Genomic DNA, 144,179 nt, shown 5'->3' on the forward strand with positions numbered 1-144,179 from the left:
AACATTTTCACAACGTTTATTCTTCCAATCCATGAGCATGGAATGCTTTTCCATTTCTTTGTGTCTTCCTCAATTTCTTTCATAAGTGGTCTGTAGTTTCTAGAGTATGGATTTTTTACTTCACTGGTTAGGTTGATTCTTACCTATCTAATGTTTTTTTTTTTTTTGGTTCTATTGTGAATGGAATTGATTCCTTAATTTCTATTCCGACAGTTACATTGTCAGTGTATACAGAAACAACTGATTTCTCTGCATTTGTTTTGTATCCTGCCACATTATTGAATTGCTGTATGATTTCTAGTAATTTGGGGATGGAGTCTCTTGGATTTTCCACATAAAGTATCATGTCATTTGTGAAAAGAGAGTCTGACTTCTTCATTGACAATTTGAATGTGTTTTATTTCTTTTGCTTGTCTGATTGCTCAGGCTAGGACTTCTAGTACTATGTTGAACAATAGTGGTGACAGTGGGCATGCTGTATTTTTCCTGATCTTAAGGGGAAAGCTCTCATTTTTTCCCATTGAGAATGATATTCTCTACAGCCTTTCTGTAGATGGCTTTTATGATATTGAGGTATGTTCCCTCCTTTCCTACATTGTGGAGAGTTTTAATCAGGAAAGGATGCTGTATTTTGTCAAATGCTTTTTCTATATCTTTTCAGAGGATCATACGGTTCTTGTTCTTTCTTTCATTAATGTGATCTATCATGTTGTTTGATTTGCAAAATGTTGAACCACCCTTGCATCCCAGATATAAACCCCACCTGGTCGTGGTGAATAATCCTTTTAATGTACTGTGGATCCTATTGGCTAGGATTTGTTTAGTATGCTAGCATCCATGTTCTTCAGGGATAATGGTCTTTAATTCTCCTTTTGGAAGGGGTCTTTGCCTGGTTTCAGGATCAAGATAATCCTGGCCTCATAGAATGAATTTGGAAGTTTTCCTTGTGTTTATATATTTTTTTGAAACAACTTCAGTAGGATAGGTATGATTTCTTCTTTTAATGTTTTGGATAATTCCCCTCAGAAACTATCTGGCCATGGACTCTTGTTTTTTGGGAGGATTTTGATTACTGCTTCAACTTCGTTAGGGGTTATTGTTCTATTCAGATTATCTATTTCTTCCTGTGTATGTCTTGTTAGTTTATAAGTTTTCAGGAAGACATCCATTTCTTCCAGGTTGCTTAATTTTTTAGCATATACTGGCTGAATGCATTTTCTAATAATTGTTTCTATTTCCCTTGGCGTTTGTCATGATCTCTTCCCTTTCATTCATGACTTTATTGATTTGCAATACCTTTTCTTTTGGATAAGTCTGGACAGAGGTTTATCAATCTTATTAATTCTTTCAAAGAATCACCTATTTTTGTCGATCCATTCTAGTTTTTCTGGTTTCTACTTCATTGTTTTCTGCCATAATCTCTATTATTTGTCTTCTCCTGCTTGATTTATGTTTTACTTGCTGTTCTTTCTCCAACTCTTTCAGGTGTAAGGTTAGCTTGTGCATTTGGGATGTTTCTAATATTTTGAGAGAGGCTTAGATGACTATGTATTTCCCCCTTAGGACTGCCTTGGCACTATTGCATAGGTTTTGAACAAATGTTTTTCCATTCTTATTAATTTCCACGAATGGTTAAATTTTTTCTTTAATTTTCTGTTTCACCCAATCAGTCTTTAACAGGATGCTCTTTAACTTCCAAGTGTTTCAGTTCCTTCCAAATTTCTTCTTGTGATTGAGTTTCAGTTTATATCATTGTCATCTGAAAACATGAAGGGAATAATCTCAATATTTTAGTATTGGTAGAGAACTGATATGTGACCCAGTATTTTGTCTATTCTGGAGAAAGTTCTGTGTGCACTCAAGAAGAATGAATATTTCATTGTTTTAGGGAGGAATGTTATGGATATGGACCAAATTCCATCTGGTCTAATGTGTCATTCAAAGAACTTGTTTTTTTGTTGATCTTCTGCTTAGATGATCTGTACATTGCTGACAGTGGAGTGTTGAGGTCTCCTACTATTAATGTATTATTATCAATATTATTCTTTATTTTGGGTAACAGTTGCTTTATGTAGTTGGCTGCTCCCTTGTGGGGGGCATAGATATTTACAATTATTAGATTTTCTTGTTGATAGACCCTTTAAGTATGATATAGTGTCCCTCTACATCTCTTACTACAGTCTTTGGTTTAAAATCTAATTTGTCTGATATGAGAATTGCTACCCCAGCTTTCTGTTGAGGTCCATTAGCATGATAAATTCTTCTCCATCCCCTCAGTTTCAATCTGGAGGTGTCTTTAGGTTCAAAATGAGTCTCTTGTAGACAGCATATGGATGGGTCCTGTCTTTGTATCCAATCTGCAACCCTGCAGCATTTCATGGGAGCATTTAGGCTGTTCACATTGAGACTAACTATTGAAAGATATGAATTTACTGTTGTCATATTGCCTGCAAAGTCCCTTTTTCTATATATTTTCTTTGTAAAATTCTGGTCTATTTTACTCTAGGGGACTTTCTTTTTTATAGAATCCCCCTTAATATTTCTTACAGGGCTGGCTTGGTGGTCACGTATTCTTTCAGTTTCTGCTGATCCTGGAAGCTCTTTTTCTCTCTATCCATTCTGAATGATAGCTTTGCCAATTAATGTATTCTTGGGTGCATGTACTTCTCCTTTAGTACTCTAAATATGTCTTGCCAGCCCTTTCTGGCTTGCCACGTCTTTGTGCACAGGTCTGATATTCTGATGTTCCTCCCTCTGTATAAAAGAAATCTTTTCCCCCTAGCTGCTCTCAGGATAGTTTCCTTGCCTCTAAGATTTGCTCGTTTTACCATTATATGCTGGGGTGTTGGTCTATTTTTATTGATCTTGGGAGGGGTTCTCTCTGCCTCTTGAACATGGGTGCTTGTTTCCTTCTCCATATTAGGGAAAGTCTCAGGTATGACATGTTCCAATATACCTCTAGTCCTCTCTCTCTCCACCCACTCAGGGATCCCAATAATTCTGGCATTGGAATGTTTCATGCCATCATTGATCTCTCTAAATCTGTTCTCATGGGCTTCTAGCTTCCTATCCCTATCCTCCTCAGCTTCCTTCCTTTCTATCAGCTTATCTTCTAGAACACTATTTTGTTCTTCTGTCTCATTTAACCTGGCTGTAAGAATATCTAGTTTAGACTACATATCATTCATAGCATTTTTAAGTTTGGCCTGATTAGATCTTGTTTCACCCTTTAGAGATTCTATATTGTTGCTAATACTTTTCTCAAGCTTAGCTATTTACTTCATAAATGCTACCCTGAAGTCTATCTGTGACTTCTTGCTTATATCCATATCCATTATGTCTTCTGCAAAGGCCATTGTCTCTGGTTCTTTTCTTCATTAGGAATTCCTCGTCCTAGTGATTCTGTTGAGGGATGGTCGAGGGAATGTACAGAGTCCAAAATATATCAACAAGGACCCAAGCAAGATGCACCCTAAGTAAATCTGGAGAGGTCGGAAGCCACCACTGAAAGAAACAAGTCAAAATGAAGCAAAAGAATAGAATTTATAAAATCCAAACATTTAAAATAAATAGTTTTTTTTTAAAGGTGCTGGGGTGAAGGGGTCTATAATCTCAGTGTGGACAAAGTAGTGAATTTCAGTTTTTCCTGGGTGTATTTTGTTCTGTTTGTTAGAGGAAACTACTTCCCAGAATTTAAAGGAAAGTAAATCTTGTATACATATAAAGGCCATATTGAATAGGTAAAAAAGAACCACAATGAAGCATATATCCAATAAAAAAATAGGTGTGAAATAGTTCAAGCTATAAAGCTACTATGAAATATAGGTTGATATTATAACATCTAGTTGAAATGAAAAAAAAAGATAAAAAGAAAAAAAAAGAAGAAGCATTAGAGAAAGAATAAAAAGAAAAAGAGAGTTGTATCTGAAAAAACAAACAAGCCCTGACACAATGCCTGGAGCTCTATATACTAGTTTCCCCTGGTGTTGTGATTTTACAGTCTTATGGGGACCATAGGGTTGCCATCCTCTTGTTCTTCCAACCTGTCTTCTGGGGTAGGGGCCTGCTGTGCTGTTTCTTAGGCAACCCTGGTTGGGCGGAGTTGCCCTGCCCCTGTCAGGGTGATGGGCTCCTTGGGAACCAGTTTTTTGAACTTTTGTTCTCTGGAGGCTTTCTGCACCTCTTCTGAGGTTCAGAGCAAAAATGACTGCACCAAAACCTCTGGCCCAAAGCAGATAAATTGCAGTCTTCTTTTTTCACTAAACCCTCCAGGACAGTCTCCATTTCTGTTTGCACCACTGAAAACTGCAGGCTTCCTAGGTGCCCACCCACAGTGACTCTCTCACAGGTTGTACCAGGGGCCCGAGCATGTCCCAGCACTTTGCACTTCAAAACTGGGAGTGGCCTTGGGCCATAAGTGCACCTGGAGCTCCTGGACCCTGTATGGGTGCTGCTCCAAAGCCCTTTCCCAGGTGCTACTACTCTGTGAGTTTTTGCCCAGTCCCCAGTGCAGGATGCTTTTGCACACTGGTGTTATCTCACATCCCAGGAGCTGCCTTATGGGGGCTCCTGCTCCCTCCTGTTTATCTTCCAATATTCCCAGCAGATTCACTATTCTGCCCTTCCTACTTTGCAACAGGCAGCACTTTTCTGCTTGTAGAGATCCAGATATATATTCTTACATCTCAGGTTGATTTCGTGGGTATTCAGAATGGTTTGATAGATATCCAACTAGATTCAGGGGCCTGGTTGAAAGGGGGTCAGTCCTCTACTCCTCCACCATCTTGCCTCCTGTGAAATCTCAAGTCACCCATTGGCTGATATAAGAGTCAGAAATAAAATCAATTATTCTCCAAAATTTGTAGATTACAGCATTAGCTTTCTTCTCTCCTCATGGCATCCCTGACCACCTTCTGCATTTTTCCAGGATCCTGTCTTCAGTTTCCAGAGCAGGGGGATTTCATCCTGGTCATCCAGACACAATAGAAGAGCCCTTAAAAGAATTAATAAAATTGATAAAGCCCTATCCAGACTTTTCAAAAAGAAAAGAGAAAGACATCAAATAAATAAAATCATAAATGAAAGAGGAGAGCTCACAACCAACACTGAAGGAATACAAATAATAATAAGAGAATATTATGAGCAATTATGTGCCAACACATTAGGCAATATGGAAGAAATGGATAAATTACTAAAAACATATAAACTACCAAGACTGAAAGAGGAAGAAATAGAAAACCTAAGCAGATAAATAACCAGTAAAGAAATTGAAGCACTGATAAAAGTCTCCCAAAAAATAAGAGCCCAGGACCCAATGCCTTCTAAAGGGAATTTTATCAACCCTTTAAAAAACAGGGGCACTTGGGTGCTTCAGTCAGTTCAGTGTCTGTCTTTGGCTCAGGTCATGATCCCAGGCTCCTGGGATTGGGTCCCACATTGGGATCCCAGGGAGCCTGCTTTTCCCTCTTCTGCCTTTCTCTCTCTCATGAATAAATAAAACAAAATCTTAAAAAAAATAATACCTATTCTTTTTTTGTTTGTTTGTTTTGTAAATTTCTTTTGACACAATCTTGACATTCTTAAAAAACAGACCATTCTAGGATGGATGTGGAAGAGAGAGGAAGTGACCTGAGAACAGACATTTTAACTGAAAGGAAAAAAAAAAAGCTTAAGAATGTAGAGAAAGTACTAAAGTCCTAGCCTTTGTGGAGAATGAGGAAAGAAAATTACATTCAGGTTTTCTTACTAGAATTAACTCTGCCTATAGGAGATTCAAAATCTCCATTTTATTCTAGCCCTTAAGTACGAAGTTTATTTGAAAATAACTAAATAATAATCAAAGCCCACTATTAATGTTGTAATGTTTATCTCATTTCCTAAGAACAGACTTGAGTCAGATGGCAATACTATTAAAAACATTTTTTTTAACTTAGCCCTGGGTTTAAAAACAAAATAAAACAAACAAAACAAAACAAAACAAAACAAAACCATGTATAAGTAGTTGTTACTTCTGCAGAAGGACTATTCTATACCTGGGTTTCCCTGACAATAAGTAAGACCCTGCCTCCCATTAGTCAGACCCAACCCAATCCCCACAGCAATCTCATCCCTCCCTTCTTGGGAGTCGAATCCAAATTCCTGGCTTCTGTTCAGCCATTGTCAAAGGCTCTGTGGCCTAGGGCAAGTGGCTTTCCTTTTCTGAGAGCAATGTTCTTCCTCTGTAAAATGAGATGACTGGGCAGGATGGGCCTAGGGTCCTTCCTTGAAGGATCCAGTATTGTCCATGACATGTCTTGGTGGAACAAAATCACATCTAGAAACTTGCTGATGGTTCCAACAGAAGAACAAAATAAGGCCATGGGGTTCAAACGACTCACCAAAATATCAATGTTTCACCCACCTGGGAAATACAGGTTATAAAAAGAATAAGAAAAGCCAGAATATTTCCAATTTCCTCATGGGCAACCTAAAACAAATGTAAGAAACACAAAAGGAATATTCAGGTGAATGGAAACACTAGGACATGAAGCTCCTCACACCTCATTTGCTCTGGTATGGTTGATAACACAAAATCCCTGGCTGGGGGAGACAAAAGTCTCTGTTTATTTACCAGAACAAGGGTCAGCATGCAACTGTTTTCAACAGCCTGGACACCCCAAGTGCCCTCATATCCCTGTGCATCTGTGCTAAGCCCCCAAGCTGGATTGCCCCCAAACACCACTACCACTCAAAATCCTATTCATCTGTCAGTACTCAGCTTTCCCTAACTCTGCCCACGCCCAGGAACTGCCTACCTCCTTAGTGATATCACCACACTCTACTTTACCATCTTGTTGGCCAGGCACCTTTTCTAGTGTGTACATATATGTGGCCAGTATATGGGTGTGAATAATCATAAAAAATAAGAGTGGGAGCCACAGGACACGTTGGCTAAAGACAGGATGTGGTGACAGGTGGTCACTGCTACCACTCCACACAGGTCAACCTACATTAGTCCCCTGAGACTCAGCCTCAGCTGTGCTTTGGACTTGGGCTACCACAGTCATGGCTGTGAGCGTTATGGCTCTATTTTTAAAAGTAGTATCTCTCTGCTTATGCCCACAATGATTCTGTACTTTTTATAAGTGTTTTAAATACTTGAAAACAGCTTGCTTCTCAGAGTCCACAGTCTCTCATGCTTCATTCCCCCTTCTTATTATCCCCCCTTTCTTTATCCCTTTCTTCCCCTACCGATCTTCCTAGTTCTTATGTTCCATAGATGAGAGAAATCATATAATAATTGTCCTTCTCTGCTTGACTCATTTCACTCAGCTTTATCTCCTCCAGTGCCGTCCATGTTGCAGCAAATGTTGAGAACTTGTTCTTTTTGATAGCTGAGTAATATTCCATCGTACATATGGAAAACAACTTCTTAATCCAGTCATCTGTTCAAGGGCATCTCGGTTCCTTCCATGATTTAGCTATTGTGGACAATGCTGCTATGGACATTGGGGTGCATATGGCCCTTCTCTTCACTACGTCTAATACCTATTCTTCTGAAACTGTCCCTTCCCAGAAAAAGGAATAGAAGGAAAATTCCCAAATGCATTCTTTAAGCCCAGCATTACCTTAATCTCAAGCAAATAAAAAGGAAATTTAATAATTTAATAATTTCCCAATAAAAAGGAAAATTACAGACCAAGCGAATATTTGTACCACCATATTAGCTAATAGGTTCCATCAGCACATTAAAAGGATTATTCACCCTGACCAAGTGGGATTTATTCCTGGACTGCAGGGGTGGTTCAACATCCACAAATCATTCAACAACACATTAATAAAAGAATGGTTAAGAACCAGATAATCCTCTCAATTATCGGTAGGCGGTTTCTGGGGGTGGGCAGAGTTAGGGAAAGCTGAGTACTGACAGATGAATAGGATTTTGAGCGGTAGTGGTGTTTGGGGGCAATCCAGCTTGGGGGCTTAGCACAGGTGCACAGGGACATGAGGGGACTTGGGGTGTCCAGGCTGTTGAAAACAGTTGCATGCACACAAACACACAAAAAAAGAAAGACAAACTACAGCATCCTCTCTTGATAAAAACCCTCCCCAATGCAGGGGTAGAGGAAAAATACATCAACATCATGATAGCCATTTGTGAAAGACCCACAGTTGATATCCTCAATGGGGAAAACTTCAGAGCTTTTCCCCTAAGGTCAAGAACATGACAGGGATATCCCCATCTCCACTATTGTTCAACATAATATTGGAAGTCCTAGCTTCATCAATCAGACAAAAAAAGAAATAAAACACATCCAAATTAGCAAAGATTTCAAACATTCATTATTTTCAGATGACATGATACTCTATGTAACAAACCCATAGACACAACCAAAAAATTACTGGAACTGATACCAGAATTCCTCAAATTTGAAGGATATAAAATTAATACACAGAAGTCTGTTGCATTTCTATACACTAGAAATGAAGCAACAGAAAGATAAATCAAATAATTGATTACATTTACAATTGAACCAAAAACCATAAGATATCTAGGAATAAGCCTAACCAAAGAGTTAGGATCTGTTCTCTAAAAACTAGAGAATACCTATGAAAGAAATTGAGGAAAACACAAAAAATGGAAAAACATTCTATGCTCATGGATTCTAAGAAAAAAATGTTTTTAAAATGTCTATGCTACCCAAAGCAATTTACATATTTATTGCAAAGTCTATCAAAATACCATCAGCAGTTTTCATAGAGCTGGAACAAACTATCTTAAAATTCATATGGAAACAGAAAAGACCCTGAATCGCCAAAGGAATGTTGAAAATTAAAACCAAAGTGGGTGGCATCACAATTCCAACTTCAAGCTGTAATTCAAAGCTGTAATCATCAAGAAAGTATGATACTGGCAGAGAAACAGATGCATAGATTAATGAAGCAGAATGAAAAACCCAGAAATTGACCGACAACTGTATGGTCAAGTAATCTTCCACAAAGAAGGAAAATATACCCAAAGGTAAAAAGGCTGTCTCTTCAACAAATGGTATTGGGAATGCTAGACATATCATGAAGAAGAATGATACTGGACCACTCTCGTACACAATACACAAAAATAAATTCAAAATGGATGATGATACTAAAAGTAAGACAAAAACCATCACAGTCCTAGAGGAGAAAACAGGCAATAAACGTTTTGATCTCTGCCATAGAACCTATTCCTAGACATATCATTGGAGGCAAAGGAAACAAAAGCAATAATGAATTATTGGGACTTAATCAAGATAAAATCCTCTGCACAGCAAAGGAAACAGTCAACAGAACTAAAATGGAGCCTACAGAATGGGAGAAGATATTTGCAAATGACATATCTGATAAAGCTTGAGTATCAAAAATGTACAAAGAACTTAGCAAACTCAACATCCAAAAAACAAATAACCCAGTTAAGAAATGGGCAGAAGACATTAATAGACACTTTTACAAAGAAGACATCCAGATGGCTAACAGACACATGAAAAGATGATCAACATCACTCATCATCAGGGAAATACAAATCAAAACCACAATCATATAGCTTCTCACACCTGTCATGATGGCTAAAATTAACAATTGAAGAAACAATAAGTATTGTTTCTTCTCTCACAATAAGTGTGAGGATGCAGTGAGAGGAGAACCTTTTGCACTGTTGTTGGGAATGCAAACTGGTGCAGCCTTTCTGGAGAACAATACGGAGGTTCATTGAAAATTTGAAAATAAAACTAACCTATGTCCCAGCAATTGCACTATTAGGTATTTACCCAAAGTATACAATAATACAGATTCAAAGTGGCACATGCACCCTGATATCTCCTAACAAACAAGAGTCAAGGGCCCAATGCCTTCTAAAGGGAATTGTATCAACAATAGCCAAACTATGCATAGAGCTCAAGTGCAAGTGCCTATCAACTGATGAATGGATATAGAAGGAATGATATATGATATATATATATATATATATATATATATATATATATATATAGAATATATAGAATATATAGAATATATTATAGATATATATATATATAGAATATATTATAGATATATATATAGAAGGAATGGTATATGATATATATATATATAAATATATATATATATATATATATATATATATATATTAGCAAAATAAATCAGTCAGAGAAAGATATCACATGATTTCACTCATATTTGGAATTTAAGAAACAGAACAGATGAACATATGGGGAGGAAAAAAAATAAGTGAGAGAGAGGGAATAAAACCATAAGTCTCTTAAGGACAGAGAGCAAACTGCATGTTCATCGATGGAGGTGGATAGGGGATGGGCTAAATGGGGGAATGCGTATTAAGGTGGGCACTTATTTTATGATGAGCACTGAGTGTTGCCTGTAAGTGATGAATGACTAAATTCTACTCCTGAAAACAATATTACCATATATGTTCACAATCTAGAATCTAAATAAATAGTTGAAAAATAAAAAAAAGAGTTACAGATGTCAAATAATTATATGCAGATATTCAATGTTATTACATTCTTATATGCCATTAGACAATTCTAATGTTATTATATGTCATTAGACAATTCCCAATAAACGAACATGAGATCACACTAACACTTCCTAAAATGGTGGAAGTCTAAATAGGGAAAGCACGAAATACCTGCAGAGATGTGGAGCAACTGGAACTCTCATGTGTTTCTGGAAGGAATATAAAATGACACAGCCACTTTGGAAGATAGTTTCACAGTTTATACAAAACTAAACCTACTCTTTTTTTGCAATACAGCATCACATTCTTTGGTATTTACCCATATGAGTTGAAAACCTTGTCTACAGAAAAAAAAAACTGCACACAGATATTAAAATAGCTTTATTCATGGGGCGCCTGAGTGGTGCAGTCGTTAAGCATCTGCCTTCGGCTCAGGGCGTGATCCCGGCGTTCCGCTGGGAGCCTGCTTCTTCCTCTTCCACTCCCCTGCGGTGTTCCCTCTCTCACTGGCTGTCTCTCTGTCACATAAATTTAAAAAATAGCTTTATTCGTAATTGCCCAAATTTGGAAATAGCTATGATGTTTTTCAGTAGGCAAATAGAAAATAAACTCTAGTACCTCGTACAATGAAAAATTATTTAGCACTATAAAGAAATGACTTATCAAGTCATGAAAAGATATGGAAAAAAACTAAATGAATATTAGTAAGTGAAAGAAGTCAATGTGAAAAAGCTATATTCTAAATGATTCACACTACAAGATATCCTGGAAAGAAGAAACAAATCTATAAAGAGGGCACAAAGATAAATTTTTGTGGTGGAATGGGGGGTTTCATAGTTGAATAGGAAGAACATAGTGGATGTTTAGGGCAGTGAGGCTATTCTGTATACTATAATGGTGGCTATACATCATGATGCATTTGCCAATCCCAAAAAGGAAACTATGAACTTTGGTGACCATAATGTGTCATGGTAGGTTTATGCATTATAACAAACGTACCACTCGAGGCAGGATGTGGACAGTGGAAAATTGTTACGTGTGTGTAGAGGCAGAGTTATATCAGAACTCCCTGTATCCTCTGTTTGATATTGTTAAATCCAAAACCTTCTGCAAAAAATAGTCTATTTTTTTTAAAGTGTTGGTTAAAAAACAGTCAGCCATGCTATATCTCTTTGGGGGATGGGGTTGTGATCAGGATAAGAAGGGAAATTTTGTTTATAGTTTTTTAAGGGGGTCATACAAGGGTATTTAATTTTGATATTCATTGAACTCTGAATTCTGTGTGTATTACTTCAGCAAAATGTTATTTAATAAAATAGTCTAGTAGGGGCACCTGTGTGGCTCAGTCATTAAGCCTTTGGCTTGGGTCATGATCCCAGTGTCCTGCGATTGAGCCCCACATTGGGCTCCCTGTTCAGTGGGGAGTCTACTTCTCCCTCTCCCTCTGTGCGCTCTCTCTCTCAAATGCATAAAATCTTTAAAAAAACATTAAAACATGAAAAGCTCCAGTAAAGTAATAAATTGGTTGGAGTTGATTTACTCAAGTTTGTCATAAAGGGGAACATATCCAGGAAGTACAAATACAGCTGCTATGGACTTCTATGGAGAGTGTTTTTGAGAAGATATGTCCAGAGAACACCTCCAGAAATATGACAGCTCTGAGCTATGTATCTGAGCCTCTGGACCCCCTGAAGACCAGCCTATTTTTATCCCCAGACTGACTTCAATTTGATAGAAAGGATTGAATGGGGATCAACCACCCTGGTTGCCCTCCTGCTCCCTTCTCTTTCATCTTCCCTTAGTTTTATTCAGTTGAAAGGGCAGAATTCTTTCTGCAGGTACTAAGGTCATGAGTAATCTAATTCCCAGGGTGGAGCAGATTTAATGGTCAACAAAGAAATGTGTGTTGTCACTGCATAAAATAAAGAAAAATAAACTATCTGAATGTGAAATTAGTTTATCAGAGATAATTCAAAGCACAGAAACCTCTATTTTTAAACAAGGGGTAAATTGGAAATGACTTAATTCAGACTTACTCCTTTACTATAGATTTTGACCCCCTTGTGGTACCAGACTTCTCCTTCCCTGTATAGACCCACTGGAAAAGTTCACCTGAGAACATGGGGATTGTGAGGAGAGTGTGAAGGCAGACAGAACTTTCTTACCACAAGAGGAATCTGTTTCTCACATTCTCTGATGCTGCAGTTATATCACTTGACTGGAAGTTTCCATGAGATTGCCTGGGTCAGCCATTTTCTGCAGTTAATATCTACCATATAGAAACTGATGAATATTATCTAGGAAAAGATTTTGATATCCACTCTTTTCTATCTAGACTATAAAACAAACAAACAAAACAAAACAAACAAATAAAAAACAAAACAAAACAAAAACAACAATAAAAAAAACTCTGTAAACTAAAGTTCATGTTTTTGTCACAGAATTGTTGAGGAAGAAAAGCCCGTCAATGGGAGAAATCCTATCAATTTTTAGGGCCAGTAAAATTTATAGATCATAGAAGGTACTGGATTAATGTTTCACTGAATTACTTATCTGGACCAAATCCTTCACTTTACAGGTGAGGAATCCGAGACCTACTTGTATTTATAGAACAATGAGCATCATGCTGACAGAGCAGAGATGGAGACCCTGAACACCTGACTCCCCGTCTTGCGCTCTACTGTTCTGCTACTGTATCAGTCCCAGACAAGCTAGTCCTTATTTTAAAAAGCTTTGTTGATAGTATTTATGTTGAACAATGACCTATTAAGGAAAACTCCCTTCCATGATCTACATGAATATTTCCTCAAATGCTTTGATATTATCCTAATCTCCCATCCTTCTCATCCAAATGCACCTTCTGTGGACTCATATACTTCAAAGTCCTAATTAGGTTACTCAGGCTGACAGGTAGGAAACAGGTAAATTCCTACACAAAACTCAGCCTGGGGGGTATGGCTTATCCGTGTTGATCATTGCCAAACAAAAAAGATATCATTTATTTCAATTTACCAATATGGCTACACAATTCATTAGTAACCAAAATTTATTACATACTTTGGAATACGAACAGGAATAAGGAGTGATCTTTTTTCAATTTAAATTCAATTAGAAAACATAGTATATCATTGGTTTCAGATGCAGTATTCAACAATTCATCAATTCTGTATAACACCCAGTGCTCATCACATCACCTGCCTCCTGAATGCCCATCACCCAGTTACCCAATCCCCCACCCATTTCCCCTTAATTTTGTTTCCCATAGGTAAGAATCTCTCATAATTTGTCTCTCTCTCTGATTTCTTCCCATTGAGTTTTCCCTCCTTTCTGTTACAGTCCTCTGGAATGTTTCTTATATTCCACATATGAGTGAAACCATAAGATAACTGTCTTTCTCTGATTGACTTATTTCACTTAGCATAAATACACGCAGGTCCAGCCATCCCAATATAAATGGTGGGTATTCATCCTTTCTGATGGATGAGTAATATGCCATTGTGTATATACAAAAATATAACACATCTTTATACATTCATTTGTCAAAGGACATCTCAGCTCCTTCAACAGTTTGGCTACTGTGGTCATTGTTGCTATGAACTCTGGGGTGCAGGTGTCCCTTCTTATCATCACATCTTTGTGGTTAAGTATCTTTGGGGTAAATACCCAATAGTGCAATTTCTGGTTCATAGGGTAGCTCTATTTTTAATTTCCTGAGGAAAGTCCACACTGTTTTCCAGAGTGGCTGTACCAGCTTGCATCCCCACCAATAGTGTAAGAGTGTTCCCTTTTCTCCATGTCTTCCCCATATTTGTTGTTTCATTCCTTGTTAATTATAGCCATTCTGCTGCTGTAAGTTGGTATCTCATTGTGGTTTTGATTAGAATTTCCCTGATGGCTAATGATGTTGAACATTTGTTCATCTGTTTGTTGACCATTTGTATGTCTTCTTTGGGGAAATGACGGTTCATGTCTTCTAACCATTTCTTGATGGGATTATCTGCTTTTTTGGGTGCTGAGTTTGATAAGCTCATTATAGATTGTGGATACCAGCCCTTTATCTGTTATGTCATTTGCAAATATCTTCTCCCATTTCATAGGTTGCTTTTCACTTTCGTTGACTGTTCCCTTTGCTTTGCAAAGGTTTTTATCTTGATGAAATCCCAATAGTTCATTTTTGCTTTTATTTCCCTTGCCTTTAGAGATGTGACTTGCAAGAAGCTGCTGTGACCAAGATTAAAGTGGTTACTGCTGTGATCTCCTCTAGGATTTTGTTGGATTCTTGTCTCACATTTAAGTCTTTCTCCATTTGGGGTTTATCTTTTTGTATGGTATAAGAGAATGGTCCAGTTTCATTCTTCTGCATGTGGCTGTCCAATTTTCCCAGCACTATTTATTGAAGAGATTGTCTTTTTTCCATTGGATATTCTTTTCTTCTTTGCCGAAGATTAGTTTAACATAGAGTTGAAGATCCATTTCTGGGCCCTCTATTCTGTTCCTTTGACCTATGTGTCTTTTTTTGTGCAAAACCATGCTGTCTTGATGATCACAACTTTGTAATACAGCTTGAATCAGGGATTGTGATGCTGCCAGCTTTGGTTTCCTTTTTCAACATAACCCTGGTGATTTGGGTTCTTTTCTGGTTCCACACAAAGTTTAGGATTGTTTGTTCCAGCTCTTTGAAAAATGTCAGTGATATTTTGATAGGGATTGCACTGAAAGTGTAGATTGCTCTGGGCAGCATAGATGTTTTAACAATGTTTATTCTTCCAATCTATGAGTGTGGAATGTTTTTCCATCTCCTTGTGTCTTCTTCAATTTCTTTCATAATTGTTCTGCAGTTTCTAGAGTGTAGATTTTTTACCTCTTTTGTTAAGTTTCTTCCTAGGTATCTTATGGTTTTTGGTGACATTGTAAATGGGATCAATTCCTTAATTTCTCTTTCTTCAGTCAAATTGTTAGTGTAAAGAAATGCAACTGACTTCTGTGCTTTGATTTTATATCCTGCCACATTGCCAAATTTCTGTATAAGTTCTAGTAATTTGGGGGTGAAGTATTTTCAGTTTTCTACATAAAGTATCATGTCTGTGAAGAGAGAGAGTTTTAACTTCTTTGACAATTTGAATGCCTTTTATTTCTTTTGGTTGTCTGATTGCTGAAGCTAGGACTTCTAGTACTATGTTGAACAATAGTGTGAGAGTGGGCATCTCTGTTGTATTCCTGATACTAGGGAAAAGTTCTCAGTCTGTCCCCATTGAGAATGATATTCACTGTGGGCTTATCCTAGATGGCTTTTATGATATTGAGGCATGTTCCCTCTATCCCTATACTTAGAAGAGTTATAATCAAGAAAGGATATTGTATTTTGTCAAATGCTTTTTCTGCATTAGTTGAGAGGATCATATGTTTCTTGTCCCTGATTTTATTACTGTGCTCTATCATGTTGATCTATTTGTGATTGTTGAACAACTTTTGTGTCCCAGGAATAAATCCCACCTGTTTTTGGTAAATAATCCTTTTAATGTAATGTTGGGTCCTATTGATTAGAATCTTGTTGATTATTTTGGCATCCACGTACATCAAGGTTTCAGTCTGTAATTCTCCTCTTTGTAGGGGTCTTTGATTTTGAGGTCAGGATAAAGCTGGCCTCATAGAATGAGTTAGGAAGTTTTCCTTCCATTTCTGTTTTTCGAATAGCTTCAGTAGAATAGATATCATTTCTTCTTTAAATGTTTGGTAAATTCCCCTGGGAAGCCATCTGGACATGGACTCTTATTTTTTTAAAGATTTTATTTATTTATTCCAGAGAGAGAGAGCACAAGCAGGAAGAGCAGAAGGCAGAGGTAGAGGGAGAAGCAGACTCCCTGCTGAGCAAGGGGCCTGATGTGGGGCTCAATCCCAGGACCCTGGAATCATGACCCAAGGTAATAACAGATACTTAACTGACTGAGCAACCCAGGCACCCCCAAATTCTTATTTTTGGGGGAGGTTGTTGATTACTGCTTCAATACCCTTGTTGGTTTTTGGTGTGCTCAGATTGTCTATGTTTCCTGAGTCAGTCTTGGTACTATATAAGTTTCTAGGAATGCATCCATTTCTTCCAGATTGCTTAATTTTTTTGGCATATAGTTATTTATAATAAGTTCTAATAATTATCTCTATTTCCTTGGTATTACTCATGTTCGGTCCCCTTTCACTCATTATTTTATTAATTTGGGTCCTTTCTCTTTTGTTTTAGATATGTATGACCAGAGTTTGATTAATCCTATTAATTCTTACAAAGAAGCACCTTCTGGTTTCATTGATCTGTTCTACTCTTTTTCTGGTTTCTACTTCATTGGTTTGTGCTCTAATCTTTATTATTTCTCTTATCCTGCTTGGTTTATGCTTTACTTACTGTACTTTCTCCAGGTCCTTTAGATGTAAGGATAGTTTGTGGATTTGGGATTTTTATATTTTTTGACAGAGGATTTCATGGCTATGTACTTGCATCTAATGACCACCTTTGCAGTAGCCCATAGGTTTTGAACTGATGTGTTTTCATTTTCGTTGGCTTCAACGAATTGTTTAAGTTCTTTTTCAATTTCCTGATTGACCCATTCATTTTTAGGAGGATGCACTTTCATCTCCACATGTTTCAGTTCTTTCCAAATTTCTTCTTGTGATCGAGTTCCAGTTTCAAAGCTTTGTGGTCTGAAAATGTGCAGGGAATAATCTCAGACTTTTGGTATCAGTTAAGACCTGATTTGTGACCCAGTATGTGTTCTATTCTGGAGAACGTTTCAAGTGCACTCAAGAATGAGTATTCTGTTGTTTTAGGATGGAATATTCTGTATATATCCATGAGTCCATCTGGTCCAATATATCCTTCAAAGCTCTTCTTTCTTTGTTGATCTTCTGCCTAGATGATCCTTGCATTGCTGTGAGTGGAGTGTTGAAGTCTCCTACTATGAATGCATTATTAACAATATGTTTCTTTATTCTGGTTATTAATTGGTTTATGTAATTGGCAGCTCCCATGTTGGGGGCATAGATATATACAACTGTTAGATCTTCTTGTTGAATAGACCCTTTAAGTATGATATAGTGTATCTCTATATCTCTTACTACAGTGTTTGGTTTAAAATTTAATATCTCTGGCATGAAGACTGCTACCCCAGCTTTCTTTTGAGGTCTATTAGCATGAAAAATTGTTCTCCATCTCTCACTTTCAGTCTGTAGGTTTATTTAGGTTTAAAATGAGTCTCTTATAGACAGCATATGTATGGGTTCTGTTTGTTGTTGTTGTTTTTCTTTGTGTTTTTTATTGTTTGTTTGTTTGTTTGTTTGTTTTATCCAATCTGATCCCCTGTGTCTTTTTACTGGAGCATTCACCCATTAACACTCAGAGTAACTACTGAAAGTTATGAATTTAGTGCCATCATATTGCCTGTAAAGTCCCTGTTTCTGTATACTGTCTCTGTTACTTCCTGGTCTATAGTACTTTTGCAGTCTATCTTCTCTTTCAGGTTCCCCCTTAATAGTTCTTCCAGAGCTTGCTTGGTGGTCACATATTCTTTTAGAGTCTGCCTGTCTTGGAAGCTCTTTATCTCTCCAACCATTCTGAATGACAGCCTTGATGGATAAAGTATTTTTGGCTGCATGTTTTTCTTATTTAGTACCTCGAATATGTCTTGCCAGCCCTTTCTGGCTTTATAGGTTTCTGTAGATAGGTCTCATTTTATTCTGATATTCTTCTCTCCATACATAAGGAAATTCTTCTCCTTAGCTTCTCTCAGGATAGCTTCTTTGGCTCTAAGATTTGCAATCTTCACTATTATATGTCGAGGTGTTGATCTTTTTTTTTATTGATTTTGGGAGGGGTCCTTTCTGCCTTTTGGACATAACTTCCCAGATTAGGGAAATTTTCAGGAATGAAAATAGCCCTCTCTCTCTCTCTCTACCCCCTCAGGGATCCCAATAATTCTGACATTGGTACATTTCATGACATCATTATTCCTCCAAGCTTTTTTCCACTAGCTATTTGTTGTCTTTCTCTCTTTTCCTCAACTTACTTCCTTTCTATAAGCTTATCTTCAAGATCACTTATTCTCTCTTCTGTCTCACTGACCCTAACTGTTAGAGTATCCAGTTCAATTTTTTGAAAGATTTTATTTATTTGAGAGAGAGACAGAGATAGCAAGAAAAAGCATGAGCAGGGAGGAGAGGGAGAAGCAGGCTTCCCACTGAGCAGGGAGCCCAATGTGGGGCTCGATCCCAGGACCCCAGGATTATGACCCAAGCTGAAGGCAGAGGCCTAACTTACTGAGCCACACAGGCACCCCTACAGTATCCAGTTTACACTGCATCTCATTGATAGCATTTTTATGTTCAGCCTGATTAGATCTCATTTCCTCCCTTAGAGATTCTACACTGTCATTTATCTTTTTTTTCAAGACTAACTATTAACCTTATGATTGTTATCCTGAATCCTATCTCTGACAACTTACTTATGTCCATATCAATAGCTCTGTGGCAGATAACACTGCCTCTGGTTCTTTCTCTGTGTGTGTGTGTGTGTGTGTGTGTGTGTGTGTGTGTGTGTGCAAGTTCCTCCTTATAGTCATTCTGCTTAAAGAACAATGGCTGGGCAAATAAACAGAGTCCAAAATATCAACCACAACCCAAGCAAGATGCATCCTAGAAAAATCTAGAGTTGTTGGAAGCCACCACAGAAAAACACGTGTGAAAATGGAACAAGAATAAAATATAATTAAAAGTGAATATGAAATATAGGTTGGTATAATAAGCATCTAGTTGAAATGGGACAGAGGTAAAAAAGAAAAGAGAGAGAGATAGAAAGAAAGCATAAGAGAAAGGGAAAAAAAAAGAAAAGAAAAGGAGAATTTTGTCTGGAAAAATAAATGAGTTGTGAGGCAACACCTGGAGCTCAACACACTATTTTCCCCTGGTGCTGGAATTTTACCATCTTGTGAGATCCATAGGCTTGTCATCCACCTGTTTTTCTAGTCTGACTTCTGAGGTAAGGGCCTGCAGTGCTGTTTCTCAGATAGCCCTGCCTGGACAGAGTTGTCCCACCCCTTCTCAGGGGAATAGGTTCAGTGCAAACTGGTCCTCTGTGTGGCTTTTGTTCCCTGGAAGATTTCCTTGCCTCTTAAGAGGATCAGAGCAAAAATGGCCATAGCCAAAACTCTGACCCAGAGCAGAAAGATCGCAGTCTGCCCTCTTTAATAAACCCTCTGGAACAACAGTCTCCACTTCTGTATATGTCAAAAAGACAAAAACAAAAAAACACAGCCTCCCACGTTGTGCCCACTGAAGCTCTCTCAGAGGTAGTCCCAGGGGTCCAGGAGTACTACTGTCCTTTGTGGTGCAAAAACCCCAAACAGCTGTGGGCTCTTGCAATCATCCGAAGCTCATGGATCCTGTCTGAATGCTGCCCTAAAATCCTTTCTGGCCAGCCACCACCCTGTGAACTTTTTCCCAGTCTGGGCACAGTTGTTTCACCAAGATTCCAGTCCTTTACAGGCTCCTCAGGAAAAGAGTGATTGCTACCCTGCCTGGCTTGCAGTGTATTGGTGACCTGAGTTAGAGGATACCCTCCTGGGCTCCCTGAACATAGCCTGCTTCCCTGTTCCACTGTTCATGCACTCTATCAGTTCAGGGACCCCTGTTTGCTCTGTGACTCAGATTCAGAGACCACATGCCCCACCTAGAATTCTGCCTTTTCATTTCCAGAGCCCCTTTCAAAGAGGGATGTCTCTCCTTAAAGCAGATTTCTAAGGGTTCTGATTTTGCTCTCTGGTATTATATCACTTTACAGGAGTCAGCTTATGGATGCTCCCTCCCCATTCTGTTTATCTTCTGATATCTCCCTGCAGATTCACGACTCCACACATCCTACCTTGCAAAAAGCAGTTGCTTTTCTGCTTGTAGAGATCCAGATATACATTCTTAAATCTCAGGCTGATTTTGTGGGTGTTTAAAATGGTTTGATAGATATCTAGCTAAATTCAAGGGACCAGATGAAACAGGGTCCCCTACTCCTCTGCCATCTTGCCTGCTCCTAGATGTTATTTTAAATCAATGTTATTTGTCATATCAGTTATGAAGTAAAAGAGAAGATTTTATTTAAATTTCATTCATACCTTTTCTAATGTTCTTCCTATCTTTACTAATTTCCATGTTTTCACCTATGGAATTTTTCTTCTTTCTGGAATTTTTTTTTTTAATTTCTTGCAAGAAACTATCAATTTTTGCTTCATTGTGAAAGTCCTTTGAGGATAAGCCATTTAGGAAATTTATGTTCTGGAAGTATTTTAAGATGCCAACTTTTCTCCTCTTTCTGATGGTTGTTTGAAATTTTTCTCCAAACTTCACCATGACAATCTAGAAGAGCTCCTGGAGGTAACGTTTTTGAAAGTGAATGTGTCCACCTAAGGAAGACTCACTTTTAAGTTTGTAACTCAAGATTATCCATCCCAACCACCCAGCACTCAGCTATTACAGATTAATTTTTTCTCCTTAGTTCTATGAGTGGTTCCTACTATGTGGTAAATTGTGATTCTCTGTATCTGCCTGATGGTCTCTCTAATTTGGGGGCAGCTGTTTTCCCTGTGATATCAACTTTCTGATAAACCTAAGGAGAGTTGTTTGTTTTTAGTTTCTTCATTTTTTTTTCCTTTTCTTGTTGTGAGAATGGGAGTGAGGACATCCAAGCTCCTTACATATCAAAATATCATATCGGTGTAGCTTAAGGATTTAGAAATGAATTGCCATACTAAGTAAAATGTTCAGTTAATAAATCAAGAGTGTCTTCGAATTTCCAAATAACCTTGAAGAGCAAAGGGTTTTTGAAATTAGAAAACAATCTTTAAAAAAAAAACGTGATTATACTAATGCTTTGTAGGTTTATACCTGCCCACATTAATACGCGTGATTTTCCTATGAAATCTGGTATCATGCCTTCCAGTTGTCTATCCTAAACAATCATGTGTTTAATTTCAGTGAACTTTTTGGTTTTTTTATTCATTTAAATTCAAATAGCCAACATATAGTACATTAGTTTCAGAAGTAGTGTTCAGTAACTCATCAGTTGCATATAAAACCCAGTGCTCATCATATCATGTGCCCTCCTTAATTCCCATCACCCAGTTACCCCATGTCTCCACTCGCCTCCTGTTGTGCTACCCTGTTTATTTCCCAGAGTCAAGAGTCTCTCATGGTTTGTTTCTCTCTCTGATTTCTTCCCATTCAGTTTTCCCTCCCTTCCCCTATGATCCTTGTGCTATTTCCTTTATTCCACATATGAGTAAAACCATATGATAATTGACTTTCTTCACCTGACTTTTTCACTTAGCATTATACCCTACAGTTCCATCCATGTCAGTGCAAATGGTGGGTATTAATCCTTTTTGATGGCTGTGTAAATTTCCAATGCATGTATGAAACACATCTCTATCCATTCATCTGTTGAAGAACATTTCAGCTCCTTCCACAGTTAGGTTATTGTAGACACTGTTATTATGACCATTGGGGTGCAGATGCCCTTTCTTTTCACTACATCTGTATCTTTGGGGTAAATACTCAGTAGTGCAATTGCTGGGTCATAGGATAGCTCTATTTTCAACATCCTGAAGAACCTCCATACTGTTTTCCAGAGTGGCTGTACCAGCTTGCATTGCCAACAACAGTGGAAGAGGGTTTTCCTTTCTCCACATCCTTGCCTACATTTTTTGTTTCTTGTTAATTTTAGCCATTCTACATGGTGTAAGGTGATATCTTATTGTGGTTTTGATTTGTATTGCTCTGATGACAAATGATGTGGAACATTTTCTCATGTGTCTGTTGGCCATTTGCATGTTTTCTTATTTTAATGATAACTTCTATTTTGTTTTATTTTAAATAATTCAATTAAAATAATTCATTGTTTCACACCAGACATTATACTGTATCCAATCCTATAACAATCATCTTCTACATAAAAAGTCACCCTATTATCATTTAGTATCACTGATTTTTCTATGACCTTGACTTTCTTAATTTTACATTTTTTTTAAAGATTTGATTTATTTATTTGCGAGAGTGAGTGAGGGAGAGCATGAGCAGGGGGAGAGGGGCAGAGAGAAAGGCAGAAGCAGACTCCCTGCTGAGCAAAGAGCATAACACAGGGCTCAATCCCAGGACCCCAAGATCAGCAGACACTTAACTGACTGAGTGAGCCTGGGGTCTCTATTTTACATTTTATTTATTTTTCTTTTTTAATTTGAAATGATTATAGACTTCTGAAAAGTAGCAAATTTGGTACAGAGAAGTCCCTTCCACAGTTTCTTTCAGTGGTAATATTTTGTATAACCCCAGCATAATGTCATAATCAGAAAATTGGATTGACTAGAATCCACAGAAATTGATCAGATGTTAGTACTTTTAAGTGTGCTCATTGAATATGTGTTTGTGGGGGGGAGGGTAGTTTATGTAATTTTATATCATGTGTAAATGTGGGTGACAACCTTAACCAAAAAACAGAAAATTAAAAGGAGCCAAGATGCCCTTCAACAGATGACTGGATTAAGAAGATGTGGTCCATATACACAATGGAATATTACTCAGCTATCAAAAAGAATGATTTCTCAACATTTGCTGCATGATGGATGGCACTGGAGGAGATAATGCTAAGTGAAATAAGTCAAGCAGAGAAAGACAATTATCATATAGTTTCACTCATTTATGGAACATAAGAAATAGGAGGATTGGTAGGAGAAGGAAGGGAAGAATGAAGGGGGGGGTAAACAGAAGGGGGAATGAACCATGAGAGACTGTGGCCTCTGGGAAACAAACTGAGGGCTTCAGAGGGGAGGGGGGTGGGGGATTGGGATAGGCCGGTGATGGGTATATTGCACGGTGCACTGGGTGTTATATGCAAGTAATGAATCATGGAACATTGCATCATGAACTGGGGATGTACTCTATGGCGACTAATATAACAAAATAAATAATATTTAAAAAAAAGAAAATTCAAATGACCAGAAACATCTCTTGTGTTACCCCATTATAGTCACTTTTTCTTCCATCCCTCACCTTGACCCCATTCCCAGTCCCTAACCTTTGTGAACCACTTATCTATTGTAATTCTGTACTTTAAAGTACATTTTATGAACAGACTCATGCAGTATGTAATCTTTGTCATTGCTTTCTTCCACAGTGTAATTCCAGTTTTTTCACGTGTAATCCCACACGTTGATTTTTGCACCAACAGTTTTTTTTTTTAATTGATGAGCAGTATACCATATTACAGATGTGCCATGGTTTAAGTACTCACCCAGTGGAGGACATTTGGATTACTTCAAAATTCTGTGTTGGTATAGTGAAAAGCATAGATGCCTTTCAAAATTTTGACTATTACAACTTAAGGTATTATGAACACTTGTGTATATTATTAATATACACTGTGAATATTGCCAAAAATTGCAGTTTTAGTGTCATGTGGCATTTGGATATTTACCTTCATTTGAAAGTACAATTTTTTTCAGGGTGTCTGTACCATTTTACATTCTAATTAGCAATGGTTGATTGATCCAGTTTACCTATGCATTTCCCAGAATTTGCATTGCCATTTAGAAAAAGTTTTGTTTTTTACAATGTTTAGGATATTTCATCAGGTTTTTATTTCATATTTTCTTTATAGTTAAGGATGTTCTACATATTTTCATGTAAGTATTTATATACCTATGCATGCTCTATGGATAACATGGAGTAACCATAAACCATGCCTGTTTATGTTGTTTGGCACATTTTTATAATTAGTTTTTTTTTTCCATTTTTACTCTTGATTTGTGATGTTTGATTATATATTATAGCTAAAATATGCAGCACAGCTTCTCCCATGCTTGCTCCAAAAATGTAGGATCAAAGAAGAAGACTCACTCTACTAAAACACATTGCTGAAACACCCTCTCCTGGGATTGGAGGTCTAGGCAATCTTTCCAACCTCTGTACTTCTGCACAGGAGCTTCCACCTGCACTATGTGACACTGTTCATTTCCTTTGTGCCAAATAAGAAAATTTGATAGTCTCTAATTTCATTTGCCTTGCAAGAGTAAAAGAGTGTTTTTTAATTCTAATTCAGAAAACCTATCTTGATACTAAACTGAAGATAGGGTCAAAGTTTTCTTCATTCTGTAAGGTGTTTGTTTCATCCTGTGATTGATAACCATGCTTTAACATTCTTCCTTATTGGGCCCTTTAATGTAAAAAAAAAAAAAAAAGATGAGTCAGTTAGTTCAGAGTTTACTTCCTGCTTTCACTTTCCCATATATGAGTGGGCTAAGAAGCCAGTTTTCTGCTTGGGAGTCATGTTCATAGTGTTTGAAAAACAGTACGAATATAAGCGAACCAGACCTCAGGACTGGGATCCACAATAGCTCATGGGAGGGCAGCAGTCTGATCTTCAAGCCCTAGGACCACCAGCTGGGACGAAGCCTTTATGTGTGAGCATCAGGACCCTTCTTCTCTTCGTTCTACTTCCCTGGCCAGGTGCAGGTGAGTAAGACGGAGGAACAGGTGGGTTTTTCTTTACCATGGAACTTAGCTCAGAGGTCATTTTGTTCCATAACACTTTGCCAGGGCTCTGCTCTTTTCCTATTATCTAGACCTGAAGATCTCAGATTGGCTCCTCTTTCAGTCATTCCCCTCCCCCCCGTCTTCCCATGCACCTCTCTTTTTCTATGTTTTTTTTAGGATAAAATATAATTATGCAAAGGTGATTTGTAGACTGCAAATAATATAAGAGAAAGATCTCAAAACACTCTGGTATTTGTTTTGCCTAGTTGATGGAAACACGTTTTCTAAGCGAGATTAAAAAAAGAAAAGTCAATTTGCTTCCCTGGGGAATCTTCTCTGCCCACTGCTGTCAGAACCTAGAGTCAGAAACTTTGAGATCACATGGTCAGGTTGCACCCATCTAGCTGCATGGCAGTTGGCAGGGTATTGAATATTTTTGGCTCTAATAAATGCCCTTATGTTCACAAGACTGCATTTGAACGAAGACTGAATATCACTCGCAGTATGGAAATGTTATATTTTCATAGGCATGTAAGGAAATTGGTCCAACTGAGAAGACCTGTCCTTACCACACAACAGGTTAGTTGAAAGAAATACAAAATATTCTATTTCATTGCAAAAGTAAACACTGAAATATCAACTCATTTTGATAAAGAATATTCATGTTGATTTTAATGAACAACATGCTGTTGAACGGTCAGATATAGATAAGTTTCCAACAGATAAAGGAGATAACTTTAAATTCTAAAACTGTATCTCATTCCAGTTCCTCAGAAACATCATCTATTAAAATACAAAAAAGCAATTAGTACATTATAAAATAAGTTGTAATAAATAATGAACAAATAAATTTGTAACAAAACTCAAAAAAAATACCAAAGTGTATCTTGGAAGTTTTCTTTTTAAAATTGGCTTTATTAATAAAGATAGTTGATATACAAGTATGTGCGTATTTAATATATACAGTTTTGTTTTTGGACATTTGGTAATCTGTTTTCTTTTATATGTTATCAATCAGATTCAGACACAACAATGGGGATGCAAGGGACACTCAGGAAAACAAACTTTATTTTTCTCACATGTTCTAGAGAAATCATCATATTCCTTACAGGGGGTTACATCGATAAAGACAGAGGAAGTGCCAGATGAGGGGGTCAGCTAAGCAGTTTGGGAGCCTAAAGATTGGGAAGGCTCATGGGCAAGTATCTTCACTGGGGTGAAGGTGGGACACAAAAATAAAAAGCAAAAATAAATTTCTGCATTTCAATATTGCTAGGTCCTCATCTGAGGAGGGTAAGAAGGGAAACTTGAGGCAACGTCCAGCCTTATCACAGTGGTGCATGTGGTCACCTGGGCAAAGGGCTCCCAACCCTGTTTATGGACATACTGAGTTAGCAGGAAAAAGTGCAGTATAAAAATTTACAATGAAAATGAAAATGCCTATTTAACAATCACCGCAATCGAGTTAATAAAAATATGTATATACTCCAATAAGTTTACTCCTGTGATGCTGTTTTAATTTTTAAAATCATTTTAAAATTCTTTATTTGAATTCAATTTAGCTAACATATAGTGTGTTATTAGTTTAAGGAGTAGAATTTATTGATTCATCCATTGCATATAACACCCAGTACTCATTATATCAAGTGCCCTCCTTAATGCCCATCACCCAGTTACCACATCCCCCACCCACTTACACTCCAGAAACCCTCTGTTTCTTCCCCACAGTTAAGAGTTTCTTGTTTTGCCTCCCTCTCTGTTTTTATCCTATTTTATTTTTCCCTCCCTTCACCTATGTTCGTCTATTTTGTTTCTTAAATTACACATATGAGATAAGTCATATATTATTTGGCTTTTTTTGACTGAGTTATTTTGTTTAGGATACTACCCTCTAGTTCCATCCACTTTGTGGCAAACGGCAAGATTTCATTCGTTTTGATGGCTTTAATTATTTATTTATTTACTTACTTATTATTTCCTGAGTTGTTAATTTTAGCCATTCTGATTGGTGTGAGGTAGTATCTCATTTGGGATTTGATTTGTATTTCCCTGATGTGAGCATTTTTCCATATCTGTTAACCATTTGTATGTCTTCTTTGGAGAAATGTCTGTTCATGTCTTCTTCTATTTCTTGACTGGATTTTGTTTGTTTTGAGTTTGATAAGTTATTTAGGGATTTGGATACTAGTCCTTTATCTGATATGTCATTTGCGAATATCCTCAATTCCATAGGTTGCTTTTTAGTTTGTTGACTGTTTCATTTGTTATGCAAAAGCTTTTTATCTTGATGAAGTCCCAATAGTTCATTTTTGCTTTTGTTTCCTTTGTCTTTGTGTCTAACAACGTTGCTGCAGCTGTCATCAAAACCATTGCTGCCACTGTTCTCTAGAATTGTATGGGTTCCTGTCTCACATTTAGGTGTTTCATCCATCTTGAATTTATTTGTGTGTATGATGTAAGAAAGTGATCCAGTTTCATTCTTCTGCATGTGGCTGTCCAATTTTCCCAAAAATACTTTTTAAAGAGACTTTTTTTTTCCTTTCGATATTCTTTCCTGTTTTGCCAAAGATTAGTTGACCACAGACTTGAGGGTCCATTTATGGGTTCTGTATCCTGTCCAACTGATTTATTTGTCTGTTTTTGTGCCAGTACTATACTGTCTTCATGATTACAACTTTGTAATAGAGTTTGAAGTCTGGAATCGTGTTGCCTCCAGTTTTGGTTTTCTTTTTCAACATTACTTTGGCTATTCAGGGTCTTTTCTGGTCCCATCCAAATTTTAGGATTTTTTGTTCCAACTCTATGAAAAATGCTGATGGTATTTTGATACATATTGTTCTGGATGTTTAGATTGTTTTGGGTAGCATAGATATTTTAACAATATTTGTCCTTCTAGTCCATGTGCATGGAATGCTTTGTTTTGTTTTTCCATTTTTTGTGTCTTCCTCAATTTCTTTCAAAAGTGTTCTATAGTTTTCACGGTACAGATCCTTTCAGCAAGATATTAGCTAATAGGAACCAACAGTACATTAATAGGTTTATTAACTTTACTTTTTTTTAATGTGTGTGTGTTTTAAGAATATTGAAGGTTAGTTATACCTTCTTAATTTTTGTCAAGTGCACAATAAAATATTGTTAAGTATATGTCCAATGTTGTATCAGATCTCTGTAACTTGTTAATCTTGCCACCTATGAAGTCCTCTTTACTTGAAAATAAAGGTGAAGTGGGATGCAGTTTTTGTTAATGGATTTGGTAAAAAAAAAAAAACTTTCATGTTAAGAATGTTTCATGAACTTCGATGCTCTGGCTGCCTATGCACCATGACTATTGTGCGGTAAGGGAAAGGAAAATGGAAGCATAATATGGAGAAATCTGGAAGATGTCATCAATCATCAAAAGCTTATGGTTAGGAGGGAGTTAAGATGGGGAGGAGTAAGGGACCCCTTTTTCAGCCAGTCCCCTGAGTCGAGTTGGATAGGTACCAGACCAACCTGAACATCAATGGAATCAGCCTGAGATGGACAAAGATACAACTGGATCTCTACAAATGAACGTCTCCAGCGCTGAGTATTGAGGTACAAAGCGGGGAACCGTGAAACCGCACACAGATATCGGAAGATAAACAGAAGGGTGAGGGAGCCACCATGTTAGGATGCTGGGAAGCAGTAGCCACCTGCATGGGGGAGCGGGCAGACTCACGGACCGGCACCCGGGAGAGAGTAGACTAAGACCATGAGCTGGGGAATGCGCACCACCAGACTGAAACAGAACTCTGGTGTGCTCACTGGAACCAGACTGACACCGGGAGCTCCGGGACCACACGGAGGCAGCTGGTGGTGTTAGAAACACAAAGGACAGAGATGCGCTGGCCCTGGAAGTGAGGGCTGGGACACCGGGTGTGGGGCGCACATCCCAGGATGCTGCAGGGTTGAGCAGCACCAACAGAAACAGGGTTAAAGTGCCCAGAACAACAGTGGAGAAGTGTCCGTGACCCCTCTGTTCTGAGACAGAGGCTGAGATTTGGCCACTGTTGCTCTGACTCTCAGAAGAGGCACAGCAAACCACCAGGGAAAGCCACCAGAGAACAAAAGCCTAAAAATATCGGCTCACAGTGTGCCCATCCCCATCCCCCCTTGCAGGGGACACAGAGACTGTACCCAAACAGGGTTGCCTGAGTATCGGCGTGGCAGGCCCCTCCCCCAGAAGGCAGGCTGAAAAATCAAGAAGCCCCCATCCCTAAGATCCCTATAAAACAAGGGTGCACAGCCTAAGTCCCAGTCAATAATTTGGGCTCTGGACAACCCTGCAACCTCTCCTCATTAGAATGACAAGAAGGAGAAATCCCCCCCAACAAAGAAAAGACAATGAGTCTGTGGCCTCTGCCACAGAACTAATGGATATGGATATAAACAAATTATCAGAAATGGAATTCAGAGTAACAATGGTCAAGATGATGTGTAGACTTGAAAAAAGTATTAATGAAAATGTTAATGAGAATATAGAATCTCTAAGGGCGGAAATGAGAGAGAATCTGGCAGAAATTAAAAATTCTATGAGCCAAATGCAGTCAAAACTAGAGGCTCTGACGGCCAGGGTGAATGAGGCAGAAGTACGTATCAGCAAATTGGAGGATGGGTTAGTAGAAGAGAAATCTAAAATGGAATCTGGACTCAAAAACATCCATGCTGAGTAATGTAGGTTACAGGAGATTACTGACTCAATGAAACGTTCCAATGTCAGAATCATCGGCATCCCCGAGGGGGTGGAGAAAAACAGAGGTCAAGAAGAGATATTTGAACAAACTGTAGCTGAAAACTTCCCTAATCTAGCAAGGGAAACAAACATTCATGTCCAAGAGGCAGAGAGGACCCCTCCCAAACTCAACCACGACAAACATACGCCACATCACGTCATAGTGCATTCGCAAATATTAGATCCAAGGATACAGGATTGAAAGCGGCCAGGGCAAAGAAATTTCTCACATACCAAGGCAAAGGTATCAGAATTACGTCAGACCTGTCTACACAGACCTGGAATGAGAGAAAGGGTTCGGGGGCCATTTTTAAACCTCTTTCAGTGAAAAACATGCAGCCAAGGATCCTTTACCCAGCAAGGCTGTCATTCAGAATTGATGGAGAAATAAAGACTTTCCAGAATCACCAGTCATTGACCTATTTTGTAACCACAAAATCAGCCCTACAGGAGATATTAAGGGTGGATCTATAAAAGTGAAAAGGCCCCAAGAGTGATACAGAACAGAAAGTCACAATCTGTAGAAACAAAAACTTTACTGGCAACATGGTATCATTAAAATCATATCTCTCAATAATCAGTCTCAATGTAAATGGCCTAAATGCACCCATAAAACGCCACAGGGTTGCAGATTAGATAAAAAGACATGACCCATCGATTTGCTGTCTACAAGAGACTCATTTTGAAACTAAAGCTACATTCAGACTGAAAGTAAAGGGATGGAATTCCATCTTTCACACCAGTGGACCTCAAAAGAAAGCTGGGGTAGCAATTCTCATATCAGACAGATTGGATTTTAAACTAAAGACTATAGTTAGAGACACAGAGGGCACTATATTATTCTTAAAGGATGTATCCAACAGGTGCATATGACATTTATAAATATATATGCCCCCAACAGTGGAGCAGCAAGATACACAAAACAACTTGTAACCAAAATAAAGGGACATATAGATAAAAATACACTAATAGTAGGAGACCACAACACTCCACTATCAGCAATAGACAGATCACCTAAGCAAGAAATCAGCAAAGAAACAAAAGCTTTGAATGCCATATTCGACGAGTTGGACTATATCTATCTATCTATCTATCTATATATATATATATATATATATATATATATATATATATATATATATATATATATATATATAACACTACACCCCAGAACCAGAGAATACTCATTCTATTCTAATCCCTATGGAACATTCTCAAGAATAGACCATGTTCTGGGTCACAAAACAGGTCTCAACTGATACCAAAAGACTGAAGTTATTCCCTGCATATTCTCAGACCACAACACTTTGAAATTGGAACTCAAACACAAGGAAAAATTTGGAAGAAATTCAAACACTTGGAGACCAAGAACCATCCTGCTCAGGAATGATTCGATAATCCAGGAAATCAAAAATCAATTTAAACAATTTATGGAGACCAATGAGAATGAAAACACAATGGTCCAAAACCTATGGAATACTGCAAATGCAGTCCTAAGGGGGAAATACATAGCCATCCAAGCCTCACTCAAAAGAATAGAAAAATCTAAAATGCAGTTTTTATATTCTCACCTCAAGAAGCTGAAACAGCAACAGAGGAACAGGCCTAATCTGCACAAGAGGAAGCAATTGACCAAGATTAGAGCAGAAATCAATGAATTAGAAACCAGGAATACAGTAGAGCAGATCAACAGAACTAGAAGCTGGTTCTTTGAGAGAATCAATAAAATTGACAGACCACTGGCAAGACTTATCCAAAAGAATAGAGAAAGGACCCAAATTAATAAAATTATGAATGAAAAAGGACAGGTCACAACCAACACCAGTGAAATCGGAAGGATTATTAGAAGTGTTTATCAACAGCTTTATGCCAATAAATTAAGCAATCTGGAAGAGATGGAGGCCTTCCTGGAAACCTATAAACTACCAAGACTGAAACAGGAAGAAATTGATTTTTTTAAACAGGCCAATTAATTATGAAGAGATTGAGTCAGTGATAAACAACCTTCCAAAAAACAAAACTCCAGACCTGGACGGTTTTCTTGGGGAATTCTACCAAACGTTCAAAGAAGAAATAATATCTATTCTCCTAAAGCTATTTCAAAAAATAGAAACAGAAGGAAATCTACCAAACTCATTCTATAAGGCCAAATAACCTTGATCCCCAAACCAGGCAAAGACCCATCAAAAAGGAGAATTACAGAACAATTTCCCTAAGGAATATGGACGCCAAAATCCTCAAAAGATCGTGGCTAATAGAATCCAACAGTACATTAAAAGGATTATCTATCATGACCAAGTGGGATTCATCCCTGGGATGCAAGGGTAGTTCAACATTCACAAATCGATCAGCGTGATACATCATATCAACAAGAAAATACTCAGGAACCATATGGTCCTCTCAACTGATGCAGAAAAATCCCTTGCCAAAATACAGCATCCTTTCCTGATTAAAACCCTTCAGAGTTAGTGATTGAGGGTATATTCCTCAATCTAATAAAAACCATCTATGAAAAGCCTACAGCAAATATCATTATCAATGGGGAAAAGCTGGAAGCCTTTCCCTTAAGATCAGGAACACAACAAGGATGCCCACTCTCACCACTATTATTCAACATAGTACTAGAATGCCTTGCAGCAGCAATCAGTCAACAAAAAGTGATAAAAGGTATCCAAATCGGCAGAGAAGAAGTCAAAATGTCTCTCTTCACAGATGGCATGATACTCTATGTGGAAAATCCAAAAGAATCCACTCCCAAACTATTAGAAGTTATAGAGCAATTCAGTAATGTGGCGGGATACAAAATCAATGCTCAGAATTCAGTTGCATATCTATACATGAATAATGAGACTGAATAAAGAAAATTAGGGAATCCATCCCATTTATAATAGCACCAAAAACCATACGTTATCGTGGAATTAACTTAACCAGAGACGTAAAGGACCTATATTCTAGAAACCATAAATCACTCTTGAAAGACATTGAGGAAGACAAAAAAGAAGGAAAAATATTCCATGCTCATGGATCAGAAGAATTAACATAGTTAAAATATCCATGCTACCCAGAGCAATCTACACTTTCAATGCTATCCCGATCAAAATACCGATGACATTTTTCAAAGAACTGGAACAAATAGTCCTTAAATTTGTATGGAACCAGAAAAGGCCTTGAATCCCCAAGGAACTTTTGAAAAGGAAATACAAAGCTGGGGGCATCACAATGCCAGATTTCGAGCTTGTAAGATTTCTCTTGCCGCAAATAAAATGGAGACTGCACATGCAAATGTGGTCCAGAGGGTGAGCTTTATTGCAAGCTCCCTCGGGCGAGGTTCCACGACTCAGGAAAGAGCGTTTAGTCGGGGAAGTCGCGTCCAGGGCAGGGCAGCGAGGGTGTCCTTTAGGAGGAACTTTACTGTGTGCATCCTCAGGCGAAGTTCCGCGACTCTGAAGGGGGGAGTGTGGGAAGTCGTGCCCAGGACAGGGCAGAGAGGGTTTTTATTGGGCACCACTGGGGGGAAGGTGAGGAGGTAGGAGAACTGATAGAATTTTCCTTTTTTGGTAACTATGCCTGGTTGTAAGTAGCCCATTGGTCAGCTAGAGTCCTGGGCAGAGAGTTTCGGTTTCTCGCTTAGGTTTCAGTTTACTGGGGTTGACGTGGCTGCTGCAGGAGTTCTGGCAGGAGATTCGGCCATCTTGGGTGTCCACCATTTTGAGTGGCCCTCTTTCTCAGCCAACCCAACAGAGCTGTACTACAAAGCTGTGATCACAAAGACAGCATGGAACTGGCACAAAAACAGACACATAGACCAATGGAACAGAATAGAGAAGCCATAAATGGACCCTTGGATCTTTGGGCAACTAATCTTTGATAAAGCAGGAAAAAACATCTGGTGGAAAAAAGACAGTCTCTTCAATAAATGGTGCTGGGAAAATTGGACAGCTACATGCAAAACAATGAAACATGACCACTCTCTCACACCATACACAAAGATAAACTCCAAATGGATGAAAGGCCTCGATGTGAGACAGGAATCCATCAAAATCCTAGAGAAGAACATAGGCAGCACCCTCTACGGCATCAGCCAAAACAACCTTTTTCATGACACATCTCCAAAGGCAAGAGAAACAAAAGATAAAATGAACTTGTGGGACTTCATCAAGATAAAAAGTTTCTGCACAACCAAGGAAACAGTCAACACAACTAAGAGGCAGCCCATGGAATGGGAGAATATATTTGCAAATGATGCTACAGATAAAAGACTGGTATCCAAGATCTACAAAGAACTTCTCAAACTCAATACGTGAGAAACAAATAAACAAATCATAAAATGGGCAGAAGTTATGAACTGACACTTTTCCAATGAAGACATACAAATGGCTAACAGATACATGAAAAAGTGTTCAAAATCATCAGCCATCAGGGAAATTCAAATCAAAACCACACTGAGATACCACCTTACACTAGTTAGAATGGCAAAAATTGACAAGGCAAGAAACAACAATTGTTGGAGAGGATGTGGAGAAAGGGGATCCCTCCTACATTGTTGGTGGGAATGCAAGTTGGTACAGCCACTCTGGAAAACAGTGTGGAGGTCCCTTAAAAATTAAAAATGGAGCTACCCTATGAGCCAGACATTGCACTCCAGGGTATTTACCCCAAAGATATGGATGTAGTGAAGAGAAGGGCCATATGCACCCCAATGTTCATAGCAGCATTGTCCACAATAGCTAAATCGTGGAAGGAACCGAGATGCCCTTCAACAGATGACTGGATTAAGAAGTTGTTTTCCATATGTACAATGGAATATTACTCAGCTATCAGAAAGAACGAGTTCTCAACATTTGCAGCAACATGGACGGCACTGGAGGAGATAATGCTAAGTGAAATAAGTGAAGCAGAGTAAGACAATTATCATATGGTTTCTCTCATCTATGGAACATAAGAACTAGGAAGATTGGTAGGAGATGAAAGGGATAAAGAAAGGGGGGTAATCAGAAAGGGGAATGAAGCATGAGAGACTATGGACTCTGAGAAACAAACTGAGGGCTTCAGAGGGGAGGGGGGTTGGGGAATGGGATAGGCTGGTGATGGGTAGTAGGGAGGGCATGTATTGCACGGTGCACTGGGTGTTATACGCAACTAATGAATCATGGAACTTTACATCAGAAACCAGGGATGTACTGTATGGTGACTAATATAATATTATAAAAAATATTATTATAAGAAAAAAAGTTTAGATAATGTCATCTTAGAAAAGATCTGTTTAAAACATATTATAAAAACTAGATATACAATTTGGTACATTAAATGAAAATACCATAAAAGGGAACTTTTAAGTTTTACCTAACATTACAACAGCTACTACAATGAAATGTGGGTAACAGAAACCAATCTTTCCTCTTGGAACTGCTCTTGCTGCATCCTCTATGTTTTGGTATCATGTATTTTCACTTTCATTTTCCTCACAGTTTTTTTTTTAATTTCTTTTTTGATTTCCTCTTTGAACCACTGGTTTTTCAATAACATGTTGCTTAATCTACACATATTTGTAAATTTTCTTTCTTTCTTCTTTTAATTGATTATGATTTTCATGCCATCTTAATTTGAAAAGATGCTTGATAAGATTAAAATTTTCTTTTTTTATAATAATATTTTTTATTATATTATGTTAGTCACCATACAGTACATCCCTGGTTGTAAAGTTGCTGTAAAGTTCCATGATTCATTAGTTGCGTATAATACCCAGTGCAACATGCAATATGTGCCCTCTTTAAATTTATTAAGAACTGTTTTGTGGCCTAATATATGACCCATTTTAGAGAATTTCCCATGTCCACCTGAGAAGACTGTGTATTCTTTTGCTTTTGCAGGGAATGTTATGTACGTCTGTTAAGTGCATCTTGTCTAAAGTGTCATTTAAGGCTAATGATTCCTTATTGATTTTCTGTTTGGATGATCTACCCATTGATGGATTTGGGGTATTGATGTCCCCTACTATTTGTGTATTGCTGTATATTTCTTCCATTAGGTCTGTTTATATACCATGATATATTAGGTAGCCCTATATTAGGTGCATAAATATTTACAAGTATTATATTGTATTGTTACATTAACTCATTAATCATTATATAATGACCTATTTGTCTCTTATTATAGTATTGTCTTAAAGTATTTGTTTGCTTTGTTTTTGTCTGTATACCATTTTAACATGACTCTCAATATTCTTTTTATTTCCATTTTTACGGAATATATATTCCTCTTCAGTCTTGACTGTGGGGTAGGTGAGTCCTTGTGAACAATTTAAGAACTATTTCTCACTTTGCTATAGGCTATGGGTCTTGTGGATGCAAACCACATTGACTTCCAAAGCTAGATGTTTTAAGGGCTTATCTCTCAGGTATAGGTCTTAATAGTTGGGTCACCAGATGTGGAGATCAAATTATTTGCTCATTAGACAAAAGCTCATCATTGTGTGTCCCCTCCTAATTATAGGTTACTGTGCTGGGGGTAGGTTTATGGTGAGATTATGTCTCAGCCTCCCCTCTTTACTTCAGTATGGGATTTTTCCCCACTCACTTGATGTGTAGGGGTTGCTCAGTTATTTTTCCCCCAGAGAATATTCTTCCTTATGTAGCTGGAGACTTATTGTTTCTATGAGAGGAGTGACTTTATCTTCCTCCTACATCACTATCTTAAACTAAAACCCATTAAATTAGTATTCTTTTCATTAATTCTGTTTAGTTTAACATGACCCTTCTTCTAAAACTGAGCCTAGAGGAAAAAACAAACAAACAAACAACAAACAAACAAAGTTCTGTGGCCCTATGAAGCAAGTTCTGCTCACTGCTGTCAGGACATGATTTAGAACTCTGGGATCCCTGGGCCCTGCTATACCTAGCCCTCTGCAGGATCTTTGGCAATGTGTTTAAATTATTTTGGCTTTAACAGAAGTCCTTATGTTAAAATAAGTGTGTTTATAGTGTTCAAATGCAATGTCACTTCCAATATGAAAATTTTGGATATGTATCAACATTGATCGAATTGAGGATTCATTTAGTTGTCAGCCAATGGTTTAATAGAAATGAGCACAAAATACACTATTCAAATGAAAAATGTTAGTGCAGAAAAGAGGTATTAATGCATCTTAACAGAGATGATAAACATTTATATTTATTTTAATGAAAGACATGTTATTGAACAGTGAGATAAATATACCTCCCCCCCCTAAAAAAAGAGAGAAACAAAGAAAGAGAGGTAAATTTAAACTCTGAAAGTATGGCTCAGTCCTCTACTTCAGAACATATTGTCTACAAAAACATGAGAAATAAATTGAGTAAAAATCTGTAAATTAGAAAAGGAACTTGTAGAAAATTGAAAAACATAACCTGTGAAATCAAGCTTTTAATACAAATTCAATTAAAATATTGTCAAAGAACTAGACATAATTTTCCACAAAAATAAAGCATTCAAATAACGTCAGAAAGTAGATGAAAATATTCCATATTCAGTCAAAAGTATGAATTCAAATTAGATGCCTGTTGTTTTCAAAGGACTTGATAAAACTTCCTAGTGTTAAAAAGAAGCAAGCAAACAGCTAAATGTGTCCAGATACATTGGCCTAGTAATTCTTTTTGATGAGGTTTTCCCAAGAAAATATTCAAAAAGACACAGATAAAATTAATTTTTGAAGTTACCAAATATAAACTAAAAAAATAAAAAAAGTAAAATCAATCTGTAAAAGAAACAAAAATTATCAATAGTTTTTCTACAGTAATAGATAGCCAAGTATGGTGAATTAATTTGCTGTTATTATAAAAACTGAATCACCAATTATAAATTCTGGGCCCAGTAGGTATTTATTATGATTTTATAAATTAATTTTCAAAAAATGATAATTCTCCTATACTATGCCTATAATTAAGGTTTACCCACATCTGCTATATGGTGGTTCCAGGATCCATAATCATCTCTGAAATCCTAACAATATGGAAAGTATTTTAATTTCCTTTAATTTCCTTTTTCTTTATTATTTTAATATCTTTTTACATTTATTTGTTTTATTTTTTTGAGAAAGAGAGAGCACAAGCAGAGGGGAAGGGACAGAAGGAGAAAGAGAGAAAGAGTTTTAAGCAGGCTCCATGCTCACCTTGGAGCCCCATTCAGGGCTCGATCTCAGGACCCTGAAACATGACCTGAGCCAAAATCAAGAGTTGGACACTTAATTGACTGAGCCACCCAGGTGCCCCTAGTTCTCTTACCTTTAAAGCAACATTTTTAAAAAGTAAAACAATACTAAAAAATACTTCCAAATCAGGAATTTTGCCTAAATTTTGGAACTAATCACTGTTGACTTTTCTGGCTTGTTGCCTCTGATGTTTCTGTATTCTTAAATATGGTATTTCTTGTTTCATTATTTATAATTTTCCAATATGATCTTTCAAGCATGAAAGATAATTACTTAATTACCCCACACTGTGTTCTTCTCCACCTCCTTTCTTCATAAGGTTAATAGAGTCATGTTGAATATTTAGGTCAAACCCACCTTAAGTTATTGTGTCAACTTGACAATGCAAATGTCCTTTCCTACTAATTCAGTAGCGCATCCTGTCATGTACTTTCATTTTTCCTGAAGTTGACAATAACCTCCATTCTCTCACTTGCATATGTTTAATCATCTCTACTTCTAGAAGTCTCATCTATGTTCCTGTTTTATGTAATATGTTTTCCATATATTTAAAATCAATATTTTCATTGTATTCAATGAGGTCTGTTTCTGTTATATCTTCATCTCAGGCATAAACTTGGAAGTTCCAGTTTCTGGTATTTCTGTTGAATTCCCTATATGCTGTGTTTTTTTTCTTGGTTTGTTATTGTGTTTTACTCAATCACATCTCCTTATAATTTTCAAAATTGCATAGAGCTGAGTAATATTCCATTGTATATATGAAATGAGATGTCCCTCAACAGATGAATGGATAAAGAATATGTGTTTCTTATATACAATGGAATATTACTCAGCTATCATAAATGATGAATACCCACCATTTGCATTGACATGGATGGAACTGGAGGGGATTATGCTAAGTGAAATAAGTGAAGCAGAGAAAGGCAATTATCATATGGTTTCACTCATTTATGGAACATAAGAAGTAGGAAGATTGGTAGGAGAAGAAAGGGAAGAAGAAAGGGGGGGTAAACAGAAGGGGGAATGAACCATGAGAGACTACGGACTCTGGGAAACAAACTGAGGGCTTCAGAGGGGAGGGGGGTGAGGGATTGGGATAGGCCAGTGATGCGTATTAAAAAAGGGCACGTATTGCATGGTGTACCGAGTGTTATACGCAAGTAATGAATCATGGAATTTTACATCAAAAACTAGGGGTGTACTGTATGGTGACTAACATAATATAATAAAAAATATTAATTAAAAAAATAATGATGTGTTATATGTTGGCTAATTGATCTTAATAAAAAATAATAAATATATAAAAATGATTATAGCAAAGGTAAATTTTTTTCTAATTTTTTGAGTGAGGTTTGGATTGCTATGGACTTCCCTCTTAGGACTGCCTTTGCAGTATCCCATAGATTTTCAACCGATATGTTTTCATTCTCATTAGTTTGCATGAATTGTTTAAGTTCTTAAATTTCCTAGTTGACCCATTCATTCTTTAGCAGGATGTTCTTTAACCTCCAAGTGCTTGGTGTCCTTCCAAATTTCTTCTTGTGATTGAGTTCCTGTTTCAAAGCACTGTGGTCTGAAATATGCAGGGAATAATTTCAAACTTCTGGTATTGGTTGAGGCGTGATTTGTGACCTGGTATGTGATCTATTCTGGAGAAAGTTCCATGCACACTCGAGAAGAATGAGTATTCTGTTGTTTGAGGATGGAATGTTCTGTATGTATCTTTGAAGTCCATCTGGTCCAGTGAGTTATTCAAAGCCTTTCTTTCTTTGTTGATCTTCTGCTTAGATGATCTGTCCATTGCTTTGAGTAAGGTGTTGAAATCCCATACTGTTGATGTATTACGATCAATGTATTTCTTTAATTAGGGTATTAATTGGTTTATAGAATTGGCTGCTCCCACATTGAAGGCATAAATATTTACAGTTGTTAGCTTTTCTTGCTGGATAGAACCTTAAAATGTGATATAATATCCCTCTACATCTCTTACAACAGTCTTTGGTTTAAAGTCTAATTTTTCTGATATGAGGATTACTACCCCAGCTTTCTTTTGATGTCCATTAGTGTGTAAATTCCACTCCCTCATTTTCAATCTGGAGGTGTCTTTAGGTCTAAAATGAGTCTTCTGTAGACAGCATATGAACGGTTCTTGCTTTTTTATCCAATCTGATACCCTGTGTCTTTTGGTTGGAGCATTCAACACATTTACATTCAGAGTAGCTATTGAAAGATAAAAATTTAGTACCATTGTATTGCCTGTAAACTCCTGTTTCTGTAGATTATCTCTGTTACTTTCTATGTTACTCTTGGGTTCTCTCTTCATTTACAGTATCCCCTTTAATATTTCTTGCAAGGCTGGCTTGGTTGTTACATATTCTTTCAGTATCTGCCTGTCCTGGAAATTCTTTCTCTCTCCTTCCATTCTGAATGATAGCCTTGCTGGATAAAGTATTTTTGGCTGCATGGTTTTCTCATTTAGTACCCTGAATATGTCATGCCAGCACTTTCTGGCTTGTGAGGTTTCTGTGTATAGGTCTGATGTTATTCTGATGATCCCCCCTCCATATGTAAGGAACCTTATCTCCCTAGCTGCTTCTTTCACTCTAAGATTTGGAAACTTCACTATTATATGTCAGTGTGTTGATTTATTTTTATTGATTTTTATTGATTTTATTTTATTGATTTCATTGATTTTTATTGATTTTAACCATGCCCTCTTGGGCATGGATGCCTTCTTCCCTCCCTAGATTAGGGAAGTTCTCAGCTATGATTCACTCAAATATATCTTCTGGCCCTCTCTCTCTCTCCACCCCCTTGGGCACTCCAATAAATCTGACACTGTTTCCTTTCATAGCATCATCAATTGATCTAAGACTTTCTTCATGGGTTATTGGTTGTCTTTCTTTTCCTCCACTTCCTTCCTTTCCATCAGCCTGTCCTCTAGATCACTTATTGTCTCTTCTGCCTCACTGACCCTAGCTGTTAGACCAATTTAGCTTACAACTCATTCATAGCATTTTTAATTTCAGCCTGATTAGATTTCATTTCCAACCTTAGAGATTTGGTATTGTCATTTATGGGTTTTTTTTCAACCCTATCCATTAACTTTATTATTGTTATCCTGAATTCCATCTCTGACAACTTACTTATAACCATATTGATTAGCTCTGTGGCTGAGAACATTGCCTCTGCTTCTTTGTTGTGACTTTCTCCTTCCAGTTATTCTGCTCATGGAAGGATAGGTAAGCTTATGAACCTAGTCCAAAATATCAATCATGATCCAAGAAAATACACACTAGTAAAATCCAAAGTGGTCAGAAGCCACCACATAAAAGCACACAAAGCACAAATGCAACAAAACTATATATTAAAAAACTGTGTGTGTGGGGGGGGGAGACTATAATCTCAAAAGGTAGACAAAGCAGTGTGGTCCTCTTATTCTTGATTTAATTTTGGTCTCTGTGTTAGAAGACACTACATCACAAAATTGCAAGAAAGCAACATTTATATTTATATAAAATAAAATTGAATATAGAGAAAAAAGAACTAGACTGAAGCATATATCTTTAAAATGTAGATGTGAAAAAATAAAAGTTAAAAGGCAACTTAAATGCATAAGCTGGTAAAATAAGAATCTAATTGAAATAAAAAAGGGTAAAGAAAAAAATGGAAAATTTTATTTTATTTTATTTTTTTTTAAGATTTTATTTATTTATTTGACAGAGATAGAGACAGCCAGCGAGAGAGGGAACACAAGCAGGGGGAGTGGGAGAGGAAGAAGCAGGCTCACAGCAGTGGAGCCTGATGTGGGGCTCGATCCCATAACGCCGGGATCACGCCCTGAGCCGAAGGCAGACGCTTAACCGCTGTGCCACCCAGGCGCCCCAAAAATGGAAAATTTTAAATTGAAGGATAAACAAATCATGAGGAAATGCGTGGAGCTCAATATACTATTTTCCCTGGTGCTGGATTGTTAGTCTTGTGGGATCCATAAGCTTATCATTCTCCTCTTCTTCCAGTCTGTCTGGGGGGGTGGTTTTTTCACTGCTTTTCTGATATCTTTGCCTGGGTGGAGTCCCCCACCCCTTTTCAGGGGGATGAGCCTAATGTAAGCTGGCCCTTCATGTGGCTTTTGTTCCTTGGCAGCTTTCTGCCCCTCTTCAAAGGGTTAGAGCAAAAATGGCCATGACCGGCTCACCAGAACAGAATCACAAGATCAGGATCCCCCTTCTTCACCACAGAAACCCATAGGTCAAGTCCACTGCAATTCTCCTGGGGGGATTTCCAGGGACCCATGAGCATCTCTGCCTTTTGTGTCTTTGGGACTGGGAGTATTTGTGGACTCACACACACACACCTTGCTCTGCTCCTTCAAGTCCATGGCTGGGTGTCACCCTAACTGTCCTTTCTGGGGCTGCTACCACCCTGAGAACTTTTGCCCAGTGATCAGCACACCTGCTTTATCCCCACCAGGGGATGGTAAAGAGCCCACACATTCTAGTCTTTTACCTGGTGTTCAGGCAAAGAGCGGTCTCCTTACCATTCTGGCTGTGGTTTACAGAGACCAGAGCTAAGAGTACCTCCTGGGATTGCCGACTATAACCAGTTTTCTTGCCTAGCTCTTTGGGCACTCTATCAGTTCAGGCAACTTGGTTCTTTTTGTATCTCCTGGGATCCTGAGACCACAGTGACCTACCTAGAATTTTGCCTTTTCCATCCCCTGAGCCCTTTCCAGAAAGGGATGTCTCTACCTGGAGCAGATTTCTAAGGCTTCCAATTTTGCTATCCAGTGTAATATCACTTTCCAGTAGACAGCTTATGGAGGCTTCCTCACCTCTCCATTATCTTCTGATATTTTCCTGCAGATTCATGACTCCACACCTTCTACCTTGCAAAGCGCAGTCATTTTTCTACTTGTAGATATCCACATATATTTTCTTCCCTCTCAGGCTGAATTTGTGGGTGTTTAGAATGCTTTGATAGATATCCAACTAAATTCCAGGGACAAAATGAAGTGAGGTCCCCTACTCTTACACCATCTTGTCTGCCTCCCTCTTGATATCATTCTTAATGACATTTTTTAAAATTTTTGTGGGGCGCCTGGGTAGCGCAGTTGTTAAGCGTCTGCCTTCGGCTCAGGGCGTGATCCCGGCGATCTGGGATTGAGCCCCACATCAGGCTCCTCCCCTGGGAGCCTGCTTCTTCCTCTCCCACTCCCCCTGCTTGTGTTCCCTCTCTCGCTGGCTGGCTGTCACACAAATAAATAAAATCTTAAAAAAAAATATTTATTTATTTGACAGAGAGAGGCACAGCCAGTGTGAGAGAGAACACAAGCAGGGGGAATGGGAGAAGAAGCAGGCTCCCAGTGGAGCAGGGAGCCCCATGCGGAGCTCAATCCCAGAAGCCTGGGATCACTCCTTGGGCCGAAGGCAGACGCTTAACAACTGAGCCACTCAGGCACCCTGACGTTTTTTTTAATACATCTACTCAACCTAGGATAACAAAACAAAAATAAATAAATAAATAAATAAATAAATGATTGTAATTATTAATAATTGAGTGTAATATGCAACTAATGAATAATAAATAAGTAATAATTGTAATTATTAATAATTGAGTATAATATGCAACTAATGAATCATTGAACACTACATCAATAACTAATGATGTAGCATATGTTGGCTAACTGAACATAATGAAAGAAAGAAAGAAAGAAAGAAAGAAAGAAAGAAAGAAAGAAAGAAAGAAAGAAAGAAAGAAAGAGAAAGAAAGAAGAAAGAAAGAAAGAAAGAAAGAAAGAAAGAAAGAAAGAAAGAAAGAAAGAAAGAGAAAGAAAGACCACAGTATATTAAAAAGGTGTTTCACAGAAAAGGAAACACAAAACAAAAGTAAAAAACAACAAAACAAGAACAACAACAAAATTGAACAAAGAGACAAACCACTGAATTGGAGAAGATATTCTTAAATGATATATCCAATAACGAATCCAAATACATCCAAATATATGAAAACTCATGTTAGCCAAATACATGGGAAAAATAGGAATCAAAAATGTGCAGAGAACCTAGATAGATATTTTCCAAAGAAGATGTACAGATGGACTACAGGCACATGAAAAGATGCTACGTTTTACTAAGTATCAGGGAAATACAAGTCAAAACCATAACGACACACCACTTCATACCTGTCAGAATAGCTAGTATCAAAAGGACAAGGAATAACTAGTGTGATGAGGAGGGAGTAAAGGGAATCCATATGCACTGTAGGTGGGAACGCAAATTGCTGCATATTCTATGGAAATTAGTATGGATGTTTCTAAAAAAAATAGACTACCATACAATTCGGTAGTCTACTTCTAAGTATTTGGAAAACAAAAACATTAATTTGAAAAGACACATGCATTCCAAAATATTTGCAGCATTTTTTTACAATTGCCGGGACATGGAAACAACCTAATCTGTGAATCAGTAAATAGATAAAGAAGGAAATTACACACTCACATGCACACACAAACACACACACACACTGGACTCATATTCAGCCTTAAGAAAGAATAAAATCTTGCCATTCATGAAAACATGAATTGAGTTAAAACATATAAGTGAGACAAATAAACACAAATACCACTTAATTTCACTTATATGTGGAATCTAAAAACAAAACAAATGAACAACCCAGAAACAAAATCATAGAAACAGAGAACAAACTGATGGTTGCCAGAGGTCAGGGAATGATGGATGGATGGATGATGGAAGAGAAATGAAGGGGATTAAGAGGTACCATCTTCCAGTTATAAAATAAGACATTGGGATGTAATATACAGGATAGGGAATATAGTCAATAATATTTTAACAGCATTGTATGAGATGGTGAACGTTTTTTATTGTATCACTATGGTGTACATCTGGAATGAATACAATATGGAATGTCAATTATTCTTCAATAAAAGTGAAATGAATTGTTTCATGAATAATAAGGACCAAACCAGATTGTAATGCCCACTGTAAGCAATTTGCTAATGAAATTGATCATGTAACAATCAGTGAGACTGCAAGAGAGAAAGAAATCTCACCCACTTTTCCAGTCAAGTTAGTTCAATCTAGTACATGCATTTCTCAGAATATACAATAAAAATTGTCCTTAACTGAAATAGTTTAGCACACTTTTTGCTACACATCATTTTAAGTTCATCTAGTAGTTGGGGGGGGGGGTGCTGTGTTAGTTCATTGCTTCTATCCAAAAGAAAAATAGAACTTTCCTGACATATATGACAAGCAAGCAGTTATAACTTGGAACCATGTGTGTCTAGGTTAAATATGCACAGTGACAGAGAGATGGGAATGCTATCATTTTTGATGTTTACATTTCAAAACGATACCCCTAGATCCTTAAGAAAGAGATATTTAAATGTTAATATTGGAACAAAAGATTATGTAGCTGTTTAAAAGATTTAAACCAGGCAAAATTTATTTTTTTTAAGATTTGCATTTAACCTATGGTTTCTAATTATGCCTATACTATTGTAATACTATAGAAAATTTATGTTGTATAAAGGATCTTACACTTATTTTCTAAAATGAAAAAATATAAATAGTGTTGTATTTTTTCTTAACACAAAAAATTCATTTTAAATGTTTCACATTATATTTCATTATAAGTTTTATAATATTAGGTAATATATGTTTTAAAACAAGGAAATAATTGGTTGTTGCTATTAGAATTCTCAGTTTGTGCCTTCATGATTAAGTATTTAGGGGACAGTACATCAAAAACTAAGGATGTACTGTATGGTGACTATCAATATAATAAAAAATTTAAAAAAATGTATTTGGAGGAAATTTACCATTCACTCAATTCATTAATCACTGACTGACTCAACCATTAATTTTTGAGTGACTCAATATTCTCATCTGTTCATTGATAATATTTTATAACACTGGAATGCATATAAGGCATAAACAATGAGATTTACATATTTGAATTCCAATCATAGGCAAAGGGAAAACCCAATTAATTTTTTGTTAAGATCATATGACTGTTGCACATTGGCTTCATATTCTCTACTATTTCTAACACCAACAGTGTATTGTGTTTCCTTATTTTAGATCTGTTCATTAATTGTCTACAACTCACTATGTCAGTTAGCCTGGTCTTTGTTTACTGATCAGATGGTCTCAATCATGCCTTCAGAGTCTCAGTGATGATTCCTTTGTTTTCAAAATTACTTCCAGGGCAATTCCATGTGATAGGACCTAGAGCACCAGTCATTGCCTTGGTTGGGGAAGAGGCTGTGTTGTCCTGCCAGCTCAGCCCATCAATGGATGCTCAGAATATGGAAGTGCGATGGTATCGGATTGATCCTTTTGGCCTGGTGCATCGTTATAGTACTTCCCAGAATAAAATGGAGGAGCAGAGGCCAGAGTACCAAGGGAGGACAGAGTTCCTGAAGGAGAATATTAGCAAAGGGCACGTTGCCCTAAGGATCCATCCAATCCAACCTGCAGATGGAGGAGAATACAGTTGTTTCTTTGAGAGCTCCTTATACTACAATAAAGCACAAATCAAGGTGTTGGTCACAGGTGAGTCGCTGCAATGAAAACTCCTGCACAAATTGTGTTGGTTTCTCTATCAGCAGTCTAAAGTATCTGTGGATATGCATTGAGGTGGCTGAATTTATATAACACTATCATGGAATGATAAGTTTAAATATTTAATCTAATCAGTCTGTCCCAAAATTCTTTGCCTGTAGTATAAATATATGTGCATCTTTTCTATGCCAACATCATTACTTTGAAGGAAAGAAAGAACAAGTATTATAGTAGGTACTATCTATCTCAGAAGAGTTCCAGAAATGTATCTTAGTCTCTATTCTGAAACACAGAAGGAATTAAACAGAGGTGAGAGAGAATCTCACCAGCCTGCTGTCAGGCTGGGTTTTCTGCACCTTGCTGCTGCCCACTCTGGCAATAGTCCAGTCAGATGTGGTATTGCTGACTCTCAGTATGACATTCTTTTTTAGTCAGATCCCTGCATAATTCGTCTCTACTGTATGCAAATGAGTGTCACTCACAGGGAGGCATTTAACCAGGCACTAACAGGGATGATGAGAAATTATGTCCATCCATTCATCTTTTACCTTTGGAGCAGGTATCTTTCACTCTATTGTGGTAACTTCTGAAGCAATCCATATGTTAGACATCCAGTTCTAGAAGTCCTACAGACATTTCCTAAACCTTAGATAAACCGTTCCTAGGAGCCTTGAATTTGAGAGCCAGTTGCTGCTGTTGCTTCTTCAATGAACAACATGTCATTTCTTAGGATCATCTCAATTTTCTTTATCTCAGACTTACTTGTTCTTTGTATAGAGTTATTCTATCACTAAATAGAAAACAATTTCCCATTATTCTTCCATTTTACCCTAGATTATTTAGAATACTGTATTTCTTATCCTGAAGCTATTACCACTAAACTGTGATAATGTGTTTGTGCTTGAATTTGTTTTGAGTTTCCACAGAGGTTAATTGACACATTTTCTAGAATCTACTTTACAATCTCCTATGTCTTTTAGATGACATCATCTGATACATCACTTCATTGATTTTTCCAAATGATATATGCAAGAGAAGTTGTATTTTCTACTTAAGAACATTTTTTTAAATTAAAACTAGAGTAAATCCTATGGCAACATTTTAAATTTGCACTGTGGACAAATATTACAAACAATAGCCATGAATTCCATCCAACTTTATATTAAGCCCAGAAGTCTCCACAATAACCAAAGGAATTTGTTGCACATTCTCATGTTCCCTATATGCAATAGAAATGTCTGGATTTTATATTTGAAATAAGTAAATTATTTGCAAATGTAATCTTTTACAGTGCACCCATAGAATACATTCCAAATTAATGAAAAGTGACTTACTTCTAAATTCTTAGGAAATTTTATCTCCCTCTGGCTATTGTAATATAAACTTGTATATAAATATTGATTTAATAATGATCACAAATATCTTCTAAGGAATCCAAATGTTTTTTCCAAATAAAGACCTCTCTACTCCCTAAATGTAGGGGGTTGTACTTAGAACGCGTTTCAAGTGGGCTGCTTTTTACCACATTTTGCTGATTATGCGGGAGCCATCTCATTTTGTACCTGGTGTTCTTAGTAATTATAAATCAGGAACATAAAGTCTTATGCTGATTCAATGCTCTCACCTCCTCCAGGTGAATTATTTATGACCTTGTATTGTCCTTCCCGGGTTGGATCCACTTGTGTCCAAGACCCATACACAATGCAAAGTAGTGTCTGGTGCTGCATGGCATTAGGAGTTTTCATGTGGTTCAGATCTTCAGACTGATTCCTTGATGTTCTCTAGCTGGAGATCTCATGATTTCTTTTGATTCCCTTAGTTACTGCAATTTCTGGCATGAATTTCTTTAATCCATTTCTCCTTTCTGGAGGAGTTATATTTGCCCCAAGATGAAGAGCCAGTTCCTGATAGAGTTGCAATCTGTGCAGGCAGCTTCACAGTCCTACACTATCTCCTACAGGAAAGATTCTTCTCTAACTTGGGTCACAACAGAATCAATACATTCCCTGTTCTGTTTAAATATACAGGGGCTTGTGGGTAATAAAATTTTTGCAGAACACAGATTCAGTGAACACCAACATTAAAGTCTTCTTAAAATCAATAACCATCCTTGTCCTCTACTATCTAACTAGTTTGACACTTGCAGGGTACAGGTAAACAAATTCATCAATCAATAACTATTAGGGCAACCACAAGTATAGGCTGCAAGTGCAACCAAAATACTTCCTAAGAGACAAGAAATAAAATTGAAGACACTGATACTGGGTGGCATGTTAGGATAGCCTCATAATACTGAATACTATAAGTTTTTTCTCCCTGCCTTGGCCATAAGACAATGAAAATCCCAGGCTTTTAAAATAGATAAAGAATGTATTTTACTCAGCCTGTACTGTCAGAAACCATCCAGGTCTCAAGCATGCTAGTTAGAAACCCTCAATAAAGAAAGGGGAACCCTCCTATACTGTTGGTGGGAATGCAAGCTGGTGCAGTCACTCTGGGAAACAATATGGAGGTTCCTCAAAATGTTGAAAATAGAGTTACCTTACAACCCAGCAATTGCACTACTGGGTATTTACCCCAATGTTATAAATACAGTGATCCAAAGGGGCACCTGCACCCCAATGTTTATAACAGCAATGTCCACAATAGCCAAACTAAGGAAAGAACCCAGATGTCCATCAACAGATGACTGGGTAAAGAAGATGTGGTATGTACACTCACACATACATACGTATATACACAATAGAATATTATGCAGCCATCAAAAAATGAAATCTCGCAATTTGGAATGACATAGATGGAATTAGAGGGTATTATATTACACAAAATAAGTCAATCAGAGAAAGGCAATTATCATATAATCTCACTGATATGTCGAATTTAAGAAACAAGGCAGAGGACCATAAGGGAAGAGAGGAAAAAATGAAACAAAACAAAATCAGAGAGGGCAACAAATCATAAGAGACTCTTAATCATAGGAAACAAACTGAGGGTTGCTGGAGGGGAGAGGGGATGGGGTAACTGGGTGATGGACACTGGGGAGGGTATGTTTTGTAATGAGCACCGGGTATTATATAAGACTGATAATCACAGACCTGTACCCCTGAAACAAATAATACATTATATGTTAATTAATTGAATTTAAATTAGTAAAATGGAAAAAAAGAAAGAAGAAAAGAAAAGAAAAAAGAAAAGAAAAGAAGAGAAAAGAAACCCACAATAATAGGACAAGCAAGTTGACCTGGTTTCCTCTCCTGGTGAGAAGATTTTCTCCACTTTGACCCTTTAGTCTTGACGTCATAATTCAAATTTAGTCATTAATGCTAAGGCAACCCTTGGAATACATGTTTTAAACCTCTGAAATTATTACCACCCATAATTCCCACTCTTATTTTTAATTGATGCTGTATTCAGAGGTTGTGTTTTACCCTTAGCTCACACATTTTTTTTAAAGATTTTATTTATTTATTCGACAGAGATAGAGACAGCCAGCGAGAGAGGGAACACAAGCAGGGGGAGTGGGAGAGGAAGAAGCAGGCTCATAGCGGAGGAGCCTGATGTGGGGCTCGATCCCACAACGCCGGGATCACACCCTGAGCCGAAGGCAGACGCTTAACCGCTGTGCCACCCAGGCGCCCCCCTTAGCTCACACATTTAATAAGATAAACAGAATGGCATAATTTGAAATACATTATTTTTCTTTCCCAGAAATTCTGACACTAATGAAACACTTATTGTGTTTCTATAAAAACCTGATAAATATAATATTGTCTTTAGAACATACCCACCCATAATTTCATTTTCCTTCAACTCTTAGGAGGTAACCTGAATACACCAAGTACAATGGGATGACCTTTCAAATGGAAAGAACCCAGCAGATGAAAACCATCTTTTCTTTGTATAATTAATTGATGAACTATTTAAGATGAGTAGGGGCTCCTGGGTGGCTCAGTCAGTTAAGTAACTGCCTTCTGCTTAGGTCATGATCCCAGGGTCTTGGGATTCAGCCCCACATTAGGCTCCCTGCCCAGTGGGGAGCCTGGTTCTCCCTCTCCCTCTGCCTGCCACTCACCATGCTTGTGCACTCTCTCTTTCTCTGTCAAGTAAAATCTTAAAAAAAAAAAAGATGAGTAATATTTATTTATTACAACCCAGTAAACACTTTATATGAAGCAATCTTTACACCCATCATCTGACTTGAGACAATTTTTATCCTCATTTTACAAAAAGGGAATAGAGGTATAGAGAGACTGGGTCATTAGTTACACTGGGTCACTGATGCCAGAACAAATACACCGTTGACTCTAGAGCTTATCCTCACAACCATGATGCTCTACTGATTCTCAAAGGTATTGTATTCTGAGAGTAACATTTGTCAGTACCAGCACTGGAGGGCACGACTGTGCCAGTGAGGTCATAACTGGTGCAGCAAGCTATTGACTAGTCACCTCCTCCTGGTGTTTATCAGAGTCTGGTCATCAATGCAACATCAAATGACATTAGATAATTTTCCTTCATCAAGTTAATAGGGCTGCCATAACAAATTACTACAAACGGGATGGCCTGAAAACAACAGAAATGCATATTCTCACAGTCATGGATGCCAGAGTCCACAATCAAGTTGTCATCAGGATTATGGTCCCAATTATCCAAATTCTTTCTGTTTATACAGGCCACAGTTATTTTGAATTAGGACCCACCTTAATCCCATATAATTTCCTCTTTACTAATTACACGTACAAAATGGTTTCCAAATAAGGGCATAGATATTGAAGGTTAAGACTTGAACATACCTTTTCAGAAGACACAATTTAACCCACAACAAGAATAATTTTATGCCTGTAATTTGATTTTGTTGTTGTTGTTATTGTTATAGACTGTATTAGTTACTGTGCATAATACTGTGTGGAATGCTACACTACTATTCATTGAACTTCAAAAGAGAGTAGCTTTAACCAGAACTCCTTTTCTCTGAGGTAAAGGGAGAAGGAAGCCCAGAGCTGGAAGAGTGGCTGGACACTGTGAGGTCTACACATTTCTTATTTTAATGTTTTGCCATAATCCACTTTTGAAGATGACTCATAGATGCTTGAGAAGGGAGAAACAGTGAAGGAAAAGGTGTATCTCCTTCCATTGAGGGAAATATTCTAGAAGACACACACATCATTTTCACTTCAAACACTTCCACCAGCATATCAAAGCCACTCCTAAATGTAAGGGGGTTAGAATATGCATTCTTAACCTGGGTTGAGGTATCCACAGTTAAAACTTACATTGTTTCCCAAAGTGGTCTATCCAAAATGATGGCTACTAGTCACATGTTGCATTGAAATTTAAATTTAGTTTCACTCATATGTAGAACATAAGCAATAGCACCAAGGACTTATAGGGGAAGGGAGAGAAATCTGAAGTGGGAGAAATCAGAGGAAGATAGTCCATGAAAGACTATGGACCCTGGGAAACAAACTGAGGGTCTCAGAAGGGAGGGGGTTCAGGGGAAAGGGTAAGAGGGTAATGGCTATTAAGGAGGGCACATCTTGTGATATGCACTGGGTGCTATATGTAACTAATGAATCGTTGAACACTACATCAAAAACTAATGATGTACTATACAGTCGTTAACGGAACATAATAAAAAATAAAGAAAAGATTTCAAAAAAATGAAATGTAGCTCCTAATAGTATTCAGTTGCTCAGTAAGCCACCCATACCTAGTTATTTGGACCACATTGATGTTAGTAGCATTCCCAAAATTATAAGAAACTCATTAAAAATAACATTTTGGGGCACCTCGGTGGCTTAGTAGGTTAAGTTTCTGACTTTGGCTTAAGTCATGATCTCAGGGTTCAAGGATGGAGGCCCACAATAGGCTCCCTGCACAGCAAGGAATCTTCTTGTCCCTTTCCCACTGCCCCTCCTCCTGTCTTTTCCTTCTCTCTCTCTCTCTCTCTCTCTCTCTCTCTCACTGTGTCCCAAATAAATGAATAAAATTAAAAAAAAACAAAAAAAACTTCCTTAGAATTAGGGATAAAAAAAATATTTAGAGAATGACTAGCAATTTGTCACAGATAAACACCAACTGATGTGTGCTTCTGGCTTTAGAGGCTGCAAATAAATTAATGGAGTGTTCTTCTACCCAAATTTATGAATCGTCAGATAAAATAATCAGCAATGTTTCAAAGGGGAGAGAAAAGAAAGAAAACAATACAGACATACTTGGCATTTGGGTACTTTGTTAAATATTGATACAGCTGATTTGTTTTCTGCCAGATTCTTTGTGACTAGTTATTTTTCTAACCCCCTCTTTTATAAATAAGAAAGCTGAGTTTCATAGACACTAATTAAAATGTAAAATGGCAACAAAACTCTTGGAAGATTGTACTCTGTCTCTGTTTGGCTATTCTAGGCTCAGGATTGATTCCTCGTATTCACATTGAGCCTGGCAATAAAAGGGAAATTAAGTTGACCTGCACATCCACGGACTGGTATCCAGAGCCTGAGGTGCAATGGAGGGACCATCAAGGACTGCAATTGGCACCAGCCTCTGAGACAAAGGCGATAGGAGAAAATGGACTGTTTCATGTGGAATCATCTCTCACAGTGGACAAAAGTTCAAGAGCAGAAGTGTCCTGTGCTGTAAGGAACCTAATACTTAGTGTGGAGAAGGAAGTGCATGTTTCCATTGCAGGTCAGTTCCCTCCAAAATCTGTATCTTGAGATATCACCGTTGATCAAGAGGGTCTTACTGACAAAGACTAGAAGAATGTTCTAGTTTATCTATTAACTCTTAATGTGGAGAACATGTAAAAATTAGTATTTGGACTTGTTCTGTATTTCTTTTTTTTTTTTTTTTTTAAGATTTTATTTATTTATGTGACAGAGAGACAGCCAGTGAGAGAGGGAACACAGCAGGGGGAGTGGAAGAGGAAGAAGCAGGCTCACAGCGGAGGAGCCTGATGTGGGACTCGATCCCGGCACGCCGGGATCACGCCCTGAGCCGAAGGCAGACGCTTTTAACGACTGCGCTACCCAGGCGCCCCTGTATTTCTTTTTGTGATAGAAATGCCATTGTCCTACTTTATAAAAATGAATATGTGAACGTACAAAACCATTCAAATGGTAATAAAATATTTTGAGGAATCTTTCAAAGTTCCTCCTATACTTCTCCTGATCCCACTGCCTAGGGAAAGCCACTTTTCACAAGTTGGTGCTTTCTCCTATCTTCCAAATTGAAGTTGAACCCTGTTAAGGCCATTTACCAGCTTCATGATCTTGGGTAAGTGTTGTGGTCCCTGTGCTCAGTTCCCATCTGTTACATATAGTTAATATTAGTGTCTACCTCATAAAACTGTGATGAGCATTAACTAATATAATTAGTATCATAGGCAGAGAAAAGCTCAGACATTACAATCTACTCTTTATGCCTACCCAAAGTAATCTTTCAAAGAAATAGTTAGCCCAAATGATGTCCTCCAACTTCCTGTCTATGCAAATATCCTTATTTGAAGTATTGCAGCCTGTCAACAATGCTTTTTCTCTTGCCCTTTTTTATCTCTCCAGCTTCATCTTTCATTCCTCTTTTCCCTTGTCTCCAACTCCTCCTACCCCACATTAATTCTGAACATATTCAATGATGTAATACCCCTTGTAGGCTGTTATTGACACATTTGTTTCATTTAACTGTCACTAAGAGTTTCTTACTGGTCCCTCATTACTAACCTAATCCTCCCAGAAAGCTGTCTTCAACCCATTCTGTGTTAAGTGCTCTCTTCACTCATGCATTATTGTGATTATATGTTACACTATTTCCCCAGATAGAATAATAAACTCCCCAAGACTGTATATCTATTTCTTTTGTGTCCCCATTACTTAGAGAAATGCTGAGCCACAATATATTTTTCTACAATGGATAAACATTTGTATGACCTTTTATCAACAAGAAAAATGTCATTTGTATACTACTTTAATTTGGAAAGTCACACTGGTTTAGATAATTAGTAAGAGAAATTGAGGTTTGGAAATGTGAATGAAACACACACACCAGAATAGAGGATGTTTGTTTGTTTGTTTTTCCACTAACTTTAGTAAAACAAAATTAGAAGAGGGGAAATTAACAGTGTCTTACTTAAACTTTTATAGAAAAAAAAAAGAGTTAAAACATAAGAGGAAATTATCAGTTGGGGCAATCTATATAAATCTCTTGAAAATCTGAATGTAAGAGATGGAATATATTAACTTTTTATATTTATGTACTTGAAATCATCAATTAAAAACTACACAGACATCTTGTTGAGATCTTAAGTGATAGTAGTCCTTGAGTGAGAGTGTCCTTTGTGCCTCTTTTGGAACAACATTATTAATAGAATAATATCAATGATAGTCAATTTTGCTGATTTCAGTTGCTAGCTTACAGATAACTCATAAGAAATTTTGAACTGAAATAAAACTCTGTCTCTAGAACCTAGACCATGAATCCCATTTGGTTTATTATCCAAAATGTCTCAATTTCTCTTTTAATCTTTAGAAAAGCTCCATATGCCTCTCATTCATTGGCATATTGTCAAGCTCACATATATGTTTATGTAGAAAATAATTGTATAGAAAAGACACAGTAAATTAAGTTTGGGGAACTGTAGGAGAAAGAGGAGAGAAAAGGATAAAAATAAATATGTTATTGCATTTGTAGATTTTTTTAAAAAGATTTTATTTATGTTGAGAGAGAGACAGAACGAGTGGGGGGAGGGGCAGAGGGAGAAGCTGACTCTCCATGGAGCAGGGAGCCTGACTCTGGACTGGATCTCAGGTCTCCTGGATCATGACCTGAGCCAAAGGCAGACGCTTAACTGACCGATCCACCCAGGAGCCCACATTTGTAGAATTTTTATTATAAGAGAATTATTTGTCAAAAATATGGCAATATTAATGTTTGTTAAATCTTAATTGTGGGCTCATGGATGTTTGATGCATTATTTGTATCTTTCCTGCATATTAAAACATTGTGATAATTTATGAAATAACCATCTGAATCTCCATACATTAGGAACAAGAAAGGAAAAAGAAACCTCTTAGGCATTCCTGAATTCTGTAGAATTGCAGGGAGAGAGAGATGAGGCTTAGAATCTGTGTAATTCCTTGCAATGTCTCCTAAAATAAAACCTCTTGGGATTTGTTCCCAGCAGCCAAGTCACTGATGCTAAGGTGGATACTACTAAGTGAGACAATCTCTATTTTTCAGATGCCTTGTTCCCCGAGGACTGTCCTTGGATAGTGGGATTGGCCATTATCCTGTCTCTCCTGGCCATTGGTACAATGATCTTTGCTCTACTTGTGTGTGCTAGAAAAGCCAAAGGTAAAAAGGAAAGAAAAAAGTGGGGGATCGGGTTCATTGTGTAAGAATTAGAGGATAATAGTAACACAAAATTTGTAAATGGTCTGTAGGGGGTCTTTAGCATTTAAAATTGGGAGCAGGAAAATCAGAACAACAACAAAAAATTCCATCTGCACAGTTATGGCTCTGCATGTTTGTCAGATAACTGAAGTTGTCTGGTCAAGGTCAATTATTTCATTAAGAAGAAAATAAAAAACATGCACTTGGTTTGTTTGTGACCTGACACTTAAATCTGATGGTTTAGGAACTAGATTATTTATTTGTTTGCTTTCTTCATGTTCTTGTTTATGTACCCAGAGATAATAAATGCTCTGTGACATAATTTATTAACTGTAGTCTTAGTTGAGCATTAGGATGGCATTTTCTGGTATCAGAATGGAGGTATTCTCTAATTTGGGGGTGGGTATACAGCCTAGGACAGTATTCAGAACATTTCTTCATGAACATAAGCAAGAAGATATTAACAAATTAGAGTTTTTATCCAGACCTCAACTACCTTGTCTGCCCTTCTCCAGTCTCTAGAAGAAAAAAAAAAGTGTCATAAAAGAGCCTGTTTCTCTGTGCTCTAACTTGGTAATTTGTCTCTAAGCAGGATTCATTACCTATAGTCTGTGCTACTTATTTGTCTCCCTTTTCAATGTGTCCAATGAGATCTTTAAATAAATTCTTTCTCCAGAAAAGAAATAAAGTTAAATAAATAAATACATAAAATCATTGAAAGAACAGCAACAACAAAAATAAATGCTTTCTTCGGAACGTATGTTAGTGCTGTAGACAGCCTTATGTAGCTATTCCTGTAGTGCTGAAAAGTATTTCTATTGATTTTGTTCTCCATTGACTGAACTTACAGTATCTTGAGGGCTACTTTCCTGCCAATATGATTTACCTCAACTAGTGTTGAAAAGAATCAGGACAGTAATCAAAGGCAAAACTAAAGAAACAAACAACAATACAAAACCCATAGTGTGAAGAACTGTGTTGAAGTTCTACTCTCAACACCTGCCAATTCATGCAATCGATATACTTCATACCCCTAAATTTATGTACAACATAGAACTCTCAAAATGTCCAATAGCATCTACTTGGTCAATATGAAAAAGATCATTTTTAATTTTCTTAAGATTTAATCTATCTATCTATCATCTATCTATCATCTATCTATCTATCTATCTATCTATCTATCTATCTATCTATCTATCATCTATCTATCATCTATCATCTATCTATCATCTATCTATCATCTATCTATCATCTATCAATCATCTATATCTATCATCATCTATCTATATTATCTATCAATCATCTATTTAGAGTTCTTGTGAATGGTGGGAGGGCGAAGGGAGGGAGAGTAAGAGAGAGAATTTCCAGCAGCTGAGCATGGTGCCCAACCCAGGGCTCTATCTCACCACCCTGAGATCATGACCTGAGCCAAAATGAAGAGTGGGGCACTTAACCAACTAAACTACCCAGGGCTATCCATTTGCATGATATCTCTATCCCCTCACTTTAAATCAGCAGTTGTCTTTAGGTCTAAAATGTGTTTTGTAGGCAGCAAAAAATGTTTTCGTTCCTGTGTCTTTTGACAGGAACTTTTAGTCCATTTAAATTCAAAGTAATTTTTGTAGCTTTGTATTTATTGACATTGTATTACTCATTTTTTTTTCATTGTTTCCAGAGATTTTCTCTGATCCTTTTTGTGTTTGTCACTTTTGGTCTTTCCTTTCCACTAAAAGAGCCCTCTGTAGCATTTTTTTCAGTGCTGGTTTAGAGCTCATTAACTCCTTTAGTTTTTCTTTGTATGGGAAACTCTTTATCTCTTTCTCTTCTAAATGATAGCCTTGTTGGATACGGTATTCTGGGCTTCAGATTTTTCCCACTCATCACTTTGAACATATCAATGACACCACTCTGGCTTGCCAAGTTTCTGTGGAGAGATCTGCAGCTAGCACTATGGGTCTTCCCTTGTATGTTAAGGAATATTTTTGTCACTATATATTGTGAATTTAATTGAAATATGTCTTGATGTTGGTCTCATTTTGTTGATTTGCTGGGAGTTCTCTGTGGCTCCTGGCTCTGGATGTCTGTTTCCTTCCCCAGAATAGGGAATTTTTTAACTATTATTTCTTCAAATAAATGTCCCCCCCCCATCTCTCTTTCTTCTTCCCTTGGATTCCTATAATACAAATGTTATTACATTTGATATAGTCACAGAGTCTCCTAAGTCTATTCTTATGTTCCATAATTCTTCTTTCTCTCTTTTTTTACAACTTCATTATTTTCCATATTTTTGTCTTCTAGGTCACTAATTCATACCTCTGCTTCTTGCAGCCTTCTCTTCATTTCATCAAGCCTGTTTCCAATCTCATTTATTGCATTCTTCATTTCCAATTGATTCTTTTTTAACTCTTCATCTCTGTGGTAAGGGTCTCTCTGATGTCTTCTATTCTTTTCGCAAGCTAAGTGAGTATCCTTATGAATGTGGCTTTAAATTCTCAATTGGCCATATTATTTTTAGATCTCTGACTGTGCCTTTGTTCTTGGTATGCATTTTTCCATCTTGCATTTTGTCTAATTACTGTCTACTTCTCTGTGTTAGAGGAGCCAGTTATGTTTCCTGCTACTGGAAGTAATGGTTTTATGAAGAATTGGTCATGTAGTGTCCAGGGCCCAGTGCTTCAATGAATGTCTCTGATGTGTACTGTGTGTGCTCTGCTATTGAGTGTTAGCTGCTTTATCTGTCAAATCAGTCATCTTAAGAGGCTCTCCTTGCCTGATGTGGCCAGTGTTAGGTCCCTGGACTGCATATGATGACTTCTAACTAGATGTGCTCTGGTCTCCTTGTGAAAGGAGACCCGAAACCATTTCCATGAGAACTGAGGCTCTGCAGAACTTTCTGGTTGGGAGACTTGGTGTGGTCAGGGGTTTGTGCTGCTTTTGGGAGGGTGGAGCTTGCTTCACTGGGAATGAGACGAGATTGATTGAGAAGCCTAGTCCTACCAGAATGCAGGGGTGTGGGGCGCTGTGTAAGCAAGAACCCGATTTTGATGCTGGGCTGCTTCCTACAGGTGGTTCTGTGTTTATGCTGAGGTGTAGGTGAGGGAGTGTTAGCTAGCTACTTAGGTCCTGGAGAGGGTTTTCTGTGACTGCTGCTTCAGGGACACACTCCAAGAAGAGCAAATAATCTCCCTACTGTGTGCCCCAGATGTTCTTTAAGTCATTATTCCATACCATCTACTTCTGGGTTGTTTGCCTGACTTCTTTCCTGAAACAAGATAGTGACCTTAGGCTTCTATCCCAGCCAAGCCTGCTAAACTGTAAACCGCAGGCTTTATGGCCCACTTGTTGCAAGAATTCACTAAATTCGACCTCTCTAATTTTCCAAGCAATAGCTGTGGGGAAATGTTTTCCTTGTGAATTCCCCTGTGTGGTCCTTTCTCTCTTGTGCTTCTCATGACCATGGGTCACTCCCTCTGAAGGACCTGTCATGTTCCTCCCCTAAACCATCTCTCTGTAATTCCTACCTTTTCCCATGTGTTCTCTTCTCTCCCTTTAGTTGTGGAGTATTTTTTTTTCTGTCAGATTTCAGGTTGTTTTCTAGGGGTACTTGAGATGATTTGAGAGTTATCTAGTTGTGTTTGAGGGATGAGAGAAGCCTAGGGTCTTAGCCTTCTACCACTATCTTCCTCCTCTCCATGCTAATGGCTCTTTTCAACAAGTAGTTTTTTTTTTTCTTTTGTTCCCGAGCACTTAGCGTACCTGTATGCTAAAGCAGAGAGGGAGCAGACAGTCTATGGAACTCAGACCTTGCTCCCATCTGTGCTATCAGGGTGTAGGATAACATAAATCATAATATTTGCCAGCCCCTCTGACCTAGAGAGAGTAAGAGAAGCTCCTGTGTAATTTTGTGGAGATCTATGGCTGGATCTTCTTTATTCTAGTTGGTCTTTTAGGCTGTAGCTTTTTTATGTACCCCAGAATGTCCAGAATTGGAATGGGCTATGGGGTCTGGGGACCACTGGGGCAGACCACCTATGTTTCCTAGCCCATATTCCTGGATCCAGTATTAAGATGGAGGGTGGGAATTACACAGTGCTGCTCACCAGCCCCTCCAACCTGGAGAGAGTTCCAGAGAGTAACCCCCCCCCCATTATTTGGCAGGAGTCTAGAGCTCTTTCCATTGTATTCTAGTTACCGTTTTAAACTAGAACAATATTTTGTTCCCCAGGGCAGACAAATCTGCTCATAGCCCCTCAGTACTATCCCTTCCCACTGTAACTTACCATATTGTGTTAAAGATTTTCTTTATATCTGTGTCTCCATCTATCTTGCCATTCTCTATGTGTTCTCTGTCTTTTGTTGTGTAGAAGCTGTTCAGATAGCCATCAGATCTTTTTCAAAGTGAATTGTTCTATAAATTTGGTGTGTAGATTTTGTGTGTCCATGGCAAAGGTGAGTTCAGAGTCCTCTTACATCACCATTTTCATCCACTCACAATAAAAAACATTTTGTTGTTTTCATTTTATATTATTTTATTTTTATTTAATACAGATATTAGCCTGAGCTAACTCCAGGGGAAAAATCAATCAAATGGTTATATAGTTTATTGTTAGTCATGTATATTTAAAGTGTGTTCAATTAATCTTTTTTTTTCTTAAAACATTACTTTGGGTCTATTTATATATTTCTCAAAACTAAAACCAAATTAAACCTGTAACTGTGTAAATAGGTTATAAGACTGGTTTACCAAAGAACCTCTACACTCATATTAAAAGTTACATATTTATTCATTTATTTTTGATGCATTTATTGGAAAAATACCATGCATTAAGAAACCTATGTGCTAAGAACATGGCGAATGCAATACAGGTGTGACTTTAGTACCCCTCAGGAAAGAAAATGTGTTTTGTTCATTAAAAAAAAACCAACAGGGGCGCCTGGGTGGCACGGCGGTTAAGCATCTGCCTTCGGCTCAGGGCGTGGTCCCAGAGTTATGGGATCGAGCCCCACATCAGGCTCCTCCGCTATGAGCCTGCTTCTTCCTGTCCCACTCCCCCTGACTGTGTTCCCTCTCTCTCTCTGGCTGTCTCTATCTCTGTTGAATAAATAAATAAAATCTTTAAAAACAACAACAACAACAACAACAACAACTAACCCTTAGGTGCTTAGTGCATATATATATCACTCAATCAAGGTACTGACATTTAAAGATAATATGAGCCTTGGGGCGCCTGGGTGGCTCAGTCACTAAGCGTCTGCCTTCAGCTCAGGGCATGATCCCGGAGTTCTGGGATTGAGCCCCACATCAGGCTCCTCCACTGGGAACCTGCTTCTTCCTCTCCCACTCCCCCTGCTTGTGTTCCCTCTCTCGCTGGCTGTCTCTCTCTCTCTCAAATAAATAAATAAAATATTTAAAAAAATATAATATGAGCCAACAGTATTAGAATTACTATGTGTTTGCTGAATATTAATATTTCTCTCACATTGCATCCTACCCTCCAAAAAATTAACATCAATGCTTGTAAAAGCAAAATTTCATTTAAAAGCTATTTTCCAGGGTAACTACACAAAATGACAAAATCTACTGCTCTAAGTTCTCATTTCCATACAAAACCATCAAAACAAAAAAGTAGAAATGATCATATCCACTGAACTCTTACAATCTTTGTAAAAATAATTTTGGAAAGTAACAAAACAAATAGACTACTACAGCCTTCCATAGTAATGAGAAAAACAATAACAGCAAACAGCACTTCATAAGTAATTTAATGAGGCAATCATTACCCTAATACCAAAGCCCGATAGGAAAAAAAAGAAAAACAGACTAATATCCTTAAGAATATTAAGGCAAAACACTTTTCAACAAAATCCAAGCAAATTGAATCCAACAGCATATTAAACAGCATATTAAAAAAAAAAAGTGTGCCATGACCAAGTGGAATTTTTCCAGGAAGACGAAAGTGCTTCAGCATTAGAAATTCAACCAATGTAATAGACTACATTAGTGGAATAAAGGTAGAAACCTATATGATCATCTCAAGTGACACAGAAAACACATTTCAAAAAAATTCAATCACTTTTTCATGTTAAAACATTAATAAAAATAACAATATAAGGAAATTGCCCCAACATTAAAAAAAAATAAAACTAATGAAAACTCCAAAGCTTATATCAGACTTAATGGGGAAAACTAAAATCTTTGTCCCTAAAGTCAGGAACAAGACAAGAATGTCAATTTTACCACTGCAATTCAATATTGTACTGGAAGTTCTCTCCAAAATGATTAGATAAGAAAAAGAAATAAAAGATATACAAATTGGAAAATAAAAAGTAAAACAAACTCTATTCACAGATGACATGATCCCTTATGTAGAAATAAAAATCCACAAGAAAATTAATAGAAATAATGAATCAATTCATCAAATTCATAAGCTTGAAGATCAACACACAAAAATTAGTAATATATCTAAACACCTGCAAAAAAGAATCAGAAGAATATATTAGGAAAGTAATTCTGTTTACAATAGTGTCTAGAAAACTTAACCAAGAATTCTAAGTCCATTCCATGCTGTAAAGAATAGTCTGTTCAACAGATTTTTCTGAAACAACTGAATTTCTGCATGCAAAAGAATGAATTTGGACCCCTGCCTCATACCATATAGAAAAATTAGCAATAAGGACAAAATTCACATAAACTGATCCACATTGACTTTTAAAACTTCTTTGCACCAAAGGTCATTATCAAGAGAGTCAAAAGAGAAAGTACAGAATGGGAGAAAATATTTGCAAAACATATACCAAATAAGGGTTTTATATCAAGAACACATATATAATACTTTAAAAAGACAATTAAAAAAAAAACTCAATTTGAAAGTGGGTAAAATATTTGAATAGATAATTTTCTAAATGAAAACCAAAGCCACAATGAGATACCACCTCACAACTTTTAGGAGGGCTATAACTTAAAAAAAAAAAAGTAATGCTGATCAGAATATGGAGAAATTGGAATCCTTGGACATTGCTGGTGAGAATTTTAAATGGTGCAGCCATTGTGGAAACGGTTTGGCCGTTCCTCAAAAATGACACATATAATTACCATATGATCAAGCAATTCCATTCCTAGGTATGTAACCTAAATAATTTAAAATAGGGACTTGAAGAGTTACTTTATGCCAATGTTCATTGCAGCATTATTCACAGTAGCCAAAAGGTGGAAACAACACAAATGTTCATCATCACATGAATGGGTAAATGAATTATGGTACAGTGGAATATTATTAATTCATAAACAGGAAAGGAATTTTGTTATATGATCCAATATGAATGAAACTTGAAAACATTATGCCAAGTAAAATAAGCTTGACACTAAAAGGGAAAATATTTTATGATTAAGTGATATTCAATAGCTAGACTAATTAAATTTTATGAAAACAGGAAATAGATTAAAGTCAAGGGGAATTGGAGAGTGGGGACAGTGTGAAGTTACTCTTTAATAGTTATAGATTTTCTATTATGAGTGAAAAAAATGTTTTGGAAATAGTGGTGATGTTTGCACAATGGTGAATATAATTAATGCCACAGATTACACACATAAAAATGATCAAAAGGGAAAATTGTATGTTTTTAATTATATTTTATATAATATATTTTATATATTTATATAATTTATATAATATATATTACATATATATTACACATATATAATACACATATATAATACACATATATATATTACACACATATATATAATACACATATATATATTACACACATATATATTACAATATATATTTATATAATTTATATAATATATATTACACATATATATATTACACATATATATATTACATATATATATATATATATATACAACAAAAAGTTATTTTTCTCTATGATGATTGCATGAAGGTAGAAATACTTAACTCCAGGCAATTGATTTAAAACTTTTAAATTTTACCTTTCTTTCCCCTATATTCTGTTATCTCAATATATATCATATTTGATATATCAAATATCTATATGATATTTATCATATATATACATATATATAGAAAGAGAGAGAGAGAGCTCAACCACACCCTAGATGAGTTCTACTAATAAATTCATTTTTATCTGCCTTTTTTTTTTTTAGGTTCAATCAAGAAGCAGCATGGTGAGTTGGTTTACTTGTAACTCAGAGAAACTCACACTTCCATTTAGAGGATAAGGTAACAGATTTAAGTTGTACCTGATGAACATGGATCCAAAAGAAAAGATTGCAGGAATTCTGAATGCTTGGAAATTCCCTCAGAACTAACCTTATCCATGTTAAAATAGATTAGGGTGAGAACTTAAGTAGAGACACTATTCTAACCACATCCTTGAGTAGTAGCTGTGAGCCGTGTTTGTCAGTTTCAGAGATCTAGGGCAGGAACATTGTACCATTCTGTTCATTAAGTTGTGAATCATTCTGTTCATTGAGTTATTTCTATTCTATTTCTAAGGATAGATAGAGCAAATGTTCACAAACCCAAGCATCCATCAGAATCACATGGAGGGCACATATTGCTGGCACACACCCCAGAATTTCTGATTCAATAGTTCTGAGTTGGGCTCAAGTATTGACATTTCTAACAAGGTCCCACATTAAATATGCTCATGCTGCTGTGCCAGGAGACACACCATGAAGAATGCTGCTCTATCAAATTTTACTTGGCGATTTAGAAAAATATTAAGAAGCATTAAACATTATAATATAAATTTTACTTATAATTACATGATGGATTAAAATAATACAAAGTATTAATGCACAAGAAACAGATCATATCCAGGAAGAAGACATGCAGCTTCCCAGGCTGCTTAGAACTTGATGTCACTTAACCTTTATTATTACAAGTTGAGAATAAGAGATATTTAAAGAGTGGACCAAGAGTTCTTTCTAAGGTAAGTACCATTTTTCTTCTTTGATTAAAATTCACAATATCAATGTAAGAATTTTATTACATATTGTAAAATGTTAAATCTTTAAGACAGACCAGGGCACTTTTGAAAACTAAAATTTCACTCTCTTGGTCACTTTGGACCAGTAAAAATGCACATACTTGCATTTAAGTACAGTCACTGTAAAATATAGATATTGACCTTTATCCCTAGTCCTATCCCAAGGACATTGTCTGGCTGAATGAGTCTGGGCCCTTCGGCAGACAGGGCGCTGGGACATGAAAAGATAATGCAATTCTGGGGAAGTCAGAGTGGACACAAGTAGTGTCCTATTATAGAGATTGTGCAGAGAGGGTTCTGGGTTCCACCATAGACGCAGATGTCTTGGGCTAGTAGGAGATTCCAAACACAGCAGAAATTTAAGTTCCTTCTCTTGAGAAAGCTTTGCAGATAGAAATAAAATTCCTTTTTTAAAAGTTTGTTGTTAATTGAACTATGCTTAACATACACTGTTGAATTTGTTTCAAGTGTGCAGCGCATTTCTTTGACAATTCTATACATTACTAAAGGTTCACCACAATAAATGTAGTCACCATACATTATTAAAATATTATGGACTATTGTCTCTATGCTGAACTTTTTACCTTTGTGACTACTTTATTGTACAACTAGAAATTTTACCTCTTAATCCCCTTTTTCTGCCCATCCCCCCACCCATATTTGGGCTCCTTCCATATTTTGGCTATTGTAGATAATGCTGTTATGCTTTGGGTGTATGTATCCCTTCAAACTCAATATTTGTGTATCGTTTCTGTAAATATCTACTGGGGCAATTTCTGTATCATTTCTGTAAATACCTACTAGGGCAATTGCTATTTTTAAATTTTGAGGAGCCTCCACACTGTTTTCCAGAGTGGCTGCACTAGTTTGCATTCCCACCAACAGTGTAAGAGGGTTCCCCTTTCTCCGAATCTTCTCCAACATCTGTTGTTTCCTGTGTTGTTAATTTTAGCCATTCTGACCAGTGTGAAATGTTATCTCATTGTGGTTTTGATTTGTATTTCCCTGATAATCAGTGGTGTTGAGCATCTTTTCATATGTCTGTTAGTCACCTGTATGTCTTCTTGGGAAAAATGACTATTCATGTCTTCTGCCCATTTTTTTTTCACTGGATTATACATTTTGGGGGTTATTTATTTGAGATATTTCTTGTTCCCTGAGGTAAGTTTAAATTGCTATATATTTCCATCTTGTGTCTGCTTTTGCTGCATCCCAAAGATTTCATTTTTACTTGTCTCCGTGTAATTTTTTTTCTCTTTTGATTTCCTGGATGATCTATTCACATATTCATAGCATGTTGTTGAAGTCCATGTGTTTGTGGTCTTTCCAAACTTTTTCTTATGGTTGACTTTACGTTTCATAGCTTTGTGGTCAGAAAAGATGCATATTATGATCTCAGTATTTTTATACTTCTTGAGGCCTGATTTGTGACTTAGTATGTGGTCTATTTCAGAAAATGTCCCTTGTACACTCAAAAAGAAAGTGTATTCTGCTGCTTCAGGATGAAATGTTTTGAATATATCGGTTAAATCCGTCTGTTCCAGTGTGTCATTCAGAGGCATTGTGTCCTTGTTAATTTTCTGCTTAGATGATCTGTCCATTGATGTAAGTGAGGCATTCAAGTTCCCTACTATTATTGTATCATTATCAATGAGTTCATTTAAGTTTGTTTTTAATTGATTTATATATTTGGGTGCTCCCAAGTTGGTGGTATAAATATTTACAGTTGTTACACCTTCTTGTTGGACAGTCTCATTTAATATGATATAGCGCCCTTCTTCATCTCTTGTTAGTCTTTGGTTTAAAATCTACTGTGTAGTCTAACTATGGCTACTCCAGTTTTCTTTAGATGTCCGTTGCGGGATAAATTTTCCCTATCTCTCACTTTCAATTTTCATGTTTATTGAAGTCTAAAATGAGTCTCTTATAGGCAGCATATAGATGGGTCTTGTTTTCTTAATCTTTTCTGACAACTTCTGTCTTTTGAATGAAACATTTAGTCCATTTACATTCATAGTAATTATTGATAGGTATGTATTTAGTGTCATTTTATTACTTGTTTTGTCATTGTTTCCAGTGATTTTCTCTCCTTTTTTTGTCTTTGTCATTTTCGTTCTTTCTTTCCCACTCACAAAGTCCCCTTTAATATTTCTTGTGGGTCTGGTTTAGTGTTCATGAATTCACTTAGGTTTTGTTTGTCTGAGAAACTCTTTATCTCACTTCTGTTCTGTGTGATAGCCTTGCTGGATAGAGTATTTTTGGCTGCTGTTTTTTCCCAGTCATCACATTGAATAACACATGTCACTCCCTTCTTTCTTGCCAAGAATCTGTGGAGAGATTTGTAGTTAGCCTATGCGTCTTCCCCTGTAAGTTAGGAATCTCTCTCTCTATCTCTCTCTCTTTGGTCTTCCTACTTATTGCATTTTTTGTTTATCACTATATTTTGCAAATTTAACTACACATTTTTGTGTTAGCTTGCTTTTGTTGATTTAGATTGGAGATCTCTGTGCCTCCTGGATTTGGATGTCTGTTTCCTACCCCAGATTAAGGAGGTTTTCTGCTATTATTTCCTCCAATAAACCTTCTGTCCCTTTTTTTCTCTCTTCTTCCTCTGGGGCTTCTATGATATAAATGTTATTACATTTTATGGAGTCACTGAGTTCCCTAAGTCTATTCTAATGATCCATAATTCTTCTTTCTCTCTCTCTCTCTTTTTCTCAGCTTCATAGTTTTCCATTATTCTATCTTCTTTATCACGTATTCATTCCTTGGTTTCTTCCATCCTTGTGCTCATTATACTCAGTGTGCTTCAAATCTCAGTCATATAAAATTATTGTTCAAATCTCAGTCAATAAAATTATTGTTTCATTTCTGACTATTTTTTAACTCTTTATCTTAGCAATATGGGCCTCTCTGAAGTCTTCCATTCTTTTTTCACCCCAGCTAGAATCTTATGATGTTTGTTTTAAATTCTCCATCAGGCATATTACTTTTATCTTTTTAACTTAGATCTATGGTTATGACCATAACTTTTTGTTTCATTTCAGATATTTCCTCAATTCTGGTATTTTCTCTGTCTTTGTCTCCTTCTTATGTTAGGAAAGCCTGTAGTGTTTCCTGCACCTGAGAGTAATGACTTCATGAAGAAGAGGTCATATGGTGTCTAGGTACTGCTGCTTCATAGAGTGTGTCTAGTGTGTGCTGAGTGTACTCTGCAGCTGTGTTTTGGCTGTTCTGTCCTTCAGGCCAGTCCTCTGCAGAGGCTCTCCTTGCCTGCTGTGGGCAGTGTTTGGACTTGAGCCAGAGGGTAGTGAATTTTAACTCGGACCTAGATGTTCTCTGGTCTGCTTATTAAATGAGACCTGATGCTTCTTCCAGTAGAACTGAAGCCTTGAAGAACTGTCTGCTTAGAAGACATGGTGTGAGCACGATTTGTGCTGGTCCTCTGAGGAAGGAGACAGCCATGCTGGGACTGAGGCACCTTTGACAGAGAAGGGTAATAATGGCAGAGCACAAGGGTGTGATACTTGGTGTAAGTAGGTTAGGCAGCCAGTGTCAGCACTGCAGTTGTTTACTGAAGGTAACTTTTGTGTTTACACCAAGGTGTGAGAGAGCAAAATTCACCAGCCAACTCCTTTTACTCCAGAAAGGTGTCTCCATGCCTGTTGCTTTCAAGGAAACACTCCCAGTAGAACAAGTAGTATCCCCTTTGTGTGTCCGAGGCATTTTTCAGATAATCATGTTCATGCAGTCAGTCTCTGGGTTGTTTGCCTGTCTTTTCTAAAGGAGCATTGCAATGCTCTCTGGGGTCTATCCCAGCCAAGCCTACTGACTTTTAAAACTCCAGGATTTAGGGACATGATGTGGGGAGGGGCCTGCACTGGTCTTCTGGGGAAGGGTCTCACCTCACTGGGACTGATGCAGGTTTCGCTGAGAAGGGCAATCACATCAGAGTGCAAGGGTGTGGGGCTTGGAGCAAGCAGGCTAGGCTAGCAGTTTTGGGGTCAAGCTGCCCTTGAGAGAGGACTTTATGCCTATACTGAAGGGTGGAAAAGGGAAATGTGGCCCAGTGGTTCTTTTATCACTGTAGAGGGTTCTCTGTGAATGTAACACTCACTGGAGTGCTCCAAGAAGAACACACATCTCCCCAACCCACTCTGCACCCCAGGTGTTCCTGGAATTAAACCATCTGCCTCAGGGTGTTTGTTTGCCTTCTCTCCTTTAGTAGGGCAGCACCTCAGGGCTCTCTCCCAGCCAGGCCCACTTACCTTAAAAACTCCAGTCTTTAAGCCCTGCTGGTTGCAGAAAAAACAAACAAATAAACCAAACCGAACCAAAACAACACACACACACACACACATAAACAAAAAAACAAAAACAAAAAACCCAACAACAACTCACAAAAAACTGTCCCTCTTTTTTTTTTTCCCCTCGCCAATAGCTTTGGGGGAATGCTCTCCCTGTTCATTTCCCTGTGTATTCCTCTCACTCAAATCTTTCTCTGCAACCAGGGCTCCCTCCCCTTTGCATCACCCAGGATCTATTTGTCCACCAAACCATGTCTCCGCACTTCTACCTTCCCCATTGTGACCTCTTCTCTCCCTATAGTTGTGGAATGCACTGTCTTCCTCAGGTTGATTTCTTGGACATTCAGAATGATTTGATAGTTATCTAGTTGTGTTTGAGGAATGAGAGGAACCTAGGTCTTCCTAATCTGCCACCATCTTAGTTCTGAAGTAGGAATATTGATAAGGAAGGAAAAACTTGAGGTAACATACTTCTGGATTTCATAGTATACTACATCACTGTAGTAATCATAACAGTTCTTTACTGGAACAAAAGTAGATGTACAGAGAGATGAGTACAACCAAATAGAAAGCCCCAAAACAATGCCACACTGATATTATCAATTATTTTATGACAAAAGAGGCAAGAATATACAATAGGGGAATTGTCCCTTCATTAAATGTTGTTGAGATTACAAAACATACTTGGAAAAGAATGAAATTTGAACACTTTTACACCATTCACATAAGTAAACTCATAATTGGTGCACAACTTAAATGTAAGATCTAAACCATAAAACTTTTAGAAGAAAACATAAGCAGTAAGCTCTTTGATGTAAGTTTAAGCAATATTTACTTGAATTTGTTTCCTCAGGCAAGGACAACAAACACAAAAATAAACTGTTAGGACTACTTCAAAATAAATATTTTTGCATACGAAGGAAACCATAAACAGAGTGAAAATGAACCTACTAAATGGGAATAGATATTTGCAAATGATATATCTGATAAAAGATTAACATCCAAAGTATATAACAAATTCACAGAGTTCAATATCAAAAATTCAAATAACCTAATCAATAAATGGACAAAAGACCTGGCTAGACTTTTCTAAAAAAAAGATTTGCAGGTGGCCAACAGTCACAGAAAAGATGCTAAACATCACTAATCAGTAGGGAAATATATATCAAAACAATAAGATGTCACCTCATAACTGTCACAATGTTTACTATCAGAAAGACAGGAAATGTTGGCAAAGATGTGGAAAGGGAACACTGTGAACTCTTGGTGGGAATATAAACTGGTGCAGCCATTATTGAAAAAAGTTTGAAGTTCCTCAAAAAAATAAAAATTGAATTACCGTATTATGCAGTAAGTGAAGTATTAGGTATTTATCAGAAAAAATGAAAACACAAATTCAAAAAGGCATATGCTCTCCTATGTTTAACAGAGCATTATTTACATAGCCAAGATACAGAAGTGACATAAAGACATAAATGTCCAAAGATAAATAATGAATAAAGAAGATTATATATATATCCATTTGAGACATGTGGGTGTACCTAGATGGTACTACACTAAGTGAAATAAATCAGATGATGAAAACCAAATACCATGTGATTTCACTTACATGTAGAATCTAAAAATCCTAACAAACAAACAAAACAAAACAAAACAGAAACTCCTGATAGATATAGAGAACAAAATGCTGGTTGTTATAGAGGATGTGGCTGGGGGAATAGATGAAATAGGTAAAGGGGATTAAAAAGTACAATCTTCCAGTTACAAAACAAATAAGATGTGGGTATGTAATGTACAGCATTACATGTACAGGGAATATAATCAATAGTACTCTATCAACTTTGTATGGTGATACATAATAATTGGAATCATTTCACTGATCATTTCATAAAATATATAAATATTGAATCACTGTTTTTTACCCCTGAAACTAATAAAATATATCATGTTAATTATTCTTCAATGAAAAAAATAAAATTCTTGCCGGATAAATGAGGGTTTAAGATATTAACAATTTGCACTCTCCTGAGGATAGACATATGATTTTGGAGATATATACTTCACTCTCATTCTCTTTGAATGATCGCCTCCAATTATCATATCTGTAATTAATATTGTCAGAGATATTATTATTCAGATGCTTGAATTAATTTAAAAGAATATGGCTGATATTTGTTATAATGTTGTCGTTTGGGAATATTTTAATGTAGGGCAGCTCAGAACTACTGAGTACCCACACCACAAGTCACACTGTGCTCCAGCGAATCAGTATCTCCCTGAGCAATGTTGGAGGGTCGCGGCTTAGAGCTCTGTGAATCATGGTGTGGGTTGTCGAAAGTACTTCCATATGAGTGAAATGTCTATTTATTTGTTATCCAGGGGCACAACACTCAGCTCACACACAAAAAATATATAATTTCCAACTCAAATGTATTATAAGCTCCCTTCACAGAGCAATGAACTGTCAGAATTTTTGGTTTCTCTCTCTAACTTAATTGTATATTTCTTTTTAAAGGTAAACTTCAGGAAGAATATGGTAAGTCATCCATTATTTCCCTGTGTTTAATGGATTGATTACAATATAAGACATTTTTATTTGTTTGAAGGAAGATTTAAGAGAAAAAAGCCCTTAGAAATATAAGGAAATAAATACCAACTTGGAATTTGGGATTGTGCATTTCCTTCCCTTTTATCTTAATTAGGTTGTTCAAGTGTCCATGAGATCTGTTGGATCATTATGTCTATAATTCCTAGAAGTTTGCAAATATTGCTTCAATTCTACAGAGAGTAGAAGCTGGTTAATACCTGGGCAAAGTACTAATGAAGGACTGCAGCGAATTCACCAATAATCCAGGAAAGGCTCATGGTGCTACTTTTCAGTGCAGAGCACAGCCTTGTCCATCATCAAATTTCTACTAATGTTAGCTATTTTCACTTTTTGTTTGTTAGTTTGCATGCATGTTTTACTTGCTAAATCATTTCTTTCAGAATTTAGAAAAGGAAGGTTGTGTAAAATGCACTTGGAGAACCTTTTCTTCTGCATTTTTGAGACATTTATATATGGAGGAAACTTTCTCACCTACTCTGACCCCCTCAATTTTTAAAATCCTTTATCACATGCTGCATAACAGTTTTCAAGGTATGAATCAGTATTTGTATTATCAGATTATGCCCCTTATAAAATGTTCAGGGAAAAAATATGTCTTTTGATGCCCAAAATTTCTTCTTGGGATGAGCAATGAAGCCTGACAGGCTGTTTTAGGTTGTTCCTGATCTGGATGCTTCCACCTACCAAAGGCACACTGATCCTGTCCCAGTCTCTTGCATCTCAGACCCCATGTGTAACATGGATGGACTTTTTTGGGGGACTATCCTATGATGAGCTCCCCACAATCATCAGATGGATCTGCAGGGTCTGACTTAGTTTTTGAAGAAAGGAAACTGTAGATGATGGAGTTATGGGCATACTTCATGATAGTCTAGAATCTATTAGAAATCACACATTTGAGATGATGTACACCAGGCCTGTGTCCTTGTCTCTCTTCTCTATGGCTTCTTTCACCTGCTTGGCTAATATTTTACCAAGTCAGACCTTGAAAGATTTGAGCAAAGTCTGTTTCTCTAGGAATTCTTCCATACATATTTTGTTAAATACTTTATTATGTCTTTTTCTTTTACACAGAACTCTTAATTAAACATAATGACGAGTAGTTTTGTTTTTATTTTAAAAGGAAAATTATCGTAAAAAATTATATTTGATCTACTAAAGTTATATTAGCAATTGATTTCCATTTCATAAGCTATCAATTCTCTTAAATGAACTCCCTGTGTATGACTAGCTATCAGTTGAAATGAAGTTGTACTTTCGTACCATTATAATTATAGATTGTATAACCAATTTGCATTTTAAAAGTCACACCATGAAATTCTTTAAAAAATGGTTCATTTGTTTATTAGATGTTTTAATGTTTAAAGCCAAATAAAGTAATCATATATCCCTTTATGATTTTATCTGCTATTACTTCTAATATACAAATCAATGTGTGAATTTTGATCTTCACCTAGGTTTTCTTTCTAATTCTTAATTCTTTATTATTAAATAATAATTAATGCTAATTTATATTTTATATGTCAACCAAATATACCAACACCAATATTTGGCTCTTTTAAGCCTTTACATTTTTCTATATATGCTAAATTATTAAAATATAATTTTCATATGCTTGATATACTGTATTCATATATTTTTGTTTTGTTTTTGTTTTTATCTCTTGACTTTGTTATTTAGGAGAATGTTTTTATAGTAATTGATCTCTATGCATTTAAACTGGATTTTCCCTGTTTCTGAAATATTTTATTTCTGTGGTCATTTCGTGATTAACGCTGCTTTCCCTGTGGGAAACTGGTGAACCCTCACTAGTTCAGAGAGGGATCTCAGTACTCTATGGGACCCCAAAGTCATGCATTCCCTCATTATTGCTTTGTGTGGTGCTCCACACATGGGAGTGGTCAGGGCAATGTGTTATTTATTGATAGTCCAGTAGCCTGATCAGTGTAGAGTAAGGGTGGCCAGTCCAAAAATACCTGTTGGATGGAAAAATTGAATTTATTTATGATTTTTTCTTTGCCTGTTTGTTTTGCTCCTTATTTTTCTAAATTATGTAGGAAAAGAGAAACGGAGCTCTGTTTTCTTTCCTGTTCTAACTTTTAACGATCACAGAACACTTATTTTCACAGAAACACTTAATGTCAAAATTAAACTCTTATATTGACTATCTTATATTATTTTGAATCTCATGTCTTTGGACATAATCCTCTGAGCCATGAATAAGGCTTGGTGAATAATCTTGGTCTGGAGCTGCCTAGAAATGGACTTGCCTGAGACTTCACACTAGGCTCTATGAGACCTCAGGGGAATCATAGAGAGGGAGGAGTTCCTAAAAGAGTTATCAAGTACTCATACCCCGAGAAAGGATATAAATAGTTTGGGAATTGGGAGGGAGGACCTTGAGGAATCTACCAAAATCCTCCCCAGAAAAAAAGTGAGCATTATACCATCTATACACACAGATGACCCTGATGTGAGAAAAGTTTTTCTCCTTCCTTTCCACAAACCCACACTCTACTCCACTTTCAGCTCTTTTCCCTTGAGGAACTGGAAACTTCATGGGAGGTGAGAGAAGGAGAAGCAAGGGGCATTGCATGGACTGGACAATTTAATAATCCAAACCTATATGGAAAAAATAATTCTGGGAAGTTTATTTGAAAGGCTAATAGTGAGATTGAATGAGATTACTTCTTGCATAATCTTAATGATTTCCAAGTTATATATAAACCAGTCATATAGGCACATACAACTGTGTGTCCTATAGTCACATTTGGTCAAATGTTTAATAAATAGGTATTTTGAAAATGTACTTATTTAAATTAATTTAGTACTGTCCATGAAACATACTATATTATCTACTTAAGAGACTTCTCAAGAAAGACCTTGTGTCGACATTGCTGACTCTAATCTGAAACACTCAAAACAACGAGTTATTATGATGTGGTTGAGGGTAAAAACCATGGAAAATCTAATTGCCTCTAAGTCCGCAGCCATATAAAGTTTGCTCTGGAAGACAAATCTGCAATAGGTTCAGATGGCGTGGGAGGTTTCCAAGACTGCAGGACTAAACAACCTAAGGTGTGGAGCATTTTAAAGTGTAGATCAGGAAACTACATCTCTATTTCTAAAACTCCAAGAGACATGTCTTAAGTTTTTATGGTTGTTCAAATTAGGGAACTATTGCCTGAGGTGAATATGTTAAAGACACCATCTCGTTAACAAAAGGTAAGCTAAAGCAAACCCCCCCTCTGAGGAAATCCTTAGAAATTCTTAGGAAGTATTTTTTTGTTGTTTATTTTCAGTTTCTTCTTAAAATCTCCTGGGTATTGTGAATGATCTTGTAGTAAAATAAGGATCTGAAGGCCAGTTTCAGACAACCTCCAATTCTGGGAAGAATGGGTAGAATTTGTAGGTCCTTGGCATCTATTTTCTTAACTTTCAGACCTCATCTTTTTTAAATATCCTGTTTTATTTCCAAATAAACACATTTACAAGCCTAATAGGATTTTTTAGATTGAGTTATGTATCATTATTATTATTATTAATAATAATAATAATTATTATTATTATTATTATTCAGTAAACAAGTTTCTTTCTCTGTGTCAGAGATATATACTGGATCATCAAATCTATGGTCTCAGGATCTCTGTTGTCAAATAAGACCAAGTTATAGGACAGAATTTCCATGAATAAGGATAAGAAGACATATTCTAACATACTGTTGTTTTGTTTATTTCTTTATATAGAGACTATGGAAAAAGAAAATGGTAAGTGATATTTATTTTTGATGGAAGCAGTGTTTGAACATTCCACACTTGATATTCTTTCATTATTATAAAAATGCCCAAATCCAACACCCCACTTATGACTTAAAAATGTTTAGAAACAATGAAAATATTTTTCTGCTACTCTTTAAAAAGCAAAGTGTTCATAACACAGGAAAAGTTTTAGCCATAAATAAAGAAGAACCAGATTCATCAGCTACTGCTGGTGAGGGCTAGAACTCAGATCTTACATCTGCTCCATGCAATTACGTCAGTCATTCCTTGTGCCTATGGTAATTAACTGCCTATTCTATAGTCAGTGCTGTATGAGGGGGAAAAAAGATTCTTTCACTTTGGGAATTGCTATTTCAGGACAGATACACATTCCACATTTACATGATAAATGTAAACAAATGTTCTCATAAGTGTTTGGAGGAGGGTTCATGATGCCATGAACACATACAATAGTGAGATTGGGTTTAGTCATGGGTTGTAGATTTGCTGAAGAAGCAGCAACAGAAATGAGACTAGTGGTAGTGAAGAGAATAGGTAGACCAAAGAGAGGGCTAGCATGTGAAAAGCAGGAACTGAACTTGGGGGAGGTGAGCCCATGATTCTATTAGAGGAGACATATTACCCAGTTGACTCTGGTTCAGAAAACCTACCCAGGGTTATAGGGTAGGCAAAGGCTGGGAAATGCAACATCTCATTACCATTCTAAGAATTTTGAATGTAATCCTGGAAACAGACTTTTGAATATTATCCAAGGAATTCAGGGAATCACAAAAATACTAAACAAAAAAAAAGGGTACAAGGATATCATTTTCATTTCAACAACATTATTTTCTTGAACATAGAGAACAGATTATATGGTTAGTGGTAAAAAAGGGAAATCTAATAGAGGAAATCTACTCTGAGCTATACACTTAGTTATGTAAACTAAGCTTATATGTAAACTTAGCTATACTTAGTTATGTAAACTCATCCAAGAAATGTATACCTGCTTACTTAAGAGACTTCTCAAGAAAGTCTCATGGTTAGTCTTCAATGCCACTAATTGTATATATTATTTAGTTATTATGTAACTACTGATCTCTTTAATGTGTAAGAAAAATCCTGCATAAAGCCAGTAGTTTAATGAAAGAGAGAAATCCTGTGTAAAATCTGTGGTTTCTTTCTGACTCCGTGATTCTTGGCTTGGAGACCCACAGGATAGTGCTTGCAATACTGTCCTTGCTTTATCTGACTTTGGAATCATATTCGGATTTAAATTTTCTGTGTGACAAATATTCTCATTTAATGAAAACTGTTGATCAAAAGTAAAAGTACTCGGAGTAGATCTGTATAACATAAACCCATTCTGATGAAATCAGATTAACTTCACATTAATCCAATTCTGAAAACCATTGCACATCAATTTATTACATTTCCAATAATTCTTCTCAACTCATTTTCCCAGAATTAAATTAATATTCCTTTGGAGTAAAGAAATAACTTGAATTCATTTGACAGAGAATGCCAACAAACAACTCTTCTCTTATTAAAAATAAATAAATAAAGCTAGTTATCCTTAAAAGAAGGAAAGCATTTATTTATAGTTTAAGAGAGGTAGGTTAGTCATGTGGGATACATTCTGACAGGAAAATATATTATTTATCATCATTATGATCATCATCAACAACCTACATTTATTTATCAAAGTCTGTTATATCAAATTGTGTTTTAAAATGACAATACATAGGTAAAAACAAAGCACATATTCTTTACCTCATGCACCTAACATTAAAACAAGAATAACAAAAATTAAAAACAAACAAACAAAAAAACAGGATAAAGAACTAGGAGAGGGGCACCTGGGTAGCTCAGTCAGTCAAGCATCTGCCTTTGGTCAGGTCATGATCCCAGAGTCCTGGGATGAAGCCCTGCACTCGGCTCCCTCCTCAGCTGGGAGTCTGCTTCTCCCTCTCCTCCTGCTTGTGCTTGTCTCTCTCTTTCTTGCTTACTCTCTCTCTGTCAAACAAATAAATAAAATCTTTTAAAAAAAGAACTAGGAGAAAATATGACTGAGGATGTAGACAGAAGGCTGATCATAAACAACTTGTCACTTTTAGAATTTAACATCATTCCTATGAGTAGTTAAAGGAACCGAAGAATTTTGAGTGAGGATGGATTTAACCTAATAAGATTATAAGATTAGTGTTTTAAAAAGACTGCATTAGAGAATCCAATGACGTGTGCAAGAATGGGCATTAGGAAACCAGTAAAGGGACTTCCACAGTAGTTGAGAAAGACTCAGGAGGGGATGACCATGATGGAAACCTATGATGGAGCTAGAATCAAGAAGTCCCAATGAGGAACTCAAGGTGGAGGGTGAAGTAGGAGGTGATGGGAGAAGGAAATACAAACAACCATCCCTCTCTTCTAGCCTGGGCGCCTGGATACATTGATTTTGTTCATTGAGATGGCAATAAAATTCAATATCCTAGTGCCAGTAATTTATCAACTTTGTTACCGTTAGTTATCTCTTCAATTGCCTAAAATTCTAATAAATAGTACCAAACCCTCATTGACATTTGGGGAAAAAAAAGTTTAAACTTTATTCTGTTTTTAATTTATTGCTTTGTCTTTGGTCTTTAAGTAACAAACTGTATTTTCACTTAATATGTTTTTGATTCAGTCATTTTTCTGTGTGTCTTTTCTCTTTTTTTCTGTTTCTCTCAGATTAGCTCAGAGATGAGATTTATAAATGATCAATAGTTTTGTTTTTTACTTTTATGAGAATAAGGGAAAAATCAGTAATTCAGTGCACAAAAAAGGACTATTTTATGAAATGTTGTTTACAAAAAAGGAAACCATCCAATCACTAGATTATGTTATAGAAGAGTGTTTATTATCATGGAATATGTTAAAATTAATTTTGAAAAAAATAGTGCACATTATGAAAACCATGTATTGGATTATTCCTTTTGTTATTGTGGGGTAAAATATTCTGGATATTTACATAGAGCATATGGCACAATATTTTATTTTTATTTATTTTATTTTTTTAATTTCAATTCAACTAACCAACATAAAGTACATCATTAGCTTTTGATGTAGTGTTCAACGATTCATTGGTTGCATATAAAATCCAGAGTTGGCAAAGTATTTTAATGTGGTTGTAACTGGTTAATGGAAACCTCGTGGGATATTTTTTCCCTCTTTTATTTTTTAAAATACATTAACACATATTATTTTTTATAACAAATGATGTTTTTAATTGAACAAAAAGAAAATTATCCTTGTTAAAGTCAGAATCAGTGCCTCTGCTGACACTTTTTTTTTAAAGATTTTATTTATTCGTTTGAGATTGAGAGTGAGAGAGAGCCAGAAAAGCAGGCTCCCTGCTGAGCTGGGAGCCAGGATTCCAAATTCCCAGACTGGATCCCTGGACCCTGAGATCATGACCTGAGCTGAAGGCAAATGTTAAACTGAATGTCTAACTGAATGAGTCACCCAGGTGCCCCTCTGCTGATGCTTCTTGTTCTCTTAAAGCACCTTGATTTTAGAATCATGTTTCAATGGCAGGCACCTTGTCTTTGTTTCTGTGAGTTGAGAGACTTTGTCATACTCATCACAATGAAAATAGATCTTGGTCTGACAAAGACCCTCAATAAAAATGTACTGGATAAGTAGGAAATTTTGGCAATTAAATTAATTAAGGAATGTCATGATAAAAAGTAGTAAATCTTGCTTGTGGACATGTCAGATAAGTTAAATACCAGTTGCTGAATGCAATTTTTTAAAATTTTTCACATTAGCTCATTTATCCATCACATTATAGAATACAGTATCATCCTAATTTAAGGTACTTTCTTGATATCACACAGATCATACCTGGTGGAGATATGATTTGGTTATAGATTGAGAAAGTTCTGTTCATATTTTGAACCATCCTTAGCTGATTGCCAGGAGACGCTAGTTTAAAATAGTATTATCTATTGACATAATTGGTATTTCTTTTCTTTTTTTAATAATTTTTATATTGTTATATTAGTCACCATACAGTACATCCCCAGTTTTTTGATGCAATGTTCCATGATTCATTATTTGCATATAACACCTAGTGCACCATGCAATGTGTGCCCTCCTTAATACCCATCACCGGCCTATCCCAATCCCCCACCCCCCTCCCCTCTGAAGCCTTCACTTTGTTTCCCAGAGTCCACAGTCTCTCATGGTTCATTCCCCCTTCTGTTTACCCCCCCTTTCTTCTTCCCTTCCTTCTCCTACCGATCTTCCTATTTCTTATGTTCCATAAATAAGTGAAACCATATGATAATTGTCTTTCTCTGCTTGACTTATTTCACTTAGCATTATATCCTCCAGTCTCGTCCATGTTGCTGCAAATGTTGTGTAATCATTCTTTCTGATGGCTGAGTAATATTCCATTGTATATATAGATCACATCTTTTTAATCCAGTCATCTGTTGAAGGGCATCTCAGCTCCTTCCAGAATTTCGCTATTATGGACAATGCTGCTATGAACATTGGGGTGCATATGGCCCTTCTCTACACTACGTTTGTATCTTTGGGGTAAATACCCAGTAGTGCAATGGCTGGATCATAGGGTAGCTCAATTTTTAACTTTTCAAATTCAATACACGTGAAACAAATAATCAAAGCAAAGAATGGGCAGAAGATGTGAACAGACACTTTTCCAATGAAGATGTACAAATGGCTAATAGACACATGAAAAAATCATTAGCCATAAGGGAAATTCAAATCAAAACCACCTTGAGATACCACCTTACACCAGTTAGAATGGCAAAAATTGACAAGGCAGGAAACAACAAATGTTGGAGAGGATGTGAAGAAAGGGAATCCCTCTTACACTGTTGGTGGGAATGCAAGTTGGTACAGCCACTTTGGAAAACATGTGGAGGTACCTTAAAAAGTTAATAATTGCTATGTCTTTAACTGCATGACATTTTCTGTGTCATAAATATTTATATTACTTAAACCTCTATGCCATATCTTTGAATACAAATTTCTTCCTCATTTTGCATGACTGTGATTTCTGTTGTGGTATCTATATTCTTGTGCTAACACACCTAGAAAAATTAAATGATAATTATGAGTACATTATACAATTTAATGTGTTAAAATGATACCCAATTATTGTTATAATTTTCTTAGAGTATTATTTTATTATCTGCATTATAAAATAAAATCACCATTTTGATGAAGGTGAATGTGTGATATATATGCATATTGATAGTAGACTATTTAAAATAAATTAACTTTATTTTCTAGTAAATGTAAAACTTTTGCAAAAGAAAGAAGAGTTCTGTTGATAACTGGATGCTAAATATACTTAACTTACATATCAATCACAAGGAAATATTAAACACGATATTGAACACATAATAAGCATTTTATATTCAGTAAGGTATCTGGCAAAGCTCATCTCCATAAGAATTCTAATTTATTTTTATTTTTTATTTAATTCATTTCTGTATTGCAATATGATGACCAAACTAACATTAGCTAATACCTCTTACATCAACATCATATCACATAATTATCATTTCTTTTTTGTGGTGAGGACATTTAAAACCTAGTCCCTTAACAACTTGAAGGTGGTTCTGTATAACATTAATAAAATAAGATAATTGTTTATATATTTTATTGAAATGTTATTGTCATATTACATTGTGTAAGTTTAAGGTATACAACATGTTGATTTGGTACATTTATGTATTGCCATGCAATTACTATCATAGTATCAGCTAACACCTCCATAATGTTGCATAATTATAATTCATTTGTTGAATAAGAAAAAATAAGATCTATCATCTTAGCAACTTTGAAGTTTATAATACTGAAATGTTGACTACAATCCCTGGCTGTGCAAAAGACCTTCAGAACTTACTCATCTTCCAGTTGTAAGTTTTTACACTTTGACCAACATCTCTCCGAAACTCCCCACCCTCAACCTCGGTAATCACATTCTAGTCTCTGTTTCTATGACTTCAGTGTTTTGTTTTGTTTTTTTAATTCCACATACAAGTGATACCATACAGTATTTTTATTTCTCTTTCTGACTTACTTCACATAGCATAATGCCTTCAAACTTCATTTCCATTCATGTGATCACAAGTGTCTTTTCCTTCTTTTTCATGGTTAAGTAATAATAAATGCTATATATAATATATATAATATATAACATGTAATGGTGTTTCAGTTGGCTGGCTGCTTGTCAATGTCTCTGTGGGTTAAGACTGTGTTATACTCATCACAATGAAAATAGATCTTTGTCTGAAGAAGGCCCTCAATAAAAATGTGTTAGATAAGTAGAACATTTTTGCAATTAAATTAGGACTGTCATGAATAAAATGTAACAAATGTTCCTTGTGAATATATATGTATGTAATAATGTTGGTCATCTTTTCATGTGCCTGTTGTTCTTTTGGGCATTTGTATGCCTTCTATGGAAAATGTCTGCTCATTTCCTCTGCCCATTCTTTAATCAGATTGTTTGATTTTTGATATTGAGTTGATATTTTATTTATATATTCTGGGTATTAATTCTTTTATCATGACTTACAAATACTTTCTCCCATTCTTTATGCTGTCATTTCATTTTATTGATTTTTCTCACAGTTCTAGAAGTTGGGAAATCCAAGGTCAAGTCACCAGCATATCTGGTGTCTGAGAGTTCTCTTCCTGGTTTGCAGATGGCCATCTGTGTTCTCAGATAGCAGAAAGCTGAGAACAAGAACAATGCTTATGTCTCTACTAATAAGAGCACTAATATTATTCATGAGGGCTTCACTATCATGACCTAATTATAATCACATTGGGGGTTAAGATTTTAACATAAGAATTTTTTAGAAAGAAATTCAGTCTATAACAGGACATTATAGGCATGGTAGTAAAAAATTTTGTTGGTGAACTGTTTATAAAACAAAAACTATCAAAATGATTTCAGAATCTTTTTTTAATGTTTTTTTTTATTATATTATGTTAGTCACCATACAGTACATCCCTGGTTTCTGATGTAAAGTTCGATGATTCATTAGTTGCGTATAACACCCAGCGCACCATGCTATACGTGCCCTCCTTACTACCCATCACCAGTCTATCCCATTCCCCCACCCCCTCCCCTCTGAAGCCCTCAGTTTGTTTCTCATAGTCCATAGTCTCTCATGCTTCATTCCCCCTTCTGATTACCCCCCTTTCTTTATCCCTTTCTTCCCCTACCGATCTTCCTAATTCTTATGTTCCATTGATGAGAGAAATCATATGAGAATTGTCTTTCTCTGCTTGACTTATTTCACATAGATTTCAGAATCTTATACTTGTTAAATTGTTAGTAAATATCTATACACTACAATAATATGGCACTTTATCTTGAAAGAGACCCCGAAGTTTACATGTGGGTCCATGTACCTCCCCTACCTCCACCTCCATGTCCAAAAACTTGTGCAAAAGAAGAGAATAAAATAAACAGACAATAATGAGATAAATTAGAAAAAAGGGAGAAAAAGAACAGCAAAGAAATATGGATAAAAACCAAAGAAATAGGGCATGGAGCTGTGCACCAATGGTGAGGGTGGTGGCTTGTAGTCTCTGTGAAGTGGCAGTGAGGAAAATTGCAATACCAGTTGTGGATGGGTGTATGTCATTGTCCTTCTGAGATGTATGCCTATTTGTGTGTATTTGTGTGTGTGTTGATATATTGTATGTATTTCTATGCCTCTAGATTCAATGGGATAGAGATTTCCATACCACAAAATCACATATAAAAAATTCAAAATTCACAATGTACTCAAATTCTTCCTTAATATGTTAATTATTTTGGGACAAATTTGCATTTTCAAAACAATCAGTTATAACAATCATTATAACTAAGTGGATTTAGTTTTTAATTCTTCAGGTGCAAAGGAACAGAAATTATATCCAAACCTCACTGGTGCTTTCAGTGCTGGGTTCTTCGACTCATGCTTTTTGGTGAGGGCAGTCTGCAGTCTGCATGGTAAATGTGCTTAATGCAAGAACCTGGGAGAGTATTTCTCTTTCAAATTTCTCTCTCAAATTTTCATCAAAATTTGCATTATGATCCTTGGAATTATGTTAAAACAAAGCCAACCAAAAGGCTTTAAACCATTATTTTCCAAATATGTAACTTAAATCCAACCATTTTCTTTTCTTTTTTTTTTACACAAATTATTTACATGTGTAAACATTAGAAAGTTTAGTTAACAAGTCCTAACCAACTTCTCACAAGGATTTGTCACTGTTTTGCTTTTCAGGAAAGCTTCATGGAGAACTTGGTAAGTAATATTTCTCTGTGAGGATAGAAATGGAAATATATTTCAAAGCAAACTCTCACTACATTTCATTCTTTCAGAAAGGCTAAAGCTCCTGGGAAAAGAAGGTGAGTAATGAAAATGGCCACCTCTAGCCCTGACTTATGCACCTGCCTGCCTTTTGACCACACATCACGTTCCTGTTTTACTCACTGTTAAATCTTGGTTTCAAATTTTTTTTAATTTTTTTTTAATTTTAGGGTTGGAATTTGCTCGAAGATATGCAGGTAACTAAAGACTGAAGTACTTGGATATGGATTCTTATTTTTAGCCAGCACACTGGGCCACCAGAGAAGGGAGACTGTAAACACTCACAAACTCACACAGAACACACACACACAATTTTTTCCCCTCAAAAACTTCCATTTTGTCATGCTTTTTTTTGAGTAGTTTATAGCTATAGCTCCTTACATATCACAAATGGTGCTGCTCTCTGAGATTCAGTGATGGAGGGAAGCAGAATATTATAACCCAAAATGATATCATCAACATGCTTTTCAGAACCAGAAATGAGTTGAGGGATGGTAATAAGGAGTAGCTGACAGGGAAGGGGGTAAATGTAGGTTGCCACGGAGCTGTGTTAGGATGGAGGCTAGTGACACAATGACACTAATTGCCTATGATTCACAAAAAATTGATTTGTCAAATTGAAAACGACTTTCTCCTTCAGGATCTTTTGAATTCTAACAATTGTCAAATTTATGACCTTTGTTTAATATTAGGAACAATAGCAATTTGTGTTACATTTCACAGTTTTGTATAAATTATTTCAAATGAAGTATCTTCATTTGATTCCCACAAAAACACTATTGAGGAAGAAAAGTCAGGTATTAGTACAATGCTTTATAAAGAAAATATGATGAGTATACATAAGAGATTTCTCCAGATTATATAACTAATTGACATAGTATTCACATTCACTAGACAATTTTACAAGCACATTTACCAGTTGAAACTAAATAGAGTGTATTTATCAGATATTGCCTTGGAAAAAAATGCCTATGAGCAAAATAGTTGCAGCAGCTTTAAGGGAACATAATCCTATATTTACAGTGCTAACGTATAAAATTCCTTAGTTATTTTTATATTACTTTAATACTAGTTGAATTTTCTCTGTGGTTGGTTGTACTAACAAAGTAAAATTTAGTTTTACCTGCAACTATTAATTCATTGGAAAAATAGTTATAGACCATATTAACAGAATCTTGTGTAATTAGGTAAATATCTAGATCATTTTTATCTCAGGCTTCTGTGTTTATATGCTTTCAACACTTTAAAAATTATTTTTGAATTCATGTATCTGTGAAATTTTGTACCCATATAATGGCACTTTTAGAAAAAAAATAATTCAGTAAATTGAGTTAAATTTCATTAGATAATAAGGAGTTCATTAGAGCAGAGTTTAAATTGCCAGAACATTCAGATTTAAAGTAAATATATAAAAATATTCTTCATTAATTCATACTAACTTAGATAGATATGAACTTGAATCCAAACATTTATGGATAATAGTAATCATATTTGAATAAATTTCTCTAAACCTTTGCTGTCTCAGCTACATAATAAAAACATTTCTCCATTTTATTGCTTTGTTATGAAAATTAAATATTTATAAATGTGCTTCAAATAGCACTAGGCACATAATAAGTATTCAATGTAATATTGATATTTGCAAAAAATATTTTGACTAGAAAAAATCTGTATGTTTAGATATTCATTTTATTTCCATTCTGGACAGATGTTCATTATCAAGTGCTCAAGTCTGTGAGTTGATAAATAGAGGTGATATAAAAAGCATGACCTGAGGGAAAGGAGAGCTTCATTTGAGGAAAGCTAGAGGAAGTTCCTAGACAGAGGAAGGGCTTGTACATTGTGTTAATTATTGTGGATTATTATTGATCATAGCCAAGACTGACAACATATTCTTCCATAGAAAATGTTACCCTGGATCCAGAGACAGCTCACCCATATCTCCAAGTTGCTGAAGACAACAAAAGTGTGAAAGCAATTGCTACCATGCAGGAACTACCCAAAAGTAGGAAACGATTTGATAACCTAATCTCTGTATTAGGTCAGCAAAAATTTTCCACAGGTAGACACTACTGGGAAGTGAATGTGAAAGATAAAATGAAATGGACTCTAGGCATTTGTAAAGATTCTGTCTGCAGACAAGGAGAAATCTTGGTCTCCCCAGAGTCTGGGATATGGACATTGTGCTTAAAAAAAGGTAATGACTACCAAGCTCTTGCAAATCCACGGGTAACACTCCACCTTGAGGAACCTCCTGAGATTGTTGGAATCTTCCTGGACTATGAGGCTGGGAAGGTCTCCTTTTATAATGTGACCCACCTGTCTCACATCTACACCTACAAACAGCACTTCACAGAAGCCTTGAGACCATACTTTTACCCTGGCCCCCTCTACAATGGACAAAATAAGCAACCTTTGACCATCCAGCCATTAGGTAATATAGAGAAGCCACAGGAAGAAGATGTTCCATGTTACTGAGGGAAAAAATGCCTTGTTTTGAATCTGCTGAATCTTTGGATACGTACATATATATAAAATGTATTGCATGGTGCACTGGGTGTTATATGCAAGTAATGAATCATGGGACTTTACATAAAAAACTAGGGATGTACTGTATAGTGACTAACATAATATAATAAAAATTATTATTAAATAAAAATAATTATTCAACATAAAAAAAATCTGCTGGATTTTTTTCCTTTAAATAAATCTAAGCATCAGTGTCATAAATTATACCTTTTTATCTTTTCAGTCTCAAGTATGTACTTTTATTAATGGACAAGAATGATTTGAATTGCATGCTGTTCAATTTACTTGATGACAATTCAAGGCCACATAACATAAATAAAATACCCAAAAGATGTATCTACTTCTGCAAATGGTGAAGGAATGTTAATTCAATTCAAGATGACATGAAGTGCAGTAAGAGCGGGCCTAGGTGAGAAAGTAGAAGACCTATGGGACACAGATAAAGTTGAAACAGAATGGTTTTAAATTAGGTTGCAGATGGAAGTAGCTGAAGCAACATGACAGTTGAGCTGAAATGGATTTTCTTTGTGCCACTAACAGAACATTTGGCTGTATTACAATAAAATAATATATAACTAAATAAATATTAAAATGAAACCCTTGATCAAAATAACAATAATAATAATAATAATAATAATAATAATAATAATAATAATAAATGAACTATTCCAAATGAATACCAAACCCATCATCATAGGCCATTTTAAAAGATGTTGCCTAAGTCTGCTTACATGAATCTACGTGTTCATGGGCATGCAGTATGTAATAAAGTCAAGAGAGAACATGGAGGTTTTAGGAAAGATCTGTAGGTGTGTTCTGAGTTACTGTCCCAGAAAATTGGGAGATGGTATGCTTGCCTACCCATCACTTAAAACATATGGGAAAACAATTAAGAGGTTTGTTAGTCTGTCCATAAAATCTGAAGAACAGAGTGGACCTATGTTTGCCTTCTCCCTGGAATGTTGGGAGTGAGGAAAGGGCCAGTAGCTACTCTGTAGTGTGATGGAGGAGTGCTGCATTGCATGACCCATGCACATAGAACTTTTCTGGGTGAAGATCTCATGTTTCTGAAGGCTAGAATATGGTTCATGAAAAGGAACTCCTCTAGGATGCTGCCTGTATAAGAGAATACAAATTACTGGAAATTAGGTTATGTACCATAGGATGCCTGGTGGCTGACAAAGGAATCTTGACAAGCCAAAACACAGATATATTTCACCTTCCTCAAGTTAACAGCAGTGAAAAAGTCCTCAGCTATTTCAGACCCTTTGAAAAACTAATGAAGGAAAAGTGAGCTTGAAGTGCCTTCCAAACCCAAATCATTACAATGATCAGTAAAAATTCTCACTCCATTACAAAAAAATAATAATAAAATAAATAGTAATAATGATAAGTAAATGTAGTTCATTACAACAATAATTAAGTAAAAATGTTCTCATTCATGTTACCTCTAATATCCCTTTACTCAGACACTCCACAGTTCCCTACAATGTGTGTTTTCCCTTATTGCAGTGAGAACTATACCAACTCATTCAATTACAGGTGTTTTACTGGTACCAATTAACTAGAGGGCATAGATAAATGCTAAGGAGAAGAGGCTTCTAGCATATCGAAATGTCTTTCTTCTAACAGTAAACTGTCTTGTAGAATACGATATAGAAAATGTGGAAAATTAGGGCAAGGGGAAATTCATGGCAAAAATAATTTGCCAACATTAATTATTCCAGTTACATAAGACACAATACAACCTCATTTTGCTGAAATGCCTGAAACTCTGCTTTAACTAAAACTAAGAAAATCAGGAGCAGTTAAGATGGCAGAGGAGTAGTGGGACTCTGAACATGCCTCATCCCTCAAACACAGATCGATCAAATCATCCTAAACACCCATAAAATTGATCTGAGACCTGTGAGAACAAACTGCATATCTGGAGGGAGAAACATGGGCACCTCATGGAATGTAGGAGCTGTGGAGAGTTATATGAGGAAGACAAGAATTGTGGTTGCTACAGAAGGGATCTCCTTGATCACAGAGAGAAGAATGAGAGAGAAATAGAGAAAGTGAAAGCAGCAAGCAAGGGATGGCACAAGAAAAACTCTTGCCCAAAACCATTGACTGGGAAAAGGAGAGGTGCTGACTACTGCAAGTTATTATAAGCAGTGGAGTGCAAAGTCTGAAGTTTTAAAGGTCTGTACCATCATCAGGGTCATGCTGGCAGGCTTAGAAGTGCTCCTGTGGGGAAGGAGGGTGGAGACCCAGGAGTGTCCAGCTTGGTCTGAGGATCTCCTGCATCACACAGGGAGAAACATTTCCCCTTCTTGGAGTGCATTTGAGAGTGATGGTATGGCTTCTGCAGGGACAAAATAACTGGTGGGGCCAACATGATGCCCTTTTCATTAGCATAGGATCAGATAGGGCAGGAAATCTTGGTGCCAGCATTTTGCTGTGCTGCACAATAAACTCTGAACCACTGTGTAGTCATGTGATAACATTTGTGGAACAAATCAGCAAATGACAAAAATACAGTGAGACCCTACCCCAGAGGATCAGCATGGGTCCACCCCACGGATCTGTAAATTTAGAGTTTTGAAACCCAGCCACATATCTGAGATAAAGCACAGGAGTAATGTGTTGCCTGGCAGGTAGACAGCTCAGACACAGACAGAGTGAGGGTGGGGATTTGATGGAAGTTGGTAACAAAAGATGGATAATTGTTTGCTCTTCTGTGAGGGCTTCCTGAAGAGTGATGCAAACTTCCTCCTCCAGAGATGGGAGAGCAGAGTGACACCATTTTCTCCTACCTAACAGAACGAACCACTTCAATGAGCAACACAGTACCCCCCAATGGAGACTGGAACCACATGCACCAAGGCTGGCCCCCTGTGCCCTGAAGGTACATCCCTACTAGGGCATGTCTGCCTGAGAATCAGTGCAGCAGGCCCCTCCCCCAGAAGACCAGCACAAACACCTTGTGTGTACACACTAAGTCTACTGATCATAGAATGCTGCATAGTCTCCATACTATGGGAAATAGGATCTAGCTGCTTCTTCTTCCCCTTCTTCTTCCCTTTCCCTTTCCTCTTCTTCTTCTTCTTCTTCTTCTTCTTCTTCTTCTTCTTTTCTTTTTTTTTTTATCTAGCTTCTTTCAACAAGCAGATCAAAACGTACCTAGTTAAAATTGGACAGAGCAGAAGATGAGGTCCAAACACCCCCAACTGCACAGGATGAGAAATCACAAACGACTCACCTGATGATAGGAACAGATAAAACACAACACCAGAGTGCATATAGGACCACCCCCTCTTGTTTACCTCTTTTTAATATAGCCATTATTCTGAGGAGCAGGAATATAACAGGCTTTCATAACAATCACACAAAAAAACAGGGACCTAGACAAAAATGACAAGATGGAAGAATTCACCCCAAAAGAAAGAACAGGAGGAAATAATGGTCAGGTATTTTATCAATATTGATATAAGTAAGATATCTGAAACAGAATTTTAGACAAGAATTATAAGGATATGAGCTGAGCTTGAAAAAAGCTTAGAACTCAATAGAGAATCCCCTATTACATAGAAAAAAGAAATAAAAATCAGCCAGGCCAAAAATAAAAATGCTATAACTGAGATGTAAACCCAAATGGTTGCTATGAAAATAAGGATGGATGAAACAGAGGAATAAATCAGTGATATAGAAGATAAAATATGGAAAATAATGAAGCTGAAAAGCAAAGGGAAAGTTAGGCATTAGATCATGAGTGTAGACTAAGCAAAGTCAGTGACTCCTTGAGAATAATAACATTCATATTATAGGACTCCCAGAAGAAGAAGAGAAAAAGGGGAAGCAGGTTTATTTGAGCAAATCATAGCTGAAAATTTTCCTGATCTGGGGAAGGAAATAAACATGAAAATACAAGACGCACAGAATACATCCATTAAATTTAACAAATGTCTGCCATTACCAAGACATATCACAGTCAAATTCACAAAATACACAGACAAGAAAAGAATCCTGAAAGCAGCAAGGGAAAAAAAAAAAAAGTCCTTAACATCCAAAGGAAGACAGATCAGGTTCACAACAGATGTGTCCACAGAAACTTAACAGGCCAGAAGAAAGTGGCATGATATATTCAACATGCCGCATGGGGAAAATATGCAGCCATGAATACCTTATCCAGCAAGGCTGTCATTCAGAATAAGAGAAGCAGAGTTTCCTTAGACAAAAACAAAATAAACACAAACAAACAAAACAAACAAAAAACCAACCAAAGCAGCCTGTGATGACTAATGTGCCCTGCAAGAAATAATAAGGGGACTCTGAGTGGGGAAAAAAGATCAAAAACAACGAAAAGTAGAAAGCAACAGAGAATATCTCAAGAGACACCAACATTACAGGTCATGCAATAGCATTAAATGCATATCTTTCAATAATACCTCTAGATGTAAATGGACTAAATGCTCCAATCATATACATAGGTATCACAGTGGGTAAAAAAACAAGACCCATCTATATGCTGTCTACAAAAAGAAGCAAACAAACAAACAAAAAACAACCAAAGAACAACAACAACAACAGCTCATTTTTTACCTAAAGACACCTGAAGATTGAAAGCAAGTGGCTGGTGAACCATCTATCATGACAGTGGACATCAAAAAGAAGCTGGAGTAGCCATCCTTCTAACAGACAAACTAGATTTTAAACCAAAGACTGTAATAAGAGACTAAGAAGACCATATATCATAATTAATAATTAAACTGATCTAACAATTGCAAATATTTATGTCCCCAAATTGGGAGCACCCAAATATATGTCAATTAATAGCCAAAAAAGAAACTCATTGATAATAATGCAATAAGAAAAGGGACTTTGGAGGAGGGAGGATGGCAGAGGAGTAAGGGACCCTATTTTAGCCAGTCCCCTGAATTTAGCTGGAAATCTACCAAACCATTCTGAGAACCCATGAAATCAGCCTAAGATGTAAGAATACACATCTGGATCTCTACAAACATACCTCTGACAGTCCTGAGATATGAAGGGCAGAGCCGTGATTCTGCACACACAGATATCAAAAGATAACCAGAAGGCAGAAGGAGCCACCATAAGCTGGAACCGGGAAGGTGATATACACTGACGCACAAAAGTGTCCTGCACTGGGAGATAAGGCATAGACTTGTAGAATGGTAGCCACGGAGAAAGGGATTTAGAGGAGCACCCAGACAGGATCCAGAAGCTGTGGCTGCCCAAGCACAAATCTTAGGTGGCTCACAGTTTTACAAACACAAAGGGTAGAGACACACACTGGCCCTGGGATCAACCTCTGGGTGCACACCACTGCAGGAACCTGCGGTTCTTAGCAGTGCAGAGAGAAATGGAGACTATGTGTCCTGGAGGGCTCAGTGAAGAGCAGATTATGATTTCTCTGCCCTGGGTCAGATGTTTGGGTATGGTCATTTCTTTTTCTTTTAATTTATTTTATTTTATTTCATTTATTTTATTTTTTAATAATAATATTTTTATTATATTATGTTAGTCACCATAGAGTACATCCCTGGTTTTTTATGTAAAGTTCGATGGTTCATTAGTTGCATATAACACCCAGTGCACCATGCAATACATGCCCTAATTACTACCCATCACCAGTCTGTCCCATTCCCCCACCCCCTCCCCTCTGAAGCCCTCAGTTTGTTTCTCAGAGTCCATAGTCTCTCATGCTTTACTCCCCCTTCTGATTACCCCCCTCTCTTTATCCCTTTCTTCTCCTACTGATCTTCCTAGTTCTTATGTTACATAGATGAGTGAAACCATATGATAATTGTCTTTCTCTGCTTGACTTATTTCACTTAGCATTATCTCCTCCAGTGCCATCCATGTTGCAGCAAATGTTGAGATCGTTCTTTTTGATAGCTGAGTAATATTCCATTGTATATATGGATGACATCTTCTTAATCCAATCACCTGTTGAAGGGCATCTCGGCTCCTTCCACTATTTAGCTATTGTGGACAATGCTGCTATGAACATTGGGGTGCATATGGCCCTTCTCTTCACTATGTCTGTATCTTTGGGGTAAATTGGGTATGGTCATTTTTGCTCTGACTCTCAGAAGAGACACAAGAGATATAAAAAGCCACCAGAGAACAAAAACTCAAAAAAACAGTTTCCACTGAGCAAATCCCCCGACAAGGGGTAGGGCAACTCCGTCCAAGCAGGTATGCCTGAATAATAGCATGGCAGACCCCTCCCCCAGAAAAGAGGTTAGTGGAATAGGAGGATGACAACCCAGGCTCCCCATAAACTGGTGCAACTTCCTTGGGCCATGGTTAATACTTTGGATTCTGCACATTCCCTCAACCACCCCTCAACAGAATGAATAAAGGGAGAAACCCCCCAACAAAGAAAAGCACCAGAGACTATGGCCTTTGCCGCAGACCTCTATCATTATTACATATAGAGACACTATATCATTATTAAAGGATATATCCAACAAGAAGGTCTAACAATTGTAAATATCTGTGCCCCCAACATGGGAGCAGCCCACTATGTAAGCCAACTGTTAACCCAAATAAGGAATCATATTGATAATAATATTTTGATAGTAGAAGAACTCAATACTCCACTCTCAGCAATTGACAGATCATCTAAGCAGAAGTTCAACAAAGAAACAAGAACATTGAATGACAATTTGGACCAGATGGACTTCATAGATATATACAGAGCATTCTATCCTAAAACAACAGAATACTCATTCTTCTTGAATGCATATGAAACTTTCTCCAATATAGACCACATACTGGGTCACAGATCAGGTCTCAACAGATATCAAAACATTGAGATTATTCTCTGCATATTTTCAGACCACAATGCTTTGAAACTGGAACTCAATCACACACATACAAAAAAAAAAAAAAAAAAGGATTTCAAACACTTAGAAGAAAAAGACCATCCAGCTAAATAATGTTTGGTCAAACCAGAAAATTTAAAAAAGGACTTAAGCAATTCATGGAAACCAATAAGAATGAAAACACATCTATCCAAACCTATGGGATACTGCAAAGGCAGTCAGTCCTAAGGGGTAAATTCATAGCCATCCAAGCCTCACTCAAAAAAAGTAGAAAAATCTCAAATGCACAATGCTTACACCTAAGGGAACTGGTGAAAGAACAGCAAATAAAACCTAAAGCAAGCAGGAGAGAGAAGCAATAAAGATTAGACCAAACATCAATGAACTAGAAATGAGAAACCCATGGAATTGGAGAAGATATTTGCAAATGACATTACAGAAAATGGGTTGGTATCCAAGATCTATAAAGAACTTCTCCAACTCAACACGCGCAAAGCAAATAATGCACTCAAAAAATCAGCAGAAGGCATGAATAGCCACTTCTTCAAAGAAGACATACAAATGCCTAACAGACACATGAAAAAAATGTTTAACATCATTAGTCATCAGTGAAATTCAAATCAAAACCACACTGAGATACCACCATATACCACTTAGAATGTCAAAAATTAAGAAGGCAGGAAGAACAAATGTTGGTGAGGATATGGATAAAGGGGAACCCTCTTACACAGTTAGTGCGAATGCAAGCTGGTACAACCACTTTGGAAAACAGTGGAGTTTCCTCAAAAATTTAACAATAGAGTCACCCTATGACCAAGCAATTGCACTACTGTGTATTTACCTCAAAGATACAGATGTGGTGAAAAGAAGGGGCACATACACCCCAATGTTCATTGCAGCAATGTCCACAATAGCTAAACTGTGGAAGGAACCAAGATGCCCTACAACAGATAAATATATAAAGAAGATGTGGTTCATATATGCAATGGAATATTACTCAGCCTTCAGAAAGGATGAACCCACCATTTGTACTGACATGGATGGAACTGGAGGGGATTATGCTAAGTGAAATAAGTCAATCAGAGAAAGACAATTATCCTATGGTTTCATTCATTGGTGGAACATAAGGAATATGGAGGACATTAGAGGAAGGAAGGGAAATGGAAGGGGGGTGAACTCAGAGGAGAAGATGAACCATGGGAGACTATGGACTCAGGGAAACAATCTAAGGGTTCCAGAGGGGAGGGGAAGGATGCCTTAGCCTGGTGATGGGTATTAAGAGCGCACATGTTTTAATGAGCACTGGGTGCTATATACAAATAATGAATCATGGAACAGTGCATTAAAAAAGAAAAGGTAGGGACTTTAACACATCCCCATACAGCCTTAGACAGATCGTTAGGCAGGAAATCAATCATGAAATAAAGGCTTTGAATGACACACTGAATCAGATGGACTTAACAGATATATTCAGTACATTTCATTTTAAAGCAATGGAATACACATTCTTTTCAAGGGCATATGGAACATTCTACAGAATAATCCACATACTGGGTCACAAATCAGCTTTCAACAAGTGCAAAGAGACTGAGATCATACCATGCATATTTTCATACCACCATACTATGAAGCTTGAAGTCAATGACAAGAAAAAAATTAGAAAGACCATAAGTATATGGAGGTTAATTGCATCCTACAAAAGAATGAATGGATTAACCAGGAAATTAAGTAAGAAATTAAAAAAAAGTACATGGTAGCAAATGAAAATAAAAACATGACAGCTCAAAATATTTGAGATCCTGTAAAGGCAGTCCTAAGAGGTAAGCATATTGCATTACAGGTCTATCTCAAGAAGCAAGAAGAGTCCCAAATACACAACCTAAATTTACATTTAATGGAGGTAGGAAAGGGACAACAAATAAAACCTATAGCCAGAAAAGAAGGGAAATAATAAAGGTTGGGGCAGAAATAAATGATATAGAAACAAACAAAAACATTAGAAACAGATCAATGAAACTAAGAGCTGTTTCTTTGATAGAATTGATAAAATTTAGGTAGGTCCAAGGCAGACCTTTCAGAAAGTAAAGAGAAATGGCCAAAATAAATGAAATCAAAATGAAAAGGGAGTGCATAAAAGAATCTGTTGCATTGTATGCATCACAACCAACACCACAAAAATACAAACAAGTATAAGAAAATATTATGACAATTTATATGCCAAAACACCAGGCGATCTGGAAGAAACGGACACATTCCAAGAAAGATAGAAACTACCAAAACTGAAACAGGAAGAAACAGAAAATTTGAATAGACCCATAACCAGCAAAGAAATTGAATCAGTAATAATAATAAAAAAAATCTCCCAACAAACAAAAGCCCAGGGCAAGATAACTTCCCAGGGGAATTCTGCCAGACATTTAGAGTTAATACCTATTCTTCTCAAATTTTTCAAAAAGGAAAACTTCAAAGCTCCTTCTACATGGCCAACATTATCTTGATTCCAAAACCAGACAAAGACCCCCCTAAAAAAGAGAATTCTAGTCCCATATGCCTGATGAACATTAATGCAAAAACTCTTAACAACATACAAATTAAGTCCAACAGAACTTTAAAAGAATTATTCACCACAATTAAGTGAGATTTACTCCTGTGCTGCAGGGGTGTTTCAATACTCACAAATCAACCAACATGATACACAACATTGATAAAAGAAAGGAGAAAAAACATATGATCCTCTTGATAGATGCAGAACAGGCATTTGAAAAGATACAGCATCATTCTTAATAAAAACCCTCAATGATGTAGTTCTAGATGGAATATACTCAACACCATAAAGGCCATATACAAAAGACCCAGAGGTAATAACATCCTCACTGGGGAAAAGCTGAGAGCTTTTCCTCTAAGGTCAGGAATAAGACAGGGATATCCATGTAGACCATAACTATTTAGCACAGTACTAGAAGCCTTAGCCTCGGCAATGAGATAACACAAAGAAATAAAAGGCATCACAATTGGCAAGGAAGAAGTCAAACTTTCACTATTTGCAGACATGATACTCTATGTAGAGACCTAAAAGACTCCAAATATTGTTAAATCTAATATATGAATTAAGCAAAGTCACAAGATATAAAATCAATGTACAGAGATCTGTTGCATTTGTAAACACCAAAAATGAAGTATCAGAAAAAGAAATCGATGGGGCGCCTGGGTGGCACAGCGGTTAGGCGTCTGCCTTCGGCTTAGGGCGTGATCCCGGCGTTATGGGATCGAGCCCCACATCAGGCTCTTCCGCTATGAGCCTGCTTCTTCCTCTCCCACTCCCCCTGCTTGTGTTCCCTCTCTCGCTGGCTGTCTCTATCTCTGTCTAATAAATAAATAAAATCTTTAAAAAAAGAAAAAAGAAAAAGAAATCGATGAATAAATGTCATTTACAATTGCACCAAAGCCCATAAGATATTTAGGAATAAACCTAACCAAAGAAGGAAAAGATTTATACTCTGAAAACTACAGTACACATAAGAAAGAAATTGAAGAGGATACAAAGAAATGGAGAAACATGGCATGCTCATGGATTGGAAGAACAAATATCGGTAAAATGTCTAAACCACTTAAAGCAATCTACACACTTAATGAACTCTCTATAAAAATACCACCAGCAGTTTTCACAGAGCTAGAACAAACATTACTAAAATTGTATGGAACCAGAAAGGCCCCCAAACCCAAAACAATCTTGAAAAATCTCCTGGGTGGCTCAGTAGGTTAAGCATCTCCCTTCAGCTTAGGTCATGATGCTGGGGTCAGAGGATTGAGCCCTGCTTTAGGGTCCCTGCTAAATGAGGAGCCTGCTTTTCCCTCTCCTGTCCCCCTGCTAGTGCTCTCTCTATATATCAAATAAATAAATAAAATCTTAAAAAAAGAAAAGAAAAGATAAAAGAAAAGCTGGAGGGATTATGATTCCAGACTTTAAGCTTTATTCCAAAGCTTTAGTCATTAAGACAGAATGCCACTGGAAAAAAACAAAACAAAACAAAACAAAACAACAACAACAACAACAAAAAAAAAAAACGAAAAAACACCAGACACCTTGATCAATGGAACAGAATGAAAAACCTAAAAATGGGCCCACCATTATACAGTCAACTAATCTTTGACAAAGCAGGAAAAAATATTCAATGGGGGTGGTTCTTCTAAAAATGATGTTGGGAAAACTGGACAGCAATATGCAGAAGAATGAAATTGGACCACTTTTTATACCATAAATAAGAATAAGTTCAAAATGCCTAAAAGACTTGAATGTGAGAGAGGAAAATATCAAACCCTAGAGGATAACGCAGACAGCAACCTATTTGACCTCAGGCATAGCATCTTCTCACTAGACACATCTCCAGAGGCAAGGGACACACACACACACACACACACACACACACACACAAAACTATTGGGAATTCTTCAGGATAAACACTTCTACACAGGGAAGCAAACAATTAATAAAACTGAAGGCATCCATCGGAATGGGAGAAGATATTTGAAAATGCTATATCTGATAAAAGAATAGTACCTAAAATCTATAAAGAACTTATCAGCTCAAACCCCAAAAACAAATAATGCAGTTACAAAATGCTCAGCAAACATGAGTAGACATTTTTCCAAAAAGACATGCGTATGATTAACAGGTCTATGAACAGATGCTCAGCATCACTCATCATCAGGGAAATACAAATCAAAAGATGAGATACCAACTCACATCAGTCAGAATGGTTAAAATTAACAAATGAAGAAACAGATTTTGGTGAGGCTGTGGAGAAAGGGGAACCCTCTTACACTGTGAGTGGGAATTCAAAATGCTGCAGTCACTCTGGAAAACAGCATGGAGTTTCCTTCAAAAAAGTAAAAACAGATCTATCCACCAATCCAGCAATTGCTCCACAAGGTATTTACCAAAGGACACAAAAATACAGATTCAAAGGGATGTGTTCACCCCAATGTTTACAGCACCATTATCAACAATAGCCAAACTATGGAAAGAGCCCAAATGTCCATTGACTGATGAATGAATAAAGAAGATGTGACATTGTATATACAATGGGATATTATTTAGCTATCAAAAAGAATGAAATCTTGCCATTTCAAGTACATGGATAGAGCTAGAGTGTATTATGCTAAGTGAAATATGTCAGTCAGAGTAAGACAAATACCATATGATTTCACTCATATGCAGAATGTAAGAAACAAAACAGATGAATGTATGGGAATGAGGAAAAAAGAGAGATAGAGGGAAAGAAACCATAAGAGACTCTTATCTTTACTAGGTTATGGGAGATTACTGACTCAATGAAATGTTCCAGTGTCAGAATCATTGGCATCCCCGAGGGGGTGGAGAAAAACAGAGGTCTAGAAGAGATATTTGAACAAATTGTAGCTGAAAACTTCCCTAATCTACCAAAGGAAACAAGCATTTGTGTCTAAGAGGGAGAGAGGACCCCTCCCAAGCTCAACCACGACAAACCTACACCACGTCACGTCATAGTGCATTTCACAAATATTAGATCCAAGGATACAGCATTGAAAGCAGCCAGGGCAAAGAAATTTCTCCCGTACCAAAGCAAAGCTATCAGAATTACATCAGACCTGTCTACACAGACCTGGAATGAGAGAAAGGATTTGGGGGGCATTTTTAAAGCTCTTTCAGAGAAAAACATGCAGCCAAGGATCCTTTATCCAGCAAAGCTGTCATTCAGAATTAATGGAGAGATAAAGACCTCCCAGAATAGCCAGTCATTGACAAATTTCGTAACCATGAAATAAGCCCTACAGGAGATATTAAGGCAACATGGCATCATTAAAATCATCTCTCTCAATAATCACTCTCAATGTAAATTGCCTAAATGCTCCCATAAAATGACACAGGGTTGCAGATTAGACAAAAAGTCAAGACCCATCCATTTGCTGTCTACAAGAGACTCATTTTGAACCTAAAGATACATTTAGACTGAAAGTAAAGGGATGGAATGCCATCTTTCATGCCAATGGACCTCAAAAGAAAGCTGGGGTAGCAATTCTCATATCAGACAGATTGGATTTTCAACAAAAGACTATAATTAGAGATACAGAAGGGCACTATATTAATCTTAAAGAATGTTTCCAACAAGTGGATATGACAATTATAAATATATATATGCACCCAACAGGGGAGCAGCAAGATACACAAGCCAACTTGTAACCAGAATAAAGAAACATATAGATAAAAAATACGTTAATAGTAGGGGACATCAACACTCCACTCTCAGCAATAGACAGATCACCCAAGCAGAAAATCAACAAAGAAAAAGAGCTTTGAATGCCATACTAGACGAGTTGGACCTCATAGATATATATAGATATAGATATAGATAGATATAGATATAGATATCTATATCTATCTATCTATCTATCTATCTATATATATATATATATATATAGAACACTACAACCCCAGAACCAAAGAATACTCACTCTATTCTAATGCCCATGGAACATTCTCAAGAATAGACCATGTTCTGGGTCACAAAACAGGTCTTAACTGATACCAAAAGACTGAGATTATTGCCTGCATATTCTCAGACCACAGTACGGAAATTGGAACTAAACCACAAGGAAAAATTTAGAAGAAACTCAAACACTTGGAAACTAAGAACCATCCTGCTCAAGAATGATTTGATAAACCAGGAAATCAAAAATCAATTCAAACAATTTATGGAGACCAACGAGAATGAAAACACAATGGTCCAAACCTATGGGACACTGCAAAGGCAGTCCTAATGGGAAAATACATAGCCATCCAAACCTCACTCAAAAGAATAGAAAAATCTAAAATGCAGTTTTTATATTCTCACCTCAAGAAGCTGGAACAGCAACAGAGGAACAGGCCTAATCCACACATGGGAAAGCAGGTGATCAAGATTAGAGCAGAGATCAATGAATTAGAAACCAGGAGCACAGTAGAGCAGATCAGCAGAAGTAGAAGCTGGTTGTAAAAGAATAAATAAAATTGACAAACCACTGGCAAGACTTATTCAAAAGAATAGAGAAAGGGCCCAAATTAATAAAATTGTGAATGAAAAGGGAGAGGTTACAACCAACACCAATGAAATAGGATGGATTATTAGGAACTTTTATCAACAGCTTTATGCCAATAAATTAAGCAATCTGGAAGAGATGGAGGCCTGCCTGGAAACCTATAAACTACCAAGACTGAAACAGAAAGAAATTGATTTTTTAAAACAGACCAATTAATTATGAAGAGATTGAAACAGTGATTAAAAACCTTCCAAAAAACAAAATGCCAGGGCCTGATGGTTTTCCCAGGGAATTCTACCAAACATTCAAAGGAGAAATAATACCTATTCTCGTAAAGCTATTTCAAAAAATAGAAACAGAAGGAAAGCTACCATACTGATTCTATGAGGCCAATATGACCTTGGTCCCCAAACCAGACAAAGACCGCATAAAAAAGGAGAATTACAGACCAATTTTCCTAATGAAGATGGACACCAAAATCCTCACAAGATCCTTGCTAATAGAATCCAAGAGTACATTAAAAGGATTATCCATCATGATCAAGTGGGATTCATCCCTTGGAAGCAAGGGTGGTTCAACATTCACAAATCTCTCAGTGTGATAGATTTTATCAGCAAGAAAAAAACCAAAAATCATATGATACTCTCAATAGATGCAGAAAAACCATTTGACAAAATACAGCATCCTTTCCTGATTAAAACCCTTCAGAGTGTGGGGATTGAGGGTACATTCCTGAATCTCATAAAAACCATCTATGAAAAGCCTACAGCAAATATTCTCAATGGGGAAAAGCTGGAAGCCTTTCCCTTAAGATCAGGAACACGACAAGGATGCCCACTCTCACCACTATTATTCAACATAGTACTAGAAGTCCTTGCAACAGCAATCAGACAACAATAAGGGACAAAAGGTATCCAAATTGGCAAAGAAGAAGTCAAACTGTCTCTCTTCGCAGATGACATGATGCTCTATATGGAAAACCCAGAAGAATCCACTCCGAAACTACTAGAAGTTATAGGGCAATTCAGTAATGTGGCAGGATACAAAATCAATGCTCAGAAATCAGTTGCATTTCTATACACGAATAATGAGACTGAAGAAAGAGAAATTAGGGAATCCATCCCACTTACAATAGCACCAAAAATCATATGTTACCTTGGAATTAACTTAACCAGAGACGTAAAGGATCTATATTCTAGAAACTACAAATCACTCTTGAAAAACATCAAAGACGACACAAAAAGAGGGAAAAATATTCCATGCTCATGAATTGGAAGAATTAACATAGTTAAAATGTCCATGCCACCCAGAGCAATCTACACATCCATTGCTATCCCTATCAAAATAACAATTGCATTTTTGAAAGAACTGGAACAAACAGCCCTTAAATTTGTGGGGAACCAGAAAAGGCCCAGAAAAGGCCTGAATCGCCAAGGAATTGTTGAAAAGGAAAAACAAATCTGGGGGCATCACAATGCCGGATTTCAAGCTGTACTACAAAACTGTGATCAAAAAGACAGCTTGGTACTGGAATAAAAACAGACACATAGAACAATGGAACAGAATAGCCATCATGGAAATTCAAATCAAACCACACTAAGATACCACCTTATTCCAGTTAGAATGGCAAAAATTTACAAGGCAAGAAACAACAATTGTTGGAGAGGATGTGGAGAAAGGGGATATGTCCTACATTGTTGGTGGGAATGCAAGTTGGTACAGCCACTTTGGGAAACAGTGTGGAGGTCCCTTAAAAAGTTAAAAATTGAGCTACCCTATGATCCAGCCATTGCACTACTGGGTATTTACCTCAAAGATACAGATGTAGTGAAGAGAAGGGCCATATGCACCCTAATGTTCTCAGCAGCATTGTCCACAGTAGCTAAATTGTGGAAGGAACCGAGCTGCCCTTCATCAGATGACTGGATTAAAAATATGTGGTCCATATATACAATGGAATATTACTCAGCTCTCAAAAAAGAGCAATTTCTCAACATTTGCTGCCACATGGACGGCACTGGAGGAGATAATGCTATGTGAAATAAGTCAAGCAGAGAAAGACAATTATATGGTTTCTCTCATCTATGGAACATAAGAACTAGGAAGATCGGTAGGTGAAGAAAAGGGATAAAGAAGGGGGGTAATTAGAAGGGGGAATGAAGCATGAGAGACTATGGACTCTGAGAAACAAACTGAGGGCTTCAGAGGAGAGGGTGGTGGGGGAATGGGATAGGCTGTTGATGAGTAGTAAGGAGGGCACGTATTGCATGGTGCACTGGGTGTTATACGCAACTAATGAATCATCGAAGTTTACATAAAAAAAAAATAAAAATAAAAATTAAATTTAAAAAAAGAGTCTCTTAACTTTAAAAAACAAACTTTAAAAACCACTTGTGGCCACTAACACCAGGAACACTGAGTGTTATATGAATATGATGAGTCACTAAATACTACTCCTGGAACCAATTAATATTGGTTAATAATATTGGTTAATCAATATTCACTATAGTTAACACTATATGTTAACTAACTAGAATTTAAATAAATATTTGAAAAAAGAAAAAGAAATTCATAGAGACTCCTAGTTAGTCAGAAGTTAAATCTGCAGAATTTCAGACTCAGTGGAAATGTGATAAAGACATTTCTAGTGAACACTGTTGAGATTCAGAAGACATTGAAAAGGGAAATGAATAAATATTTCAGATCCTAAGTATGACTATGTCTACTTTTCTGTTGTTACAATGGCTAGAGGAAATGAGGTGGAGTGAAGCTCTGCTTCCTAAGAGCGGTTTTAGCAGGCACCATGCAGAAACTTATTTTGGCCATATTATTCTAGATTGTCAAAATGGAACAATAATTCCTGAAAAACAGATATTGCCCTAAAAAATTTTGATCTGTGTTTTCCTTGTGTGGGGGTAAAGTGAAAATTGGAGAAGCAAGTTTAAAATAAGGGTCAAGAATAAAGATGTGGATTTTGTTGAGTAGATGGCATCAATGTTAAATCCTGTGACTGGCCAATGGCTTGGCTTTTATAGCACAATGAGAACTCTGGAAAACAGTTCGAGTAACTTGCTGTGGGTTCCTGAACTATGAGCCAGCTGAAGGTCCTTGGCAATACTGGTAAAGGAAGGGTTATCAGAGCAATTTACAAGTTGTAGGCTCTCAGATAAATTCCTTGGATTTTTTTTTTTCAGAAATATGCTGGAGGCCATTTTTCATGCTCTTCATATAGCCAAATAGCACAGAAACAGTCTTTGGAGCCGAGAGCCCCAAAGAAAGTCAGTGGTTGAGCATCAGTCATTAAGGCTGGCACCTGACACTGGACTCTGGAGGTCATTTCCCCAGGAATGTGCCAGCATCTATTTGTCTTGGGAAGTTAAGAACTTTCCAGATATTGAGGGCAGCTGAAGCTGCAGGTAAGATGGATGGATGACAAAAGCTGATGGACTGGAGCATATATACTTGTTGGGTTTCAGAATCCAGTGTGAGAAAAATGCTACAGTATGAAGAAAGGGGGGGATAGTGGGAGGAAAGCTTAAACAGCTGTCAAGAACTTACAGCGATCAACAGGAGGAATGAGGAAGAAGCTAAGTGTCAGGCAGTTGTCATATGGAAGACCTGGGAGAAAAGGCTGCCACCCCTTTGAAAGGTCTGAGTGGCTCATCCTTTCAGTCTGACCAACAAGTCTGCTAAAGGAAAGTAAATCTGTCATTTCCCAATTGAAAGGAGCTATATGCAGTTCTGTTAATCTCTAACTGAAGAATCCTTCTGCCTTTCTTTGGTCCCATTCCACCTCCTTTCCCAGAAAGGAAACTACACTGATAAGGTGGGGAACATAAACATCTTGAGACTTCAGGGGATTGGAACATCAGCAGCTCAATATCTGGTTTACCTGACTGAACAGAAAATGAAGTTCTTTGGAGTATAACACAAAATGCAGCCCACACTAAGAGGGCTTGCTCAGTATGACTCCTGCTAATGATTTTCTTGAGAATATATAATGATCACTACAGGACGGATGCTTTCTGGAGCTCAGTGTGGATGAAGTGCTGGCTCTCATCCCTTCTGCCATAGAAAGACCTACAAATATGCGGGGATCAAGGAAAAAAAAAACAAAAACAAAGCAGCAGGTGAACTAGAACACATTTTAATAAATGATGATCAGGGAAGTAGATATTCATATGGAAAATTATGAATGCATTCTTACTTCATTTCACACATAAATGTCAACTTTAAGTGGATTTCAGTCCCACATATAAGCAAAGAATATACAGCTTTTAGAAAGTATGGTCACTGTCTTTATACTCTAAGGGAAATATTTCACAAAAAACACGAAATCTACTGACACTAACACAAGTAGATGATTTTGAGTGTACTAAAATAAGCAATTTCTATTAATGAAAAGAAATCAAATGTGGATCAAAATAAGCCCCCAAATGAAAGAGTTTTTCAATATTTCTGATGAAAAAATAGAAAAAATATGCAAAGCCAAAAAACACCGCAAGAAAGGGTTAATCCAGTTATCTAATAAACAAATGAACAAATGTTCAACCTACTGTCAATTGGGAAAATGCATACTAAAACCACAGTGATATGTCTCCCTATAACTAACCTATGTCCACACAATAAATATTCACAGGATACAAAATAGGTGAGGAAATAAAACAAAGGAAAATTTAATAAATTACTGATGTGAGTATAACTTCCTATAGTAATTTTAGAAAATGTTTTGGCATTATTCAATTTAAGAAGCACTCTAAGGCCCAAAAATTGTAATCTTAAGTATAGAAGGTAAATAATTCCCCCCTAAGGCAATGAGAAACATTTATACAAACTCCATAAAATATTGTTTATAAGAATCCCAAACTGAAAATAATGTGGTTTTGGAATATAGGTTTGTTTGAGGGAGGAGAATGTGATAGAGAAGGAGCATTAACTGAACTGGAAAAGTTCTGTTTTTTACCTGATGACTATTTATAGTAATTTGTACTTTTTTCATAGATTTTACATGGATGTTTTCCAACACTTTGCTCTGTTCATTGTATAATTCACAAAAAACACACACTAATTCTCATTTTTAAAATAAAATTACATATTTTGATATTCTCAATCTGTCCTTTTTTAAATATTATAGATCGTGTTCTAATCCTTAGAATAGCCCCACACAGCCAGGCCACAATACAGTTCCTCAGAATCTTTGACCACTTTTATCTCCTCTGCCTCCTTCTCCTTTTCCACCTGCCACCAAAGGACTCACAAATGGAGTTTCACCGCTTCTTGGATGCAGATATTTTAAACAAGCTGTTAATGGTAAAACATTGCTTAAAATCTACTAAAGATACTGCAATTGTAAATCTGACATTTAATTGTACCCTTTCATATATGAAAGTAAAATATTCCTGGGTCTAAGAACTGGCATTATTTTGAAAGCAAGTGTCCACCTTGTCTCCAAGGAAAGATGCAACTTGAGCATTATACATGTCTAACATGTTCTGAATCCTGCTTCAAGTTACCATCAAGTACTGTAGATCTAGGACTTCAAGAGCTTTGGGGGTGGTGTGCCTGGGTAGCGAAGTTGGTTAAGCATCTACCTTTGGCTCAGGTCATGATCCCAGGTCCTGGGATCAAAGCTGTCAAATCAGGCTCTCTGTTCTGTGGAGAGTCTGCTTCTCCCTCTCTCTCTCTGCCCCTCCACCCCCTCATTCTCTCTCTCTCTCTCCCCCCTCTCTCTTTCAAATAAATTCAGTCTTTTTTTAAAATTAGTCAAAAGAAACACAAAGTAAGAGGATGTAAATTATGACATCATATACACTAAATGTGGGGAGAGTAAAAATGTAGTGCTTTTAGAATGGTTTCAATTTTTTAAAAAGGTTTTATTTATTTATTTGAGAAAGAGATAGAGAGCACACAAGCAAGGGTAGGGATAGAGGGAGAGGGAAAAGCAGACTCCCCACTGAGGAGGGAGCTTGATGCCAGGCTTGATCCCAGGACCTCAGGATCATGACCTGAGCTGATGGCAGACACTTAAACAAATGAGCCACCTGGGTGCCTCAGAATGATTTCAAATTTAAGTGACCATCAACTTAATATAAGCTACTGTATACAAAGGAGTCATATATGAGCTAAATGGCAATCACAAATCAAAATCCTGTATCCATTCATATACCAGAGCAAAAGGAATCCAAGCATATTACTAAAGAAGCCATCAAACTGTAAGGGAAGAGAGCAAGAGAAGAAGAAAGGAACATAGAAGAACCACAAAAACAATGATAAAACAACTGACAAAATGGCAATAAGTACATACCCGTCAATAATTAGTTTAAATGGAAATGGATTAAGTGCTGCAATTAAGAGACATAGGGTGGCAAAAACGATAAAAATAAGACCCATGTATGTGCTGTCTAAAAATGGCTCATTTCAGGCCTATAGACACCTGGACTTGTACATGAATGGATGGAAAAACAGGTACCATGCAAATGGAAGAAAATAAAGCTAGGTGACAATACAGATGTCATCACACCTATTAACAGACATAAAGAAAGAAATTGACAGTAATGCAATAATACTAAGTGACTTTAGCACCCACTTACATCAATGGATAGATTATCCAAAAAGAAAAGCAACAAGTAAACAGTGTCTTTAACAAAACATTGATGACACATGTGAACATTTAGGGTTCAGATGGCTCTGAAAGCTGTATTCAGAATACTCCATCCAAAACAGCAGAATACACATTCTTTTCAAAGGCACATGAAACATTCTTGAAAACAAATCGTATTTGAAGCCACAAAACAAGTCTTATCCAATTATACACTTCTGAAATCCCATCATGCATCTTTTCTAACCACAATAAGATGAAACTGGAGATCAATTAAAGGAAAAAAAACAAAAACAAAACTCAGAAAGGAACACAAATGCCTGCAGACTAAGTAACATGCTCCCAAATAATGACTGGGCCAACCAAGAATTCAAAGAGGAAATAAAAAATACAGGAGAAAAATTAAAATGAAAATACAATTGCCCAAAATCTTTGAAAGCAATAGCTGTTACAGGAGGGAAGATAATGGCAATACAGTCTTATCTCAAGAATCAAGAAAAACCTCAAATAAGCAATAATCTTACAAATAAAAGAGCTAGGAAGGGAAGGAAAATCTAAGTTCCAAAGCAGCAAATAGGGGAAATAATAAAGATTAGAGCAGAAAAAATGAAATAGAGAATAAAATAAAATAAAATAAAATAAAATAAATAAAACAGATCAATGAAACCAGGAACTCACTCTCTGAAAAAATAAACAAGATTGATACACCTTTAGTCAAATTCACTGAGAGAGGAAGAAGAGAGAGAAAGGATGCGAATAAACAAAAACAGAAATAAAGGAGGAGAAATAACAACCAACAGCACAGAAATACAAAATATTATATGAGAATACTAAGAAAAAGTATACGCCCCCAAAATTGGACAACCTAGAAGAAATGGAAAATACCTAGAAGCATACAGCCTTCCAAAATTGAATTAGAATGAAATAGAACATTTAAATACACTGATTAGTATCAATGACTCAATTGAATCAACTCAATTGACTCAATTGATATTGAATCAACCATCAAAAGCCCAGGACCAAATTGTTTCACAGGTGCATTCTACCAAAACTTTAAAGAAGAGATGATAGCATTCTTCTCAATTTTTCCCCCCAAAAAAAGGGGGGGGGGCTTCGAAACTCTTTCTACAGAAAAAGAAAATTATGGGCCAATATCTCTGATGAACATAGATCTAAAAGATATCAGCCAGGTATTAGCAAATGAAATCTATCAATACATTTTAAAAATTGTTCATTATACATTGGGTGTTATATGCAACTAAGGAATCACTGAACACTACATCAAAAACTAATAATATATTATATGTTGGCTAACTGAACAAAATAAAAATAAATAAAAATAAATAAAAAACTACATTCTAATGGGATACAATAATTTTTTTATCCCCATATCTAAAAAAACTGTTCACTATGATCAAGTGAGGTTTATTCCACATATGAAAGGGTTTTTCAATATTTGCAAATCAATGTGATACATCACAGTAACAAAGAAAGAAGGGGTTGAAAATATATGATTATCTCAACAGAGAGAACTGTTTTTGTTTTGTTTTGTTTTGATTTTTAAGTAGGCTCCACACCCCTTGAGGAGCCTAACATGGGTTCCAACTCATGATCCTGAGATCAAAACTTGAGATGAGACCAAGAGTTGGGTACTTAATTGACTGAGCCACCCAAGTGACCCTGAAAAAGCTTTTAAAAATGTGCATCATCAATTCATGATAAAATCTCAAGTCGGTATAGAAGAAACATACCTCAAATTAGTAAAGGATACATGTGAAAAACCCAGAGCTAACATCAACACAGTGGTGAAAAATTTAAAGCTTTTCCTCTAAGATAAGGAACAAAACAAAGATTTCCACTTTTTTTATTATGTTATGTTAGTCACCATACAGTAAATCATTATTTTTTGATGTAGTGTTCCATGATTCATTCTTTGCTTATTACACCCAGTGTTCCATGCAATCCATGCCCTCCCTAATATCCATCACCATGTATTAACTGATCTGCCCACCCTCCTCCCCTCTAAAACCCTCAGTTTGTTTCCTATAGTCCATAGTCTCTCATAGTTCATCTCCCCCTATGATTCCCCCCCTCACTCTTCCCTTCCATCTCCTAATGTCCTCCATGCTATTCCTTATATACCACAAATAATGAAACCATATGATAATTGTCTTTCCCTGCTTGACTTATTTCACTTAGCATAATCTCCTCAAGTTCCATCCATGTTAATGCAAGTGTTGGGTAATCATCCTTTCTGAAAGATACAGATGTAGTGAAAAGAAGGGGCACATGCACCCCAGTGTTCATAACAGCAATGTCCACAATAACCAAGCTGTGGAAGGAGCCAAGAGGCCCTTCAACAGATGAATGGATAAAGAAGATGTGGTCCATATATACAATGGAATATTACTCAGCCTTCAGAAAGGATGTCCATTCTTAACACTTTTATTCAATATAATATGGGAACTCCTAGCCACAGCAATCAAATGAGATAGAGAATTAAAAGGCATCAAAATTCAGAAGAAAGAAGAATAATTGTCACTATTGGAAGATGCTATGATGCTACTTATAGAAAACCCTCAAGAATTCACAAAAAAACCCACTTCTGGCACTGATAAATAAATGTAGTAGAATCACTGGATATCAAATTAATACACAGAAATCTGCTGCATTTCAATGCAGTAGTAATTAATTAGCAGACAGAGAAATTAAGAAAATTGTATTTGCCCGTGCATCAACATGAATTAACTACCTAGAAATAAACTTAACCAGGGAGATGAAAATGTACTCTGAAAACAATTAAACTTTGACTAAGAAAAAAACAAAAACAAAAACCAAAGATGACATAAACAAATGGAAAGATAGTCAATGCTCATGGATTGGGAGAATCAAAATTCTTAAAATGTTCATACTACATAAAGCAATCTACAGATTTATTTCAATCCCTTTAAAAATACTGACAGTTTTCACAAAACTAGAGCAGATAATACTAAATTTTTTTATGAAACCATTAAAGATCTTGAATAGCCAAAGCCATCTTGAGAAAGAAGAACAAAGCCGAAGGTATCACAATTAAAGATTTCAAAATATACTAAAATGCTATAATAATGAAAACAGTATGGTGCTGGTACAAATATAGAGTCATAGATCAACAGAGAGCCCAGAAATGAACATAGTCAATTAATATAAGATAAAGGAGGCAACAATATATAATGGGGAACAGTCTCTTCAATGAATGGTGATGGGGAAACTCGAGAATATCACCCAAAAAAGCTGGACATTTCTTACACCATAGAGAAAAATATACTCAAAATAGATTAAAGAACTTTGTGTGACACTGGAAATCATAAAACTTGTAGAAAAACCATTCACATTCATTTCTTTGGTATTGGCTGTAGAAACATTTTTTCTAGATATGTGTCCTCAAGCAAGATAAACAAAAACAAAGCCAGTCCTAAGGGGAAAATACATAGCCATTCAAGCCTCTCTCAAAAGAGTAGAAAAATCGAGAATGCAGTTTTTATATTCTCACCTCAAAAGCTGGAGCTGGAACAGAAGAACAGGCCTAACCCATGCACAAGAAGGCAGGTGATTAAGATTAGAGCAGAGATCAATGAATTAGAAACCAGGAGCACAGTAGAGCAGATCAACAAAACTAGAAGCTGGTTCTTTGAAAGAATAAATAAGATTGATAAGCCACTGGCAAGAATTATTCAAAAGAATAGAGAAAGGACCCAAATTAATACAATTATGAATGAAAGGGGAGATGTCACAACCAACACCAATGAAATAGGAAGGATCATTAGAAACTTTTATCACAGCTTTATGCCAATAAATTAAACAACCTGGAAGAAATGGATGCCCTCCTGGAAACCTATAAACTACCAAGACTGAAACAGGAAGAAACCGATTATTTAAACAGACCGATTAATTATGAAGAGACTGATGCAGTGATCGAAAACCTCCCAAAAAGCAAGACTCCAGGACCTGACGGATTCCCCGGTGAATTCTACCAAACATTCAAAGAAGAAATAATACCTATTCCCCTGAAGCTGTTTCAAAAAATAGAAACAGAAGGAAAACTACCAAACTCATTCTATGAGGCCAGTAGTCCCTTGATCCCCAAACCAGGCAAAGACCCAATCCAAAAGGAGAATTGTAGACCGATATCCCTGATGAATATGGACATGAAAATTCTCAACAAGATCCTAGCTAATAGGATCCAACAGTACACTAAAAGGATTATCCATCAAGACCAAGTGGGATTCATCCCTGGGATGCAAGGGTGGTTCAACATTCACAAATCGATCAGTGTGATAGATCATATCACAAGAAAGAGTCAAGAACCATATGATCCTCTCAATAGATGCAGAAAAAGCATGAGACAAAATACAGCATCCTTTCCTGATTAAAACCCTTCAGAGTGTAGGGATAGAGGGTACATTCATCAATTCATAAAAACCATCTATGAAAAGATTATTTTTATATTACACATTCATTATGAATCATGTGAGGGCTTTGTTCCCACTGGAATTTCTTTCTGGTAGAATAGCACCTATCTGAATCTTCCTGGTTGCTGTGGAAGAGAGCAGAGAATTTTGTCAAATAAAATGATTATTTTTCCATCATTGACAGTCACTTCCATTTGTTGCCCAAAGCAAACCTCATGGCTAAACCTGTCATCACATTCTGTTAATAAGTTCTAATAATCTCCCAGGGAAGGAAATGAATATGGTAAACAGTCCAGCAGTCTCTCTCAAGTTCCATGGAATGATTCCTCACTATAATTTTCCAGTATTCCACTTTGAAAACAGAAATGTTCAAATTCAACTTCTTCCAGTTCAATGAACGATAACACTTTTTTTGTGTTTTCCTTACAAGTAGCAAACTCAGATGGAAGACAGTGACCCAAACAGTACCAGTCATAGGCCAATAGTTTGTTGAATAGATTGTTTTATTTCAGTGGTTTCCTAATTTTTCAATTAAAGTGCATTATTGTAGCAATATTTCCCTCAAAGCATTGGTGTAAATAGTGAAAATGCCTGCCATACAATATTTAATTAACATTAAGCTAAAGACAATAGACCAATTGCCTCCACGTCTTTATACTATGGATATAAAGAATTAAATAAAAATAATGAACATCTGGGGCGCCTGGGTGGCACAGCGGTTAAGCGCCTGCCTTCGGCTCAGGGCGTGATCCTGGCGTTCTGGGATCGAGCCCCACATCAGGGTCCTCCACTATGAGCCTGCTTCTTCCTCTCCCACTCCCCCTGCTTGTGTTCCTTCTCTCGCTGGCTATCTCTGTTAAATAAATAAATAAAATCTTTAAAAAAAATAATGAACATCTATTGTATATATATATTTTATAGTTTTTTATTATTTTTTAATTCCAGTATAGTTAACATACTGTGGTATTGGTTTCAGGTGTACAATATGGTGATTATTTTGTCATTTTTCAAGTTTATATTTATTTTTGTCTTTACTTCGATGTGTTTTGAAAACTCTTGTTGTAAGTGTGGTTTCTCAATATCTGTATCTATGTGTGTCTAAGAGAGAAACCAGAGCCTATTTTTCCCAGTTTCTCTTGCAGTTATATTGCTGGCATATTAATCATATTATCCGATCATATGCATTCATGCTAGAATTCACTGGTAAAGTTAGTGACAGGGAACTCTCCATTAAATTTACCTTGGAAAAGGTGTGTTTTGTTTGGTTTTGGTAGGAAGCAGTTATCTTTCTAAAGTGTTGCAAGATGAGGACATGCAAAGGGAACTCTGGGAGTCTGGTACGGTCTGTTTCTTTTTATGGCTGTTGGTTCTAAGATTGTTTTTCCTTTTTGAAAAACTCATTGAGCTTTATTTATGATTCATGTATTTGTAAGCTGCTCCTCCATAAACAACAAACAAACAAGCAAACAAACTCTCACTTAGAAAGATAAAACAAAATAAAACAAAACTGGTGATGTGAAGATGAAGACCTGCATGGAATTCTCCCTGGAGAGGGTGGCCGGAGGAAGTAACATGCACATATCACTGTGACAGAGAGTGTAGCTCCAGCTTCTGCGCCAGCATGAGCAGTACCAGCTTCAGTGCTGCAACCAGCTGGAGCAGCCATGTCCCACTGGGACAGCTTGGGTTAAAATTCTATGTTGGCCTCCAGGTGTGGTATTTCCTAAGGATCTATAATAAATTTAATATGTCATCAACTTTCATTTCCTCTCAAACTAGTGCTATCTTTCTCTAACTCATATAATATTTCCTATTTATAATTGGGGAGTGAGAAGATTATCATGTATGGGTAACATACGTATAAATACAGGGACTATGGAAAGTTACAAGATGGTAATAAAATATTTCACAAATTCTGAGATACCTTATGTTAGTGTAGGATAGAATTACTTCCAAAATGGTAACAAATAAAAACACTACAAATGAAAAAAACCACAGGCCATTATCTCTAATGAATATAGATGCAAAAATTCTCAACAAAATATCAGTAAACTGAATCCAACAATACATTAAAAAATATATTCAACATGATCATGTGGGATTTATTCCTGGGATCAAGTGTGATTCAATATTTGCAGATCAGTTAATGTAATACATAACATCAATAAGAGAAAATACAAAACCCCTATAATTATCTCAATAGATGCAGAAAAAGCATGTGCTAATGTACAGCATCTTCTCATGATAAGAACTCTCAACAATCATCCTTCAAAATAATAAAGGCCATGTATGAAAAACCTACCATTGGCATTGTACTCAGTGGTGAGAAAGAATGCTTTTCTTTTAGTTCAGGAACAAGAGGAGGAGGTACACTTTTACCACATTTTTAAAAGGTTTTATTTATTTATTAGAGTGTGTGTGTCTCTGTGTGTGTGTGTGTGTGTGAGAGAGAGAGAGAGAGAGAGAGAGAGAGCATAGGCTGGGGACAGATGGAGAAGAAGGCTCCCCACTGATTAGGGAGCCTGGCATGGGGCTTGATCCCAGGACTCTGGGATCATGACCTGAACCAAAGGCAGATGCTTAAACCCAACTGAGCCACCCAGGCGCCCCTCACTCTCACCACTTTTATTCAGCATAGTACTTGAAGTCCCAGCCACAGTAATCAGATAGGAAAAAAAGAGTAAAATGTGTCCAAATTGGTAAAGAAGTAAAAATTTCACTATTGCAGATGACATGAAACTATGTATAGAAAATCCTAAAGTCTACACCAAAAAACTAGTAGAACTGACAAATGTATTCAGTACAGTCACAGGATATAAAATCCAGGTACAGAAATATGTGGCCTTTCTATATGCTAATAATGAGGCAGCAGAAATAGAAATTAAAGAAACAATCCCATTTACAATTGCACCAAAAATAATAAAATACCTAGGAATGAACTTAACCAAAGAGGTGAAGGACCTGTACAATGGAAACAATGAAACATTGGGAAAATAAATTTAAAAATGCACAAATGGAAAGACATTCCACATGCATGGATTGAAATAACAGATATTATTCAAATGTCTACACTACCCAAAGCAATCTACAGATTCAATGGAATTCCCATCAATATACCAACAGCATTTCACAGAACTAGAACAAACAATCCTAATATTTGTATGGAACCACAAAATACTGTGAATAGCTAAAGCAATCTTGAATTAGATAATGTTTGAGGCATCACAATTGGAGATGTCAAGTTATATTACAAAGCTATAGTAATCAACACATTATGATACTGGCACAAAAAAATAGACACAGAGATCAATAGAACAGTACAGAAACCCCATAAACCAATCCATGATTATATATGGTTGATCAATCTTTATAAAGGAGGGAAAATATGCATGGGGAAAAAGAGTTCCTTCAACAAATGGTCTTGGGAAAACTGGGCAGGTACATGCAAAGGAATGAAACTGGATATTTTTTTAAAACCATACACAAAAATAAATTTAAAATGTACTAAGGACCTAAATATTATAACTGAAACCATAAAAGTCCTGAATGGGACCACAGGAGGTAATTTCTTTATAATTGGCTGTAACAACACCTTTCTAGGTTTGTCTCCTGAGGCAAGGGAAACAAAAGTGAAAATAAACTTTTGGAATACATCAAAACAAAAAGTTTCTGTACAGGAAATGAAACAACCAACAACACTAAAAGGGAACTTACTGACTAGGAGGAGATAATTTGCAAATGCAATTTCTGATAAAGGGTAATTATCTAAAACATATAAAGAACTTATGCAACTCAACAACATAAAAAATGTCTAATTTAAGAAACAGGCAGAAGACATGAGAAGACATTTCTCCAAAGAAGACATCCAGTTGACCAACAGACACATGAAAAGATGCTCAACATCACTCATCATCAGGGAAATACAAATCAAAACAATGATATATGACCTCTCATCTGTCAGAATGACTAAAATGGAAAACAAAAAAAACAAAAAGTGTTGGTGAGGATGTGGAGAAAATGGAGCCCTTGTGCTAGTGCTGGCAGGGATGCAAACAGGTGAAGCCACTGTGGAAGACAGTATGGATGTTCTTCAAAAAATGAAAATCAATCCAGGAATTGCACTACTGGGTATTTACTCAAAGAGTACAAAATGACTAATTAAGAAGGCTATATGCCCCCCTATGTTTATTTCAGAATTAATTATGATAGCTGAATTACGGAATCCACCCAAAGTCCATCAACAGGTTAATAGATAATGAAGAAATGGTGTGTATATTCAATGGAATATTATTCAGTCATAAAAATAATAAAAGCTTTCCTCTTATAACTTGGTTGGATCTAGAGAGAAAATGCTAGGTGAAATAAGTCAGTGAGAGAAAGACAAATAAAATATGATTTCCCTCATGTTGAATTTCAGAAACAAAACAAACAAATACAGGGGAAAACAACAGACATATCATAAAATGGACACTTAGCCAAAGAGAAGAAAATGGTGGTTGCCAGAGGGGAAGCTGGTGGGGGAAAGGATGAAATAGGTGAAGGGGATTAAGAATACACTTACCTTGATGAGCACTGGCTAATATCTTGGATTGTTGAATCACTATATCCTACACCTGAAAGTAATACAACATTGTATATTGATTGCACTGCAACTAACCTAAGATGAAATAAAAAAATATATTTAAAAATTGGGGGAAAATACTATCAGCTAAAAGTACCACTTCATGTATCTCTTATTTTCAATAATTATATGGTATGGTACTATGTTTTGATATCAGGAATTTACCTGAGAACAATATTAAATACATTAAAAGCCTGGAAAGTGGTAATATTGTGTTGCACTGGATTTTAGCGGGAAAGCTGTATTTACCCATTACATGTTGCAATCACCTGCTTACTGAGTACTTCTTACACAGTTGCTTATTCTTAAAACCACTGCATTAGATATACATTATCAATCTTATTTAAGGCCTGAGGAAATTGAAAACAACTAAATTCTCCTTTGTCATATGGATTCCAAATATCTGACAGATTTTGACTCATGTTCTGACTCTATTATTCTATGTTAATTTACTGCAGAGTACTATAGGCTAGGCTTTTTTTATTTTCCTGCAGAATAAAGAACCATTCTTGGTGATGTCCACACAGATTGTTTTCATTCACCTTTTTTTCTTGGTTATTATTCTATTTGGGTTAAAATTACTTTTTTAATAGACTTATACTCATAAATAGTGATTCTTAGTGCCAAGCTCAATATAACTTTAGGTTAGAACCTGCTGATCAACTTTTCTGTGTATGAGTGCGGACAATTACAGGTGGATATTGACCCCATTCTTGTCTATTAATCATTATGAAGAACCTCTACAGCCTTATCTGCAATACTGATTGCATGGGGTAAATTCCACCGGATATCTTGATAAGGTCAATTTAATTTCATTTGCATGTAATTTCCTTCATTTCCTTTATCAGGTCCCACAGAGAAATTTTGCAGAAATAGATATACTCCAGTGATATTCAATCCCTGTCCAATAAGAATTAACAAGACACCACACAAATATTACAGCCACCTTCTGGTTTTCTTTTTTGATATTAGTAGTGATTGATTTATTCAAAATAATCTTCATTTTTTTATCATTATATTGTGTTAGTCACCATACACTACATCCCTAGTTTTTGATGTAAAGTTCCATAATAATCATTTTTAAGTTATTTTTATTATGTTCAGTTAGCCAACATATAGTACATCATAAGTTTTTGTTGTAGTGTTCAATGATTCATTAGTTGTGTATAATACCCAGTGCTCATCCCAACATGTGCCCTCCTTAATACTCTTCACCCAGTCACCCCATCCTCCTACCACCCTCCCTTCTATAACCCTCATTTGTTTCCCCAAGTCCAGAGTCTCTCATGGTTTCTCTCCCTCTCTTATTTCTTCCCATTCAGTTTCCCTCCCTTCTCCTATGGTCCTCTGCTCTATTCTTAATGTTCCACACATGAGTTAAACCATATGATAATTGTCTTTCTCTGCTTGACTTATTTCACTTAGCATAAACCCCTCCAGTTCCATCCATGTCAATGCAAATGGTGGGTATTCATCTTTTCTGATGACTGAGTAATATTCCATTATATATATGGACCACGTCTTCTTTATCTATTTGTCTGTTGAAGGGCATCTTGGTTCCTTCCACAGTTTGGCTATTGTGGACATAGCTGCTATGAACATCGGAGTGCATGTGCCCCTTCTTTTTACTACTTCTCTATCTTTGTGGTAAATACCTAGTAGTGCATTTCCTGGTTCATAATGTAGTTCTATTTTTAATGTCTTGAGGAACCTCCATACTCTTTTCCAGACTGGTTGTATCAGCTTGAATTCCCACCAAGAGTGCAAGAGGGCTCCCCCTTCTCTACAACCTTGCCAACACTTGTCATTTCCTGCGATTTGTATTTTCCTGATGGCTAGAGATATTGAACATTTTTTCATGTGTCTGTTAGTCATTTGTATGTCTTCTTTGGAGAAGTGTCTGTTCATGTCTTATGCCCAGTTACTGACTGGATTATTTGTTTTTGAGGGTGTTGAGTTTGATAAGTTCTTTATGGATTTTGGATATCAGCCCTGTTTCCAAAATGTCATTTGCAAATATCTTCTCCCATTCTGTAGGTTGCATCTTAGTTTTGTTGACTGTTTCCTTTGCTGTGCAAAAGCTTTTTGTCTTGATAAAGTCCCAATAGTTCATTTTTTGCTTTTGTTTCTCTTGCCATTAGAGATGTGTCTTGAATTCTGCACAGCCAAGTAAACAGTCAAAAAAACTAAGAGGCAGCACATGGAATGGGAGAAGATATTTGCAAATGATGCTACAGATAAAGACTGGTATCCAAGATCTACAAAGAACTTCTCAAACTCAATACGTGAGAAACAAATAAATCATAAAATGGGCAGAAGATATGAACAGACACTTTTCCAATGATGACAAAAAAATGGCTAACAGACACATGAAAAAATGTTTAAATCATTAGCCATCAGGGAAATTCAAATCAAAACCACATTAAGATACCACCTTACACCAGTTAGAATGGCAAAAATTGACAAGGCAAGAAACAACAATTGGTGGGAATGCAAGTTGGTACAGCCACCCTGGAAAACAGTATGTAGGTCCCTTAAAAAGTTAAAAATTGAGCTACCCTATGATCCAGCCATTGCACTACTGGGTATTTACCCCAAAGATACAGACGTAGTGAAGAGAAGGGCCATATGCACCCCAATGTTCATAGCAGCATTGTCCACAATAGCTAAATTGTGGAAGGAGCCGAGATGCCCTTCAACAGATGACTGGATTAAGAAGATAGGGTCCATATATACAATGGAATATTACTCAGCTATCAGAAAGAATGAGTTCTCAACATTTGCTGCAACATGGATGGCACTGGAGGAGATAATGCTAAGTGAAATAATTCAAGCAGAGAAAGACAATTATCATATGATTTCTCTCATCTATGGAACATAAGAACTAGGAAGATTGGTAGGGGAAGAAAGGGATAAAGAAAGGGGGTAATCAGAAGGGGGAATGAAGCATGAGAGACTATGGACTCTGAGAAACAAACTGAGCGCTTCAGAGGGGAGGGGGTGGGGGAATGGGATAGACTGGTGATGGGTAGTAAGGAGGGCACGTATTGCATGGTGCACTGGGTGTTATACACACCTAATGAATCATTGAACTTTACATCAGAAACCAGGGATATACTGTATGGTGACTAACATAATAAAAAAGAATTAAAAAATAAATAAAAATAAAATACATTTTCCTTCCAAAAAAAAAAAAAAGAGAGAGACGTGTCTTGAAAGAAGTCACTCTGTCCAATGTAAAAGAGGTTAACTGTCTTTGTTTTCTCAAGGATTTTGATGGATTCCTGCCTCACATTGAGGTCTTTCATCCATTTTGAGTTTATCTTTATGTACGGTGTAGGAGAATGGTCCAGCTTCATTCTTCTGCATGTGGCTGTCCAATTTTCCTAGCACCATTTTTTGAAGATACTGTCTTTTTTCCATTGGATATTCTTTACTGCTTTGTCTAAGATTGGATGGCCATACAGCTGAGGGTCCATTTCTGGGGTCTCCATTGTGTTCCATTGATCTATGTGTCTTTCTTTTGCCAATACTGTACTGTCTTGATGATCACAGCTTTGTAACATAAATTGAAATCAGTCAATATGATGCCCTCAGCTTTGTTTTTCTTTTTCAACAATACCCTGGTGATTTTGGGTCTTTCTGGTTCCCTTCAAATTTTAGGATTTTCTGTTCCAGCTCTGTCAAAAATGACCATGGTATTTTGATAGGGATTGCATTGAAAGTGTAAATTGCTCCAGGCAGCATAGACATCTTAGCGATGTTGATTCTTCCAATCAATAAGCATGGGGTATTTTTCCATCTCTTTGTGCCTTCCTCAATTCCTTTCATAAGTGTTTTGTAATTTCTAGAGTACAGACCATTTACATCTTTGGTTAGGTTTATTCCTAGATATCTTATGGTTTTTAGAGCTGTTGTAAATGGAATTGATTCCTTAATTTCTCTTTCTTCAGTTACATTGTTAGTTATAGAAATGCAACTGATTTCTGTGCATTGATATTTTATCCTAGCACATTGCTGAAATGCTGTATGAGTTCCAGTAGCTTGGTGGTGCAGTCTTTTGGGTTTTCCATGTAAAGTATTATGTCATCTGTGAAGAGAGAGAGTTCGACTTATTCTTTGCCAATTTGCATGCCCTTCATTACTTTTTGTTGTCTGATTGCTGAGGCTAGGACTAGTACTATGTTGAACAATAATGGTGAGAATGGGCATTGTTATTGTGTTTCTGACCTTAAGGAAAAACTCTGTTAGTCCCCATTGAGAATGATATTCGCTGTGGGCTTTTCATAGATGGCTTTTATAATATTGAGGTATGTTCCTTCTATCCCTATACTTTGAACAGTTTTAATATAGAAAGGATGCTATATTTTGTCAAATGCTTTTTCTGCATCAGTTGTGAGGATCATATAGTTCTTGTCTATTCTCTCATTAATGTACACTATCATGTTGATTGATTTGTGAATGATGAACCTCCCTCCTAACCCCCACACATGGCAGGAATAAATGCCACCTGGTTGTGGGGAATAATTCTTTTAATGGAATGTTGGATCCCAGTAGCTAGGAACTTGAGTATTTTGGCACCCATCTTCATCAGTGATATTGGTTTGTAATTCTTCTTTTTGGTGTGGTCTTTGTTTTGGGGATCATAAAACAAGTTTGAAAGTTTTCTTTCCATTTCTATTTTTTGAAACAGTTTCAGTAGAATGGGTATTATTTCTTCCTTAAATGTTTGGTAGAATTCCCCTTTGAAGCCATTAGCCCTGATTCCTGTTTTTTGGGAGGTTTTTGATTACTGCTTCAATTTCCTTGCTGGTTATTGGTCTGTTTAGATAGTCTATTTCTTCCTGTTTCAGTCATGGAGAATGAGCACCAAATAAAACCTAAACCTAAATCAGGAGAAGAGAAATAATAAATATTACAGTAGAAATCAATGAAATGGAAACCAGAAAAACAGTAGAACAGATCAAAGAAACTGGAAGCTGGTTCTTTAAAAGAATTAATAAGATCAATAAACCACTGCTCAGACTTCTTCAAAAGAGAAGGTAATGGACCCAAATCAATAAAATCATGAATGAAAGGGGAGAGATCATGACTAACACCAAGGAAATAGAAACAATTATTAGAAATTATTACCGGCAACTATATGCCAACAAATTAAGCAATCTAGAAAAAATGGATGCATTCCTGGAAAGTTATAAACTACCAAGGCTGATACAGGAAGATATTCCAGAATTTAATTATTAACACATATTTTTGAATACAGAAACCTTATCATTATAATAATAGAAATTATTTAAGATATTTCTATGGCAATGGCAACTACATTACTTAAGACCATTTTGATTTCAGAAATGTTAAAATACTAAAAATAAATAACTGTGTACCTATCACATTTTTCACAAAATAGAACAATTCCCAATACTGTATATATAGTCTCCTGTATAGCCCTGTGAAGTCCTTAATTACATCTCCCTCCTTCTCAAGTGGAAGAGAGCTGCTTCTGTCAATTTAGATAAACTACCAAATATGTGTACTAAAAATAAAAAAAAATAGTGTCGTATCTTTTTTATTTATTTCTCTTTTTTAGTCAAGTGTAGTTGGGATGTGTTCCTGCTAATATATATAGCTGCCAATGTTGCCAGTTTTGTAGCATCCCACAACATACATATATCATTCTTCATCTATGAACCTGACGATCTCTCTGCTCAGGGAACTTTGGGGGAAGAAGAGAAGAGAGATGATGGGGTGCACTCAATGTGACTCTCATCCAGAGACTGGGGAACCAAAGGCAGACAGTGATTAAGACAAAGAGAAGCACTCTTGTTCACACAATTAATTGAAATTATGAGGTGGGACTGTGCAAGGCAGGACTCTGGGGTCTGAGGCTACAGCTTAGTTGATTTCAGTCAGAATCTACTGTTTATACTTAAGAATTTAAGTACACAGATTATAGGATGTCTTTAATAAGCTACAGAAAATCTCATAATATACAATATTCTCTTGGTTGTTATGTACAAGTCCTTTCCATGGTACTATAGTATGAACCTTCTTTATGATCTACTCACTGAGGGATGTTGATAAATGTGGACTTACCTGCACCCTTTATCTGTCAGAGCAATATTCAATGCGATGTCCAAGGAAGCATCTGAATTCTGTTGCTCCTCAGGAAGGTTGGCAGGGGGATGGTCTAATTAGGTGATGAGGGTTAAGGAGGGCACTTGTTGTGATGAGCACTGGGTGTTGTATTTAACTGATGAATCACTAAATTCTACCCCTGAAACTAATATCACACTGTATGTTAACTAACTGGAATTTTAATAAAAACTTGAAAGTAAAACACATATTCCTTTCGTAAAATGTAAATGTCCTTAACTTTTTGCATTAGGTGATAGCATCTTTCTTTGTAATGTTAATTTCCAATATTTATTATCTATAATTTGTTTTTCTTTCAGGCAAGAGGTTTTTTTAAATCAATTCTTTTATTTCAATTATCTAACTCTTGCTTTTGTTGATTTTCTATGTTTATATCCTGATTTCAATTATATTGATTTCTAATTTAATTTTTATTATTTATTTATTCTCCTTACTTTTAAGTTAATTTGCATTTCCTTTTTTGAGCTTTTAAGGGGAGGTTAGATTATTAATTTGTCTTTTCTAATGTATTTATTCAGTCTTATAAATTTCCTTCTAATCACTTTTTGTGCTGCATCCCACAAATTTTGATAAATTGTATTTTCATTTATACTTACTTCAAAATTATTTTGAGATATTTGGAGACTTCTTCCATGGCACATGTGTTATGTACAAGTCTGTTGTTTGTTTTCCAAGTAATTTCAGGTTTTCAAGTTATTCCCTTTATTTCCCTGTTAATTTCATTGTAGTCTGAAAATATACTTTATGTGACTTACACTCTTTTAAGTTTATTATGGTGGGTTTTATAGTGGAGAATGTGATTTACCTGGTGAATGTTCTGCATGAGCTTGAGAAGAATGTGTTTTCTGTTGTTGGATTATGCAAATATCCATTAGATCATGTTGGTTGATGTGTTCTGTTCAACTGTGTGCTTACTGATTTTCTGTCTGTTGGATGTAACAAATACTGATAGAGAAATATTGGAGTTTACAACTATAATGGTAGATTCATCCATTTCTTTTTGCAGTAGTATTCACTTTCACCTACATATTTTGTCACTTTTGTTAGAAACATACAGAAAATTATGGTTATAACTTTTTAGACAATAACCCTTTGTCATTATGTAATACTTTTATCACTAGCGATTTTCTTGTTTTTCATGATGCTTTTTCTGAAATTAATATAGCCATTCCGACCCTCTCTGGATGGAGTTAATAAGGAATATCTTTCTTCATGACTTTATATTTAGAGTGGATTTATTGAAGACAGTATAGACTCAGATATTGCCCTTTTATATACTCTAACAGTCTATACCTTTTTTTTATGTTAGTCACCATACAGTACATCCCCAGTTTTTGATGTAAAGTTCCAGACTCATTACTTGTGAATAACACCCAGTGCACCATGCAATATGTGCCCTCCATAACAGCCATCACCAGCCTATCCCCCCCAAGCCCTCAGTTTGTTTCTCAGAGTCCATAGTCTCTCGTAGTTCATTCCCCCTTCTGTTTACCCCCCTTTCTTCTTCCCTTTCTTCTTCTACCAATCTTCCTACTTCTTATGTTCCATAAATGAGTGAAACCATATAATAATTGTCCTTCTCTGCTTGACTTATTTCACTTAGCATTATCTCCTCCAGTCCTGTCCATGTTGCAGCAAATGTTGAGAAATCGTTCTTTTTGATGGCTGAGTAATATTCCATTGTATATATGGACACATCTTCTTAATCCAGTCATCTGTTGAAGGGCATCTCAGCTCCTTCCACAATTTAGCTATTGTGGACAATGCTGCTATGAACATTGGGGTGCATATGGCCCTTGAAAAAGAGAAGATTTTTTTCATCTTCATTCATACCTTTTCTAATGTTATTCCTATTCTTATTAATTTAAACGTTTTGACCTATGGAATTGTTCTTCTTCCTGGAATTTATTTATTTATTTATTTATTTATTTATTTATTTATTTATTCATTCATTTTTTTTTTACCATTTCATGCAAGAAACTCTCAATTTTTGTCTGTGAAATAATTTTGAGAACAAGCCATTAAATAACAGGATGTTCTTTTTTTGTTGTTGTTATTTATTTGAGAGAGAGTTTGAGAGAGAGAGATTGCAAGCAAGGGGGAGGGAGAGAGGGAGAAGCAGACTCCCTGCTGCTAAGCAGGGACCGCAATGTGGGATTCAATCCCAGAACCCTGGGATCATGACCTGAACTGAAGTCAGACGCTTAAGCAACTTAGCCACCCAGATGCCCAGAACACGATGTTCTGGAAGTATTTTTAAATGACTACTTTTCTTCTCTTTGTGCTGTTTGTTGGAGATTTTACTCCAACCTTCACTATGGGAAACTAGAAGAGCCCCTGGAGGTAAAGTTCATGAAAGTGGATGTGTCCCCCCAAGAAAGACTAACTTTTAAGCTTTTAACTCTCGAGATTATGCATCCCAAGCATCCAGCAAATTTGTCTCCTTAGTTCCATGGGTGTTTCCTAATATGTGGTAAACTGTGATTCTCTGTATCTTCTTGTTGATCTCTAATTTGGGGGCAGCTGTCTCTATGATATCAACTTTCTGATGGACCTAGGAAGAGTTGTTCATGTTCAGTTTCTTCATTGCTTTTTCTGTTTTCTTTCTTTCCTGTTGTGAGAATGGGAGTGAGTACCTTCCAAGCTCCTTACATGCCAGACTGGAAACCAGACTCTCTGTAGGTTTATTTAATTTAAATATCAGTGTGGCTTCAGGGTTTAGAAATGAATGAACATACAAACTAAAATGTTGACTTAATAAATTGAGAGTGTCTTCTAGTTTCCAAAAAGTCTTCAACAGCAAGGGATTTTAGAAATGTGAAAACACTCTTTTTTAAAAAATGGATATATTAATGCTTACTATATTTATACCTATCCATATTAATATACATGATTTTTCTTTGAAATTTGCTCTTAAGCTTTCCAATTCTCTACACTAAACATTCATGTGCTTTATTTTCACTGAACCTTTCTTATTTTATTGATAACTTCTATTTTGTACTTACCATTTTAAATAATTCAAATTTTATAAAAAAATTAATTCATTGTTTCACACCATACATTACACTGTATCTAAAACTTTAACAATTCTTTTCTACATATAAAATCAACCTATTATCATTTACTACCACTGATTTTGCTATGATTTTGACTTTCTTAAAATTGTATTTATTTAATTGTTTAATTTATTTATTGAGCAAGAGAGAGGGGGAGAGAGCATGAGGAGGGGGTGAGGGGCAGACAGAGGCAGAAGAAGCAGACTCCCCACTGAGCAGGGAGCCTGACACAGGGCTCAATACCAGGACCCCAAGATCATGAACTGAGCTGAAGGCAGACACTTAACTGACTGAGCTATCCAGACACCCGTATTTTATGTTTTTGACTTTTGTTTTAGTATGAAATGATTATGGACTTGTGAAAAGTAGGAAATTTGTTACAGAAAAGTCCCTTCCCCAGTTTCTTTCAGTGGCAATATTTTGTATAACCCCTACATAATGTCACAACCAGGAAAATGAATTGGCTACAATCCACAGAAATTGTTCAGACGTTACTACTTTGAAATGTGCTCATTGAGTGTGTGTTTGTGTGTGCGGGGGGGAGTAGTTTATATAATTTAAACCCATGTCTACATGTGGTTAACAACCTCAACCAAGAAATAGAAAGGTAAAATCAGCACAAAGATCTCTTGTGTTACCTATTTTAGTCACATTTCTTCCACCTCTCTCCTCCACCCCATTCCCAGGCCCTAACCTCTATGAACCACTAATCTATTGTAATTTTGAACTTTAAAGATTATTTTATGAATAGAGTCATGCAGTATCAGTCTTTGTCATTTTTTTTTTCACAGCGTAATTCCACTGAGATCCATACAAGTTGATTTGTGTACCAACAGTTAATTTTTTACTGGTGAGTAATATACCATATTATGGGTTTGCCATGGTTTAACTACTCACCCACTGGAGGACACTTGGATTACTTCAAAATTTTGACTATTACAACTTAAGGTTTTATGGACACTTGTGTACACATTTAATGTGGACATAGTTTTATTTCTCTGTGACTATTGCCAACAATTGCAATTTGAGTGTTATGTGGCATTTGGAAATTTATTTTTATTAGAAAATACAAAACTTTTTTTCCAGTCTAAGCCATTTTACATTTTCATTAGCAATATATGATTGACCCAGTTTACCTGTGTCTTTCACAATATTGGCATTGTCACTTAGAAAAAAATAATGTTTTTTTAATAATTTTTATTTTGTTATATTAGTACAAGTTTTATTTTTTACAGCAGATGTTTAGTGATATTTCATCACTTTTTTATTTCATATTTTTATGGCTAAGGATGTAGTACATATTTTCATATCAGTATTTGTATACCTATGTATACTCTATGGCTAACATAGAGTAATCACAAACCATGCCTGTTTATGTTGTTTGGCACATCGTTATAATTAGTTTATTTTTTTCATTTTTACTCTTGATTTGTGATGTTTGTTTATATATTATAGCTAAAATATTCAGCCCAGGTGCTCCCATGCTTGCTCCCAAAATGTAAGATCAAAGGAGAAGACTCCCTCTACTAAAACAATTCATTGTTTCACACCATACATGAATTATTTGATGTTTCACACCAAACAATGAATTATTTTAACTTGAATTTTTAATATTGTGAGAAGAAAATAGAAGTTATCAATAAAATAAGAAAACATACAAATGGCCAAAAGACACATGAAAAAATGCTCTACATCACTTGTCATCAGAGAAATACAAATCAAAACCTCTATCAAATTATTGTGATTGTAATAAAGACCGCCACTAAAATTGGAGGTCTAGGCAATCTTTCCAATTTCTGTACTTCCGCATGGGAGCTTCTGTCTGCATTATGTGACGTTGCTCATTTCTTTGTGCCAAATAAGAAAATTTGATTGTCACTAATTTCATTTGCCTTGAAAGAGTAAAAGAGTGGTTTTCAATTCTAGTTCAGAAAACCAATCTTGATTCTAAACTGAAGATAGAGTCAAAGTTTTCTTCATTCTGTAGGGTCTTTGTTTCATCCTGTGACTGATAACCGTGTTTTAACATTCTTCCTTATTTGGTCTTTTAATGTATAAAAGCATGAGTCAATTTGTTCAGAGTCCGCTTCCTGCTTTCATTTTCCCATGTATGAGTGGGCTAAGAAGCCAGTTTTCTGCTTGGGAATCGGTGTTTTAGAAACAGTGTGAATATAAGTGAACCAGACCTCAGGACAGGGATCCATGATAGATCATGGGAGGGCAGCGATCTGACCTTCCAGCCCTGGGACCACCGGCTGGGATGCAGCCTTTATGTGTGAACATCAGGACCCTTCTTTTCTTGGTTCTGCTTCCCCGGCCAGGTGCAGGTGAGTAAAATGGAGGGATAGCTGGGTTTTTCTTTACCCTGGAACATAGCTCAGAAGTCATTTTGTTCCATAGCACATTCCAGGGCTCTGCTCTTTTCCTATTACCTGGACCTGAAGATCTCAGATTTGTTCTCCTTCAGTCTTTTTTTTTTCTTTTTCTTTTCCTTTGTGTTCCTGTGTCCCTTTCCTTTTCTATGCTTTTTAGGATAAAATCATATAATTACGCAAAGGTGATTTGTAATATAAGAGGAATATCTCAAAACACTCTGTTATTTATTCAGTCCAGTTGATGTAACACATTTTCTAAGCTGAGCCTGGAAAAGAAAAGTCAATTTGCTTCCCTGGGGCATGCTCTCTGCCCACTGCTGTCAGAACTGAGAGTCAGAAAATTTGGCATGCTATGGTCTTGTGGCACCCATCCAGCTGCATGACCCTTGGCAGGGTATTGAATACTTTGGGGTTTAATAAATGCCCTTATGTTCACATGACTGCATTTGAACCGAGATTTAATATAACTTCCAGTATGGAAATGTTACATTTCTGTAGGGTTGTGAGAAAATTGGTCCAACTGAGAAGACGTGCTCTTGCCAAACAAAAGGTTAGTTGAAATAAGTATGAAGTATTCTATTTCACTGCAAAAGTAAACACTGAAATATCAACACATTTTGATATGGAATATTCATGTTGATTTTAATGAAAAATGCTGTTGAATTGTGAGATATAGATATGTTTCCAACAAATAAAGGAGATAACTTTAAATTCTAAAACTGTATCTCAGTTCACTTCCTCAGAAACATCATCTATTAAAATACAGGAAAGCAATTAGGATATTAGAAAAAAAAATTGCAATAAGTAAGTAAATAAACAAATAAATAAATTTGTGACAAAACTAAAAAAATAATGTATTATATCTTGGAAGTTTTCTTTTTAAAATTAGGTTTATTGAGGGATAGTTGATATATAAAAATGCACACACTTAATATATACAGTTTTGATTTTGGACATTTGGTGGGTTTTTTTCCCATTTCTTTCATAAGATCATCAATCAGGTGAAGCCACAAAAATGGGGACACAAGGGATACAAGGGAATGAAGAAAACTTTGACTCTATCTTCAGTTTAGTATCAAGATTGGTTTTCTGAACTAGAATTGAAAAATAAACCAAGTTTATTTTTCTCACAAGTTCTAGAGAAACTGTCATATTCCATAAAGGTGGTACCTGGATACAGGCAGAGGAAATGCCAAGAGAGGGGGTCAGCTAAGCAGTTTGGGAGACTAAAGAGGGGGAAGGCTCATGGGCAAGTATCTTTACTGGGTGAAGTTGAGACACATAAATCAAAGGCACAAATAAATTTCTGCATTTAAATATCACTAGGTCCTCATCTTAGGAGGGTAAGAAGGGAAACTTGTGGCAAAATCCAGCTTTATCACAGTGGTGCATGTGGTCACCTGGGCAAAGGGCTCCCAAACCTTTTGTGGAGGAAAAAAGTGAAGTGTAGAAATTCACAAACAATTGCAAATCACCAAGATTAAATTAATCAGCATATCTATGTCTTTAATAAGTTTCCTTCTGTGGTGCTGTTGCAAAATTTATTTTATCATGTTTTTAATTCTTTATTTAAATTTAATTTAGTTAACATATACTATATTATTAGTTTTAGGGGTAGAAATCAGTGATTCATTAGTTGCATATAACACCCAGTACTCATTCCATCAAGTGCCTCCTTAATGTCCATCACCCAGTTATCCCATCCCACACTCACCTTCCTTCCAGCAGCCCTCAGTGTGTTCCTCACAGTTAAGAGTCTCTTAACTTTAGGTCCTTCTCTGTTTTTATCTAATTTTATTTTTCCTTCCCTTCCCATATGTTCATCTGTCTTCTTTCTTAAATTCCACATATAAGTGAAATCATATGGGTATTTGTCTTTCTCTGACGGACTTATTTTGCTTAGTATAATACACTCTAGCTTCATCCGTGTCATGGCAAATGGCAAGATTGCATTATTTTTGATGAGTAAGTAATATTCCATTATGTATATCTACCACATCTTTTTTTTTTTAAGATTTTATTTATTTGACAGAGAGACACACAGTAAGACAGGGAACACAAGCAGGGGGAGTGGGAGAGAGAGATGCAGGCTTCCCACGGAGCAGGGAGCCCGATGTGGGGCTTGATCCCAGGGCTCTGGGATCATGACCTGAGCCTAAAGCAGACACTTAATGACTGAGCCACCCAGGTGCCCTTCCACATCTTCTTTATCCCAATCATCTCTCAATGGATATCTGGGCTCTTTCCATAGTTGGGCTATTGTGGACATTGCTGCTATAAACACTGTGTTTGTATAAATACCTAATAGTGCAACTGCTGTGTTGTAGGGTCACTCTATTTTTAACTTTTTGAGAAACTTCCATCCTCTTTTCCAGAGTGGCTGTGCCAGTTTGCATTCCCAGCAATAGGGTAAGAGGGTCCCCTTTCTCCACATACTCATCTTTTCTGTTGTTTCCTGAGTTCTTAATTTTAACCATTCTGACCAGTGTGAGGCAATATCTCATTTTGGGTTTGATTTGTATTTCCCTGATGTAAGCATTTTTCCATGTCTGCTGAGTATTTGAATGTCTTCTTGGAGAAATGTCTGTTCATGTCTTCTGCCCATTTCTTGACTGGAATCTTTGATTTTTGGGTCTGAGAAGTTCTTTATAGATTTTTCTATAAATTTATAGAAGTTCTTTATATATAAAATCTTTGATTTTAAGTCTGAGAAGTTCTTTATAGATCTTGGATACTAGCCCTTTATCTGATATGTCATTTGCAAATATCTTCTCCCATTCCAAATGTTACCGTTTAGTTTGTTGACTGTTTCTTTTGCTATCCAAAAGCATTTTTTCTTAATGAAGCCCCAATAATTCTTTTTAGCTTTTGTTTTTCTTGCCTTTGGAGGCATGTCTAGCAAAAAGTTATTGCAGTTGAGGTTGAAGAGGTTGCTGCCTCTGTTCTCCCCTAGGATTATATGGATTCCTGTCTCACATTTAGATGTTTCATCAATTTTTGAGTTTATATGTTTGTATGGTGTCAGAAAGTAGTCCAGTTTCCTTCTTCTGCAAGTGGCTGTCCAATTTGCCTAACACCATTTATTGAAGAGATTGTCCTTTTTCCATCGGTTATTCTTACCTGCTTTGTCAAAGATTAGTCGACCATAATGTTGAGGGTCCATTTCTGGGTTCTGTATTCTGTTCCATTGATTTATGTGTCTGTTTTTGTACTAGTACCATACAGTCTTGATGATTACAAATTTGTAATACAGCTTGAATTCTGTAATTGTGATGCCTCCAGCTTTGGTTTTCTTATACAACATTACTTTGAATATTCTGGGTCTTCTCTGGTTCCATACAAATTTTAAGATTGTTTGTTCCGGCTTTATTAAAAATGTTGATAGAGATTACATTGGATGTTTAGATTGGTTTGCATAGCACAGACATTTTAACAATATTCATTCTTCCAATCCATGTGCATGGAAATTTTTCCCCATTTTTGTGTCCTCCTCAATTTCATTCATAGGTTTTCTATATAGTTTTTAGAGTACAGATCATTTTAGCAAGATGGTTTCTAATAGGAAAGTTTACTGTTTTTACTGATTTTTAATTTACTATTTTCTTAAAAAACTGTGTGTATGTTGTAAAAATATTGAAGGTGAGTTATACACTCTAAATTTTTTAAGTGAGCCATACATGTTGTTAGAACTTATTACAATATTGTCTAGAACTTATTAATCTTGCCAACTATGAATTTCTCTTTACTTGAAAATACAGGTGAAATGGGATGCAGTTTTTGTTAATGGACTTGATAAAACACTCTTATGTCATAGATGTTTCAAAATCATTGAGCATGACAGTCAGGAAAGAATCCCTAAGGCACCTGGGTGAACAACATATTAGGATTAATATTATAATAAAAATAAGAAGCATGACAAGCAGGGGCACTTTGGTGGCTCAGTTGATTAAGCAGCTAACTCTTGGTTTTGGCTCAGATGATGATTCCAGGGTCCTGAGATCCAGCCCTGTGTCAGGCTCTGTGCTCAGCAGGGAGTCTGCTTGAGGATTCACTCTCTCCCTCTCCCTCTCCCTTCCTCCCATTTGTGCTAACTCTCTCTGTCTCTCTAAATAAATGTGTAATTGGGGACTTTTTAGTGTAGACCATAGTCTACCTCTTGACCAAGAACTTAACCAATAATTAAGTGACAATGTAGGGTCTTTAAGAGCAGTGATTTGGTTATTTACATTAGTAAGTAATCCTGATATACTTTTGTTATAATCTGGAATATAGATGCAACATTCTGCTTTAATAATGGCACATGTTCCTCCTTGTGCTGCCATTAAGGCATCTACTGCCATTCTATTTTGGAGAATTCATTTATACATTTGAATTACATTATTATTTAATAATGCTTGCTTTGAGAGTCATTTAACACTTAACTTGTGTATTTACCAAGGGCCTCCATGTGCCATATAGCATCTTCTAAATCTATTGATGCAAAAAAAAAAGGTGTCAGATGGTCATACTAATGAAACATAGATCTTTCCAACATTGTTTTAGATATGGAAGATTATACAGACATGTGATAGATAGTCTTAGTGTTACAACCTTGCATCCAAGCATAACCTATAGTGCATATTCTAGTCCAGCCTGGTGGAAGCCAAGGCTACAAATATGCCCCACATAATCATTGTGTCCCATTGGAGGCCAGCCGTCTGATGCATGATGATCTTGTCCAGTCAGCAGCAAGCCAATCAGTTGCCTGCAAATTAATGGTATGATCACAGGTTTCTGGGATGAGTCATCCCATTTGGTGGGTACTTTCGGGTCATGAATCAAGTATATGTTTTTTCTGTTTCCTGCAGAAAAGGGCCTTTAACTTAGTTTTCCTATTGTTGGAGTAAGCCACATTTATCCACTTCATATTTGATATAATCTTTCCTGAGTGTATTGATAGGAAGGACTATGTTGCTGGGAAATTGGTCATCAGAGCCAATCTGTTGGTTGGCATATTCAGTTAAAATTGTGATAATTTGAGGAGAAGAGAAAGGCCTCCTATGTCCTGGAGAGTCCCATGTAACATTTAGCATAGGACAGCAAGAAACATTATTTTTCAGCAATAGAAATACACCTATATGTGCTAGTATTTTGGTGACTTCATATTAGGCTTGGTTTAAGGTGGCCACTGTGTGTTTGGCTAAAGCCTCTACTTGAAATTTATAACAATAGAGATGCCTCTCAGGACCCACATGGGTAAGAGATAAAACCATTATGAAACATGATGTCTACTCTTAACTATATACTAATTATGAAGAATCACTGGCAAGTAGGAGATGAATTGTCCCAGAAGTTAAGGGCATCCCCAAGTGCATTTTCCAGTCCTATTATAAGGAAGGCAGTACCATCCATTATCTCCACAAGTCCATAGTTAACCTCATGGAATGGGGCACACTTTGACCTTTAAGGAATGATTTTGTTATCCCAGCCACATAGAATTGATTAAGGTGACAGCTGAGTTACACAATTGTTTTGGAGTCCATCCCTTTGTCCAGATGTTTAACTCTTCATATGCCCATGGGGTTCCTCTTATTATCTCCACAGAGAAACAAGCAGAAAGATTGTCTATATGTCAGTTATTATGGCAATTCCTTTGAAGTTAGCCTCAGGTTGCCTAGCTTAGGCAAATAACAAACATTTAAAGACTACCAAAACTAGAATCTAACACTAGATGTTAGACAGATACTTTATTGAAACACATTTTTCTCTCCAAATTTACCCTCATTTCCAGAGATAGCCAAATCAGGACTAATTTGTTTGTAAAACAAATCCAGTTTTAACAGATCTAGCCTAATTACTTACATAAGCTCAACAGGAATACCCATTGATTATGTGGATTCTTTAATATCTGTTTTGCTGGAACTTTCATAAGGAGTCTTAGATTGAACTTTTTTTAATAGCCTCCTGAGGCCAGAGCTGAGCCAAATATTTGTCATCAGACTTCCCTGCAATACCTGTAGAGGGTATATTCCTCCTCTAGAGGTCTCCAACACATCCTGCATCTGCCAGGAAGTGACATTCTTTACTTACCTGGTCAGACTGCTGGGAACTCCATAACAAGATATCAGGCCAAATTTACAAGGGGTTTTATTGGCTTCAAAACCTCACCCTTCATTCCTTAAAGCTGTCTGATCCTATCCATATCTCTGCAGCTGTCTGTCACACAAGACATTCCAGTCAAACCCTTGGTAATATAACCAGTGTTTCCAATGGTGTCCTGTTGCCGGGAGAACAGATTCTTTTAGAACTTTTGCAAATGATTATAGTTGCCATGGAAGAAAGAATACTCACTAAAGGTTTCTGAATTCTGGAGGGTTCAGGTAGGGAGAAAAGATAAATGCTTCAATTTTTTCACAAAGGAATGGTTTCCCTTAATTTATTCAGTCCTATGTCTTTCCTAATTATTTAGTCAAAATGCAGCTTTCCCATTAGTTCTGGAAATTCTTACCCTTGTCAGTTTTATGATTTTACATATATCAAACACCTGTATTTGTCAAAAATCCTTTCTATGAATCTCTTAGAAAGCAAAACCCATTTTGTAAAAGCATCAGAACAATAACAGTAAATGAAAAAAAAATCAGAAATAGACATGATATGAGAGCTTATTATAATGCAATTGAAGAGGAAATGTGGTTATTTCTGTGACACACAACATTTGTATAATTCAAGTAATGACCTTCTTACAAGGACATATTATAACTTCAAGAATTTCATATATTTTCTAAGACAGTCAAGCCCTGTATCGAGCCCCACATCGAGCTCTGCATTGGGACCCACATCGTGCTCTGCAGACTAAAGAAACTCCATTTTTAACAAAGAGAAAAGAAAAATTTCAATCTTATCCTACTGCACTTTAAAATCCATTCATTTCAACTGCACTCCTGATCACGTATAAAAGTATTTTCTAAGGATTTCCCCTCACAAACTTTCTACAGCTTTCCTTTTCATTCAGAACTTATCCAAATGGGCGCCTGGATGGGTCAGTCCTTAAGTGTCTGCCTTTGGCTCAGGGTGTGATCCTGGCATTCTGGGATCAAGCCCCACATCAGGCTCCTCTGCTGGGAGCCTGCTTCTTCCTCTCCCACTCCCCCTGCTTCTGTTCCCTCTCTTGCTGGCTGTCATTCTCTGTCAAATAAATAAATAAAATATTTTAAAAAACACTTATCCTAAGCCTTTTCTCACCAAACAACCAGTCTTATTTTAAGACAAAATTATCTTTTCCCCCTCAACAATATGTATTCCCATTTTTATATATTTCTAATTAAAAATGTTTTCTTGAATATAGAGTGGCTTCCCTTATTTTCATCATTCTTAATTATATTTAGCAGAATTTAAATTTTCAGAAACTTTACTTTCTAGTGAAAACTAAGTAGTAATCAATTCTGAACTGTCACTTATACCAGAATGCTTTAGATCTGAAATTCATAAATATATATTAGATTTCTAAAAACTTACTTTTCCCTAGTACAGTCTTTCAAAAAAGCATAGCACATATTTACCAGCAGACCCAAGTATTTTCAATTTCCCTGCAATTAGAAGACAAAAAGCACAAAACTATCCTCAGTAATCAATGCTTAGCTTTTTTTTTTTCTTATTTGGAAAAGACGTTATTATCTAATGAATTCAATCCAACTTATCATTAACTTATCAAACGTTCAAAGATTCAGGATAGCAAAGATTTTGAAAGATATTAAAGTTTTATATGTAAATATTTTCATTTATTTTACCTACATGTTTTTTACTATTATCCATGAAAAATTTGAAAGAGCCAAAATTAGCATCATTTTAACTCATCTTCTTGAACACAAATTGCAACAAAGATTCCCATGAGCTTATTTGACCTTTAGTAAAACATTGTAGAATAGAAGTTTTTTTTGTTTGTTTGTGTTTTTTAATGTTTTTTTTTACTATATTATGTTAGTCACCATACAGTACATCCCTGGTTTTTGATGTAAAGTTCGATGTTTCATTAGTTGTGTATAACACCCAGTGCACCATGCAATACATGCCCTCCTTACTACCCATCACCAGCCTATCCCATTCCCCCACCCCCCTCCCCTCTGAAGCGCTCAGTTTGTTTCTCAGAGTCCATAGTCTCTCATGCTTCATTCTCCCTTCTGATTACCCCCACCTTTCTTTATCCCTTTCTTCCCCTACTGATCTTCCTAGTTCTTATGTTCCATAGATGAGAGAAATCATATGATAATTGTCTTTCTCTGCTTGACATATTTCACTTAGCATTATCTCCTCCAGTGCTGTCCATGTTGCAGCAAATGTTGAGAACTCATTCTTTCTGATAGCTGAATAATATTCCATTGTATATATGGACCACATCGTCTTAATCCAGTCATCTGTTGAAGGGCATCTCGGCTCCTTCCACAATTTAGCTATTGTGGACAATGATGCTATGAACATTGGGATGCATATGGCCCTTCTCTTCACTATGTCTGTATCTTTGCGGTAAATACCCAGTAGTGCAATGGCTGGGTCATAGGGTAGCTCAATTTTTAACTTTTTAAGGGACCTACACACTGTTTTCCAGAGTGGCTATACCAACTTGCATTCCCACCAACAATGTAGGAGGGATCCCCTTTCTCCACATCCTCTCCAGCAATTGTTGTTTCTTGCCTTGTCAATTTTTGCCATTCTAACTGGCATAAGGTGGTATCCTAGTGTGGTTTTGATTTGAATTTCCCTGAGGCTAAAGATTTTGAACATATTTTCATGTGTCTGTTAGCCATTTGTATGTCATCATTGGAAAAGTGTCTGTTCACATCTTCTGCCCATTTAATGATTTCTTTATTTGTTTCTCACATATTGAGTTTGAGAAGTTCTTTGTAGATCTTGGATACCAGTCTTTTATCTGTAGCATCATTTGCAAATATCTTATCCCATTCCGTGGGCTGCCCCTTAGTTTTTTTGACTGTTTCCTTGGCTGTGCAGAAGCTTTTTATCTTAATGAAGTCCCACAAGTTCATTTTATCTTTTGTTTCTCTTGCCTTTGGAGATGTGTCATGAAAAAAGGTTGCTTTGGCTGATGTCATAGATGTTGCTGCCTATGTTCTCCTCTAGAATTTTGAGGGATTCCTGTCTCACATAGAGGTCTGTCATCCATTTGGACTTTATCTTTTTGTATGGTGTGAGAGAGTGGTCAAGTTTCATTCTTTTGCATGTAGATGTCCAATTTTCCCAGCACCATTTATTGAAGAGACTGTCTTTTTTTCCACTGGATGTTTTTTCCTGCTTTATCAAAGATTAGTTGCCCAAAGAGCCGAGGGTCCATTTCTGGCTTCTCTATTCTGTTCCATGGGTCTATGTGTCTGTTTTTGTGCCAGTATCATGCTGTTTTTGTGATCACAGTTTTGTAGTACAGCTCGAAATCCAGCATTGTGATGCCCCTAGCTTTGTTTTTCCTTTTTAACAATTCCTTGGTGATTCAGGGTCTTTCCTGGTTCCACATATATTTAGTGGCTGTTTGTTCCACTTCTTTGAAAAATGTCATCAGTATTTTGATCGGGATAGCATTGAAAGTGTAGATTGCTCTGGGTAGCATGGACATTTTAACTATGTTAATTCTTCCGATCCATGAGCATGGAATATTTTTCCATCTTTTTGTGTCTTCTTCAATGTCTTTCAAGAGTCATTTATAGTTTCTAGCATATAGATCTAGACATATAGATTATGTCTCAGGTTAAGTCCAAGATAATGTATGGTTTTTGGTGCTATTGTAAATGGAATGGATTCCCTAATTTCTCTTTCTTCAGTCTCATTATTTGTGGATAGAAATGCAACTGATTTCTGAGCATTGATTTTGTATCCCACCACATTACTGAATTGTTCTATAACTTCTAATAGTTTGGGAGTGTATTCTTTTTGGTTTTCCATATAGAGTATCATGTCATCTGCGAAGAGAGACAGTTTGACTTCTTCTTTGCTGATTTGGATACCTTTTATCCATTTTTGTTTTCTAACTGCTGTTGCAAGGACTTCTAGTACTATGTTGAATAATAATGGCGAGAGTGGGCATCCTTGTCATGTCTGATCTTAACAGAAAGACTTCCAGCTTTTCCCCATTGATAATGATATTTGCTGTAGGCTTTTCATTGATGGTTTTGATGAGATTGAGGAATGTGCCCTCTATCCCTGCACTCTGAAGGGTTTTAATCATAAAAGGATGCTGTTTTTTGTCAAAAGCTTTTTCTGCATCTATTGAGAGAATCATATGATTTTTGGCGCTTTCCTTCTGGATAAAATCTAAGACACTGATAGATTTGCGAATGTTGAACCACCCTTGCATCCCAGGGATGAATCCCACTTGGTCATGATGGATAATCCTTTTAATGTACTGTTGGATCCTATTAACTAGGATCTTGTTGAGCATTTTGGCATCCATATTCATCAGAGATATCAGTCTGCAATTCTCCTTTTTGATGGGGTCTTTGCCTGGTTTGGACATCAAGGTAATACTGGCCTCACAGAATGACTTTGGTAGTTTTCCTTCTGTTTCTATTTTTGAAACAGCTGCAGGAGAATAGGTATTATTTCTTCTTTGAATGTTTGGTAGAATTTCCCAGGGAATCTGTCAGGCCCTGGACTCTTGCTTTTTGGGAGGTTTTGATCACTGCTTCAATCTCTTCATAATTAATTATCTGCTTAAATAATCAATTGTCTTATATTAATCAGATAATCATGAGCTTATTTCTGGGCTCTTGAAATCTACTTATCTATTTTGGGTGAGTACAGTACTGTTTGGATTACTACAGATTTGTAGAATATCTTGAAAGCTGGGATTCTGATAGGTCCAGTTTTATTCTTCTTCTTTTTTTTTCTCTCAAAATTGCTTTGTCTATCCCAGGATTTTTGTGGTTCCATACAAATTTTGGAATTATTTATTCTAGTTCTTTGAAAAATTCTTTTGGAATTTGATAGGAATCGCATTAAAGCTGTATATTTCTTTTGGTAGTATTGCTATTTTCACAATATTTGTTCTTCTAATTCATAAACATGGAATGTCTTTTCATTTCTTTGTGTCATCTTTGATTTATTGTATTCATGCTTTATAGTTTTCAGAGTACAGGTCCTTTGTCTCCTTTGTAAAGTTTATTCCTGATTATTTTATACTTTTTGATAACATTGTAAATGGGATAGTTTTCTTCATTTCTCTTTCTACTGTTTCATTATTAGTATATAGAAATGCAGCACATTTTTGTATATTGTTATTTTATCTTGCAACTATACTGAATTCACTTATTAGTTAGTTTATTGATTGATTGATTGATTGATTGAGTCTTTAGTTTTTTTTCTATGTATGGTATCATGCCACCTACAAATGCTGAAAATTTGACTTCTTACCAATTTAGACATCATTTACTGATTTTTCTTGTCTGATTACTGTGGCTAGGACTTTCAGTACTATGTTGAATGTACATGGTGAAAGTGGACATTTTCCTTTTCTTAGCTGTGGGTTTTCATATATGGCCTTTATTATGTTCAGATTGTTCCAAGTAAGCCTACTTATTTGAGGCTTTTTTTTTTTTTTAAGAGAGACAGAGAGTGAGAGAAAGCACGAGCTGGGAGAGGGGAAGGGATAGAATAGGGGGAGAGAAAGAGAATCCCAAGCAGGCTCCCTGACCAGTGAGGAGTCTGATATGAGACTCAGTCTCACGACCCTGAGATCATGACCTATGCCAGAATCAAGTGTTAGATTCTTACTGGACTGCATCACCTAGGCTCCCCTACATGAGATTTTTATCTTGAATGCATGTTGTACTTTCTCAGATGCTTTTTCTGCATCTGTTGAAATGATTGTATGGTAGTTATCCTTTATACTGTTGATGTGGCCCACCATGTTGTTGATTTGCAAATATGAAACCACCTCTGGATCTTAGGAATAAATTTCACTTGATTGTGGTTATCGTTTTTTTATGTGTTGTTAGATTTGGTTTACCAATATTTTTTTGGTGATTTCTGCATCTTTGGTTATTGCAGATATTGGCCTGTAGTTGTTTATTTATTATTTTTGTAGTGTTTTTATTGGGTTTGGGTATCTATCATACAATTAATTTGGACCTTTTCTTCCTTTTGTAATTTCTGGACTATTTTGAGACATAGTGGTACAACTATTCTTTAATTCACCTGAATTCACTTGTGAAATCATCTGTTCCTGGTGTTTTGTTTATTGGCAGATTTTTTTTCGGTTTGTTTTGTTTTGTTTTTCTTTTTCTTTTTTTAATCATTCAAATATTTATTAAACATAAATAATAATTAATGTGTCCTAACACATAGTAAGATATAGAAGTTCATAGCATGCTGAGGAGAAAAACAATTGGACAGTAGGTTTATAGAGCATTGAAGTGACTAATCTTAGTGACTTAAAAATTCTATCTTTTTATTATGTTCAGTTAGCCAGCATAGAGTACCTCATTAGTTTTTGATGTAGTGTTCAGTGATTCATTAGTGACTTCACATGTTGTGATTAACACTGGTTGTTTATTGGTAGTTTTTTGATTCTAGATTCAATTTTGTTGCTGTTAACCAGTCTGTTAACTTTTTCTATCTTTTTTGGTTTTGGGAGTTTTTATCTCTAAGACTTATCCCTTTCTTTTATGTTATCCAATTTCATGGCATATGAAATATGCATTATGAAATTTCATAATAATTTCTAATGATCTTTTGTTTTCCTGGTGATGATTGTTGTTTCTCTTCTCTCATTCTGATTAGGTTTATCTGAGCTCTCTCTCTCTCTCTTTCTCTGTCTTTATGACCTCTCTCTTTCTTGTTTTAATGAGTGCAAATAAGAGTTATCACTTTTGTTTATCTTTTCATTAAAAAATTTCTTAGTTTCATTTATCTCCTCTATTTTGTTTATTTCATTTTTAGCTTTTATGTCATTTATTTCTGCTCTGATCTTTACTATTTCCTTCCTTCTTTTGCATTTAGGTTTTGTTTCTTGTTCTTTTTCTTGCTTCTTTAGGTGCAAGATCAGAATGTTTATTTGAGATTTTTCTTGCTTCTTGAAGTTGGCCTATATTGCTATAAATTTCTGTTAGAACTTCTTTTTTTTTTAAGATTTTATTTATTTATTTGATGGAGATAGAGACAGCCAGCGAGAGAGGGAACACAAGCAGGGGGAGTGGGAGAGGAAGAAGCAGGCTCACAGCGGAGGAGCCCGATGTGGTGCTCGATCCCATAACGCCGGGATCATGCCCTGAGCCGAAGGCAGACGCTTAACTGCTGTGCCACCCAGGCGCCCCAGAACTTCTTTTTCTGCATCACAAAGGTTTTTGGCCATTGTGTTTCATTTTTATTTGTTTCCATGTACTTTTTCATTCTTCTTTGATTTCATGTTTGACCCATTCTTGTTCAGTAGTGTGTTACTTAACCTCCATGTATTTGTGTTCCTCCCAGATTTACTTCTTGTGGTTGATTTCTAGTTGAATAGTGTTGTACTCAGAGAAGATGCATGATATGACTTTAATCTTTTTGAATTTGTTGTGGCTTGTTTCATGGTCTAATATGTGATCTTTTCTGGAAAATGTTCTGTGTACCCTTGAAGAGAATATATATTCTGCTCTTTTAAGATGGAATGTTCTGAATATGTCCGTTAAATACATCTGACCAAGTGTGTCATTAAAAGACATTGTTTCCTTGTTGATTTTCTGTTTAGATAATCTCTCCATTGGTATAAATGGGGTGTAAACTGGTATTTTTGTCAATTAGTTTATTTATGTTTGTTATTAAATGTATTTGTATTAGTTATGTATCTGAGTGTTCCTATGTTCAGTGCATAAACATTAACATTGTTATATCTTTTCTTTGGATTGTTCCTTTTATTATTGTATAGTATCCTTCTTTCTCTCATTACAATCTTCATTTTAAATTATATTAAATCTGATATAAGTATTGATACTCTGGCTTTTCTTTGGCACCAATTTCCATGATAGATATTTCTCCATCCCCTCACTTCAATCTGTATGTATATTTAGGTCTGAAATGAGAACCTCTTGTGGGCAGCATGTATATGAGTCTTTTTTTTTATCCATTCTGTCATTTTGTGTTGTGATTGGAGAACTAAATCCATTTACATTCAAAGTAATTATTGACATATATTTATTTTTTTTTTCTTATTTTGTGGTTGTTTGTGAGAAATTTCTCTGATTCTTCCTTGTCTTTCTCTCCCTCATGGTTTGCTGATTTTCCTTAGTGATATATTCGGATTTCTTTCTCTTTATTATTTACATATTAATTAATGATTTTTAAAAAAAGATTTTATTTATTTATTCGACAGAGGTAGAGACAGCCAGCGAGAGAGGGAACACAAGCAGGGGGAGTGGGAGAGGAAGAAGCAGGCTCACAGCAGAAGAGCCTGATGTGGGGCTCAATCCCATAATGCCGGGATCACGCCCTGAGCCTAAGGCAGATGCTTAACCACTGTGCCACCCAGGTGCCCCTAATTAATGATTTTTGATATATGGTTACCATATGTTTGTATAGAACCACTTCTGCATATAGCAGTCTATAGTAGGTCGATGACTTATTTATTTTGAACCCATTCTTTACCCCTCCCCTCATTTTAGGTATATGTTGTCATATTCCATATCCTTTAATTTTGTGAGTGCCTTAACTGATTTTTTTTGCAGAAATATTTTCATGGCTTTTGTGCTTCCTTATACATACTTTTACTTTTGTTCTTTCCTTTTCACTCAAAGAGTTCCCTTTGCTATTCCTTGCAGGTTTGACATAGTGGTCTTGAATTTCTTTAGTGTTTTTGTTTTTCTTTTCTTTTGATCTTTTGTCTGGGAGACAATTTCTCTCTCCTTCTACTCCAAATGATAGCCTTTCTGGATAGAGTATTCTCGGCTGCAGATTTTCCCTTTTCAGCACTTTTAACATATCATGCCACTCTCTTCTGGTTTGAAGTTTCTGTTGAAAACTCCCCTGCTAACCTTACAGGGTTTCCCTTGTATGTTACTGTTTTCTTTTGTCTTGCTATTTTTTTAATCCATATATGTTGCAAATTTGATTACAATATGTCTTGATATGGATCTGCTTTTGTTGATTTTTATGGGCATTCTCTTTGCCTCCTGCATCTGGGTATCTGTTTCTTTCCCCAGCTTATAGAAGTTCTCAGCTATTATGCCTTCAAATGACTTTTCTGCCCTTTTTCTCTTTCTTCTTCTTCTAGACTTCTATGATATGAATGTTATTACATTTGATAGAGTCACTGAATTCCCTAAGTCTATTCTCATTTTGCATAAGTATTTTCTCACTTTTGTTCACCTTGATTACATTACTCTGTCTTCTAGGTCATTAAGTCATTCATCTCCTCCTCCAGACTGCTGCTTTTCATTCCATCATGCAAGTTTCTCATTGTATTTATTGAACCACTTATCTCTGCTATGTTAATTCCTTATTTCTGTGTTAAGGTTCTCACTCATGTCTTCAACTCTTTTCTCAATCCACTCTTTATCCTTAAGGTCATTGCTTTAAATATTCCATCAGGCATGTTACTTATATTTATTTCACTTAGATCTCTTATCATGATTATGCCCTGTTTCTTTTTGGATAAATTTCTCTGTCTTTTCATTTTGTCTTATTTTCTGTGGCTGTTTCTCTGTGTTAGGAAAGTCAGCTACATCTCCTGTCCTTGAGGATAATGACCTTATGAAGAAGAGGTTTTGCAGTCTCCTACAGTGAAATGTCTACTCTTCACCAGAATTTGGCACTTCATGGGTATCTTCTATGTGTGCTGAATGTGCCATACTATTGTCACTAAACTGTGTTTGCTTTCAGTCCTGTCATCTGCAATGAATTTTGTTGCCTGTTGTGGGCATGATTTCATCCCTGTGTTGTTAAATGGATAGTCCATTGCCATTTGTGCTTGAGCTGGATCAGATCACATGTTTTACAGAGCTGCAGTCAGATGGAACTGCAGAGTACTCTTCCTATGTTGTCCCTGATTGGCTCCTGTTGATGGGTGGAGCCTGCAGTCAGATCAGATGTCTGTCCCTCATCCATTATTCAGGCTATAGTCAAAATTATGTGTATGTTTAGTTCCCATCTCCCTAGGGAAAGAGTCACTTTGGTGTAGTGCTGGCCACTGTCAGGGCTGCTTGCACAATCTCTTGCTTGTGGTGTTTTTCTCTTTTTCAAATCTGAATGAAAACCTTGTCATGTGGACCATTCTTAATTGTAGGTTTTCCCTTTAAGCACTTTGAATATATCACAGCACTCTCTGCTAGCCTGTAATATTTTGGCTGACACTTCAGCTGACATGTTCACAGGTTTTCCCTTATTGGTAACTTGTTTCTCTCTTGATGTGTTTATGCTTCTCTCTTTTTCTTTAATTTTTGACATTCTATTTATTTTGTGTACTCATGTGGACCACCTTGCATTTCTCTTGTTTGGAATCTCTGTGCTCCTTGGACTCGGATGTTTATTTCCTTCCCTAGGTTAGAGAAGTTTTCTTTTA

The 144,179-nt window shown here is 36.4% G+C and overlaps 1 protein-coding gene across 1 annotated transcript; it reads left to right on the forward strand.

Annotated features, from left to right (window-relative positions):
• Nucleotides 1-24,903: 24,903 nt before the first annotated feature.
• On the forward strand, nucleotides 24,904-86,469 carry LOC123791162 (butyrophilin subfamily 1 member A1-like). Its single transcript, XM_087862474.1, has 6 exons — nucleotides 24,904-25,018; nucleotides 46,209-46,556; nucleotides 52,971-53,252; nucleotides 83,529-83,602; nucleotides 84,162-84,188; nucleotides 85,867-86,469. The coding sequence occupies exons 1-6, from the start codon at nucleotides 24,904-24,906 to the stop codon at nucleotides 86,467-86,469; spliced, it is 1,449 nt and encodes a 482-aa protein (XP_087718600.1).
• Nucleotides 86,470-144,179: the final 57,710 nt, after the last annotated feature.

This window comes from Ursus americanus, chromosome 5 (assembly GCF_024610735.1).
Source record: "Ursus americanus isolate L20-20 chromosome 5, mUrsAme1.1.p, whole genome shotgun sequence".
In the NCBI taxonomy this organism is placed as follows: domain Eukaryota; kingdom Metazoa; phylum Chordata; class Mammalia; order Carnivora; family Ursidae; genus Ursus; species Ursus americanus.

What these genes read in the sequence shown, in the direction of transcription:
- LOC123791162 (XM_087862474.1), top strand. Translation starts at nt 24,904, where the DNA reads ATGGGAGGGCAGCAGTCTGATCTTCAAGCCCTAGGACCACCAGCTGGG. An exon ending in AGTGCATGTTTCCATTGCAG is followed by an intron (nt 53,253 to 83,528) that starts GTCAGTTCCCTC and finishes TTAATTCTTCAG; the next exon opens with GTGCAAAGGAACAGAAATTA. An exon ending in TCTTCGACTCATGCTTTTTG is followed by an intron (nt 83,603 to 84,161) that starts GTGAGGGCAGTC and finishes TTTTAATTTTAG; the next exon opens with GGTTGGAATTTGCTCGAAGA.